Here is a 144179-nt window from a genome sequence, read left to right as displayed (position 1 = left end):
AATCTTAAGTGTGAAAAGATGTTGTGCCCGTGCACTGAATGACATGAAGAGGAGAACTATGATGTCTGTGTAAAGGCAGAGTTGGCATGAACTCAGCATGGATGAGGAAGAAAAGAAAGCAGCCTCCCTGGACACTGGAGACAAACACTGTATGAAGAGGCTGATGTAATGTCTTAAGAGAATCTATCCCAATGTTAGGGGAATTGAGATCTCTTAGAGCCATTTTTTTCAGTAGCTCAGTAGAATTTTGCTCCACTACATCTTGCCAAGAAACCATGGGCTGGCTGAAGAAGTTGTCACTAGGGAACTGATAAACAATAGTGCCTGTTAGTTTGGAAGTGGTTTTGGCACTAAGGATTCTGAATAATTAAAGCATTGCATCAGCCTTGGAGACCAAGAGACTATGCTGGAAGGAGATATTGACCACAGCCTGCTATGTACCTCAGGGAGAGAACTTCGTGGCTTCATGAGCCAGATATAGGCTAGAGTTCAAGATATCTATAAGTGAGGTTAATCTAATGGATACACCATTGTGATTGCCTCAGTAGAGTTTGTAAAACCAGGAAATGACACCCTAGAGAAATAGTTGGCATATGCATATAAAAGTTGTCCTTCAGCTAATAATTTAGAAAGGACTTTTTTTTTTTTAATTTTTAAAGCCACTTTTCTTGAGCAACTTGATGTGGGCACTTAACCAGGTGTGCCACCACCTGCCCCCCTAAATTCTTGAGCAACTTGAATAATGAAAAAAATTGAGAGAATCTAAAGCAATCTTCTCCTACGTACATTGATTGTCTCCACACATGTGTTTTCTTTTTGTCTACAGGAGCACTTCTCAGCTCTGGTTGGTGCTAGGAATTGAACCTAGAATCTTAGAGCCTCAGGCAAGGAAGTTTTTTTTTTTTTTTTTTGGTACTACCTTTATTTATTTATTCAATAGAGACAGCCAGGTATTGAGAGAGAAGGGGGTGATAAAGAGAAAGACACCTGTAACATTTCTTCAACACTCACAAACGTTTCTCCCTGCAGGTGGTGCCCTGGGGTTTGAACCAGGTCCTTGCACTGTATAACATGTGCACTCAAGCAAATCTGCCATCACCTGGCCCCAGAAAAAAAAAAACCTATTTATTTATTTAATAATATTGTATTATTTCCCTGTTCATACATACATTTTCTCTCCTTTCTTTTCTTTTTTTAATTATTGATTTAATATTTATTTACAAATTTATAAGTCCACAGGGGTATGTTTCCACACTGTTCCCACCAAGAGTTACAAATATCCCATCCTTCTACTGTAAACTACAGCAGTTTTCCTAAGGTTTCCGATATGAGTTAATTATTATTTCTACAGCTACAGAGTATAATTGCCCCTCCCCCCCGAGGTTCCATCTTCTCTTCCTTTCCAAATCACACATAGCCCTATTACTGCATCCAAATGCCCCTGGTCTTCTTCTCTTCTCTCTAAGCGTCCTGATGGAGTTAGAGTTCTGAGCCATCAGTTCCTCTTCCCCCATCACGTCTCCCCCACTGGGAGTATGGATCAACCTTATTTTGGGGGTGCAGAAAGTGGGAGTTCTGGCTTCTGTAATTTCTTCTTCACTGGATATAGATGTTGCCAGGTAGATTCGTACCTCTAGCCTGTTTCTATCTTTTCCTAGTGGAGCAGGGCTCTGGAGAGGTGAGGTTTCAGGACACATAATTGAGGTTGCCTGCCCAAAGAAGTCAGGATGGAATTGTTGAGGACATGAATTTTCTATATCTCATATATTTGAGCAGTTCATTTGTTACAACTGATGAAATTACACAGACACATAATCACAGAGTCCACCATTTACCTTAAGATTTTCTCTTGATATTGAATTTTATGGGTTGGAAGTGTGGGAAGCAGTGTGAAAATGCACTCTGTCTACATCTTAAAACAAGAACTGAGATACTGGGAGTCATGAACAAGGAAAATATTTTACATATATATATATATATATATATATATATATATACACAAGGGTGTAAGCCAGCAAGCACACCAAGGGCCATCTTTGGGGCCTTTTTATACATTACTAGGACATGGGAATAACCTGTTCTTTTCCCAAGTGGTGAGAGGGAATTGGCTCACAATCTAACCATGTTCAGGTAAAGGGGATGGAAATGGATTTGAGGGGGCCAGGAGTCTAAGCTTACAATGTGACTATAATGGGAAAGGGAGAGTGAGCAGTGGGCTGGGAAGTCAAAGCTAATTTTGAACAAAGACAAGGCATGGTTGTAGTCACATAGGGTCACGTGGTTGTAGTCACAGCATGTAGTCACGGCATGGCTGGGAAGTCAAAGCTAATTTTGAACAAAGACAAGGCATGGTTATAGTCACTTAGGGTCACATGGTTGTAGTCACGTAAGGGTCAGGGGTCTGTAGTCAGACTGGATTTGAAAGGATACTTCTGATCCGACCTCCACAATTGACACAGGCATGGAGGACTATGAGTAAGAGGCTTTATTGAATAGATATATTTAATATTTTAGGCCAGTAAGACAGACTTACTACACAGAGACAACACCAAAAGACAAAGACAAATTTCAGCTGAGAGATCTCAGGCTGATGTACCAAGTTTGGTCCCCTCGCTCTGAGACCATGAGGCTTGAAAACTCTTTTAAAGGAAAAATGAGTGGGGGGGGGGGGAGGGGTCTACATGGAATACGTGACTTACATGTCCTTGCTATTCTTGGGGTTAAAGTTTCAAGGAAAACCCATTATTACCTTCTGGCGAGGAAGCAAGCAGTGTTTACAGAAGCCAAATGGGCAAGTTAACAGATAACTGAGAGACACGGGGCTTGCAGGGTATGCAGTTTTCAAGGCAGACATTCTTATCCGCCAGGTGCAGAGCTGAAGCAATTAGTGCATTAGTGTATTTTATTTCTATCTTATCTGGTTTCTAAGAAATCTTCTCTGTCTACTTTAATGAATTAGTCCATTTGGGTAATTCCATTCTCTTACAGATTGATAAATATCAGTGAAAAGGCTACAACCAATGAGCTGTTTCTCACAGAACAAATGTATAATGAGACTTAATCATTGCTATAGTAACATAGATAGTATTTGACAACCATAACCCCCCCCTGTGTCTCACCTGTTTGTTCCCTGACCATCTTCACATTGATTTAAGTGATAATATATCCTGAAGGTAAATCTCTCTTTCAGTAGTCTATTCCTTGGATTCTCCATTTTCTTTTTTTTTTTAATTCCTTTATTGGGGTGGTTTACAGTCAACAGTAAAATACAATACTATGTATATACGTAACATTTCCCAGTTTTCCATATAACAATTCAGCCCCCTCTAGGTCCTCTTCTGCCATCATGTTTCAGGACTTGAAACCACTCCCTCCCCCAAGGCCCAACCCAAAGTCTCTTGCTTTTGTGCAATACAACAGAATTCTCCATATTAAAAATATTGCTTGTAGACTGAAGGACCTCCAGGCAGTCTTTCATTAACAAGCAGCTGGTTCCTTTAGGTTCAAAAGACTCTAACAAATAAAAGAATCTTGGGCTGGGAGGAAAGAGCATAATGGCTATGCTAAAAGACTTTTCTTTGCCTGAAACACCAATGGTTCCAGGCTCAATCCCCAGTGCCACTGTAAACTATAGCTGAGCAGTGCTCTCTGGTAATAAATAAATAAATAAATAAATAAATAAATAAATATTGAGCCCAGACTATTTCCCAGGGAACAAAGAATTTTAGGACACTTCATTTCTATGAATTTCTTAGCTTCTGTAAGTAAACTTCAATTATGTGCTAACATGTGAAGGATTATATAAAAATATTTTAATATATGTTAATAATGATATGACAATATGATTTTTATGAAGAAAAGCACAGCCCTATACTACAAATTTAAGTCTGTGGATAATATATTTTGTTAATACTTAATCAGCAAGTGCATGCCCCTCTGACTCCAATAAGCTTTCTTCTGTTCTTTTTAATCTTTATTTATTTATTCCCTTTTGTTGCCCTTATTGTTGATATACTCATTGTTGGATAGGACAGAGAGAAATGGGAAGACAAATAGGGGGAGAGAAAGACACCTCAGATCTGCTTCACCACCTGTGAAGGGACTCCCCTGCAGGTGGGGAGCCGAGGGTCTCAAACTGGGATCCTTAACGCCGGTTCTTGTGCTTTGGGCCACTTGCGCTTTGGGCCACTTGCGCTTAACCTGCTGCGCTACCGCCCAGCTCCCTATCATGTGGATTCTATTTAATATATTCACACATATTTCCAACCTTTCATCATTTTTAACATATAGATTACATTTCCTGAATTCTCTGTATGGAATTATCTTGTTAATGTGAATATGGTTATACTTTATCTGTTACATTTCTCCTGGAAAACATACTTTAAAATTCAGTTACTGGGAGTCGGGCTGTAGCGCAGCGGGTTAAGCGCAGGTGGCGCAAAGCACAAGGACCGGCATAAGGATCCCGGTTCGAACCCCGGCTCCCCACCTGCAGGCGAGTCGCTTCACAGGCGGTGAAACAGGTCTGCAGGTGTCTATCTTTCTCTCCTCCTCTCTGTCTGCCCCTCCTCTCTCCATTTCTCTCTGTCCTATCCAACAACGACAACAACAATAATAACTACAACAATAAAACAACAAGGGCAACAAAAGGGAATAAATAAATAAAATAAATATTAAAAAAATTCAGTTACTATTAATAATAGTAAAAAATTCATTGTCAGAATCATGACTAACCAGATTTAGAAACAGTCATATAAGGAGGCGGGGCAGAAACCCAATGGGCTAAGAGCTCAGCATGGAGGCACAAGGATCAATGTAAGGATCCTGTTTCCAGGCTCCCTGCCTGCAGGGGAGTCACTTCACAAGCAGTGAAGCAGGTCTGCAGGTGTCTGTCTTTCTCTCCCCCTCTCTGTCTTTTCTTCTTCTCGCGATTTCTCTCCTTCCTATCCAAAAATAACAGCCATAACAACAATAACAATAATATCAACAAGAGCAACAAAAATGGGGACAATGGCCTCCAGGAGCAGAACAGTGAACGCGTATTGCAGGCACCGAGCCCCAGTGATAATCCTAGAGGCTAAATAAATAATTTTCGTATAATCAATCATTTATAACTAAAAAATTAATCTACACAACTAAAATACAATTTAATCTTAGAAAAATTAAAGCAGGGAGTCAACCAGTAGCACAGCGGGTTAAGCTCACATGGCGCAAAGCACAAGGACCAATACAAGTATCCAGGTTCGAGCCCCTGGCTCCCCACCAGTTGGGCAGTCGTTTCCCAGGTGGTGAAGCAGGTCTACGTGTGTCTATCTTTCTCTCCCCCTCTCTATCTTTCCTTTCTCTCTCCATTTCTTTCTGTCCTATCCAACAAGGACGACATCAATAACAACAACAATAATAACTACAACAATAAAACAACAAGGAAAACAAAAGGGAATAAATAAATAAATATTAAAAAAAGAAAAAGAATTTAAGAAGAAATTAAAGCAATTCTTAGACATCTGTATATTGTATACTAGGAAAATTTCAGTATCAATAAAAATTAAGAAACAAATATAAGTGATGGTTATTTTTAGGAAGCAAGTCTATTAAAAATTAAGACTTTGGATATGTATCTGTGAGGATCCAAGTTTGATTTCAGGGAATATATATATATATATATATATATACACACACATCAGAGTTCAGCAATACAGCAATGCTTCATAATCTCTCTCTCTCCCCCATGCATATAAATAAATAAGTGTTCAAAAAACCAGGACCTGGGTGCAAGAGGTTATGCATCTGGTTGAGGGCACACATTACAGTAAGCACAGATCCAGGTTCAAATCCCGGTCCCAACCTATAGGTCCCCACAAACAGTGAAGTAGGTTTGCATATGTCTATCTCTCCCTCTCTTTCCTCTCAAGTTCTCTCTGTCTCTATCCAATAAATAAATTATAAAAAGATTTAAAATAAATAATAAACTTAAATATGATTTATTATAATACTTTTTTCCTGTTCATCTCTTCATACTTGTGTTTGCTTCATTTTTGAATATTTTTATTTATGTACTATTGGACAGAGACAGAGATGAGAGGGGAAGATAGAGAAAGAGACAGAAAGATAGATACCTGTATCTTCTTAGAGGAAATGCAAGGTACATACTCAAAGAAGGAAAATGAACTCCCAGACAGTGAAAGCAAAATCAGAGTTCCTGAAGATGATGTGTACCACTTATGTTTATTATCTTTATGAGGCAGATGGTATGCATCTATAAAGTGACTAGACATGTTCATAATAAAGTAGTCAACACTCACCATAGACGAACCCACCCTCATTACTGCTGACTCTATAACATCATGAGAAATACCATGCTTAAGCGCAGGTGGCGCTAAGCTCAAGGACTGGCGACAGGATCCCGGTTCGAGCCCCCGGCTCCCCACCTGCAGGCAGGTCCCTTCACAGGCGGTCTGTCTTTCTCTCCCCCTCTCTGTCTTCCCCTCCTCTCTTCATTTCTCTCTGTCCTATCCCACAACAACAACATCAATAATAACTACAACAATAAAAAAAAAAAAAATACCATGCTTTACTATGGGCATGAGCTGACATACTCAGTATCCCCCACCCCCACCTTGTTTTTCTCCCAATTCTGATGTTATCCAAGACCTAGTCTCATTTATATGCTATTCCAACAATGTGTAGTTCAGAAACTCTCTATTCATCTTTTTTTTTAATGTTTTTTTTTCCTCCAGGGTTATTGCTGGGCTTGGTGCCTGCACCATGAATCCACCGCTCCTGGAGGCCATTTCCACCCTTTTTGTTGCCCTTGTTGTTGTAGCCTGGTTGTGGTTATTATTATTGTCATTATTCATTTTGTTCGTTGTTGGATAGGACAGAGAGAAATGGAGAGAGGAGGGGAAGACAGAGAAGGGGAGAGAAAGACAGACACCTGCAGACCTGCTTCACCGCCTGTGAAGCGACTCCCCTGCAGGTGGGGTGCCGGGGGCTTGAACCGGGATCCTTACCCAGGTCCCTGCGCTTTGTGCCACATGCGCTTAACCCACTGCACCCCTGCCCGACCCCTATTCATCTTATTTTGTTTATTATCATATAGGTTCCTTTTCAGGGCACTTGGTCATTAATTGTTACTCAGATTATTTTTCAATTGCATTTGACTTGTTTTAGTTATAAATGCAAAAGTGCTTTCAGACTTTGAAAGAACTGTTGGTTATTAAATGGAAAGGTAGACTCTGAACTTTGGTGGTGAATATGGTGACTTACATATCCCTGGAAGACTTGTAATTTTGTAAACCACTAATGAACGATTAATGGCAAAAATCAAGTCAAACACTCTTCCTGTTCTCTATCACTTTGTCTTCTGACTCTCTTCATGCATTTCTCTTTTTCCCGTATTAACTTCAGTCAGACTGTGACATCTACAATCTAAAAGCCTGCTTTTGTTTAGTTAGTCAGTATAAGATGAAAAAAATGCTATCTTTCTAAACTAAACATTTAACTCTATAGTTAAATGTATTACAAAGTCTTAGGTGGTTCTGATTAAGAAAGGAACACAAACATTAGGGAATACTACATTCTCAGATGCGATAACTTACATCATTAGGCCTTAAAAATATTCTCTCTGGAATATATAAAAGGGACCTTTTCCCCAGTATTTAATGAGATGAATGCTTTTAAAAGGAGGAATGAAAGGATTTGACCATTTTTTTTAGATTGTTCTGATAGGTAAGTGACAGACTGTTTGCATCTTTGTACTCAGTACAATGTATGTATGGAATATACATGTTTTGTAGCTATGGTATTTTCATTTCCTCTTAGAACTTAACAGGAGAAATGAGTAATTCTGGGGAAAAAAATATGGGTAGTAAAACCAGTGAACAGAGTTAAATATAATCTTTGGAACAAAACATTCTTTGAGCTTAACACATAATGTAAGAACATCAGGTTTCTGAAAAATTATCATTGTTATGTGGGACAGATGATGTATTATTGTTTATCCTAGAATTTATTTCAATTTCTTGAGATGGCAGAACAGGAAAAGTTCATATGGGGGTCATCTTTGGGAGGTGAGAGGTGAGAGGGTAGGTTACTTTAGTGGTGGGTGTGGGTACACTGTTATCTCATAATCTTACAATAATTAATAACAAAAATATCATATAAAATAGGAAAAAAGAAAAAGAAAAATCCACAGATGATTTTTTTTCATATAATGTAGCTGAATAGGGTAAGTCCTTACTGTAAGTATTAAAAGTTGGGAAGATCATTCTTGACTAGAAGTTAGAGAAAAGGATAATGAGAGATAATGACTCTATCATAGCTCCTGGAGAATGCCAGATTTTCCATCTTCAAATAACTGCTTCAAATAGAATGTTGTGTGCCTAGAAATTTTACTCTTAGCATGTTCATGAAAGGACGCCATAGGAAGCAAACTGCAGTAAACACACACTTCAAAGTTGACTGGAAAACTGGACAGCTACTTGTTGCAGACTGTTCAGAGGAGAAATGACAATTTTGAAACTATAATCGACATAATTAGGATGACAACTGACATTATATATATATATGGGAATTTTGATTTTTAATATGGAATTTTGAGAGATAAACTTGGGACAATCTATTAAACTCTTCCACAGAAAGGGACTGGCTAGTGGGTATTCCAGAAGAGCAGTACATATTGCCATGCATAAGAACATGGTTTCACGTCCCTGACTCCCTCATATAGGACAGAAGCTTCACAAGTGGTAGAACAGGACTATAGGTATCTCTCCCCTCTTTTTCTCCATTTCTACCTCTCACATTTTATAGAAAGAGAGAAATACAGAAGAGAGAGAGTACGTGAGAAAGAAAGGAAGGCAGAGAGAGAAAGAGAGAGAGAGATGGAGAGAGAGAGAGACAGAGAGATGGAGAGAGAGACAGAGACAGAGAGAGAGAGAAGAGAATGGATTCTTGGAAAGGCAGACTTGCACAGTTACCAATACCCAAATTAAAGTATAGTGTATTGGGGTGAAATAGCATAAGTGTAGGTATTCTACCAAAGAAAGAAATAGAGTAGCTGGAACAGGGAGGTTTGGATAGTCCAAGAGCAATACCATAGAGAGAACAATGATTCTCACTATTGTCATTGTAAGAAAATCGATTTGTTGAAGAAAGAAGTCACTCAAGGGGCCTGGTGGTGACGCACCTGGTGGAGCGCACATGTTACAACACGCAAGGACCCAGTTTGAGACCAGGTCCCCACCTGCAGGGGGAATCCTTTGTGAGTGGTGAAGCAGGGCTCAGTTGTCTCTCTGCCTCTCTCTCCTTCTCTATCACCCACTTTCCAGTAGATTTCTGGCTGTCTCTATCCAATAAATAAAATAAAGATAATTAAAAAAAAAAATCACTGAACACTCTCCATTCCGCCAGGATACATTCCCTATTATTTTCTGCCTGCTTTTTTTTTTAGATTTTCTTCATAACTTCTGCACTCAATAGATTGTCTTTTTATTTTTGTTTTCACAAATTTATTCCTTCCAGCGTTAACTAAGCTTATTTGAAAAGTCTTTAGCTACTAAAGCTAAATAATAATAATAGCTACTTTAATAAAATAATAATAATAATAATTAAAAAAAATAATAATAATAAATAATAATAATAATAATAGCTACTTTAAATAAAGTAGCTATTAGAAAACACACTGTGTTACTGATGTAGTTTTGTCTCCAGATCATTACAACCCCGTTTGTACCCAATTCCTTTGAGAGCTTGACGAAAGGTGCTAACTTTCATATAAACACATCTTAAGAAAAAAATAGAAGCATTGCCATCCACAAATGCATAAAAATGTACACACTTAGAAGAAGATGAAAAAGGTCAAGGCTTTCTATGTGGCTTATCTGTCAAAAAACCTGAATTGTAAAGAATGTGTTATTGAGTAAAAATACCCACTCTTATTTAAATGAAACCTCAAGAATGCTTGGTCCTTTGAGGGTATTTTACAAAGTAAGGAAAAGGAAAGTAGAAATATGTAGGTTTGAGATATTTCCAACTATCAAAGAAAACTCACTTTTCTATATTAGTGTATTCCAACATTAAATATAATATGGGTGCTTTAATATAGTGATACTTAGAGGCTAAAGGCGTTTCTTTTTTCCATATTTTTTTCTTTTTATTTGATAGGATTGAGAGAAATTGAGAGGGGAAGGGAAGCTAGCGCTGCAGAGAAAAAGAGAGACACCTGCAACATTACTCCATTACTCATGAAGCTTCCTCTCTGAAGGTGGGGACCAAGGGTTGAACTCAGGTTTTTGTGCATGATAATGTGTGTACTCAACCAGATGTACCACTGTCCTGCTTTCTCTCTCTCTCTCTCTTTCTCACTGTCCTGCTTTCTCTCTCTCTCTCTTCTCTCTCTCTCTCTCTCTCTCTCCTTTCTCTCTCTCTCTTTCTCTTGCTCTCTCTCTTTGCCTCCAAGGTTATCATTGGGTCTTAGTGCCAGCACTATGAATGCACTGCTCCTGGAGACTCCCCCCCCCCATTATTTATTGGATAGGACAGAGAGAAATTGAGTAAGGAAAGGAAGATAGAGATAGAAAAAGATAAACACCTGCTGACCTGCTTCATTACTTGTAAAGAAACACCCTGCAGGTGGGGAGCCTGGGGCTTGAACCCAAATTCTTGCTCATGTCCTTGCAGTTCATACTGTGTGTGCTTAACTCTTCCTGTCTTTCCTTTCTTTCTTTCTTTCTTTCTTTCTTTTTTTCTTTCTTTCTTCCTTCCTTCCTTCCTTCCTTCCTTCCTTCCTTCCTTCCTTCCTTCCTTTCTTCCTTTATTTCATATCCTTTCTTTCTCCTCCCTGCCTTCCTGCATCTCTCTCTTTCCCCCTTCCTTCTCTCTCCCTCTCTCTCTCTTTCTTTCTTTCTTTCTTTCTTCCTCTCTCTCTCTCTCTTTCTTTCTTTCTTTCTTCCTTTCTTTCACAAGCTGTGATTCCTGGGAGTGAGTTTTCCATAAAATGGAGCATACTACATAATATTACATACTTACAAGAATATATATTTATATACATGTGTAACAAATAAATAATGGTAAATATACAAAGATGACATTCATTATTTTTAAAATAATATGTATTAGTGGTTTGCAAAATTGTAAGTTTTTAGGGGTATAATTTCACACTCCTGTATTTGTTTATGTTACTGAACCCAGAGCCAAAGTTTTATACCATCCCCAAGAAGACATTAACTTTTAAGATTTATTTTGTTTCATATCAGAGATATATAGAAAGGTTTATAAGACAGAGAGAGAGTCCAGAACATTACACTGATACATGTGACAGTGGGAATTGAACCAGAACCTCAGACCTTCAAGCCTTGCACTCTACCAGATAAGCTGTTTTTCTTATGGTTTGGAAGTGGGTTGGGACTTTTTGAAAATGTCAAGTGATAAGTCATCCCCAAACAGGCCAGCATTTAGTGAATATATATAAATAATAACTATCAAACATAACCCTATGTCTTAATTTGTTATTTGTGGAATTGGAAAAACAAATAAGAATTATGTAAAACTTTAAAGACTGTGTACAAATCATAATATTTACAAACTGGAAACTCATGATGATCATATGAAGTAGTGATTAGAAATCATGTGACAAAATGTTGAAGTGATTAAGGAACTACAGAGAAACCCTCCACAATCAGGAAAATTTATCTTACTTAAAATAGTTAAAACACAAACAAACAAACAATCTATCACACCATAAATTACTTCCTTTGTTTTTGCAGATAAGTCATTTTATGCGTATACCTCCTCCTCATTCATGAAGTCATGCAGCTGAAGAATAATGTGACCACATTTATTCTGCTTGGATTGACCCAGGATCCTCTGAAAAAGAAAATAGTTTTTAGCACATTTTTGCTTTTCTATCTGGGGACACTGCTGGGTAACTTTCTGATTCTTGTTACTATAAAGACCAGTCGGACACTAGGTAGTCCAATGTACTTCTTCCTTTTCCATTTATCTTTATCTGATACCTGTTTCTCTACTTCCATAGCCCCTAGAATGATTGTGGATGCCCTAATAAAGAATGCCACCATCTCATTCAATGAGTGCATAACCCAAATCTTTTCATTCCATTTCTTTGGCTGCCTTGAGATCTTCATACTTATCCTTATGGCTGCTGACCGTTATGTTGCCATCTGTAAACCCTTACACTACATGACCATTATGAATCGACGGGTCTGTAATGTGTTGGTGGCTATAGCTTGGGTAGGGTCCTGTATACATTCTTTAGCTCAGATTTTTCTGACCTTAAGCTTACCTTTCTGTGGCCCCAATATCATTGATCACTATTTCTGTGACTTGCAGCCCTTACTGAATCTTGCTTGTGCAGATACTTACATGGTCAACCTACTGTTGGTATCCAATAGTGGTGCTATTTGTTCTATAAGCTTTGTCATGCTGATGTTTTCCTATGTTATCATCTTGCATTCTCTGAGAAATCACAGTGCAGAAGGGAGGAAAAAAGCCCTTTCTACCTGCATCTCCCACATCATTGTGGTCATCATGTTCTTTGGGCCTTGCATATTTATTTACACACGCCCTGCAACCACCTTTCCCATGGATAAGATGATAGCTGTGTTTTATACACTTGGAACACCTTTGATCAATCCTCTAATTTATACTCTGCGGAATGCAGAAGTGAAAAATGCTATGAAGAAATTATGGACTAGGAATTTGATCACAGATGACAAGAAATGAATAGAACATTGTTTTTTATGTAAAAAAAATGAGGCACAAATAGTCATAAAAGACACAGGGTGTTTGGAGATTTACTGTTGCCTTTGCCTCTTTGTATGTCTAGTTCTCTGAAGAGATGGTCTAATGTTTTCCAGTATTTCTTTATGTTTACTTCTCATGTCATCTGTTTCTCATTACACTTGTATGTGTTTATGTCTACAGCCCCCCCCCAGTTGATTAATTTACTGGATAGAATGATCTCTAAATGTATGATCATTAGCTTTTAACTTGGTTGCTCTTCCTTAGTAAACAGAAAACACCAAATTCAAACAATCGTAGGTGATTCATATTTTAAGGGACTATATGTAATCCAGATAATTTTACTACACAAGGATCCCAGTTCACAACCTTGTACTTCACTTGCAAAGGGAAATCTTCACGAGTGATGAAGCAGGGGTGCAGAAGTCTCTCTGTCTCTTTTCCTGTCTATCTCTCCTTCCCCTCTGGATTTCTCTATGTCTTTATCCAATAATCATAAAAGGTTAAAATTTTTAAAAAGTTATGGGATTAGACAGGGTTCAAACATAATTCTAAGTCAACTAACTTGTGATTTGATTGATTTTTGTGTGTATGTGTGAGTGTGACTTAATGTAAACCAAAAAAAAAACTAAAATAACCATAATCTTATGCTACCTATGAATGAGGAATCATGATCTGGAGAGAGAATTTAGATTTGAGAAGTGCTCCTCCCTCCCACCTCCTCCTCCTCCTCTTCTTTTCTTCTTCTTCTTCTTCTTCTTCTTCTTCTTCTTCTTCTTCTTCTTCTTCTTCTTCTTCTTCTTCTTCTCCTTCTCCTTCTCCTTCTTCTCCTTCTTCTCCTCCTTCTCCTTCTCCTTCTTCTCCTTCTCCTCCTTCTCCTCCTTCTCCTTCTCCTCCTCCGTCTTCCTCTCCTTTTTCTCCTCCTCCTCCTCTTACTCCTTCTTCTTCTTCTCCTTCTTCTGGTTTAGAGTAGAATATTTATTATATGCTGTCAGGAGTTCATCAAGATAAGAATATCCATCAATTAACTGCAATTGACAGCTATCAGATTCATAAGCTATTTTTTCTTCCCCTTTCTTTCCACCATTTTCTTTCTCCTTTTATTTTTTATGTTTGAATCTATGAAACATTTTTGATGTTGTTGTCATTGTTGTTTTTAGACAAGACAGAGAGAAATTGATGGGGTGAGAGAGAGGGGGAGAGGTAGACACCTGCAGACCTGCATCACCACTGGCGAGGCAGCCCCCTACGGGTGGGGGGACGGGGGCTCAAACCAGGATCCATGGGCTTCACACCATGTGTGCTTAACCCAGTGTGCCACCGCCTGCCCTCCTCTATGAAACATTTTTATTACCATGTTATTCTTCATTGCATATTTTCTAGGAAAATGATAACTTTGTGGATATTTAAAGATACAGCTGCTTGTTGTTAACTGTAGTTGATAATCTTTATAGCTCTGTATTTCATGTAACAATCTGGTATTTTAACAGTTTATCAAACAACTTTGAGTTATGGTCAGCAGAAAATAAGCAATAGAAATACTGGTTTCAAATGTGGCACTATTAGACCCTGCACATCACTGTCATGTCCGTGTTCTTCTTGACCCTCATCTTCACCTACGTGCCCATGGCAGATTCTGTCAGCCATGACAAGGTGTTTGCCCTCTTTTACACCATGATTTTCCCCATGTTCAACCCCCTCATCTACACACCGAGGAATGCAGACATGAAAAACACCATGAAGAAAGTGTGGTGCAGGGACAAACTGCTTGAGGGGGAAATGAAGCCTGTGTATTCCAGCGATTTGCTGGATCTTATCTGAACCACAGAATCATTAGTGTTGACAAATACAAGTAAACATCATGAAAACTACCTTGTCCTCAAAAGCTCCAAACATTTGGAGACATCACTTATCTTCTGTAACTTCTCTGAGACTAGAAATTGGAGCATATAACCATTCAGTCCCTTGTAGCACGGACATTTGCAATACATGTCTGACATTCTGGAACATTCTTTTATGATCCTAGACAGAATGACTTCTACATCACTTTTACTAGGAAAAATTTTGAAGACTGCATAATTATATAGTTGTGTCCTGCTGCTTTTTATAAAGAGATAGCCAAGAAACCTCTCTAAAGGGAGCATTTCTTTCTCCCCTCCTTCTCCCCCTCTTTCTCCTTTTGCTCCTTCTCATCCTCCTCCTCTTTATCTTTTTCCTCCTTCTCTTCCTCCTCCTCCTCCTCCTCTTTCTTCTCACTTTCTTCCTCTTCTTCCTTTTATTTTCAGTTTTCATTGCAATAAATTCCAAAATATTTTCTATTATTACGTGTTTGGATGCTTTAAATTAACAAATAACATTTCAAAAGTAATTCAATACAGTGTAGTTATAATATTTATACTGTACTCATAGAGTTATTATAATTTTTAGTTATGTATTGGTAACATTCATTCGTTTTACAGATTATTCATATGTACTACATACAAAAAAAACTATCTCCCCCTCCCCTCTCAATTTCTCTCTGTCCTAATCAATAAAATTGAAAAAAAAATGGTCACAGGAGCAGTGTATACCTAATGCAGGCACCATCCTTAAGTAATAATCCTGGAGGAAAAAAAAAACAGAAAAAAAAATTTATTAGTCATTATTGTCCTCTTCTGAAAAAAAAAACCAAAAAAAATTATCTTCAATTTCAGAAAGATATGAAATATAAGAAATGGATATTCTGGCAATAAGACAATCAAGTTGATTATTCCTGTTCATTACCAGTAAGGAATCAATTTATTTAACATTATCTTAATTTAAAATATGAAGATGAGGATTCAAATATGACCTATACAGAGTAGAACCATTTTTCTTTTTTTAAATTTACTTTTATTATCTCCATTTATTGGTTGATTCTGTTTGGAACTCTCTGGGCCTCTTGAATCTTGATGTCCTTTCTGTTATTCAGGTCGGGGAAGTTTTCTTCTATTATTTCCTCTAGAATGTTTGCTTCCCCTTCCTCTCTTTCTTCCTCTGGCAGGTCAATTATATGAATATTACTTCTTTTGAGATCATCTCATATGTCTCTATTGTTGTTTTCAGTGTCTCTCAATCTCTTTTTAAGCTCTTTCACCTCTTTCTTAGTTTTCTCTAACTCATCCTCTGTCTGACTAATTCTGTTTTCTGCTTCTGTTAGTCTGTTTCCCTTGCCTCAGCTTCTTTCTTCATTACAGCTATTTCAGCTTTCAGTTCTCTAATTGCCTCAAGATAGTCAGTATTTTCCTTGGGGGGTCTCATCTGTTGTTTCCCTAATACTGCCATTCCTTTCCTCCAATGTTGTTTTCATTTCTGTGATTAATACGTTTATTATTGCTTGCATACTTTTCTTATCTATGGTTACTTCTGGCTGATTTGTAGTTTCTTCTGGGCTCTTGTCTTCATTCATTGGAGTAGCAGTTTTATTTGTTTTTGATCTACCCATTTTTTTGATTTATGTGTTTCTTTTCTTTATGCTTTGTTTTTCCTCAGTTGTTGTGTCTTGAGCAACACTGTACTAAATACCTTTATGACAATTGCACTCACCAACCTCAGGAATTACAATAGCAACTGAAGCAAGTATTGAAGCAGTTTAATCACTACCATTTAGCCAAACAATGTCTCCAGTCCGTGAAAAAAATAGTAACCAAATCCCAGTGAAGAAGAAAGAGAAAAGAAAGAAGTTATAGCAAGACTAGACAGTTATGCAAATCTACTATCCACTGTATATTCTAGGGGTAACAAGAGGGGAAAAGGAAGTAGAGCAGAGATACACACATAGAGAGTCCACTCTGAGTCAGATTTCTTCCCCAAAATAATTCACAAATTCAGAAAGGCAAAGAAGAAGGGAGGAAGAAGTGTATGACAAGATAACAAAAAAAGAAAACAAAAAAAAGAAACAAGAGAGAGAAAAGAGAAAAGATAAGAAAAAGAGCTGTAATTAAAGAGCAGTGAAAGGAAAGTTTTTTTAATTACTTTATTTTTAATTTAATTTTAATTTTATTTTTTAATTAGTTAAGAGGAGGAGGAAGGGAAGAGTCTGTCGAGGAGGTAGGAGTAAACGAGACAAGTTTCTCCCACAATAGATAAGATGCCCACTACCCTAGCAATGAAAGATACCCTAAGAGTTAACTCTGATCAACCTAAAGGGGGGGGGGGGAGATATATAGATATATGCCTTTATATAATGTTAATAATAAAATAGAGCAGGGTTAAACAAAAACCTGTCCCAGATTACCTCAAACCTCGTGATCAGAGGCAGCTGATTGTTAAGAAAGAAAAAAAAAAATTTTTTTAAATTAAAAAAAAAAACACCTCAGGACTAGACAAGGATAGCTGAAATAGACAGTTATGCAGATCTACTATCCACTGTATATTCTAGGGGTGGCTAAAGGAGAAAGGGAAGCTAAGCAGAGATACTCGCAGTGAGAGTCCACTCTGAGTCAAAATTCTTTCCCAAAATAATTCCCAAACATGTATCAGTGATTCAGTGAAAGCACACTGTTTGTTGGTGTGGGGGATAGGGCCTGTGGTTTTGGAAGCTGTAGGATTAAGGAAGAAAGAATGACAAGAATGAGAAAAAGAAAAAAAAAGAGAGAGAGAGAGAAAAAAGAAAAAAATAAAAAAAGAACAGTAATAAAAGAGCAGTGAAAGGAAAGAGTTATTTATTTATTTATTTTTAATTATTTAAGTAGCTATGCGGGGTGGGGTGGGGGGGGGTTGGTTACTTAGAAAGAAAAAAGGCCAGAGGTTTCAGAAGAGAATAGACTTAGAATGAATGATACTCCCTGGTGGTACAGGAATCTTGGTAAAGAAAGAGGCTCAGCAGGGGAGCCTGCTAGGAGCTGGTTGGTCCCCAGGGACTGGTTATTGGGGGGGAGGGGAAGGAGGTGCACTTTGGGATTAATAATTTAAAAGAAAAAAAAATTTTCCCTTTTTTTCTACTCTATTTTTTAACCCAAATTAAGTTTTAGTCACCTCCTTGGTGTCACTGCTAGGACCCCTTATTGACTGGCATACTAAAGGCAGAAAATCCTACCGTTTCCAGATGATGTGGTCAGAGCTCAAGCCACTAGCAGCTTCTCAGTCAGCTATCTTCTGGGAACCTCTATCTCCATTTATTGGATATAGAAAGCCAGAAATTTAGAAGAGAGGGGAAGATAAAGAGGGAGAAAAACAGAGAGACACCTGCAGCCCTGCTTCACCACTTGCAAAGCTTTCCTCCTGCAGGTGGGGACCAGGGGCTTGAACACAGATCCTTGCACACTGTAATGTGTGTGCTCAACCAGATGTGTCACCACCCAGCCCTGATCCTCTATTTTTCTTTATGGGAAAATTAAATAACTTTTTATGAACTTCCAGAAATCGAAAATTGTAACCCGGAAGGTCTACTTTTTTTTTTTTTTAGAATCCTATGAATATAATTTCATGACTACATTTATAACTCTATGTGAACAATCTAAATGGATATATAACCAGTGTATTTGGTAAATGTGCAGCTCAACCCCATCTTGTCAAAGACACTGAACTTAAGAAGGTATCCAGCTCGGGCTGGTTGATGGTGCACCTGGTTAAGCACACATGTTACCAAGCTCAATGACCTGAAGTTCAAGTCCCCATTCCCTACCTGCAGTGGTAAAGCAGGTCTGTGGGTGTCTATCTTTGTCTCACTGTCTCTATCTCTCAACCCTCTCTCTTACTTTCTCTGTGTCTTATCTAATAAAAAAAAAATGAGGGAAAAATAAGAAAAAAAATGGCTTCCTGCTGTGGTGGATTCATAGTGCTGACACCGAGCCCCAACAATAGCCCTGGTGGCAATAAAAATAAAAAGTATCCAACTAAAAAGATGGATACTCGATGCTGAGCTAGCCTGAGGGTGTTTCTTCCTGGGCACGTGCTCTCTGGGTTGGAGAGAACTCTGCTGAGCCAACCTAGGATGCTGCTTACTCAGCAATGTGGGAGAGGAACTAGGAACTCTTGTGGCTGAGGGGGAACACAATGGAATGCTTTTTTGATCAGAAAAGAATCTGCCTTTATACATTCTGAGATGGAAGTGGCAGGTGGTGGGGGAGAGGAAATGACTAGGAGAGAAGGTGGAGCAGAAAAAGAGAGAAGGTAGCAGCTACTGCTGAAGGTTCTAACCAGTGGGGATTAAACTAATGCCCTGCAGGCAGGGCAGGTCTCAGACAAAACAATGATTATGTAAATAGACCACAGCTTTAAGCAATGCAGGGGGCCTGGTGTAATAACCAACAATTCCTGAGGTTTTTTTTTTATGTTTTACTTTAAGGGGTGTGAGATACAAACAGAAAGGTATAAAGAGAAAGCAGAGCAAGAGTACTGCTTAGCTTTGGCTTATGGTAGTGCTGGGGACCAGACCCAACTTAGGAAGTCAGAGCCTCAGGCACAGTACAAAGCTGTTTTGCATAATCATGATGCTATCTCCTTAGTTCTTCATCAATCTGTATTGAGCTTGACTGGGTTCCATTCTAGACCATAAGGTGGTTTCAGATATACTGCATTGAGGTTTTATTGCTCTTATTTATAAAACAATTTTATCATTATCTTCACTGAAATTGAAAATGTGTGCTCTGTATATATTTGTATTGTTGAAGTTAGGGGAGTTTAGCATATTTTTTCTCACTTGACACTTAGAGCACTTAACTGCTGATATATATTTTACACTAAATATGTATACTCTATTCTTTTGCAATCTTATGTAGAAAAAAAATTATAAAATTTTACTGTATGGGCCTGGCAGTGGTGCACCTGGTTAAGCATAAGGACCCAGGTTCGAGCTGCCTCCACCTGCAGGGGAAATGCTTCATAAGGGGTGAACAGGTCTGCAGGCATCAGTCTTTCTGTCATCCCCTTCTATCCAATCTTTCTCTGTCCTATCCAAAAAAAAATGGAGAAAAAAAAACCGTCTGCCAGGAGCAGTGGATTCATAGCACCTACACTTAGCCCCCTACAGATAACTCTGGAGATAAAATAAATAAATAAAGTTTTATTGCACTCCTATAAACAAAAACAAAACAAAATTTTTTTTTTCTTTTCGAATGGAACATATGAGAATACTATCAAAAGGAGGCATTCACATTCAGCTGATAAGAAATCAGTAAATGATAAAATGCTGGAGACTGATATGTGCTAAGTGTTTTATTCTCTTTTCTATGTTCATGAAAACATGTTCAAATTATTGTGTTCTTTATCAGGGACATAATTATAACCACAGATTAAAAGATACAGAAATATCTGTTTTTACTCTTTTCCACTGTGAAATAAACAATTTTATTTACCTGGGCAAAAAAAAATCACATCTATTTATTTACTTATTTATTTTACCAATGAAATCTCTTATCACAATCATATCTATCATTTTTTCACAATAGCACTATACATCCATAGTGTTGACTGCCAGTGTGTGGTCACACTTCTGTGAAATTAAATTGTATTGTTCACCAGACTTATAAAAATGGAAACTGGTGGTCATTTGAGTCCTCATGATCTTAATTATCTCTTTTCCAAGAACCAAGAGGAGATTTTCTGGAAACCTTTTACTGATATTGACTCTGAGAAATGTTTGTGAAAAATAATAGTCTGTAAAATCACCCGTGGAAATTTAAATAGTCCTTTGTATGTTCTTCTTGGTCTCTTAGAGTAATGGATTCCACAGTGTTTATTTTCTTAGGGATACAAGAAATTCCATGTTACAAATATCCCTTGATAGTCAAGACTTTAACCAAAAGACATAAAAGAATATTGTAAGAAACAAATTAACCGAAAACCATGTATTTATTTCATACCTTTATAAATGCACTTCAAGTTTAACTCCTTTGTATGGATTAGTACTCAGATAAAGGTAGACTTACAAAGCCAGGAACTTTTTGACGTCATTGACCTAGGTCTCTTATACTCTAAGATCACTGAGTGCTAGCTTAGTCCCACTGTTTCAAAATCAAGTTCCTATATGCACCACTGACTATACAAAGATCTAATAGGTCTTGTTTAATATAGGGCTATTTGTATATTTATTAACCACAACCTATTGGATAGAATCTTTTAAATTTTTTTGACTACTCTTTCCCCAGAGATTTTTTTTTTTTACTTTGGTTCAATACTCAAAACTAAGTCAAATTCTGCTTTATGTTTCCCTTTCTGTTCTTCTTTCTCATCTTCTGTTTGAGTGGGATCATTCTATACTAGTCTTTGTCTTTCTGACTCATCTCACTTAACATAATTCCTTCTAGCTCCATCTAAGATGGGCCAAAGAAGGTGGATTCATTTTGCTTAGTAGCTGAGTAGTATTCCATTGTGTGTGTGTGTGTGTGTGTGTGTGTGTGTGTGTGTGTGTGTGTGTGTGTCTGTGTGTGTGTGTGTGTATCACAAATTTCTCAGCCACTCCTCTATTGTTGGACACCTGGGTTGTTACCTGGTTTTGGCTATTATGAATTGTGTTTCTATGAACATAGATGTACACATATCTTCTGGGATGGGTGTCTTTGACTCCTTAGGATTTATCCCTAGGAGAGGAATTATTGGGTCATAAGGAAGGTCCATTTTTAGCCCTTTGAAGGTTCTTCAGACTGTTCTCCACAGGGGTTGGACCAATTTATATTCCCACCAGGAAATGTAGGAGTGTTCCTTTGTCCCCACAACCTCCCCAGCATTTGTTGTTACTGGAACAGAATATTTTATAATACAGATTGATTTTTGTTCAGTGTTTCTCAAGACAATTCTAGTGACCAGTCAAGTCTGACAGGCATTGACCTTTTTATTATTTTAATTTTAAGTAAATAGATACCCACTGAATACATGTTTAAACTGAGACAATAAGCCTGAGTTAAAGGGGTCCCAAGACAAGGATTTTTTATTGTAATTTATAATACAAAAATGTTTCTGACTTTAGATCTCACTGGTCTTAATTTTTGACTATGTTAACAGCAATAATTTTAAAGCACCAATTATATATATTTCAATAACGCTCATATACAACTGTGTACACACATTCACTCACAAATATATATTTCAATATCAAATATAGAAAGTAATTTGAAAGAATAGACTTGTGGAAAAGAGAGAAAAAATATAGAAGAGAGATAATGAGTGGTATGTTGATATGCTATAAAAAAAACACAAGTTGAACTTGCTATGCTTTCATATACCTGGCCCTCAAATACCTGTGAGATTGGTATCATCATCTTCCATTTATGAATAAGATTTGACACCATTCAGTTTTGATTATTTTTTCCAGTGATTTGCCACTAGTTCCTCAATAAACTTTCGTGTTCCAGAGTTTCTTCATTGCATTCTTTACCTCTGCATTCCTCAATGTATATATCAGGGGGTTTAACATGGGAGTGATAATGGTATAAAATACAGCCACCATCTTATCCTCTGAAAAGGTCGTATCAGGGCGCATATACATGAAGGTACAGGGGCCAAAAAAGATGATGACCACAGCAATATGTGAGCCACATGTGGAGAGAGCCTTGCGCCTGCCCTCTGCTGATTGCTTTCTCAGGGACACTAGGATGACAGTATAGGAGATCAGCAAGATAACAAAGCTTCCCAGAGCTATTGTACCACTATTGGCTGTGACAACAACCCCAACAACATAGGTGTCTGTACAGGCAAGTTTCAACACTGGGTGAACATCACAAAAGTAGTGATCAATCTCATTGGGTCCACAAAAGGGTAATTGGACTACCAGGGCCACTTGGATGATAGAGTGTATAAACCCGCCCACCCAGGTCCCCAGCAGCATTTTGTTGCATCTGTCCCGATCCATGATGGTCATATAGTGTAAAGGTTTACAGATAGCCACGTAACGATCATAGGCCATTACGGTAAGGATGAAGATCTCTGTGCAGCCAAAGAAGTGGACCCCAAAGAGTTGCAACATGCACCCCACATAGGAGATAGTTTTAGTCTTGGCTAACAGGTCAACAATCATTTTAGGAGCTGTAACAGAAGAGTAACAGATGTCCACAAAAGACAAATAATTGAGAAAGAAATACATGGGAGACTTGTACAGGTTGCCCACACAAACTGTCAGGATGATGAGGAGGTTTCCCAGAAGAATGACTGTGTAGAAGAATGAAAACACCACAAAACATATCTCTTCCACTTCTATGTTCTGAGAAAGACCCCAGAATATGAATTCAGTTACATTGTTTATGTTTTCCATGGGATTAGTCTATCAGGCCAAAACTCCCAAAGGGCATTCAAATAATCTGAAAGGAAAACATAAATAGGATCAACAACAATGATTTCTAACTCAAAACAATCAGTGAAGCTGGAATAAGGGGTACTTACTCATACACAAGGAAGATGAGGTGTACACATCAGATTCAAATACATCTTACATTCATGTGACAAACAATTCACATACTACATGTGAGAAAACAAAGTCCAGAAAAACAAAGAATATTCTCAAGCACACACCTAAGAATCTTACCCTGTCACCTGTGATCAAGATTTTTTTTATCTGTTTTTAAAATTTTACTTGGTTCTTATTATTTATAAAGTTCTCAGTCTAACTTTGAAACAACTTCTGAATTTATTGGCATGATATATATATATATATATATATATATATATATATATATATATATATATACCATGAGAGGCATTGACCTGCTTTTATTATTTTAAATTTGAGCAAATAGAGACCCACTGAATGCATGTTTAAACTGAGACAATAAGCCTGAGTTCCAAGACAAGGGTTCTTTTATTGTAATTTCTAATACAAAAATGTTTCTGATTTTTTATCTCACTGTTCTTTAATTTTTGACTACATTAACATCAATAATTTTAGAGCACTAATTACATATATTTCAATAACACTCATATACAACTGTGTAATATATATATATATATATATATATATATAGTAATGTTTGTACTGATTTAGACACAGGCATTAAAGCATACACCTGTATTTTACATCCTGATTACATAACTACTCAAAAGATTGATATTGCTTGACCCCTATGGTTTCTTCTTAACTGATGTCTGTGTACATGAATTCATGAGTCCTTATATCAATGTCATATGGTCAATAGGTGGTGTAGGAAGAGGATCTGATTATAAACCTAATGTTGATGTAATGGTGCTGTAACTCTAGATTAATTGTCTATCTTCATGGGACTTCTGTTACTCTATGCAATGAAAGAGATTCAATTCCACTATTGTTTACCATACTAAGTTACTTCTAACATAAATTAAGTAAATTTTGTCTTCATAGATTAAGTATAAACCACTAATCAGAAGGCAGGAAGAAGACAAAGTAATGAGAGACAAGGGCCATAGTCAAAGTCAGACCTAATGGATTTGAATGAAATGATACCCAGTGAATCTCTATTATCATACTCAGTTTTTGAGGAATTATTCTCCCTTGGAATAATTCTGTCCACAGTTCTCAGCATTCCTCCACTCATCTTTTTAATGTTTCAATTTTCATGCTAGCATACTAACCCCCCATCCTGCATTGAACCAAATATCTCTGGAAAAGTTCACCATGGAAAGATGTTTTATATGAATTTAGAAGAAAGAACAATATTTAATTCACTTGAGTGATTTCTTCATAGTGGGACTTCGGACAATCAGGTCTTCCTTGGGGAAATTCCAATGCTCTAGCAGAGTAATTTAAAAGAGTGTATGATAAGGGGTGTTTTAAGTGGGTTTTGTTAAAAGGATTTACAGTTATTTTTTGAAACAAGCAACCACTGAAAATGATTTCTTTAGTATATGATAGGAGAGGATTGTATAGCAATTTGGAGAATCATTATAAATTTTGTCTACCTTAGTCCAGATACTTGGGTGCAACTCATTCTGAACTCTGATCTCAAGTTTTACTTTGCTGTCATTGCAACCAGCACTTAACAGCTTTTTGAAATTTCAAGCTTAGGGTAGGGGTAGATAACATGATGGTTATGCAAAGAGACCCTCATGCCTGAGATTCCAAGGATCCAGGTTCAATAGCTAGCAGCACTATAAATCAGAGGTGAGCAGTGCTCTGGTAAATAATAATAATAATAAAATAACATTTCAAGGCTGTGCTTCTTCAAATATATTTATCTGAGTAGTTATTAGAAGTGTCACTTCTCTTACATAGTTCACAATGATGGCAATGATAGCAATAGAAATAACAAATACTGATAACTATATTTCAATTTTCACTTACCCACACTTCTTTCTCCATCCTCCCTCTCCCTCCCTTCTTCCCTCCTTCCTCTCCCCCCATTATCTCTCATTTCATATAGTGAAATAACTTGGGAGAGACAGAGAGAAGGAAAGATGCCTGTAGCATTGTACCACAGCTTGCGAAGCTTCCCCTCTGCAGATGGTGGTTAGGGGGTTGAACCCAAGTTGCCTTCTGGTAAAATGTTCACTCTACTGTCTGTACCACCACCTGGCCTGAAGCTTTTTTCCTTTAGTTTTTACTTCTGCATTAAAAACAAAAAGTTACTTTTCTCTACTATGAGCATGCTCAAGAAGCTCAAATTACAGTCGGTTTTGGCAACTACCTGCTATGTTGCTTAGATGGTTCTCATCTAGAAACCTGATGGTTGGGTCTCCATTGTCTATATTGTAAGGCCCTAAAGTAATCCTTTCTCTTGGAATCAAGACTTATCTTAGAGGGAGCCCAGTGGTGGCACAGAGGGTTAAGCGCACATGGCTGAAAGCGCAGGGACCAGCATCAGGATCCCGGTTTGAGCTCCAGCCTCCCCATCTGCAAGGAGGTCACTTCACAGGCAGTGAAGCATGTCTGCAGGTATCTATCTTTCTCTCCCCCTCTCTGTCTTCCCCTCCTCTCTCCATTTCTCTCTGTCCTATCCAACAACAACAGCAATAACATAACAATAACAATAACAACAACAAAATACAAGGGCAACAAAAGGAAAATAAAAAAAAAATTTAAAAAGAATAATTAAATACATAATTGTAATTTTTATGTATTGGCATTTTCAGATATGTAGTTATCCTACTCTATATTATAGTATTGAATACTGTATTGTTTATATTATCTTTGTATAGTTTTATTTTTTCTTATTTCTGAGAATAGAAACCTTCAATATATTATATGTATTGAAAAGACAGCAAAGAGACTGAACTCCCTATTTTCACAATTTTTTTTTATGATTTAATAATGATTGACAAGTTCACTGGGTAGGAGGGGTGCAATTCCACAAAATTCCCACCACCAGTTCTGCATCTTATCTTCTCCATTGGAAGCTTTCCTATTCTTTCCCTCTACAGAAGTATGGGTCCAGGATCACAAATTTTTAATGTTGTAGGAAAAAGAAACCTTACCAGTATTATTCAGGTCTTGAAATTAGCTTTGTCTCCTGTCTTTCTTGAGATAATGCAAACCAAAACCCAACCCAAACAAACAAACAAAAACGCTGTAGGAATTTCTTGGTGAAAAGTAACAAAAGTCCTTGACCATAAAACCTTCAAAGATTGACTGAAGTCAAGTATTTGTTGTTTTTTCTCCTGTCTCTCACTTGCACCACTTCACAGTATCTCTGGCAAGAAATGGTCCTTTCTCTATAACTTATGAGATCTATGCAAAGGGAATGATGTAAAATGTTAATGACCTCAGGGAAAGTCCTTCCCCCGAAAGCCTTCCTCCATAATCCATCAGAGCACTAACAATGAACTTTCATTTCCAAGTGTTTCTTTTTCACTTGTCAGAATTTACTCAATATAAAATCCAATCCATAAATGCATATTATTGCCACTAATCAGGCCATTTCCATAAGTAGAAGGAACTGTATGCTTGCATAAATTGTTCATTGAATTAATGTGTTTCAATAATATTCACTATTAGATAATAAAATTTCTCCCTTAAAATTGTATTTTTATTTTGTTGATTAGCTTATCTCCTCCTTTAAAATTATATTTAATTGCAAAATAGGGGATTCAAGTTCAATGTTTCAGTCACTGTGTCACCTCCTGGCCACTAGTGGATTCAATACACTGTTGGGGTTCAATTCTTTTCATTTTAATTGAATCTCTACTGATTTTTGAGGAAATTTTTGGCAATATGTTCACTTCCAGTCTATACCTTTAATGAATTGTAGTGTGGATTTTTATTCTTCTTGTTTATTTTACCTGCAGAATATAAACAATTAAAATTGACATTCCTCTTTCTTTTTTATTTGTTTAAAAAAGGAGACATTAACAAAACCATAGGATAAGAGGGGTACAACTTCACACAGTTCCCACCACCAGATCATCTTATCCCATCCCCTCCCCTGACACTTTCTTATTCTTTATCCCTCTGGGAGTATGGACCCAAAGTCACTGTGGGTTGCAGAAGGTAGAAGGTCTGGCTTCTGTAATTGCTTCCCCGCTGATCATGGGCGTTGACTGGTAGGTCCATACTCCCAGTCTTCCTCTCTTTTTCCCTAAAAGGGTGGGGCTCTGGGGAAGCAGAGCTCCAGGACATATTGGTGGGGTTGTCTGTCCAGGGAAGTCTGGTTGGCATCATACTAGCATCTGGAACCTGGGGGCTGAAAAGAGAGTTAACATACAGAGCCAAAAAACTGTTGAATAATCATGGACCTAAAGGCTGGAATAGTGCAGACGAAGTGTTGGGGGTGGGGATCCTCCATTTTCTAGATAGCTAGTAGGCATATTGTAGTTATATTTCAAAGGGCTTTAGCTATACTAGTTGTTTTTTTTTTTTTTTCCCTCTGAGCCTGAAATTTGATATGCCCATGGATCCAGGTTATTGTCTGGGGAGGTGATATCATGGCTGGAAAAGGGACAGAAAGCTGGATGAGGGAAGAGAGTAGCTCCCTAATATGTGAAAGAGGTATACATATTGTTGACCATAAATCCCATCGATTTGATTTGGTCTGGGGCCCATATTAAGCTGAGGAGCCTATGTGACCTCTGCATCCCTGTAGATCTGAGCTCACATTCTGTGACCATGAGTAGGAAGCTGCCCTAATATCGACCCATCTTCCTTAGGTGTAGCATAGAGTATGTTGTCCAGCCTTCCTTTGGAGGATGGAACATTGACCATTGTTTATCCAAGTTTAGGGCAAGGTTCTATGTGGGGCCCACAAAGGGGTCTATTGTGTTGTTCCAATAGTGATGACCTGTAACAATGGAAAGAGGGATTTATTTGAAGTCTAGGCCCATCATGTCTGTTTGGGAATCTCAGGACTCCCAGAATAGGGCCCCAGCTGATGGGTGGCCTGATAGAGACTAAAGAGTCATCATTAAAGTATGCCAGTCTCTTGCCCTTATTCAGCTTTTTAACCTTGCTTTGCTAAGGTTAGCTTTGGAATGAGACAACTGTAATAGGAGTAGGTGAGGAGGGTATCTAAGTCTAATTAGATACTATTTCATTAGGAACTTTATACTAACTCACTGCAGACTATTGTGTACTTTTGCTTTCAGGTATATATTTTGCCCTAATTTATGGATACATGTGAACACATGCTCTATCTCATATCTCAGACCTGCTCTATCTCATATCTCAGACCTGGTTTATATCTAGGTTTTGGGACTTTGTTAGGAAGTGAACCACCTGGAATGGAATTAGAGAATACTATGAAAGGAAAAGTCTCACCTGAGTAATGAAGCTGAAAGGTTGTCATTCCACACCTGAAGTCTCTGGACACAGTATGAAGTGAAGCATGCTGAGGTGGTACTCATTGCATTGATTATATTGGGATCAGCAGATGCAATATTATTTGGTATGAATTGAGAGAAGCATGCAGGAAAGTGTGCCCCACCCAGAGGTACCAGGACTGGGGGAAATATAGGCTCTATAGTGGAAATGTGAGGTTCCTGCTGTCTTAGGGTTCAAGAAGACAGTAGTTATTGTTATAATCACATTATCTGGGAATTGGGTTAACTTTGAAAAATCCTTTTGTTAGGTTCACCATAATTTATGTCCTTTGATATGATTTGTATATAGCTATGCCACCGGTTACTTCAGTTTTCCTTGGTCTAGACTTTTGAGAGAGTCAACCTATCAAAGACTCAGCCTGTGTATTAAAAAGACTCAGTCTGTGCTTTAAAAAGTTTGAGACATTCAATCAACTTTCCCCTCTCATATTAATTAAATAGTGATTTATATGATTAAAAATTAATAGGAGTGTACATAATCACCATTACCACCTCCAAAAGTCTGTGTCCCAACCCACCCATCCCTGCCCACCCCCTGCTGCCTCGGGAAGCCGAATATCCACCCTCACCCTCAACCCAGGGTTTTTTACTTTGGTGCCCTACTCCAGATTTAGTTAAATCCTGCTTTTAGTTTCCCTTTCTGTTCTTCTTTCTCAGCTTCTGTTGATGAGTGGGATCATTCCATACTCATCTTTACCTTTCTAACTTAGCTCACTTAGCATAATTCTTTCTAGCTCTGTCCAAGATGGGTCAGAGAAGGTGGGTTCATTGTTCTTAATAGCTGCATAGTATTCCATTGTGTATATATACCACAACATGCTCAGCTACTCATCTGTTGTTGGGCAACTGGGTAGCTTCCAGGTTTTAGATATTACGAATTATGCTGCTGTGAAAATAGCTTTACAAATATCTTTTTGGTTGGGTATTATGGAGTCCTTGGGGTATATCCTGAAGAAAGGAATTACTGGGTTATATGGAAGGTCCATTTCTAGCCTTGTGAGAGTTCTCCAGATTGCTCTCCACAGAGATTGGACCAATTTACATTCCCACCAGCAGTGCAGAAGGGTTCCTCTGTCCCCACAGTCTCTCCAGCATTTGTTGCTGCTGTCCTTTTTGATGTATGCCATTCTCACAGGGGTGAGGTGGTATCTCAATGTTGTCTTTATTTGCATTTCTCTGACAATCAGTGACCTGGAGCAATTTTTCATGTGTTTGTTAGCCTTTTGGATCTCCTCTGTAGTGAATGTTCTGTTCATATTGTCTGCCAATTTTTGGATGGGTTCATTTGCTTTCATGTTGCTAAGTTTGCTGAGCTCTTTGTATATTTTGGTCATTACTCTCTTGTCTGATGTATGACCAAAGATAGATGCCCATAGGTATGGGGGTGTAGATCTGGGCTTTCAATTCTGTTCCACTTGTCTGTGTGCCTATTTTTGTTCCAGTACCAGGCTGTTTTGATGATAATGGTCTTAATAATATAGTTAATATATTTTGATAATATAGTTTGAGATCTGGGAGTGTGATGCCTCCATTTCTGTTTCTTTTCCTCAAGATTGTTTTGGCAATTCTAGGTGTTTTCTGGTTACAGATAAATGATTATAGTTTTTGTTCTATTTTCTTAAAAAAGATGGTGGAACTTTGATGCGTATCACCTTAAATTTGTATATGGCTCTGGGTAGAATATTTGTTTTTTTGATATTTATTCTTTCAATCCATGAGCATGGGATATCTTTCCATTTCTTGGTATCATTTTCTATTTCTCTGAATAGTGACTCATAGTTTTCAGTATACAAATATTTTACTTCTTTGGTCAGGTTTATCCCTAGGTATGTTGTTGATTTTGCTGCAGCAGTCAATGGGAGTGATTTCTGGATATCTTCTTCTTCAGATTTAGTGTTTACATAAAGAAATGCCACTGATTTTTGTACATTGATTTTTTTTTTTTTTTTTTTTTTACCAGAGCACTGCTCAGCTCTGGTTTATGGTGGTGCAGGGGATTGAAACTGGGACTTTGGAGCCTCAGGCAGGGGAGTCTCTTTTGCATAACCATTATGCTATCTACCCCTGCTCTGTACATTGATTTTGTAGTCTGACACCTTGCTATATTGCCTAATAACTTCCAGTAGTTATCTGCTGGATTCTTTAGGTTTTTCTATGTATACTATCATATCAACTGCAAATAGTGAGAGCTTGACTTCTTCCCTTACAACTTGTATTCCTTTGATTTCTTTCTCTTGCCTGACTGTTATGGTAAGAACTTCCAACACTATGTTGAAGAGTAATGGTGATAATGGACAACCCTGTCCAGTCCCCAATCTGAGGGGGAATGCTTTCAGCTTGTGTCCATTGAGTATGATGTTGGCTGTAGGTTTGCTATATATGGACTCCACTATCTTGAGGAATTTCCCATAGATTACCATTTTTTGTAGTGTTTTGAGGGTGAATGGGTGTTGGATTTTGTCAAAGGCTTTCTCTGCATCTATTGAGATAATCACGTGGTGTTTGGTTTTGCTTTTATTGATGTGGTGATTGACATTGATTGACTTATGTATGTTGAACAAGCCTTGCATTCCTGGGACAAACCCCACTTGGTCTCTCCTCTCCTTTGCTCTCCTCTTCTTTCCCGTCCTCTCTTCTTTCTGTTGGTCATCTTATGCAGACAGAGAGAGGATAGGAGTCCACGTGAAGTGGTAGAATTGCATACCTGCAAAGCCCCAGAGAAGCCACAATGGAAAAATAAAAATCTATTGTTCTTTCTCTTCTGTTGTTCTGACTCAACCATCATATAGGTCATGCCATTTACTATGCTATTTTTTTATATCCAGTTTGATTTCAGAATACTTTCAATTTCTATGATTTAAATTACATATTTTATATTGAAATACATGGCAACTGGCTAATTTTCTACTTCACAGGCATACATAGCAGGCCTCTATACAGAATATGAAAAGAGAATCAGTGATCTGGAGGAACTTGATATTGTGGGTGTAATGGAAAGATTTGTGAATGTGGAATGAGGACACTGAAAAACAATATATGAGAAACACTTTTGAAAATTGGTGACATGTAAACATGTAAATGATTTAACTATTTTTAGAAAAAATCAAATGCTTTCAGTAATTAAGTCATAATTGGCGTTGGTAATGAAAGCAGAGGTATTCTTTTATTACTTAAAATGAATGCATTAGTATTTATTCTTCTTATATAGAGAAAATCATAAAGGAGGGGGCCGGGCGGTGGCACACCTGGTTGAGTGCATAGCTTACTGTGAACAAGTGCTGGGGTTCAAATGTTGTGTCCCCTCCTTTGGGGGAAAACTTTGCTAGCGGTGAAAAGGTGTTACAGGTATCTCTGTCTCCCTAGCTTCTCATTCCATCTCAATGTCTTTATATCCAAAACAAAGAATTAAAAAGATATATAAAAAAGAAGCTCATGAAAATATATTTATAATATTTGCTCACTCGTCATAGCAGCTACACTGACATATATTTGAAGCAACAACAATGCATACAGCTGAGCACACACACTGCTAGCATTGCTTTGTAATATTACGTTAAGTTTCCGCTGTGCATCATTATAGATGCTTTTTTAAAAGTAAAGATTTAAAAGTCAAAGCCATTGCAAATTATAATCATCAGAGTCTATTTTCCTATTTTCATACAAGTTTTACCATAGGGAATGTCACTGGGATTGCACCTAGGTCCCTTCAGTGCTATCAAATCATATTGCCGATGCCTCTTTCAGTACAGCCTCTCCAGAAGTCCCCAGACCCTGTGATTTTAGGCAACTCTGTCCTGCTGCTTATTAATGCATCAAAAGGAAGAAATGAAAGCATGAAAAGGTGCGGTGCATTGGCTATCTTTCCTGAGGCTTTGTGACTTATTTATTGTGATTATGATTCTTTCCCCTGCTGAGTACACACCAAAGGTAGTTTTGGAAATGACTTTATGTTGACAAGGTATAAAACATGGATACAAAAAAAATGCTTACCCCCAAGAGATCTGCTTGTTACGATTCTTATTTTGCTTTAGAATATATTTTTTTCTAGTTTTTTTTTTTTTTTTTTGCCACCAGTTCAGAGAGATAGTAATATCCTCTGAAATACTGATTGGAAGTGGGTTATACCAAATGTAAGTTGTTTGTTTATTTATTTATTTATTTTTCTGAATCTTTTTTCTTCTTTTTATTTTTTCTTCCTTTCATTATTTACCTCTGTTTCCTACTTTAGTTTACATAAAGTCATCTTTGAACAGTCACAGAATCATAGATCCTTACCTGCTATCTTATGGGAAAATGCTTTTCTTTGGTTATGTATTCTAAATTGCATCCTTATATCAACTCTTTCTTTTATAGATCTTATATTCTTCTAATTCTTGTAAGGATCTGACATTTCAATACTTTACCAAATGATTTTAAATACTGTTCCAATATAAAATATTTGAGAGAGAGGTGGTGGTGTACCTGGTTAAGCACACACACTAGAATGTGCAAGCACCCAGGTTCAAGGTACCCTACCTGCAGAGGGAAATCTTCATAAGTGCTGAAGCAGAGCTGCAGGTGTCTCTCTGTCTCTCTCTGTCTTCCCCCTCAGTTTCTATCTGACTCTATCCAATAATAAATAAATAATAATATTTAGAAGAAATTGTTCAGTGGAACTACTATTGAGAAATCCTGATTTCAAATATGGAATTATTATTAGTTATTGAAACTGGAGGCTGAGAGAAAGTGGCCTGTAGTTTATACTCTGTTTCAAGTAGAAAAACAGTGAAGAAAAAATAAACATTTGAAAACAGTTGAGTATTGAAACTAGGAAGTGTGGCCTGGATATGATACAGTACATAGAATGTCTTTTTTGCAAACATGAGGTCCTCCTGCGTTTGACCAAGATACTGAACTTGCTAGAGTGATGCTTTAGCATTCTCTCTCTCTCTCTCATTAATAAACACATAAAATAATTAAATACTAAAGATAAAAGATTAATCTGGTAAAGCTGGCACGTGTTGGAAAACTGATAATTTTGACAGACCAGTTTATAATATGATTTAGCTTATTGATCCATTTTGGAAAGTATTCATAGGCAAGTGGAAAAATCAAGAAAACAACACTTCCCCCTATTTTAAAGCAATATAGACACCCATATGCTAAGAAACTATCCCCTAAATCATATAGCCAAAAAGTAATAAGTCAGGACCAGAATTTAGCTCTCCTTGCTTACTGTGTCTGTATTGCTTTGGAATAATTACTGATGTTTGAAATCTGGTAGGATAACAAAAAAATGCTACTGGTCACACATGTGCAATTTGAAATTCAGTAGTGTTGGGTGATTTCTTTTACAAAAGTAGCTCCTGCTCAAGATATTAAAATCGTGAGGTGAAAGAAACCCATACAACTCTAAGGGACCCGAGTAAACTTTAAGGGTAAGGTGGTTATTTTCTGGAAGTGATATTCAATTATTCCTGGAAGATGTGCTATTTTTAGAATTTGTAGATCTTCATAGGTAAAATGTTTAACTTACTTTTAGTTCTCTTGCCTGTTAAAGTGAAATATTTTACCTACTCTATACCGTAGTAGCATGAGATCTTCAGTAGAGGCTGTTTTGTTTTTAATGCTTCATATTTTCATAGCAATCCCCCAATATAGTGTGCATTAAGTTCATAGAAGAAATTGTGTAACAATTCCCTTGCCTTACAAATGAAGCATTTATACAATGTAATCTTCTTAAAATTAGAAATAACTTTTGGCATTTAATTCATACTCATAGTGTTTTAGACATACAAGTATTTCACCAAGAAATCCATATGGATCTTTTCAGTTGATGTATGTAACTGATTATTCAACATTTAAAAGAAGAGTCAAAATAAAATGAGTCATTTTGTGGAAGTCAATTAGAGTTTTGCTAGTGTGACTGTGATACTTTTAGAGACCACTGAGCGTTATCATGGAGGAATAAAAATACAAATTTAATGAATGGTATAAAGTAATGGGGCATGGTTGAGTGCACATATTACCATGCTTAAGGACTGGGGCTCAAAGCCCTTGATTCCCAGCTACAGGGGAGAAGCTTTACCAGCAGTGAAGCAGAGCTGCAAGTCTCTCTCTCTCTTGCCCCCACCCCTTTCTTTATCCCCTTTCATTATCTCTCTCTCCCTTCAAGTAAATGAAAAGGGAAAATGGCCACTGGGGTTACTGGATTTATAGTGCAGTATCAAGCCCTAGAGATAGCCCTTATGGGAATGAAAAAATTAAAACAAAAAATTTTAAGTTCATAATAAAAGTGACTGCATGCACAATATGCATTTTATGAAGCAATCTAATAGTAACTGACATGAAGGACACTGTTTGTGGCTATTATAGAATTTCAGGGACAGGATGGAAAGTTTCATTATACAGAGTCTGTTTGCAATGCAGCTGTGTATTAATTTTGGCAGTTTTGTGATACATCAAGTTGCAGAAAAGGCATGTGTAAAATCTGGTATCAAGTAAGTACTTATTTTAACTAAATTATATAAGAACTTAACCCCACTGTACAATGATTCCAGTAAGTAAAAAAAAAAAAAAAAAAACTGTTTCTGTGCAAAGAATTAACAGGGTGATGAAAGAGACTGACTGCAGAGGAATCTGGGTGTGATTTGTTCTTTTGGTGGGTGCTGTCAATTAAGAAAGGACAGTTTGACAAAGTATTTAAGTGATAAAAATGCCCAGATTATATTGGGCAGTGCCTTAAGAATGAGGTAAATTTCAAGAAGCCATATATTATCAGATGATAGTATAGAGCTCCTATCATTGTCCCCAAATGTCTGGGTCTTGTAATTTCTATTCCTCTATATTGCTAAAGCTCACAAAAGAATACTAAAGAAATTGTTACCTTGAAGTCTAGTTTTTATTTACTTGTTTATGTTTCAAATGGGAACATGATTATTATGTCAAGATAATATATAAAGGATGTTACATATTTTATAAAGTTATGTTTATTGTACTAAATACCTAACACACATATACTCAAAACTGCCCATATATCCACTACTTCGCAGTAAGCCTTACTAACATTTCAAGGTATATTCTTTCAGAAATTTTATGATGATATATTAGTTTATGTATAATTTATAATTTATAATAAGTAACTTCTCATGTAACTAAAATAATTTCCTAATCTTATAATTAGTGGATAAATAGTATTTTTTTCTTTTTCTTCAAAATATTGTTATTTGGATAATAATTTGTAGTACAGTTGTTGACACATAGGGAGCCTTATAAATAATGATAGAGATTTACTAAGTTGGGGGCAGGAGGTATATAACATAATGGTTATGCAAAGAGACTCTCATATCTGAGGCTCCAAAGCCCCAGTTTAAAATCCAAGTACTACCATTAAGCCAGAGCTGAGCAGTGCTCTGGAGAAAGAAAAAATATATATATATAGATATAGATAGATATTTGGGGGTGAGCGTGGTGTGCAGATACTTATCACAGGGAGATGAGACATTGTAACTAGGAGATCCAGTATTTTAAATATGAGATCTATGTTTAATGACATTATATTTTCAGATTTTTTATCTTTGATTTAGAAAGAAGTTTAATTATTTTCAATTTCTTTATTAGGGGATTAGCAGTTTACTGTTGACAGTAAAATACAATATTTTGTACATGTGCAACATTTCCCAGTTTTCCACATAACAATTCAACCTCCACTAGGTCTTCCTCTGCCATCATGTTACAGGACCTAAACCCTCCCCCCACCCCAGACTCTTTTACTTTGGTGAAATACAGTAACTCCAGTCCAAGTTCTGCTTAGTGTTCTCCCTTCTGATCTTGTTTTTCAACTTCTGTCTATGAATGAGGTCACCCCATATTCATCCTTTTGTTTCTGAATTATCTCACATAACCTGATTCCTTCAAGCTCCATCCAAGATGGGGTGAATTCACCACTTTTACTAGCTGAGTAGTATTCATTTTGTATACAGACTACAACTTGCTCAGCCACTCATCTGTTGTTGGACAACTGGATTGCTTCCAGGATTTGGCTATTACAAATTGTGCTGCTATGAACATAGGTATACACAAATATTTCTGGATGAGTATCTCTAGTTCCTGAGCATATATCCCCAGAAGAGGTATTTCTGGATCATAGGGCAGACAATACTGCCAGAATTTAGTATAATCACTGTTAGGAGTATTTTATTGATCATCCTATCATTAAAGAAAATATAACTTTATTATATTTTAGCTGTATTCAATAAAGAACTTCAAAAATCACTCTTAAGGAATACTAAGAAAATTGCTTTTTAAAATTGACATGAAAGAGAATCTATTATCTTTGTAAGCATGTATAGTAATGTTTATGGAATGTGTGAGACCATGGAATTGATCACAATTAAACTGAACTATTTGAACTATCATTTTTACTGCAGTTCTACTTTAATGAGAACTTCACCTGTGACAAGTAACATCTTATATCTTTTATACTTTTGTACTATTAGTGCCAACTGTACAGTCTTCATCCTAATGATGAATATTGACCTTTTCATTTTTCAGCAATTCCAAAATGCTGACTGTTTAAAGTATACTAATTTAGCCATCTAAATGATCAACCCCGCAGAAGGAATGGGCCATATGAACATCACTGAATTTATTCTCCTGGGCCTTTTTAGTGATGAGGATGCGAAGGTTGCCTGCTTTGTACTATTCACACTTTGCTATGTTGCAATTCTGTCAGGAAACCTACTGATTCTTCTCACCATCAGGGGCAGCCACCTCAGCGAACAGCCCATGTACTTTTTCCTCAGCTACCTGTCCTTCATGGATGTCTGCTTCACCTCCACAGTGGGCCCCAAGCTGATCACAGATCTCCTGGCCCAGAGGAAGACAATATCCTACAACAGCTGCATGGCCCAGATGTTTTATGCCCACTTCTTTGGTGCCACAGAGATCTTCATCTTGGTGGCCATGGCCTATGACCGCTATGCAGCCATCTGCAGACCTCTCCACTATATGATCATCATGAGCAGACAGATGTGCTATGGCCTCCTGGTGGCTTCCATTATTGGAGCCTTTGTTCATTCCATCATGCAAGTGTTGATTATTGTTGAACTTCCCTTCTGTGGTCCCAATCAGATAGACCACTATTTCTGTGATGTATTCCCTTTGTTGAAGCTCGCCTGTACTGACACTAGGCTGTGGTCTATTGTCATCATTTCTTCCACTGGGGTGTTGTCCATTTTGACCTTTGTTGCCTTGGTGATTTCTTACATCATCATCTTGTCCACCCTGAGAACCCATTCAATCCAAGGGCGTCGCAAAGCTCTCTCCACCTGTGGATCACACATCACTGTGGTGTTCATGTTCTTCTTGCCCCTCATCTTCACCTATGTGCCCATGGCAGATTCTGTCAGCCATGACAAGGTGTTTGCCCTCTTTTACACCATGATTGCCCCCATGTTCAATCCCCTCATCTACACACTGAGGAATGCAGACATGAAGAATGCCATGAGGAAAGTGTGGTGCTGGGACAGACTGCTTAATAGTAAAATAATCCTCTTTCTTCCAGCCATTTCTTTGATGCACTGTCTAAAGAGATAAGCGGCAGGTGGGAAGTCAGGTGTTGGCACACCTGGTTGCATGCACATGTTACAATGTGCAAAGACTCGAGTTCAAGCCTGCAGTCCCCACCTGCATGGGGGAAAGTTTCACAAGTGTTGTAGCAGTGCTGCAGGTATCTCTCACCCTCTCTATATTGTTCTTCCTTTCAATTTATGAATATCTCTAGCCAATACATAAATAAAGTTAACAATTTTTAATAGCAAGTGGAGGATATGTTACCACCAAAGGAGACATTAGAGCATATGTTACATCAGGTGCTCTCATTCTTTCTTTATACTTATGACTGTATATGTAGAGTAGATCAGACCATATATAAATGATTTCTAGCACTGGGATTCTGAAATTCAGGGCTGACATTTTAAAACATTCTTTTGTATATTACTGATAAACAATGGACATGGGGTTGGGCAGTACTGCAGTGGGTTAAGCACATGTGGTGCAAAGTGCAAGGACTGGCATAAAGATCCTGGTTTGAGCCCCTGGCTCCCCACCTGTGGGGGTAGGTAACTTCACAAGTGGTGAAGCAGGTCTGCATGTGTCTGTCTTTCACTCCCTCTCTCTGTCTTCCCCTCCTCTCAGTCTCTCTCTGTCCTATCCAACAATAATGACAGCAATGACAATAACAACGATAAACAACAGCAACAAAAGGGAAAAATAGTCTCTAGGAGCAGTGGATTCAGGCACTGAGCCTCAGCAATAAACCAAGAGGCAAAAAGAAAGGAAGAAAGAAAAAAAGAAAGAAAGAGAGGAAGAAGGAAATCAAGAAAAACAATGGGCATATAACAGAGAGAATTATAGTCCTCATGATCTGACAGTTGTACCCTGGAAAAGCAAATAGGTATCTTGGTTGAGGTGCTTTTCAGAAGTAGAGTCCTAGTTCTTTTTATTTTAGGTTTCCACTGTAATAAAGAAATCATTGCCAGAGTAACTACAAGTGTCCTTGCATAGTTCACTCTTCATATTAGCAAACCGCACTTCTAAAATAAAGCGTTGCATTAACGTATACTATTTATACTTCGTGAGAGTGATTGTAATTCATTCTTAGTTGAAAGAGGAAGCAACTAGTGGTCTACAGTTTGTGGGTATTGGGGATTTGGTGACGCGTCTTCATGCATACGATTATTCTATATGCCTCCTGCATTTGTGCTTTAGTGACTGACATTGATTGGGAATATGTTCAGATATTACTTCAAGACGAAATTGCACTTGTTTCTTTATTATCCTTCTGATACTCCTATTAGAAGTGAGTAAACTTTATGTTATATCTTTTTTTTTCTTTTCACTAGCGTTATACCTGAGACTGTGCTGGCACTATAAATCCACTGCTCCTGGTGACCACTTTCCCCTTTTTATTTTCTTTCTATTTGTTTTGATAAGACAGAAATAAATTGAGAGGGCAAAGGGAGATAGAGAGGGAGAGAGAAAGATAAAAAGATAGACACTTGCCTACCTGCTTCACAGCTCATGAAGTGTCTCTCTGCAGGTGGGGAGCAGGGGCTTGAACCCTGATCCTTGTGCATGTAACTGGGTGCACCATAACACTGCCCTTTATTTCTCTTTTCCTTTGACTGTTTATCCTAAGAGTGGATCATCTGTAAATAATCTATGCAAAGTATTCAGTATGATTAATTGCTCAAAAAGGTTTATTATTTGTACAACATTCTAGTATGAGGTTTATTTTTTTAAACATACAATAATATTTACAAATGAATACCTCACAAATCAAGAAACAGAAATGTCCACAATGTCATTTTTGTAGTGATGAGCTGCTTTGGCTACTGTAGGTTGTTCAGCTAATGGTATCTTTTATCTCTTCCCAGCAGCAGACAGGTGTTAATCACAGTACCTATGATACCCTTGTGACAACGGAGGAGTTGAAAAGCCTCAGGGCAATTCGTTTATTTGGGAGAGAAAGCAAGTAAATATACCCATTGCCCAGGTAGAGGGTCGAGGTAATCATTAACCCAAGCACCGAGCAGCACAACGCATAGCTGCATGTTGACCTATAAACTATTTGATCACAAATGAAGAATCACCATGCAAGGTTTGATCACAAGTTTCACAATGCACATTTCCCCAGGGTTAATTTACAAGCACCTCAGTGTAAATTACAGACACTTCAGAGGAAGGGGGTGGAGGAGGGGCAGTTGAGCAAAAACATAAGTAGTGACTTTCAAGTTAGGCCAAACACAATGTACAGTAATTCATGGCCTTTGTTTTAAGGGGAAGGGAGAGGCATATGCAGAAAGGTAGCCCCCATTCTGGGGAAGCCACCCATCATTAGTTCAAGAGGTCAGGGGAACCTGCCTTTCTCTTGACCTAAAGGGAGAGTTGGGGGTCAAGCTGCTTGAACCTCATGGAAACAAAGGCCTGGACTTCCTGGGATAGTGGGCTCTATTCTCCAACAACTACCCTGTATTTAATAGGCTATCCCCATAATTTAGCAACCATCATACTCCAGTCATCTTTCTTTATACTTGTTTATGGTAGTTAATTTTAAAACTTAAAAAGTTAATTATCTTTATTTATTTATTGGATAAAGACAGCCAGAAATTGAGAGGGGAGGGAGGTGATAGAGAGGGAGAGAGACAGAGAAACACCTGCAGCCCTGCTTTACCACTTGCAAAGCTTTTCATCTGCAGGTGGGGATCAGGGGCTTGAATCTGAGCCCTTGTGCATTGTAACATGTGTGATCAACCAGGTGTGGCACCGCCTGGCCTCCTTAAAACTTTTTTTTTATTGCCACCATTCCTATCTCTGGGGCTCAGTGACAGCACTACAAATCTACCTCTCCCAGTGGCCATTTATTTTTTCTTTCCTGTTTTTTTTTATATATAAATTAGATAGGACAGAGACAAATTGAAAATAGACAGAGTGGGAGAGATAAAGATAGACAATTGCAGACCTACTATACTGCTTGGGAAGCTTCCCTTCTGGAGCTGGGGAAGGGGACTGACTGGAACTCTGGTCCCCGGACATGCTAATATGCTCTAAACTGAGTGGGCCACTACATAGCCCTCTGTTCATGGCAAATAGTGCCTGTTTTCTTCACATTCATATTTTCGGCTGTTACAAGACGGTATAGGAAATAACAGACAGAGACCGGGCAGTCATGCAATGTGTTAGGTGCACATGGAGCAAAGCATACAGACTGTTGTAAGGATCCATTTCGAGCACCTGGCTCCCCACCGTTCTGGGGGTCACTTCACAAGCGGTGAAGCAAGTCTACAGGTGTCTATATTTCTCTCCCCATCTCTATCTTTCCATCCCCTCTTAATTTATCTCTGTCTTATCCAACAACAATGACAGCAATAACAACAGCAATAACCACAACAATGATAAACAACGAGGGCAACAAAACGGGAAAATAGCCTCCAGGAACAGTGGATATGCAGTGCAGACACTGAGTCCCAACAATAACCTTGGAAGCAAAAATAAATAACTAAATAAATAATAATAATAAAGGAATATATTTTCTGGGTACATTTTAAATTACATTGTAGAAACTAAGGTTTCTCAGCTGTTTTATAAAAAAAAAAATAACTTCCCTATTGAGGCTAAAAACACCTTTCTTCCAAAGGGCCAGTCACCAGTCGGTTACACATATTTTAAGCATACGTATCTCCAAGCTTAGGGACCCGAGTTAGAGCCTCCTCTCCCTACCTTCAAGGAGGATGCTCTATCTCCCCTTCCCCTCTCAATTTCTCTCTGTCAAGTTATATAAAAATAGAACAAAAAAAAAAAAAAAGAAAAATTGCCACCAGGACCAGTGGATTCATACATAGTGGAGGGACTGAGCTGAGCTATAACCCTAGTGGCAAAACAAACACCATTTCTTCAGAACCTAAGTTATATATGTTGGTAGGGGCTAGAAAGATAGCTCAATAGTTATAAAAATCAAAGCTATCAAAGATTTCAGGTTCAAACCCAACATCAACATAAATGAGAATTGAACTATGCTCTGGCTAAAATAATATTAAGGGGGCAGGATAGTGCTATACTTGGCAAAGTGCACACATTATAATGTGTAAAGACCTGAGTTCAACAATCTCATCTCCTTCTGCAGAAAGGAAACTTCACTAGCTTCAAGAATTCTTTTTAAAATATTTTATTTATTTTATTTTATTGCCAAGAGGATTTTCACTGGGGTTCTTTGTCTGCATGACAAATTCATTGTTTCCAAATGGTCATAAAAATAATATTTTTACAGTTTTCTAAGTCAGCCCAAGCTATTAGAAAACCTTGACTGCCCATTCACATTTTCTCATCTGAGATCAAATTCTTGTTCCAGAGCTTTCTCATAGCATTTTTCATTTCAGCATTCCTTAGTGTATAAATCAGGGGATTGAACAGAGGGGTTCCGATTGTATAAAACACAGTTATCATTTTATCCATGGGGAAGGTGGTTGCAGGGCGCGTGTAGATAAATATACAAGGAACAAAGAACATGATGACCACAGTGATGTGGGAGACACAAGTGGAGAGGGCTTTTCTCCTCCCTTCAGCACTGTGGTTCCTCAGAGAATGCAAAATGATGACATAAGAGAACATAAGAATGACAAAACTCACTGCACAAATGGCCCCACTGTTGGACACCAACAGTAAGTTGACCATAAATGTATCTGCACAAGCAAGATTTAACAAGGGCTGCAAGTCACAGAAGTAATGATCTATCACATTGGGCCCACAGAAAGGCAAACTTAAGGCTAGAAAAATCTGAACTAAAGAATGCACACAGGCTCCCACCCAGGCAAGAGCCACCAACGTACCGCAGATTCGACGACTCATGATAGCCATGTAGTGCAAGGGTTTACAGATGGCCACATAACGATCAACAGCCATGAGGATAAGAATGAAGATCTCCAAGCAGCCAAAGAAGTGGGATGTAAAGACTTGGGTTATGCACTCATTGAAAGAGATGATGGCATTCTTCCTAAGGACATCGACAATTGTTCTAGGAGCTATTGTGTTACAGAAGCAGGTATCAGACAAGGATAAATGGAAAAGAAAGAAGTACATTGGACTCTCAAATAACTTACTAGTCTTGATAGTACTAATAATGAGCAAATTACCCAGCAATGTCCCCAAATAGCAAAGTGAGAAAGCAAGAAACACGATTTTCTTCCTAACAGGATCCTGTGTCAATCCAAGTAGAATGAATTCAGTCACATTATTCTTCAGCTGCATGATTTCATGAATGAGGAGATTCTTTTATCTAAAATGGATTATCTGGAAGATATAAATGAATCAATATGTGGTCTGATATGTGAATTTATGAAATATTAAAGGAAGTAACAATTATCATTAGAAACAATCCAACTAGTGTTTTAATAAACTTAATCCATGATCTTCAATTTTAATGATATTTTTATTGGTCATTATAATTTATTAAACATGGTAATTTCTCTCTCTCTTATTATTTTCTATTTCTCCCAGAGAGCTGGTCAGCTCTGATCTAAGGTGGTAAAGGGTATTTTTATATCTTGGACCTTGGAGCCTCAAGAATAAAAGCCTTTTTGGGGGGAGTTGGGTGGTAGCACAGTGGATTAAGAGTAGGTGGCACAAAGCGCAAGGACTGGCTGAAGGATGTCGGTTCGAGCCTTTGGCTCTCCACCTGCAGGAGAGTTGTTTCACAAGTGGTGAAGCAGGTCAGCAGGTGTCTATCTTTCTCTTCTCCTCTCTGTCTTCCCCCTCTCTCTCCATTTCTCTCTGTCCTATCCAACAACAATAACATCAATAACTACAACAATAAATAACAATAAAAATAACAAGGGCCACAAAAGGGAATAAATAAATAAATATTTTTAAAAAACCTGGGTCCTTGGGCATTGTAGCATGTGCACTCAACCAGGAGTGCCACAACTCAGCCCCTGAATGTGTTAATTTCTAAGAGACTTTATATGAAACTTCTTGCTAGCTTTGATCAATTTTGTCTGTTTTATGAATTTATACGTTTTTAATACCTAGTGAAACTGCATTCTATACTTTCTAAGTCATATTGGTCTGCATTTAGGATTTATTTGTCTACATTTGAAGTTTTATTACATACTATCCTACTAAATACTTCAATCCGCAAAGAATGCCTCAATTATTCATATATTAATGCATCAAGTACTTGAAATAAAATGTATATGGAAATATATGTCATTTATAAATATGTACAATTTGCTGTCAAATAATCTTTCATGACCTTTTACGACTGTTATATTAGTTTCTATCAAATGTTAATGAACATAGCTGAAGTTTTAGTATATAACACTTTTATTTTTCCCCATTTTAACTTTTATCTAATATTTGAAAAGCATTTCATGGAGCACTCGGTGTAACAGTTGTCATATTTACAAATGGAGAAGGATGTTTTGTTTCTCAGTCATTCATATTTTGAGCTTTTGATCATAATCTTCTCAAACCTGGAACAATAATTTAGGGACATAATTTTTCAGGGTAACTGGTGTAGGACCTGACCAGGCTTTCCTTCTTAGTAGAATTGGTATTACACATGTCTCACAAAAACTCATATTCCAATGCAGTATATTGAAAAGAAAAAAAAAGTGAAGTTCTGACAAAAGAGTCATAAGAGATAGTAATTGACTTCATTATTATTAATTTTTGGCCCTGAAAAAGCCAACTATTGTTCAACTTTGAAATGACATTTTCTTAAATAAATTTTTTCTCATGTGGAAAGTGATATTATCCTGGGTCAATCTATAATAACATTCACTTTTTATGTATCTTTTGAAAATAGTGCCCCAAAGGACATTTTCTAAGTCTTACTAAATAGGGGATATAGAATTATGAATGCAAACAAGTGAAGAAAGACAATGGGGGTTGTATTGTTATGTGGAAAACTGAGAAATGTTATGCATGTACAAACTATTGTATTTACTGGTGACTGCAAGATATGAATCCCTCAATAAAGGAAAAAATGGGGAGGGGGAGACAATGGGTAGAAAAATGTTCACAGGGAAATTTTTGATGAAATAATAGATTTTGCTCAAAAACATTTTGAGGAACTGTAGCCTTTTCATTGTAACATTTTTTTTTTCTTTCTGAGAAGCAGTTACTGATTTTCTCAGATTCCTTGTAACATTAGTCTGGAGGATTACAAAATATAATCTGTAGATAGAAAAATGCATCACAACTTTTCTGATAACCCACTATGATATTCACTATTCTGTTGAAATCTATCAACTGGAAACAAAATGTTGGCTCTTTTCCAGAAGCTATTTGAAGTTCACCATATCATTACATTTCACTCTAATTTTAACCAATAATAAGCTTTTTTTTAGCATTTTACTCTTATAGGTCTTAATAGAATGTACCTAGTTAAATTACCTTAAATAAAGAGAACTTTGTGAACATTTCTATACTCTGTCATCGCCATAAACTGTGATAGACTTTGACTTGAGCATTGTGCCATTTTAATGAAGGTTTCTATCTACCTGGCCAGTGCTCCTGACATACTTGAGTTCAAATGTTCCTTTTCCCTTAGTAATTATTGTAAAAGTTTAATCTACTGGTTTTTAGTTTTCCTTGTTTATATCTCAGTATATTTAAACTATGTAGCTATAGGAAGTCAGGTATATATTAAAATGTGATACAAATAATATATTAAGATCTTTCTGAGTACAGTATAGGAATAACATATTACTTACTTATTAGAAAAGTCTCTGGATTAGTTATAAGTTGCCCACCCATCTTTTATAGCAGTTCTTTAGCCATAAAATTTTTTTTCTTCATTCCAGAGGGACTATTACAAGACATGATGTAAGATACAAGCATTGTAGACAATATAATCCCCCAAAGATTTCTTTATCATGCTAGCCAGAATAATACAGATGTGATTACTTTCACTTTTAAATGATCTGTTTAGCACTTAGGATACCAGATTGGTCATATTTGTAGTCAACAACCAGTTACAAACAAGAATTTAGAATCCTAATGACTTGCTGCCTGAAGACAGTGGAGATCCATTCCTCCTTGAGTAGTTGATCCATGATTTTCCTCTGAGAAGAATATCTCCTTCATTGTCACTCTGTAAGGTTTAGGTAGTGTTTCCTCTAAAAGGTAGGTGATGAGTTTTAAGTCAATCAGAAAATAAATGTCAGAGGTTTCAATGAATGCCTTACGATGCTATTATCAAACGGGATGCAATTTCATCTTTTAATTTTGAGTATTAAGACAAGTGCGTTTTTATGTATGCTAATAAAAGCTGTGAAAGTACACATGGCCTTCCTGGTCAGAATGGATGATGAAAACCAACCCAAATGAAGACGGTCTTTTTTTTATCTTAAACAAAAATCGGAAATGACATACATCCAATGGACACACGCAATGGACACATGCAAACTCATTCAAAGGATATGCCCACCCTTATTTTCAAAGATGCAATGTTTATAATAATGAAACATGGAAGAAACCTAAATTTTCAAGGACATATAACTGGATAGAGAAGTCATAGGACACATATTCAATAGAACGCCACTCTGCAATAAACTGAGATTGGATTGTCTTGGATTGTTTAGGGTCAACATTGATGGAAATGCAGGTGATTGTACTAAGTGAAATAACAAACTAGAATCCAATAAACTAAAGAAAAAAGAAGAAGAAGAGAGGAAAGATAACTGCTGAATATTGGTGGCTGAAGTAAATGAGAGAGAGAGAGAAAGAACTTAACTGTCAGAATCTATGAAAGCTTTCAGAGTGGGTCACAGGACTGTGGTGTAGGGTGCAATAATTAACACACATTAGGTATACAAGTGAAATAATACCTCTGAAAGCTTATAATTTTCTAAAACACTATTAAATTACTAATAAAAATAGGTGACGACAATATTTTGATTTAACTTGTGATATATATGTATATATATTTCTTCACTGCACAGTTTTAGAGATTTATTTATTTATTTAATTTATTTATTCCCTTTTGTTGCCCTTGTTGTTTTATTGTTGTAGTTATTATTGTTGCCATTGTTGTTGTTGTTGTTGGATAGGACAGAGAGAAATAGAGAGAGGAGGGGAAGACAAAGATGGGGAGAGAAAGACAGACACCTGCAGACCTGCTTCACTGCCTGTGAAGTGACTCCCCAGCAGGTGGGGAGCCAGGAGCTCGAACCAAGATCCTTACGCAGGTCCTTGTGCTCTGCACCACATGCGTTTAACCCGCTGTGCTACAGCCCAACTCCCCGTTTTAGAGATTTTTAACTTGTACTTTGTCATATACACGTCACTCGAGTATCATAAATCTATTTACCTTCCCTAAAAAGTGAGCTGTACTCTTTCTATTCTTTTTGCCCTCTCCCTAAACCCTTTGATAACCATCCATACATATCTGTTCATTCTACAGTATTGTCTGTTTAGAAAGGGGATTTATAATTCATATATTTTATGAAGACATTGCTGCCTAAAGCCAAATACCCTCCTCAAGGTTATCATTTATTAGTGGGATGTTTATTTTTCTTGCTACCAGGGTTTTACTGCTTGAGTCAATTATTTTTCAGTAGAGTCAGAGATGGAGAGACAGAGGGAGAGAGGGAAATATACCACATCATTGAAGCTGGTGGGAATGTAAATTGATCCAACCCCTGTAGAAAACAGTCTGGAAATTCATCCACTCTCTAGAAAGGAATGTACGTTATGACCCAACGATCTCTCTCCTAGGGGTTTACCTAGGGAAAAGATAAGTAGAAAAAGAAGAATTATGTTGGACTCTCAAGTCATCTGCTGGTTTGATGATAGCAACAATCAGCAAGTTACCCAGTAATGTCCTCAAATAAAAAAGAAAGTGACAAACACTATTTTCTTCCCTATCTTATAGTATGAATTCAGTCATACTATAATTAAGTTTTAGGATTTCATGAGTAAAGAGATTTACAAGTATGAAATGAATTTTATGCAAAGAAGATAGTAGATGCTGTGATATGTGATGTCATGCATTATTTTTTAAAAAAATAATGAGAATCTGAGGTGGTTCACTTCCTAACAAAGTCCCCAAACCTAGATATAGACTAGTTCCAGTGAGACAGAACCTATGTCCACATGTATCCACAAACTAGGGAAAATATATAACTGAAAGCAAAAGTAAACAATAGTCTGCTGTGAGTACCCCCCACACACACACTTCATCTGCACTATTCCAGCCTTTAGGTCCATGATTGCTCAACAATTTGTTTGGCTTTGTATGTTAACTCTCTTTTCAGCCACCAGATTCCAGATGCTAGCATGATGTGAACCAGACTTCCCTGGAGAGAAGGCCCCAGCAATGTGTCCTGGAGCTCTGCTTCCCCACAGCCTCACCCTACTAGGGAAAGAGATAGGCAGGCTGGGAGTATGGATTGACCTGTCAACACCAGTGTTCAGCCGGGAAGCAATTACAGAAGTCAGACCTTCCACCTTCTGCATCCCACAAGGACCTTGGGTCCATACTCCCAGAGGGATAAAGAATAGGAAAGCTATCAGGGTAGGGGATGGGATACAGACTTCTTGTGGTGGGAACTGTGTGGAGTTGTACACCTGTCATCCTATGGTTTTGTTAATGTCACCTTTTTAAAATAAATTTAAAAAATAAATAAATAAAAAGAATGAAAATCAGAGATACTCTAGCTATAGTTAGAATTTACTTGAACTTTTGTTACACAATACTAGTGAACGACTAGTGCACTGGGGATTATAATTTATGAATATGATACTTTTCAACAGCCCTCACATAAAAATCTCTTGTAACCTTGAATAAGATTCTGATTTTTGGGAGGTGGGCAGTAGTGCAGAGGGTTAAGTGCACATGGCACAAAGTGCAAGGGCTGGCGTAAGGATATTGGTTCGAGCCTCCAGCTCCCTACCTGCAGGGTGTCTCTTGGTTTGCAGGTGTCTATCTTTCTCTTCTCCTCTCTGTCTTTCCCTCCTCTCTCGATTTCTCTGTGTCCTATCCAACAAAAACAGCTATGACAACAATAACAACTATAGTAACAAGGGCAACAAAATGGGAAAAAAAAAAAATCCCAGTTTGAGCCCCCAGTTCCCCACCTGCAGGGAGGTCATTTCACAAGTGGTGAAGCAGATGTCTATCTTTCGCTCCCCCTCCCTTCCCCTCCCCTCCCTTTTCTCTCTGTCCTATCCAACAACTATAGCAGCAATAACAATAATAACAACAGCGGAATAAAATGGGAAAAATGGCCTCCAGGAGTAGTGTATTCGTAGTGCAGGCACCGAGCCCCAGCAATAACCCTGGAGAGAGAAAAAAAAAAAGATTCTGATTGTTTTAGACAACTTTATTAATTCATACTTAAGATATATAACTTTTTATATTTTGATTTTTAATACTGCCTAATACAGTTTCCCATATTTTGAACAGGAAATCACTCTGCATTTAGAATGTCTTTGACCTGAGATATTAGTGGGATCCTCAGGCAAGAACTTTATCCTCATAATGATTCTTCAATTATATATGCTTATATATCAATTATTTGACATATGTGCTAATTATATTTTTGAAATACTCATCACTGCATGCTTATTTCCAGGTATTATATCTTATTTAGCTTAGCATAATGCCTTTAAAATTATATCATGCTGCTGAAGTGACAGATTTCCATCTATTTACTTATCTATTTTTATTTTACTGGGTAGAGATAAAGGTAAATTAAGAGGAGAGGAGATAGACAGAGAGATATCTACAACACTACTGTATTACTTGTGAAGCTTCTCCCCTGCAGGTAGGGACCAGGGGATTGAATTCAGGTCTCTCCACACAGTAACATGTATGCTTTAACACCTGGCCCTTCCCTTTATTTTTATGGCTGAATTATATTGTATGGTAATTTTCAAGGATGAATATACCTTCTCCAGTTATTGCTGTTTGCATTTATTCATTTACTGCTGTCAGAGTTTGTGGCAGTTAATTGAATCTACATTTTGATCAGTGTGGTGTATTATTTCTAGTCACTTATTTAATAAGTGAATTAATGAACAAATCACCTGGAACCAAACTGAACAAGGGAATTTCAGTGGTAAACATACTCAGTAGAAGACTCTATCTTATTTCATTTTATCCTTTAGAATGCTATTAGTGACTTAATAAGTGTTTATAAGATGATAAGGTTGAAGGAAAATAGTTCTGTATGCACCCCCCAACAAAGAGCTATTCACCCCTCACCCCATAATCACCACAGTTTTCACAAAGTCTTTGTGACAGTTTCAACACTTTTATTTTTCCCCCCTGAGTCTATCTGTTTCAATTCTTTATATTGCATACAGGAGTGAAACTATTCGGCAGTGTCTTTCAGAGAATTGCAGGTCATTTGTTAACAGACATAAATTAGAGCAACATGAATCCTTGAAAACAAAGAACTGCAGGATAAAACTCCTAGAGTTTATTTTTCCCCTTCCACACACACTTTTTGTTTTTTAAATAATAAACAAGGGGTCTTCAATCCAGGGAAGCCTGGCCAGCATCCTGGTGGCATCTGGAACCTGGTGATTGAAAAGAGAGTCAACATACGAAGCCAAACAAATTGTTGAACAATCATGGATCCCAAGCTTGGAATAGTGGAGAGGAAGTGTTAGGGAGGTACTCACTACAAACTCTAGTGTACTTCTGCTTTCAGGTATATATTTTGCACAAATTTATGTCCTGGAGCTCAGCTTCCCCAGAGACACACCTTACTAGGGAAAGAGAGAGGCAGACTGGGAGTATGGACCGACCAGTCAACGCCCATGTTCAGCGGGGAAGCAATTACAGAAGCCAGACCTTCTACCTTCTGCAACCCTCAATGGCCCTGGGTCCATGCTCCCAGAGGACTAGAGAATGGGAAAGCTATCAGGGGAGGGGGTGGGATATGGAGATTGGGTGGTGGGAATTGTGTGGAGTTGTACCCCTCCTACCTTATGGTTTTGTTCGTTAATCCTTTCTTAAATAAAAAATTAAAATAATAATAATAATAATAAACAAGGGAGTGGGAGGTACCATACTTGTTATGCAAAATACTTCCTTGCCTAAGACTGAGACTTCATGGTTTGGTTTAATCCCAGATAACATTATAAACCAGAGCTCAAAGAAAAAAAAATAATAAAGAAAATGAAATGCTCCAGGGAAATAAAATCAAGAAGACAAAGAAAGACTGAAAAGACAGTGAAAGAGAGAGAATGACATCAATGCAGCAAATAAATGTCCTATGATGCAGTGTGACTGACTGACCTGAGTCAGTCACATGGCAACTCAGTTTGAGTGAAATTAGCTTTTATTTCCCATCCTATGTATAATTTTACACAAACAATACCCCGGGAATAAAAGGAAACAGTGCTTGAAAATAGAATGAATAATTGCCAGACAGTCTGTATATTACTCTTTAGTAACAAAATATGTACAGCATTTAATTTTGTTATGCTATATTAGGTCAGGAGAAACCAGGACCACCAAAAAAGTATATACTACAACAGAACAGAAGTTTAAAATCAAATATATTGGAACAGGTAAATTAGACTATTCATATAAGCATAAGAGAGGAGATCATCAAGAAAGCAAAAATACAACTAATCAACATAAGGAAGAGTCAGAAGTGGTGTTAGGTAGGCAATAAAAGGAGAGACACTTCAAAGAACAATTTTTAAGCAATAAATCTTAAAAGTGTGTTTGTACCAGTAGGTGTCACTTTCCCTATATAAATCTAACTCAACACCAAAATGCATATATGTCTAGGTTGTCTGTATTCATGAAATAATTCAAGAATGAAAACATACTAGTATCTAAGATCTCTAGAGAATCCAAATTAATTGGATAGGAATTTCTATTCACTTTTTATCATCTGAGATCAAATTCTTGCTCCATAACTTCTTCATAGCATTTTTAACTTCCACATTCCTTAGTGTATAAATCAAAGGGTTGAACAGAGGGGTTCCGATTGTATAAAACACAGTTATCATTTTATCCATGGAAAGTGTAGTTGCAGGGCGTGTGTAGATAAATATACAAGGAACAAAGAACATGATGACCACAATGATGTGGGAGACACAAGTGGAGAGGGCTTTTCTCCTCCCTTCAGCACTGTGGTTCCTCAGAGAATGCAAAATGATGACATAAGAGAACATAAGAATGACAAAGCTCACTGTACAAATGGCCCCACTGTTGGACACCAAGAGTAGGTTGACCATATGAGTGTCTGCACAGGCAAGTTTCAGTAAGGGCTGCAAGTCACACAAATAGTGATCTATCACATTGGGGCCACAGAAAGGTAAGCTTAAGGCAAGAAAAATCTGAGCTAGAGAATGCACACAGGACCCTACCCAAGCCACAGCCACCAAGATACTACAGACCCTATGGTTCATGATGGTGGTATAGTGCAAGGGTTTACATATGGCTACATAGCGATCAGCAGCCATGATGATTAGAATGAAGATCTCTAAGCACCCAAAGTAATGCAATGAAAAGACCTGGATTATACACTCACTGAAAGAGATCGTGGCAGTCTTCAACAGGGCATCTACAATCATTCTTGGGGCTATTGAAGTAGAGAAGCAGGTATCAGATAAGGATAAATAGAAAAGGAAGAAGTACATTGGACTACTCTCAAGTGTCCTGCTGGTCTTGATAGTTGTAATAATCAGCAAATTACCAACTAGTGTCCCCAAATAGAAGACAAGGAAAATGGCAAACACAAATTTCTTCTTGAGAGGATCCTGGGTCAATCCGAGCAAAATGAACTCTGTCACATTATTATTCAGATGCATGATTTCATGAATGAACAGAATGAACAAATGTTGAATAGATATCTGTAAGAAAATATGAATGTTTAGTATGTTATAAAGTACCATGGACTGTTTTCTGCATAATCTATTGTTTTTATAAGTACATTCTAAGTTTTTATAATGTTAGCTTTATACCCTTCTTCTCAGTTATACAATATTTTAATTATTTTTATCATTTTATAGAAGGGTTTATAGTTTACAGTATGGTTGCTAACACATATGTATAATTGCTCATATCCCCATGATAAGAGTCTGTAGAACAACCTCACCACTGACTTGAGTCCTTTTCTCTTTCTTTCTTTCTTTCTTTCTTTCTTTCTTTCTTTCTTTCTTTCTTTCTTTCTGCCTTCCTTCCTTCCTTCCTTTTTTCCTTCCTTCCTTTCTCCCTCTCTCTCTTTCTTCCTTCCTTCATCCTTTCTTTGTTTCATGTATATTTTTATGAATTTATTTATTTATAATGAGAAAGATGGAAGGAGAGAGAGAAAGAGCAGGACATCACTCTGGTATATGTGATGCTATGAACTGAACTCAGGACCTCATGCTTGAGAGTACAATGCCCTGTCCATGATGCTTACCCTCCTACAGCACTCAGGTCCTTTTCCACCATTGTGTACCAATATCCAACACTCTTTCCTCCCTCTCTTTACTTCTCAATTTTTAGTGACTTGTCATTTTCTATTGTGTGCCAATGTCAAATTGGTGAAAAAGGAAGTTTTTTAAAAATTTTTCCAAACCGTTATTTATAAGATCTCCCTTATCTCATTCAAGACATATTATCTTTCAGCTTTTGGTTCCTTTAGTCTTTCCTTTGAACTCTCCCTTAAAAGTACTTATTCTATTTTAAATTAATATCAGAAGTGTGACAACTGAAAATTATATTCTATGATATGTAACAGCTTTAAACCCACATGTAAAAGTTCCATTCAAAATTAGCTCCTGTTCTTATCAAACCCAGTGTTTCTTACTGATATTCCTTATATCTATTTCCCCAAATAAATCAAATGACTATATATTTATTTATTTATTACAATCTTCCATTCTAAATAAGTGATGAAGAAACTGGCATTTCCAAGGAGTTTCATGATCTCACAACTTCGATGAACTTTTCTTGTAATCCTTTTTGTAAAGATAGCTACAGAGAGACAGAGAAGGAGAAGAAATGGGACTTCAATAGTGAAGTTGCCCTCAGTGAAGTATAGCCTGGTTTTCAAACCTGGGTTATGCACTTGGCAAAGCAGCACACTAGACAGTTGAGCTGTTACACTGACACCTTTCCTATAACTAGTAATCTGGTATTAGGTCTAACACCTATTGCTATTAGCAAGTGTATACCTTGTCAAGATGTATTTCATCAAATTCATTTGTGAACATTATTCTTCCATCTCTAGATACTATAGTAAAGATTAACAAATTAATTGCATATTTCTATCCCCACATCTTATTTATCAAAGTTGTATCTATATAAAATTTAATAGAGTGTGTGTGGGAGGGCTGCTGGTGGTGGCACGCCTAGTTGAGTGCATGTTACAATGTGCAAGGACCAGGGTTCTAGCCCCGAGTTCTCAGCAAAAGGGGAAAAGCTTTTAGAGTGGTGAATCAGAGCTACAGATGTCTTAATCTCTCTCTCCCTCTCTAACTTCCCTTACCCTCTCGGTTGCTGGCTGTCACTATCCAATAAATAAAGGTAATTTTTAAAAAATGAAGTTAAATTTACTAGTTCAACATGCCCAAGGACCTGATATCAGACCTTTGTCCCCACTTCACAACTTTCAGGACTCTCCTTTCAGTAGCTTTCTCCCCTTTATCTCTCTTTCAACCTCTTACCAGAAAAAAATTACCATCATTAATAGTAGAGTTGTGCCAAACTCCAGTGATCCCAGTGATCAGCTGCTGGCAAATATGTTTTCCCTAATATGTTTGTTCATCTCTATTTCCTGTAATAACAATGAATTTGGAAATTTTTTTGGTTTTCTTGCTTTTCTCTTCTTTTATGATATTATGTTGAAAAGAACATAAAGATCTATGAAACATTTGAAAGTTATATTGGGACATTCTGTACTAGTGCCTCTTACCTGTTTTATGGCTCTCTGATTTAGCCTCAAGTCTGCCCATCCTGCTTCTGATATAATCTTTTAACAGGCCACTTAAAACAGGTCCATGATTGCATTCCAGGGGGAATATTTCATGAAGCAGTGATGCAAGTGCCTAGTATCACAGACATCAGTATTCCCAAAAGTTTTCTTATTTTGCTAATCAAAAATACCTCCAATGGAATATGTTTAATTAATTTGAGATAACTAGCCTATAACAATTTCAAGCAATAGTTCTTCAAAGTCATTAACCACATAGACACCACAAGACAGGTTTTGAATTTCCTAAGTGTTTAGGCTAGTAACAGTATAAAGAAATGAGGAATAGAATAGGAATCATGCATATGGTAAGAGATAAAAATTGTAGGGGAACAGGTGGTAGCACAGCAGGTTAAGCTCACATGGTGCAAAGGTCAAGGGTGGGCTTAAGGATCCCAGTTAGAGCCCCCAGCTCCCTACTTGCTGGGGAAGGGGGTCGTTTCACAGGAAGTGAAGCAGGTCTGTAAGTGTCTATCTTTCTCTCCCCCTCTCTTTCTTCCCCTCCTTTCCCCATTTCTCTCTGTCCTATCCTGCAACAACAACAGCAATAACAAGAACAATAATAACAACGATAAACAAGGGCAACAAAAGAGGAAAAAAAATAAACAGCCTCCAGGAGCAGTGGATTTATAGTGCAGGCACAGGGCTCCAGCAATAACCCTTCAGGCCAACATTTTTTTTAAAAAAGTAAAAAAAGTGTATAAAATTTTTATCTTTTACTTGAGTCAGAGCAGGGCAGGGCAGTGACTGAAAGTAGAGTATAAACTTGTTTATATGAGGTCCTAGGTTTTGAATCCTAGTACCAAATGAAATGATAAAGTAAGTAAATTGCACTGGTCTCTCTTTCAATATGAAAAATGTCCTTCTCAATAAATGAAAAACAAGATCAGAAGAGAAAACACAAGTAGAACCTGAACTGGAAATTGTGTATTGCACCAAAGTAAAAGACTCTGGCGTGGGTGGAGAATACAGTTCCAAGAAGGATGACAGAGGACCTAAAAGGGGTTGTACTGTTATATGGAAAACTGAGAAATGCTGTGCATGTACAAACTATTGTATTTACTGTTGAATGTAAAATATTAATTCCCGAATAAGTAAATAAAAAAACAAAAAAAAAGAAACTTCAGTGGAGACAATAGACAACGTAGGCTAATATAAATTGTGGCATCAACAGCATAGAGCAGGTGAGGAATGTGGTCTATATGCAATGTTGCTGATACTGAATTTTCACCAGTGAAATAGACTACTACAGTATATAAAACTTTATGTAAACTGAAGATCTTCACATGCCATACATCAGACAAGAAACTAATCACCAAAATATATGAAGAGCTCAGCAAACTTAGCACCAAAAAAGCAAATGACCCCATCCAAAAATGGGCAGAGGATATGAACAAAACATTCACTACAGAGGAGATCCAAAAGGCTAACAAACATATGAAAAACTGCGCTAGGTCACTGATTGTCAGAGAAATGCAAATTAAGACAACACTAAGATACCACCTCACTCCTGTAAGAATGGCATACATCAAAAAGGACAGCAGCAACAAATGCTGGAGAGGTTGTGGGGACAGAGGAACCCTTTTACATTGCTGGTGGGAATGTAAATTGGTCCAGCCTCTGTGGAGAGCAGTCTGGAAAACTGTCAGAAGGCTAGACATGGACCTTCCATATGATCCAGTAATTCCTCTCCTGGGGTTATACCCCAAGGACTCCATAACACCCAACCAAAAAGAGGTGTGTACTCCTCTGTTCATAGCAGCACAATTCATAATAGCTAAAACCTGGAAGCAACCCAGGTGCCCAACAACAGATGAGTGGCTGAGAAAGCTGAGGTATGTATATATATATATATACAATGGAATACTATGCAGCTCTCAAGAACAATGAACCCACCTTCTCTGACCCATCTTGGACAGAGCTAGAAGGAATTATGTTAAGTGAGCTAAGTCAGAAAGATAAAGATGAGTATGGGATGATCCCACTCATCAACAGAAGTTGAGGAAGAAGATCTGAAAGGGAAACTAAAAGCAGGACCAGACCAAATTATAAGTAGTGCACCAAAGTAATAACCCTGTGGTGAGGGGTAGACATGCAGCTCCCTGGGCCAGTGGGGGGTGGGAGTGGGTGGGAGGGATGGGTCACAGTCTTTTGGTGGTGGGAATGGTGTTTATGTACACTCCTAGTAAAATGTAGTCATATAAATCACTAGTTAATTAATATGAGAGGGGGAAAATTAATTGTATGTCTCAAAGTTTTTCAAAACACAAACTGAATCTTTTTAATATATAGACTGTGTAATTGATATGCAGACACTCTCAAAAGCCTAGACCAAGTAGATCAGAAGCAACCAATAGCACAGCTATATACAAGATACTGGGTACTGTACAGCAAACCCTAACAAAAGGACTTTTCAAAGTTAACCTAATTACCAAATAATTTGATGATAACATTAACTATCCATTGTCTTTTTGAACCCTAAGACAGTAGGAACCTCCCATCTCCACTATAGAGCCTCTACTTCCCCCAGTCCTGGAACCCTTGGATAGGGCCCACCTTCCCGTATGCCTCTACCAATCCATATAAAATAATATTGCATCTGCCGATCACAACCTAACCAACTCAACGATTGCCACCTCAACATGCTTCACCTCAGACTCTGTCCAGAGACTTCACGTGTGGAATGACAACCTTTCAGCTTCATTACTCGGGTGAGACCTTTCCTTTCATAGTATACTCTAATTCCATCTCAGGTGGTTCACTTTCCAACAAAGTCCCAAAACCTAGATATACACCAGTTTCTGTGAGAGAGAGCATATGTTCACACATATCCGTAAACTCTTGCAAAATATATACCTGAAAGCAGAAGTACACTAGAGTTTGCAGTGAGTACTTCCTCTCCACTATTCCAAGCTTTGGGTCCATGGTTGCTCAATAATTTGTTTGGCTTTGTATGTTAACTCTCTTTTCAGTCACCAGGTTCCAGATGTCATCAGGATGCCGGCCAGGATTCCCTGGACTGAAGACCCCACCAATGTGTTCTGGAGCTCAGCTTCCCCAGAGACCCACCCTACTAGGGAAAGAGAGAGGCAGACTGGGATATGGACAAACAAGTCAACACCCGTGTTCAGCGGGGAAGCAATTACAGAAGCCAGACCTTCCACTTTCTACAACCCACAATGACCCTGGGTCCATGCTCCCAGAGGGATAGAGAATAGGAAAGCTATCAGGGGAAGGGGTGGGATATGGAGATTGGGTTGTGGGAATTGTGTGGAGTTGTACCCCTCCTACCCTATGGTTTTGTTAATTAATGCTTTCTTAAATAAAAAAGAAGAAAAAAAGAAATCATATATGTGATATAAAATAGAAAAAAAAGGAATCCAAGAATATCACCTTCAAAAAAAAAATCAAGGAAATTTGTTTACATGAGAAGTCCTGGTTCTATCTAAATAAATCAACAAACGCAGAGGGAAAGAGTAAGAAAAATATAAACATGTATTTCCTTGATATTTCTTATTACAGTTTTATAGGTATTGACTTGTGATTGCCTCATGTGTCATCATTGTAGGATGGTGAATAAATAATAATTCACCTCTCCAAAAACACCCTATACTACATTCTACTTCTGTTCTCATGCCCCTGGACACTTTTTTAAAAAATTACTTATGTATTATTGGATAAAGGCAGAAAGACACCTGCAGCCCTACTTCACTGCTGAGGAAGCTTTTCCCCTGCAGGGGGGGACCAGAGGCTTGAACCTGGGTCCCTGCACACTGTAATGTGTGTGCTTAACCGGGTGCACCACCACCTGCACCGCTCCCCGAACACCTTTTCACTGCTGAATTTTGTATTGTTTTTACAATTATGTCTTTCCCAGAATACATTTACAGTTCAAAGCTATTCTGTAAGAACTGCTTTTTAAAATCTGAATGTTCTTTACTATACAAGCCATCTGTAGTTATTTAAGTTTGAAAAAAAAACTATTCAGTCAGGAAAAATAATTGCAAATCAGGTCCATAATAATTTGATAAGATTTAATAAATCAAATACTTTAGGAAAAGGTAAAACTAGCTGGGTAGTTGATATAAATACATAGGAGCAGATAATTTAGAAACAGAAAACTCCACAAGTCAACAGGATGGTCAACCAGGTCAAAACAAGAAGAAGTTGTTCTAAGCAAGCAATAAAAGAGAAAAACACACCAGTGGACAACATTTATTGGAATAATCCTGAGAAACAAGCTTTTTTCTACTGCGTTCTCTTTCCCTATGTAAATCTAACTCACCACTAATCAGTGAATAGTCCTTTGCTGTCTACTATCTTAAATGAACTCTACAGTGAAAAGATTTCTAGATGAATCCAAATAAGATTACAATTCCCATTCACCTTTTATCACCAGAGATCAAACTCTTGCTCCATAATGTCTTCATAGCATTTTTCACCTCTGCATTTCTTAGTGTATAAATCAGAGGGTTGAACAGAGGGGTTACAATAGTGTAAAACACAGCTACCGTTTTATCCATAGGAAAGGTGGTTGGAGGACGTGTGTAGATAAATATACAAGGAGCAAAGAACATGATGACCACAGTGATGTGGGAGATACAGGTGGAGAGGGCTTTCTTCCTTCCTTCAGCACTGTGTTTCCTCAGAGAATGCAAAATGATGACATAAGAGAACATAAGTATGACAAAGCTCACTGTACAAATGGCCCCACTGTTGGACACCAGGAGTAGGTTGACCATATGAGTGTCCGCACAGGCAAGTTTCAGTAAGGGCTGCAGGTCACAGAAATAATGGTCAATCACATTGGGGCCACAGAAAGGTAAGCTTAAGGCAAGAAAAATCTGAGCTAGAGAATGCACACAGGACCCTACCCAAGCCACAGCCACCAAGATACTACAGACCCTATGATTCATGATGGTGGTATAGTGCAAGGGTTTACAGATGGCTACATAGCGATCAACAGCCATGATGATTAGAATGAAGATCTCTAAGCACCCAAAGTAATGCACTGAAAAGACCTGGAATATACACTCACTGAAAGAGATCGTGGCATTTTTCAAAAGGGCATCCATGATCATTTTAGGGCCTATGCAAGTAGATAAGCAGGCATCAGACAAGGATAAATAGAAAAGGAAGAAGTACATTGGACTACTCTCAAGTGTTCTGCTGGTTTTAATGGTAGCAATAATCAACATGTTACCCATCATTATTCCCAAATAGGAAAGTAAGAAAATGACAAAGATTATTTTCTTCTTGAGAGGATCCTGGGTCAATCCAAGGAGAATGAATTCAGTCACATTATTATTCAGAAGCATTATCTCATAAGCGAATAGATGGTAAAAATAACACACTGTCAGGCTGGAGTAGTGGCTCTGTCTGTGGACTCTGATAGAGACATATGGGAAAAATGTAAAATGGATATCTGCAACTAGAGTAATAATAACAATAATAATAATAATAATAATTACAATTAAAGGAACCTTCTATGTGTCATGGAATATTACAGAATGCCTTAAGCACAAATGCAAATTTCTATGTGCATCCTGTCATTATTTCTTTAAAATCTTACTATTATTTTTTTTTATTTGAAAGAACAAAGGAAATATCAGAGGGCCAGGGGACAGAGTTGGAGGGAGAGACAGAGAGACACCTGCAGCACTGCTTCACCATGTGTGCAGCTCACCCCCCACCCAACAAATAGGATAGGGAACTTGAACCTGGGTCCTTGAGCTTGGCAACAGGTGATGCTACCCAGCCCTCAACATCCTGTTAGTTCTTAATTTCACATTAATACTCCCTCCCCCTTAATGTTAGATGTCTTGTCAATAGTAGTGTTTGTCTCATATGGTTTTGTGTTTGTGCTACTGTTCCATAGGAATCATCAAACATAGATGCTTCTTAGTTTCCAATGGATTCTGATTAAACTGGCCAGTTCATGGGATATGTAAAACATTTTTTCATTTCCTTTCCTTTTTCCCCTTTTCACTTTAACAAGTCTTGGAGCCCAAATTTTGAGTGGTATATTACTTAAAATCTAGAATGAGGATACTTACCTGGCAGGGGAGATACCATGATCACGAAGGGGGTTTTCCCAGGGCGAGGCTTATCCATTGCACTATGGATGTGCTGACTCCAGTGATTTCCCCAAATTCACTTCCTAACAAAATCCTAAAGCCTAGATATAGAACAGGTCCCATGAGATAGAGCATATGTTCACATGTATCCATAAATTAGGGCAAATATATACCTGAAAGCAAAAATATACAATAGTCTGTAGTGAGTCAGTATCAAGTTCATAATGAAATAGTGTCTACTTAGACTTAGATACCCTCCCCTCCTACTTCCTATTACAGTTCTCTCACTCACTCCAAAGCTAACCTTTTCAAGGCAAGAACTGCAAAAGCTGAATAAGGGCAAGAGACTAGCATACTTTAATGATGACTCTTTAGTCACTATCAGGCCACCCCATCAGCAGAGGCCCTATTCTGGGAGTCCTGAGATTCCAAAAAAGACATGATGGGCCTAGACCTCGAATAAATCCCTCTCTCCATTGTTACCAGTCTTCTCTATCAGAACAACACAATAGACCCCTTTGTGGGTCCCCAATAAGACCTTGCCCTCAACTTGGATCAACAACGATAGAGAATGTTCCATCCTCCAAAGAAAGGCTGGACAGTATACTCTATGCTACACATGAGGAAGATGGGTCCTGATATTGGGACAGCTTGGAATATTCCAACTTGTGACCATAGAATGTGAGCTCAGATCTAGAGGGATGCAGAGGTCACATAGGCTCCTAAACTGAATATGGGCCTCAGATGACATCAAATCAATGGGGTTTATAGTAAAAAATATTTATACACCTTTCCTATATTTATACACCTTTCCTCTGTTCCTTTTGCCAGCCATGGCATCACCTCCCAAGACAATAACTTGGATCCACCTCCATATCAGATTTCAGGCTCAGAGGAAAGGAAAAAAAACACAAAACTAGTATCACCACAGGCCCTTTGGAATATAACTAAAATATGCCTACTAGCGATCTACAAAATGGAGGACCCACCCAACTCTTCATCTGCACTATTTCAGCCTTTAGATCCATAATTGGTCAACAATTTGTTGGGCTTTGTATGTTAACCCTATTTTCAACCACTAGGTTCCAGATGCCAGCATGATGTCGACCAGACTCCCCTGGGCAGACAACCCCACCAATGTGTCCTGGAGCTCCGCTTCCCCAGAGCCCTTCCTCAGTAGTGAAAGAGAAAGACAGACTGGGAGTATGAATTGACCTGTCAACGCCCATGTTCAGCGAGGAAGCAATTACAGAAGCCAGACCTTCTAACTTCTGTATCCCACAATGACCTTGGGTCCATACTCCCAAAGGGTTAAAGAATAGGAAAGCTATCTGGGGAGGGGATGGATTCAGAGTTCTGGTGGTGGGAAATGTGTGGAGTTGTACCCCTCTTATCCTATGGTTTAGTCAGTTTCCTTTTTATAAATAAAAAATTAAATAAAAAAGGAAAAAATCTAGAATGAGTATAAGTGCCTTTAGAAATATTTAAATCATGAGAGTAAAATACCCACATAGTACTCCAAAGAGATGAAGAGTATATTCTATTTTTTAATTTTTTTATTTATTACTTGATAGAGACAGAAAGAAGGGTTAAGGAGATAATGAGGGAGAAAGAGGGAAAAAGATGCAGAGAGACACCTGCAGCCCTGCTTCATCACTCATGGAGCTGTCCCCTGCAGGTGGAGGCCAGGGTATTGCTATGCACTGTAGTGTGTGCACTTAACCAGGTGCACCACCACCTGACCCCTGAAGAGTATATTTTCTATTAGTTTATATACATACCATATATCATTATTAAAGTTACATCTATATGTAACTTTTAAAATGATTCTTAAATGGGGGAACATGATTTTTTTCTACTTAATTACACATAGTTTCTTAAATATTCCTGTTTGAAAGGATAAGTAGAACACATGTGCATAAGCATTCAAATGATTTACTGTAATCATAAAATATAATAGTAATTATTATTATTAGCCTCCAGGGTTATTGCTAGGGCTCAATGCCAGCACTATGAATTCATTGCCACTAGAGGATGTCTTTTTTGTTGTTGTTGCCGCTGCCTTTGTTGGAGAGAACAAAGAAAAACTGAAAGAGAAGGGGAAGACAGAGAGGCAGAGAAAGATGGACACCTGTAGACCTGCTCTACTCCTTGTTAAGTGACCCCCCTGCCGATGGGAAGCCTGGAGCTTGAACCTGAATCCTTGCACCAGTCCTTGTGCTTAGCACTATGTGAGCTTAACCCTGTGCGCTACTGCCTGCCACCCCCAAATATTATTGTTTAAACATATCGATGAACAGAAATGAACGTTCAGGCATAGCCGTTACATCCTCAAAAGCGCTCTCCTTTCCATTTGCTTTCCTTCCATTTTTAGAAATAATGATCCAAAGTTGAAGTTTTGTTTGTAAGTTGAAGGGTAAATATTGTTTCATTTCAAAATTAGATTTTTTTTTATTGAAGGGGTTAATGTTTTACAGTGTGCAGTCATTGACATAAACACAATTTTATTATGCATCTGGACCCGGCAGCTCTCTATCCACCCCTCACTCCCCTTTCTTCCCACTGTCTTTTCCTTTGATACATCGTACCCAGTCTGTGTTTCATTTTGTGCTCTCCTTCCCTGTCACTATTTATTACATCCTTCTCATAAGTGAGATCATCAGGTATCCGTTTTTCTCTTAACATTTTAGGTCTGGAGTGATTATATGAACTGACATGTCACTAGGCAGATACTGTTGAGCAGGCCATAGTTTGAATTTTTCCGGCTGCACATTCATTGACTAGGACAGAGAGGCAGGTGTGAGTGAGATGGAGTTTCAGAAAGGTGCATATTATGTAGTCAGTAATTCCCTTCATTTCTTTTTTTCCTGTCTTAAAATCCCAAGGATTATTAAAATTGGAAATATTCTTTCACTAGGATTATTGTTCCTCAGTATACAAGCCCTCCTTTCTAATAAGCAAAATTTTTCATTAGATATTTATCAGCACATTGGCAGAGAAAGAGACACTAAATACATGTAAAAATATAAACTGAAGTGTGGTTTATTTACCTCCTGGAAAGTGTTTTTCTCTGATTCCTCTGAAAACTCACCCATAGATCTAACATATTGCTGTGAATTTTGCGGTAAGCAAATGTCCCAATTGTGATAAACTAAATTGATATAAAATGAACCTTACATATTTTATTCTTCCCTATTAATCATCTTTCACCTCAGCAAATGTGAAATGTCTAGAACAATCATCTTTCAGACTAGAACAAGCTTTGGGGAAAACATCTGATGGGTTCTCTTCCCTAGAGTGCAAAGGTTTGAACAAATCAACCTATTTGTACTTAGAGATGTTGACCAAAGACCTGATACTTGAAAAGAATGGAGTCTTGGTCTGGTGAGATAGCTCACTTGTATAGTGAGTGTGTTGCTTTGTTATGTGTTCCACTTAGAAGTTAACAACCCAATGTATTGAAGGGAGCTTTGGTCCTGTGGTCTCTCTCTCTCTCTCACTCTCTTCCTCTCCCCCCTCTATCTCAAAGGAGATAAAGAGAGATACAGACAGAAAGGGAGAGAGAAGTCTTTAAACCCAATCTCTGTTATTCATGCTTCCTATATCTCACTCCCCCCAATGTAAAGAAAGTAATATTTATCTATGCCATGTTCCAATTCTTAAGTAAAAAAATAATAGAAGCCTTATGCAGGAGTAAGTGTAAAAGAATGTTAGGTAGGAATGTCATACTGATTAAAAAAAAGAAGAACAGCTTTGTTTATTTCCAAAAATACTTTTAGGATTTGCCTTACCTCATACATGGTATGTTATCTTTCAGGTTTTAGTCCCCTCCTTGATATTTTCTCTTCGAACATTCCCTGAAAAAATATATTCCATTTTTATATAATAGAATTGTTATAAGTGAAAATTATATTTTTATAACATCATTTTAGAAGCATTCCTGGAATAATAACTTTATACCCTCATATAAAGATCACATTTAAAATTTTCTCCTGGAAATGGAAGAAGTGGAATTCTCTGGGAACTGTGTGCTATAACTTTGTTTCTGTATTATCTAAGCTAGTCCTAGACCTAGCGCATGTTGTTGTTCTGTGTCAGAATTTATATTGTCAGGATGCTTTCCATCAAACTCATCTTTGGTACTTTTCTATATTCTCCCATATCTAAATAAATCGGTAAACTTAATATCCTTCTGTCCCCAAACTAACATGATCAATCTTTATTTTATTTATTTGAATATTATTGGATAGAAGCAGAGAACAATTGAGAGGGAAAGGGAAATCAAGAGGGAGAGAGAACGAGAGACATCTGCAGCACTGTTTCACTGCTTGTGATGCTTCCCCCTACAGGTGGGTTCCAGGGGCTTGAAACTGCAATGTGTGTCCTCTACCTGGTGCACCACTCATCAGACCCCATGCAATTTTACATAACCAGTGTTTATCAAAAAAGTTTTCAAATCGGGAGTCGGGCGGTAGCACAGTGGGTTAAGTGCAGGTGGCGCAAAGCACAAGGACAGGCCTAAGGATCCCAGTTCGAGCTCCTGGCTCCCCGCCTGCAAGGGAATCACTTCACAGGTGGTGAAGCAGGTCTGCAGGTGTCTGTCTTTCTCTCCCCCTCTCTGTCTTCCCCTCTTCTCTCCATTTCTCTCTGTCCTATCCAACAACGACAACAATAACTACAACCACAATAAAAAACAACAAGGGCAACAAAAGGAAATAAATAAATAGATTTCTATTTTGTTTCTTTATCAGAATATGCAGGTAAAGTTTAAAGACCTGGAAATCATGTTAGAATTTTATGCTAGACTATTAAGCATTAATGCCTTTATGACTAAAAAGATAGATATAATCTGTTAGTTACCTGAGAGATGACCCCCTGAATTAGACTCAGGTCTGCCAATCCTGTTTTTTTATGAAGGCTTTTCACAGAACAAATAACAAAAAAAATTAATGTTTACACTCCAGGGAGAATGCTTCATGAAATAATGATGCAAGAGGTGAGCATTCTAGAAATTATTATTCCCTAAAGTTTCCCTACTTTGCTAATCATAAACAGTTTAAGTGTAGGACATTTAACTTATTTTATCTGGATAGCCTTCAGTAATTTTTTTTTCAAAATCCTTGCATGGAGGGTTAGCAGTTTATAGTACAGTTACTGACACCTGGTACAATTCCTCGTTTCTGTAACATGTTTCTGCAAAATATTCTCACCCCCAGCTTAAGTCCTTTTCTACCACCATTTGCCAGGACCCTCAATGTCCCCTCACCTTCTCCCCCCCCCCTTCTTTCCCAGAGTTTTTTGATTTGGTGTAATACATATTTTCAAACATTTTTTTAAAATTAAAGTCACAAACAAAAACAGGATCTACATTTTCTGAGTGTTTCAGGATGGCCAACTATATCAAGGACAAAAGCGAATGAAGTAGATTAATGCTGAAGAGGGGGAAGGTTTGTTATAAGTAACAAAATAGTTTCATTCGGAAAATGTAAGGTAACTCATCAATTTACAATGCTGGAGGTCCTGGTTTTGATCTCTGGTACCAAATAAAATGATAAAGTAAATGCAATTCTTGGGTCCCTAACTCTCCTACACTGTCTCTTTCTTTTTCAGTATAAAAAATTACTTATTTGATAGGGTCAGTGTAGGTAGATGGCTTGGGGTATAAAGAACATGAGTGACCGAAGTTAGGAGCAAATTTATCAAGGTGATTGACATTAAGTTGTCCTCAATAAAGCAGACTACTACAATAAGACATACTGTATGAACTGTTCACAGTAACCTCGCTATGAACATTTCTATTTTACACAAACAGAAAGAAAAGAATCAAAGAGTGTTACTGCAAATAATTAATAAAATCAAAATTATGCATAGATGATACACTGGTTCCACCAAATAAACACACACACACACACACACACACACACACGAAGACAGCAAGAGAGGAGTAGAATAACAAAAGAAATACAAGAAACACTTAAAAGGAAAATGACTAATGTCAATTCTTTATTGCCAATTAATGTAGGGATAAGTCATAAATGCAAATGGATATGGATTAAGCTGCAATATTTGCTCATCTGGAAGAATAAAGAACTTGTAAGCCTGAGGTATTCAGATTCCTGATATCACATCCACCAGAGTGGTGTTCTGAATGCTCTCATATAAGATAATAAAATAAATCTCTACAAAAGCAAAGCTCTAATATATGCTACCTATCAAGAGCACCTTCATATTTAAGAACTTGTATAGTCTCAAAATGAAGATGTGGAAAAATCATGAAATGAAAAGTGTTTAAGAAAGAAAGAGGGGAGTCCGGTGGTAGCAGTGGGTTAGGCATAAGTGGCGCAAAGCTCAAGCACCAGCATAAGGATCCCGGTTCGAGCCCCCGGCTCCCCACCTGTAGGGGAGTCGCTTCACAGGCGGTGAAGCAGGTCTGCAGGTGTCTATCTTTCTCTCCTCCTCTGTCTTCCCCTCTTCTCTTGATTTCTCTCTGTCCTATCCAACAATGACATTAATAACAATAATAACATCTACAACAATAAAGCAACAAGGGCAACAAAAGGGAATAAATATTTAAAAAGAATTTATAAAAAAATAAAGAGAGAAAAGAAGAAAGGAAGGAAGGAAGGAAGGGAGGGAGGAAGGAAGGAAGGAAGGAAGGGAGGAAGGGAGGGAGGGAGGGAGGGCCGGGTGGTAGCACAGCAGGTTAAGCACTTATGGCAAGAAGCTCAAGGACCAGCACAAGGAACCATGTTCCAGGCCCGGGTTCCCCACCTGTGTGGGGGTGGGGGTGGAGGTGGGGGACGGAGTGGGGCTGCGTTTCACAGATGGTGAAGCAGGTTTGCAAGTGTCTATCTTTCTCTCCCCTTCTCTGTCTTCTCCTCCTCTCTCGATTTCTCTCTGTCTTATCCAACAACAATAGCAATAACAATAATAATAACAACAAAATGGGTAAAATGGCTTCCAGGAGCAGTAGATTTGTAAGGCAGGCATAGATCCCTAGTGATAACCCTGGAGGCAGAAAAGAAAGATAGAAAGAAAGAAGAAAGAAAACAGTCCTGAGTACTATCAGACAATTGTATTCAAAGGAAATAAAAGATGTAATGCTAAAAGGATCTGTTTCTAAAGTGAAGATAATAATTTATACAATTATGCAAAATCAGGGCATCTAAGCCAGTGAAGTTACTATTACAACTGAAGGAGAAAAGGGGCTCCTGCCCCCCCCTCACCCCTGGACTTGAGGTGTTTCTCTTTCTTCCTTTTTTCCCTAACCCTTCCCTTTCAGTTTTCTCTCTCCTCTATCCAATAATATATATATATTTGAAAACAACCTTTCAACAGAGACATCCCCAAGACTATCTGACTTCCCAGCAGGGGTGTTGATTCACTAGTAGTTCACAGGGTTTGACTGTTTGGGGTCCCAGGATTGATACCTAGCATTACTTATACTGTGCTCTGGCTTCTCTCGCATTCTTCATAAATAAACAACTCTAAAAAATATTAAGGGGATGGGTGGTGGTGCAACTAATGGAACACACATGTTACTAAGCTCCAGGATCCAGGTTCAAACGTCAGGCCCCCCCACCTGCAAAGTGTAAGCTTCATGAGTGTTGAAGCAGAGCTGCAGTTGTCTCTCCTCTCTCCCTCCTCCCTTTTTCAATTTTTCTCTGTTCTTTCAAATAAAATAAAAATAATAAGTAATATAATAGAAAAAAAGCAATGGTTTCATTGGTTAACATGCCAGGCATTCAAAGAACTACTATTGACAACATTTTAGAAGTCTTCTGCATCAGGAAGATGGCTTGCTTTGGGAACCTGAATGCTTTGCCCATGTGATGCAAGTTTAAATCCTAGTTTCCATGGAACTGGGAAAAACACTGCTGTGGTGAATCCCCTTTCCTCTTCTGTTTCTAGAAATAAATAAGTTAATTAATTAATTATTTAATGCACCTCTTTAAATAAAATAAAGAATACTTCCATTTTTTAGAGGTCAGTGTCCTCACGATTTTCAAAACCAGAAAAAGAAAATTCATGCCAATTTCCCTGATGAATTATGTTGAAAAAATTCTCAGTGATGTCTGAATTTTATAGTGAAAATCTGGCAAAATGGTGGTGAGTAAAATGTACATTTGAAGAAGTATGAAGTTGTACCCCTAAAACATATGAACCTGTGTGTGAAGGCAAGGAAGAGGAAGCTTCACAAACGGTATAGTAATGCTGTTGACATCTCTCCTTCTCTAAATCCCCCTTCCATCTCAACTGCTCTGTTGCTAACCAAAATAAATATTTTAATTTAGTTAGGGCAGGGGTAAATAGCATAATGGTTATACAAAGAGACTCTCATGTTTGAGGCTCCATAGTTCCACGTTCAATCACCCATAATACCATAAACCAGAGTTGAGCAGTGTTCTGGTAAAATAATAATAATAATAATTTAATTAAAAAAACTTTTCCCCACTTATGTTTCTTAAAACACACACACACACACACACACACACACACACACACACACACACACACACATACACGTTTTGGATACCACTGACTGAAGTGTGGGGGTGAGAGAATCAGGTAATCTGATCAAAAGATACAACATCCAGTTCTGAAATATAACCTCTGGGGATCAAATCTATAGTGTGGTTCCTATAGTTCTTTAGTGTATTTAAAATAAGGTTAATACTCTACCATGTAATGAAAGTAGCTAAAAGAGTAGGACTTAAATGTTCTCATCACAGTCACACACACACACACACACACACACACACACACACACACACACACACACACACACACACACGATGGAGAGTTGTTTTGGTTTCTCAACTAAATAAGCAAGAGTGTAAACTAAATAGAGTTCAGCTTTTCTCCTCTAGGTTGATTCTTAAAAGCATAGGTGGCTACTTCAAAATCATTGATTGAATAGATGCATTATGCCAGAATGCTTAAAATGTTACTATGTTGGGGCCAGGTGGTGGTGCACTTGGTCGACTTGGTTGACTCCCTCTCCCCATTCCTGTCCTGCAGGCTCCATAGTTCCAGGTTCAATCCCCCATATTACCCCATAATTGTGAGTGGTGAAGGAGGGCTGCAGGAATCTCTCTCTCCCCTTCTCTATCAGCTCCTTCCTTTTGAATTTCTGGCTATCTCAATAAATATTATAATGTCCCCCAAAGGAAAACAAGAACACTTGAAAGCTCTTGTCACTTTATTGGATTTATTTTTACAAAAATTCTTGAAAGAGGAACAGTAATTGTATTGGGGAGATGTTTTAATGATAATGAAAAGCAGTGAGAAATAAAATTAAAATAAAATAGAAATTTAACAATTACCAGCTACATGGTATACAACAAGACACCATTATAAGTTAATAGAAAATGTTTGTGATGTGATTTTTGGCATGCATGTCCAAAGTGCAGCTATTACTGAGCTGCTCCAACTCTGGGTTATTAAAATGTACTGACAATTTCTATGTTACCAATTCATACTATCATTTTATTAGAAAAGTACAAATACAGAGTGGTTTCTAATACCAGTGATGTTTTTTTTTGTAATTTCACTAACTAGAGAGTATTTCTGATTTTATTAGTGGAAATTTCCTGAATATCTGTATTACTTTCACTAACATGGTAGAAATATGATAAACATAATTTTCATAGATGATTTTCTCAAAGCAGGTCTGACCCTTCCATGATTCAATCTCAGAACAAATATTGCCTTTATTTTGTATTTTTAATCTTTATTTGATCATAATGGCACATGGTTTTATATTCGACTTTCAGAGTTATAGAGTTCTAGGTTCTGTATGCCGGCCATAAAAGCAGCTAAATCAAAGCTTTTGTAATAAATACTACATGTGAAAGATTTTATCTATAATGTAGTCAACTTAAAACTTCAAGCAAACAGGGGAGTTGGGCGGTAGCACAGTGGGTTAAGCGCACGTGGCGCAAAGCTCAAGGATCCTGGAGTAAGGATCAGAGTAAGGATCCTGGTTTGAACCCACGGCTCCCCAACTACAGGGGAGTCACTTCACAGGCAGTGAAACAGGTCTGCAGGTGTCTATCTTTCTCTCCCCATCTCTGTCTTCCCCCTCCTCTTTCCAATTCTCTCTGTCCTAACAACGATGACATCAATAACAATAACAATAAAAAAACAACAAGGGCAACAAAAGCAAAAATAAATATAAATTTTTTTAAATTAAAATACTTCAAGGAAACAATATGATTATATCTAGGATAACATTATGTAATAACCTTTGATTCAATAGCATGGGATTTCGTAAAATATATTATTATTAAACTGAACTTCTTGTACATGAAGATATATTTCCTGATGTAGAAGGAATCATGTTGAATGAGACAAGCCAGAAAGAGAGAGACCAAGACCTATAACAAATTATCTCACTTATATGTGGAATTTAAGACTAAAAGATGGTAAATGTGAAACGTGGGCCGGGTGTGGTGTATTGCACCAAAGCAAAGGACTCTGGGGAGGAGAGAAAGGAGAGGATGAAGGGACATTGGAGTCTTGGGCTGTCTCTTAGACACCTATCAAGGGAAGAGGAGAGGCTGTGCCTATGTGGTAAAGACTTTAATGTAAACCATTAATGCTACAATAAAATAAAATATCAATAAAAAGAGAGAAAACAGGACACCTGTTTGAAATGTACCTTATATAAAGAATCAAGAAGGAATCAAGACTCCTAAGGAGCTACCCCGTCAGAACACTTACATGTAACAACTATTGTGCTATTTGGTCAGTGTGAAAGAACTGATTTTTTTTTTGTAAAAGAAAATGTAGACAGATATTGTCAGAGATATTTTTAATCTAAAGGAAAATGACTAGAGAAAAAAAAGTAAGGGAATTAGGCACATTGAACTATATTGAACATGTGAACCAAGACATTCGCTAGCACACTTGATATATTTAGAATCACCAAAGCCTCAGTAAGTAATCGCCCTGCCCTTTAATTCACCTCTTGATTTCTGACATAATTTTGACATGCCACAACTTTCTCATGGCGCTCTTCACTTCTGCATTCCTCAGTGTATAGATGAGAGGGTTGAGAAAGGGAGTTCCGATAGTGTAAAATACCGCCACCATCTTGTCCATGGGGAAAGTGGTTGGAGGGCGTGTGTATATGAAGATGCAAGGACCAAAGAATAAGATGACTACAATGATGTGAGAAGTGCAGGTGGACAGAGCTTTTTTCCTGGCTTCTGCACTGTGGTTACGCAGTGAGTGCAGGATCACAAAATATGAGATCATGAGAAGCACAAAACTGCTGGAGCAAATGGCCCCACTGTTAGATACCAAGAGCAAGTTGATCATGTAAGTGTCCATACATGCAAGTTTCAGCAAAGGCTGTAAGTCGCAGCAATAATGGTCAATCAAATTCGGGCCACAGAAAGGCAACCTCAAAGCCAGTACAATCTGAGCTGCAGAATGTATAAAAGACCCTATCCAGGCAAAAACAATCAGGATGACGCAGATGTGCCTGCTCATGATGGTTGGGTAGCGCAATGGCTTGCAGATGGCCACATAGCGATCAGCTGCCATGAGGATCAGGACAAAGATCTCCATGCAACCAAATAAATGGAGTGCAAACACTTGAGTCATGCATTCATTGTAAGATATGGCTTTTTTCACTCGGAGAGAATCTACTATTAGCCTCGGGGCAATGGATGTTGAAAAGCAGAAATCGGCAAGGGACAAATAAAATAGGAAGAAGTACATGGGGCTCCCAAGTGTCCGGCTGCACTTTATGGTCACAATAATAAGCAGATTACCTACCACAGTTCCCATGTAGAAAATGAAGAAAATTATAAAAATCATATTCTGTTTGTCAGGATCCTGTGTCAATCCTAAGAGGATAAACTCATATACACTGTTATTTTGCTGCATGGTTTCATTTGAAAGAAAATTCAGGTTCAAAACAGCCAATCTGCAAAGAAAAAAAAACAATGAAGTAAATGGTAAATTTAGAGGTCAAATGAAAAAATCAGCATAGGTACTTCATTCTAGTGTAATATGTGTGCTCAACCAAGTGCGAAACCAGCTGCCCCACATTCTAATGTATATTGCTCTTATCATTACAGTATAGCTCTATATATTAAATATAGATACATAGTCCTATATATATAGACATAAAATGATATTTATCAAAATGAAGTAACATGCAGAAAGTGATTTTATCTATTCACTATTGAATTTAGGCATCAAGAAAAAAAGTAGGTATACTTATTTTTGAATGAATGAAAGAATAAAGAGATTTTCTATAGATGCAATTCAATACATGTGATACTGGTCTTAGCTAATATTGAGAAGAAAGCCTGTGTATTATCCTTTGTCACCTTCATGGGATAGTTTCTGAAACAAATATATTATTTCTAAAAGCTCATCCCTCAGCCCATGTATCAGGTGTCCAAATAAATTTTTTCCAAGTAGAAAATGCAGCTTAGCTAATCTCCAAAATAAATCTTACCACATCTTTCTAAGTATTTATGCAGAGGATAAATTGACCTCTTTTCTTTCAGAGGCTATGAGCAGCTTCCATTCAAGTGAGAAATTTGAAAATTTGCTTCTAATAGTCTGCTTGAAACTAAGAACCATGATCCCTTTGCTGACACAGTGGCTTTGATTCTCATCTGCACTCCGGAAGTCAGACCAAGATGATCCCAGATTCATCAGACATGTTCTTAAACCTACCCGTGACACAGGGTTTTGACTGGTAAATGCCTCCTTTTGTCTTCCCTGTGGAGTATTTAAAAATGAATGATGCAAAATATAGGAGTCTAGGGAAGTTCATTCCCTAAAGGGTCCTTTTCCCTACCAATTAAGAATTGTAAGACAGATGCTATAAAGAACCTAATCTTCAATATATCTTATTACATCATGAAAAGTGGTATCATGTTCGTGCAATTAATGGTGTCTAAATGAATCAAAGGGGTTCTAGTTATTGAGTAAAATAAAAGTGGAGGTCATTTTGTACCTAGAACTTGACTTATAATTACCACCAGTAAAATAAATCTGGATTGGTAGTAATGTCTGACTTTTGGTCTGAGGTCTGAGGGTAGGGAATATAATACATGCACTGGAGAAGATTATAGTGGTAAAAAGTAAAGAAGTGTTAAAAAAACACACACATAACTATAATGTAACCAAAAATAAATATCTATAAATCATAATGACTTAAATAATTGGGAAATTACTAAATGATCATGAAAGAATAGACAAAATAATTCTGAAATATTTTTATTGATACTCCACCTCAAATGTTCTTTTGTCTAGTGTAGACTATGCATTAATCCTTTCTATCTGAGACTATAGTATGGTGGGAGGGGAGTAAAAGGAAATTTACATACATGAAATGTGCTAAATACAATTCAGAGAGGTTAGTTTCAAATGCTATGTACGTTATAGTTGGATGCCATGTTCTGGTATGATAATATACATTGGAGATCCTTTCTCTCAATAAAATATCAGTCCAGTCTAATCTTGAGTATAGTATCAGAGAAAGACACATTTGAAGACTTTATACAAAATATCTTAATAGTTCCTCCTTCTCCACAGTATTAAGATTGTTTAAAACGAAACAAAAAGTCGAAGAAACTTGCATTGACTGAGCAATTTTGAAAATTTGAAAATTGAATGCTAAAGGTTACTTTAGATTCAGTACTTGGGGGGAGTTGGGCTGTAGCGCAGCGGGTTAAGCGCAGGTGGCGCAAAGCACAAGGACCGGCATAAGGATCCCGGTTCGAACCCCGGCTCCCCACCTGTAGGGAAGTTGCTTCACAGGCGGTGAAGCAGGTCTGCAGGTGTCTATCTTTCTCTCCTCCTCTCTGTCTTCCCCTCCTCTCTCCATTTCTCTCTGTCCTATCCGACAACGACAACAACAATAATAACTACAACAATAAAACAACAAGGGCAACAAAAGGGAATAAATAAATAAAATAAATATTAAAAAAAAAGATTCAGTACTTGGGAAAATAATGCATTACAGTAGATTAAATAATGTACATATATTTTAAAAATGATGTCAAAGAGGTTCAGGAAATGGGACAGTGGGAGAGAGAATGACTTGCATCAGTAAGGCTCCAAGTTCAATCCCTGCCACTACATATGCTCGGGTAATGTCTCTCACACTGACTTTTTGTCTCTCTCACTCTGTGTCTTTTCATTAAAAAATATTAAAAGTAAGAGTGTTAAGGGGACAGCAATAAAGCTCACCAGAAAGGACACTGTCTTTTTAATTGTATTATCTTTATTATTTGGATAGACACAGCTAGAATTTGAGAGGAATGAAGAAATACAGAGGGAGAGAGACAGCAAGATACCTGTAGACCTTATTCACCACCCATGAAGCTTTTCTCCTACTGGTGAGGACTGGGGACTTGAAACCAGGTCCCTGTATGTTGTAACATGTGAGCACAACCAGGCAAGCCACCAATGGCCCTGAGAATACTGTCTTTGCATGCACAAGAGCTACATACAAGGCCCAAGATAATTTGGACATGCTCCTGGCACAGTCACATGGAGGAATACTGGCACTGGGGGAAAACTTTGGCACTATGAAACCTGTCTATATGTGAAAAATGTCAATCTTGACTAGTGAAATCTCATGTACACCAGGTCCTGAAGAAAAAAATTAGTAACGATATCTACAATTGTGTCAAAAATTGATACACAATTCAAATGCACACCCCTAATTGAAGAAATTTTAGAGGATACTAGGAGAACTCTGAATTATCTTAGATTTTCAACCAAGGCCTTATATCCCTGAAACACAAACCTGTTCTAAAATTTAAATTTCATTAAAACGGAATGGTTTCCTTCACTTAGCATCTCGTCAAACATTTCTTTTCTTTTTTTTTTTTTAATTTCTTTATGGGGGATTAATGGTTTACAGTTGACAGTAAAATATAATAGTTTGTACATGAATAACATCTCCCTGTTTTCCACATAATAATTCAACCCCCTCTAGGTCCTCCTCTGCCATCTTACTCCAGGTCCTGATCTCCCCACCCCTCATCCCAGAGCCTTTTACTTCGGTGCAATACACCAGCTCCAGTCTAAGTTCTACTTAGTGTTTCCTCTTCTGATCTTGCTTTTTCAACTTGTCATGAGTGAGATCATTATCATCAAACATTTCTACACTGCATTTGAAGTTAAGCACAGCTTCCTTTATAATGCTGAGTAGTGTTTATTGTATTTGTATCACTTTTGATCTACTTGTGTTAATGTACATATTTCAGTGATTTTAACATTTTACCCCTTTTATCAATACTACTATGAACAGGAGTTACAATTTCTAGTGGAGTGCCTTCTCTCAATCCATTGAGATAAACACGCTCAGGAGTCGCAATGATGGATCATACAAAGTTGTTTTTAAATTTGGAAGAAGTGTGCTACTGCCATTTACTGTGCCTACTCGATTCTGCGTTTGTGTGGGATTTTGCATACAAGTATATGTACACAATTGCTTTCATGTTGATTCTGCTTACTGCATATTATTTTTCAAATCCTGAATTTTGTTATGTAGCTCCTCTTCTAAGAATCGTCACATCACAACTCAGGCCCACTCATTCTGCTGATGTATTTCCATACCTTGGCCCTTTTTTATTATTATTCTAGAAAGCTTTTAATTCAGCCTTCATTGTCTCTCTCAAACAGTCTATTAGAGAAACCACCCAGTGCTTCCATGCTTTATGACATATAGGCTTAACCAGATGTGCCACCACCTGACCCCACTTCCATGCTTTATAATCTTTAACACTGCAGTGTCCCTGTGCTCTCTCTAAAAATTGTCAATGGATTTTAAACTGTGAAGTAAGTACCCTGTTCTCTATAGCCACTAAAGTGTAACAGTCAGTGTGCTTGATATATTTCTTGGGCTTTAACACTGACGTATAGTGAAGTTCTGTGGGACAAATCGGGTATACATAAAATGAAAACAATTTGTGTGCTTTTGGACCTACTTGTTTTTCAAAAGAGCTTTACATCAGCAAAAATAAAGTGGTTAAGGTAGAAAAGATCACAGTTACATGACTAATTTGTGCTCTCATCAAGGGAAGAAAACAAAGTTATATTTTCATTCACTGGTAATAATCACGTTGCCTATCTCTCTCGTTTTTCAGTTAAAACATCTTTCCCAGAGCACTACCTAGAAATCTCCTTAGTCTGAATATTAATGAAGAAAAAAGTCTCTGTTTTCTCCAACAGAGTTTGTTAACTTTAAATTTTATTTCTTTTATTAATTGATCTTTACATCTTTATTTACTTTTTCATTTGCTATTTAGCATAAACCAGGCATGATGTTACCTTTCAGAAATGATTGCTATAGCACAAAGGCAAGTGATTTTTTTGTGGTATGCTCGCTTAATAAAGTGAAAATCCTATTTGTCATATTTTGAGTCGTTACAATTTCTAGTGTAATATAAATTTAAAATCTTGAGATGTGTAAAAGCCTACAAGAGAGTTTGAAAGTGTAATGAAATATTTATTCATCATTTTGTGCTTCATTGACCCATTAAGGTTTTAGCCATAGTGTAATTATAATCCCTAATACTACAAGCAAATTATAATTACCAATTGTGATTTTTAACTGAACAGTTATTAATTTTAGGTTATTACAATTAGTTAAATAAAATGAAATAAACTTTATTTAAATATCAATCAGTCGTCTATCTATTTTATATCTATGCCCCACTCAGGTTATGACTAATAGCATAAATCTCTTACCTTTGTAATAATTTTCTGACAGTGTAGCATAGACTTTAAGAGCATAATCTGAGATATTAGTTAGATTCTGATTATAGTATATCAGTAAATCTAACTGAATAACCTTACTATGCCAGTTTTCCTACTTGTTAGTAGGAATAACCACAGTTCTTTCTTTGAATTGTGAGAGATACTATTGCGCAATGCCAATGTATTTTGTTTTTTATTTCTATTAGAAGTCATGTCTATGAATTCATACTGATGAATCAAGTTGCTATAATTAAGCCCAACTTGGATAAATTATCACATGTTTGTAGCATGATTTGGGGTTATGTATAGATCTTCTGCTTATTTTTACTATACTCAGCACAGAATATATAAATAATAAGAGATGACTTTTCTGTTTATCTTTTTTTTTGATGAATTCGTCCACATTGTTCTCTTACCCTTTACTTCAATACCTTGATAACCTTGTCCTACTATTCTGCACAGATAAATTACTATGTACACTACCATATTTGTCATCTCTAGAAGAAAGTTAGTCAAATCACAAATAAATTAATAAAATGGGACCTTTAGTTCATCTTGATTTCTGAGATTCTTTTGATGTTCCATAATTTTCTCATGGCATTTTTCACTTCTGCATTTCTCAATGTGTAGATGAGTGGATTGAGAAATGGTGTTCCTATAGTGTAAAATACCGCCACCATCTTATCTATGGGGAGAGTAGTTGGTGGGCGTGTGTATATGAATATACAAGGACCGAAAAATAAGACAACTACGATGATGTGGGAAGTGCAGGTAGAGAGAGCTTTTCTTCTTGCTTCTGCACTGTGGTTTCTCAGTGAATGCAAGATAATTATGTATGAGATCATTAACATCACAAAGCCAGTTGTACAAAGGGCCCCGCTGTTAGAGACAAACAGTAGGTTGATCATATATGTATCCATGCATGCAAGTTTAAGCAAAGGCTGTAAATCACAACAATAATGATCAATCAAATTGGGTCCACAGAAAGTCAACCTCAAGACCAGGACAATCTGCGTGATAGAATGAATAAAAGACCCTATCCAGGAAAGAATAATCAAGATGGCGCACACTTGTTGTCTCATGATGGTTGGGTAACGCAAGGGCTTGCAGATGGCCACATAGCGATCAACAGCCATGAGGATAAGGACAAAGATCTCCATGGCACCAAATAAATGGAGTGCAAAGATTTGAGTCAGGCACTCATTGTAAGAGATGCTTTTCTTTAAAGACAGAGCGTCAATTATTAGCCTTGGGGCTGTGGTAGTGGAAAAGCAGGAATCAGCAAGAGACAAATAGAATAGGAAGAAGTACATGGGGCTTCCAAGTGTCCGACTGCACTTGATGGTGAAGATAATAAGCAAATTCCCCACTGCAGTTCCCACATAGAAAATGAAGATGATTGCAATCACCACTTTCTGCCTCCTTGGATCCTGTGTCAATCCTAAGAGTATGAACTCATTGGCACTGTTATTTTGCTTCATTGTTCCAGGTGATGAAGAAAACACAAACTGCAAATTAAAAAATCTTCGATGAATACTACAAATAGAAATGAAATCTATGTGCCTGAACATGGAATGTCACAAAGATCACATTTCGTGTTTTATTTTGAATAACATGTGTGAGAAACCTAATTTGCATGGCACCTATATTTCATTAGTTGTGGAAACACTAAAATATAAATATTGAATATTTGGTATGTAATAGAGATGATAAATGTTGATTTAGGAGTGTGAGTGGAGAATGTCTTGAGTTGAGACTGTTTTACACAGAATGTGGTCTTAGGGTGTGTTTTGCAAAAAGCAAATGAAGTTTAACAGTAATTTGCTTTAATAAATTTCACATTTCTTGAACATGGTATTGCAATTGTATTATATATTCCAGAATATCAAGAAGTATTCTTCAAAACATCTGTAGTACCATCCTTAATGAAATCTCAACACACATGCATGTGCACACACATTCAGACAGGGAGAGAGAGAAAAATAATTAGTATTAAATACATTAAATACAGGTCAGTCTAGTTTATCAAACTTCTTATTTAAATTTAACTATTGTTTTGCTTTCACCCTTCATTTTCATTACTTCTTTTTTATAGTTCTAAATTTAGTCTCTATCATCAAATTTATTTACTGTTATATATTTGCTATATTGATCATAGTTAAATCTTCCCTTTATTTATGCTTTAGTTTGCTAAGTCAACATATTTGTAACACACAGAGATACTGTCACGAAAATGATGAAAAAATAGTGTAAGGATATGTTCTCAAGATAGCTCACCACTCATCTGGATTGTCAAACATACTATCCACATTCAAAGGAAGACTTTGTGCCATGGTACTTTTTCTTCTACACTTTTTCTCCATCTTAATAGTTCTATCTGAAAAAAAAAGTCAGCTCAGATTAGCAAAACCTTTGTGATACCAAAAATTAGAATGAAAATTATTACCAGAGAGTGGTAGGGACACAAGAAATGTGGTTGCTGCAGTTGGGGTGACACACCTTTGTATGAGTGTGTGAAAATACATCCCTTAAATCATATACTTTTTTTTTGCCTCCTCCACCTTAAAAATCATATACTTTAAAAAACTATTTATTCATTTATTTATTGCTTCTGGCGTTATCACTGGGACTCAGTGCCTGCACTATGAATCCACTGATCCTGGAGGCTATTTTTTCCCATTTTGTATCCCTTGTTGTTCTTGGTTGTTGTTGTTATTGTTGTTGTTGCTGCTGCTGCTGTTGTTGTTGGATAGGACAGAGAGAGGAGGGGAAGATAGAGAGGGGGAGAGAAAGACACCTGCAGACTTGCTTCACTGCCATGCACATGGGAAGCCGCTCAAACTAGGATCCTTATACCGGTCCTCGCACTTTGAGCCACGTGCGCTTAAACCTGTGTGTTATCACTAGCTCCCAAAACAATTTTTAAGCACTAATAATAAAAGTATTTTTATATGAAAAGTAGTTAGATAAGAAATATTGGTTAATGAATTTTTTTAAAAAATTATAATTCAATAGTGATGGGCATTATACACAATGAATATTAGGAAGCCTACATACTATTTATTCACAGCAAGATCATCATATCCGTCGAGCAATTCCTGGAACAGATAAACACAAAGTAAAACTTGGACTACATATGGTGCATTGCACCAAAACAAGGGCTCTGTAGAGGGAAGGGGAGGGGAGTGATGGAGGTGGGCTTGGAAAGCCAGGTGCATGATAGTAAAGAGTGTTTTGCAGACACCAGTCATAGGAGGATGAGAAATTGAGCCCATCTGTCAACTGCTGTTTTTCCAAACCATTACTGCCCCCCAACAACAAAGAAACAGAAAATATATCGTATTTGTACTTGTTCCTTCTGACTTGTTCTACTAACAATTCTCACCCAGGTGTGCCTTTCATCAGGAATTTCTGTGGACATCTTTGATTCCATAACTTTATCTTATTATTACTTATCTTTATTCACTTATTAGAGACAGAAAGAAATCAAGAAGGAGTGGGATGGTAGAGAAGAAGAGACAGAGAGACACCTGCAGAACTGCTTCTCTGCTCACAGAGCTTTCCCCCTGCAGGTAGGAATCGGACACTCAAATCCTTTCGCGTTGTGACACTCAGTCACACTCAGTCAGGTCCACCATCACCCAGGCCCCATAAATTTATCTTAGATTGTTACACAGCTCTAGAAAATCCCCCAATATTCTGTGTATTATATATGAACTACATATCTAATACATACATTGATCAGATTCATTTTCCATAGCTAAATGCATCTATTATCATGACCAATATAGTTCTTACCATTCTTATATGAAAATGCATCTATTATCATGACCAATATAGTTCTTACCATTCTTATATGAAAATGATGCTGAAATATTCAGGTGCTTTTCTGTCTTCTGAGGCAAGTTGGATAGACTTTATAAAAGTGAGAATTTAAAAGATACTTGTACTATCCAGTCTGACTCTGTACAGCCAGGAATATAAGTTTTCATACTGGAAGTCATTCTAAGGTGGTCCCATGTACCAAACCCTTTCTTAAATCCACTCTCATGTAGTATTTTGACTGAGAATCCCTCCCCTCTAACTCTCATTTTGCCTTCCCTGGAGGAGTATTTCAAAAGAAGTGATTAAAAATATAGGAGTCTAGGGAAAGTCACTCTCTAATGTATACCTTCCTTCCAATTAAAAACATGGGTCAATGAGATTAAATAAAGCATATTGGAGCCAGGAAGACAGCATAATGGTTATGCAGAAGATTTTCATGTCTAACAAGGACAGAGAAGGAAATCACAGTGTGAAACTTGAACTAGTTGGGGTGTACTTCACCAAAGCAAAAGACTCTGGGGAAGGTGGGTATAGGAGGGGATGAAGAGGATATTGGGGTCTTTGTGCATGATGATGGAAAAGGTCTTAGGCTGGGGGCAGGAGTGTTCTTGACACCTGCCACTGGAGGATGAGAAACCATTTGTCAGCCACCTTACTGTAAACTAATTACCCCTCAGTAAAAGTGGAAAAAATAAAGACTTTCATATCTGAGGCTCTGAGATTTGAGGTCCAATCCCTGGCACCATCATGAACTAGGTTGAGAAATGAGAATGGCTGTTCCTGCGGTTTTGTTTTTGTTTTTGTGGTCCATTAGCCTGCATGATAATTTTCCATCCTTTCACATTAAGTCTGTTTGTTTTGTTGGGTCAGATGGGATTCTTGCAAGCAGCATATGGTTGGGTTGAGTTTTCTGATCCATCTTCCCACTCTGTGCCTTTTAATGGGTGAGTTTAAGCCATTGATATTTATTGATATTAATGTGTTGTAGTGCCATTATTCAACATTTTTTATTTGCTCTGATATATTGTAAATATGATAGTGATGTTCTTGTTTATAAGAAGTATTTTAGAACTTCTTTCACTGTAGGCTTGTTGATGGTTGCCTCCTTTAACTGTTTAGTCACTATCAGGCCACCCCATCAGCTGGGGACCTAGTCAGGGTGTCCTGAGATTCCCAAAAAGACATGATGGGCCTAGACCTCGAATAAATCCCTCTCTCCATTGTTACCGGTCATCTCTATCGGGAACAACACAATAGACTCCTTTGTGGGCCCCCATAGGACCTTGCCCTTAACTTGGATCAGCAATGTTAGAGAATGTACCATCCTCCGAAGGGAGGCTGGACAATGTACTCTAAGCTACACCTGAGGAAGATGGGTCCTGATATTGGGGCAGCTTGGAATGTTCCAGCTTATGACCACAGAATGTGAGCTCAGATCTACAGGGATACAGAGTTCACAAAGGGTCCTAAGCTGAATATGGGCCCCAGATCACATCACATTGATGAGGTTTGCGGTCAACAATATTTATACCCCTTTCCCATACTAGGGAGATACTCTTTTCCCTGATCCAGCTTTCTGGTCCTTTTTCCAGCCATGGCATCACCTCCTAAGACAATAACGTGGATATACTTGCATATCAGATTTCAGGCTCAGGGGGAAAAAGAAAAAGAAAAAAAAACTAGTATAGCCACAGGCCCTTTGGAATATAACTAAAATATGCCTACTAGCTATCTACAAAATGGAGACCTCACCCCCAACTCTTCATCTGCACTATTCCAGCCTTTAGATCCATGATTGGTCAGCAATTTGTTTGGCTTTGTATGTTAACTCTCTTTTCAACCACCAGGTTCCAGATGTTAGCAATGTGCGGACCAGACTTCCCTGGAAAGACGACCCCACCAATGTGTCCTGGAGCTCCGCTTCCCCAGAGCCCTTCCCCATTAGGAAAAGAGAGACACAGACTGGGAGTATGGATCGACCTGTCAACACCCATGTTCAGTGGGGAAGCAATTACAGAAGCCAGATCTTCCACCTTCTGCATCCCACAATGACTTTAGGCCCATACACCTAGAGGGTTAAAGAATAAGAAAGCTATCAGAGGAGGGGATGGGATACAGAGTTCTGATGGTGGTAATTGTGTGTAGTTCTACCCCTCTTATCCTATGGTTTAGTCAATGTTTCCTGTTTATAAATAAAAATTTTAAAAAATGAAAAAAATAAACTAGGCTGAGCATTATTTTGCTATCATCTATCTGTCTGTCTACCATCTATCTATCTCTCTATCTATCTATCATCTATCTATCTATCATCTATCTTTCTCTCTGGTTTATTTCTTACATTAAAATAATAAAGGTAGTTTTATAAGAAAAACAGTCTTCAGTATGTCTTATTATACTGCAATTATTATACTTATTATACTGTGAAGTTGTTAAAAATGAAGAAGTCATCTCTCTTCCAATATCTTGGCTATACTTGCAGGGATGGGGCTCGTTGCCTGCACTATGAAGCCTCTGCTCCTGGAGGCCATTTTTTTCTCTTTTATTGCCCTTGTTATTTATTGTTGTCATTATTACTGTTGTTACTGCTGTCGTTGTTGGATAGAACAGAGAGTGAGAAAGGAGGGGATGACAGAGGGGGAATGAAAGACAGACACCTGTAGACTTGCTTCACCTCATTGCTTGCGAAGTGACCCCCTTGCAGGTGGGGAACCAGTGGCTCGAACCGGGATCCTTATGTCAGTCCTTGTGCTTCTGGCCATGTGCGCTTAACCCACTGCGCTACCGCCCAACCCGATATAGAATATTTTATATGCAGACATAGCCAGCTCAAATAATTTCCTTCATTAAACCACTTTCCCTAAGTGCCAATTGTTATGCACCAGGGGCGGCTAACAGTTTATAGCATCAACTTTCCCCCCACAACTTCACCTGAGAAAGTGAAGGTTTTATTACTTATAATTTTTAAATATTTTTAAATTCTTATTTTATATGATATGCTCATGAGAAATTTAGAGGGGGAGGGGAGTTAAGGGGAGAGAAAGAGACACACCTGAATATTGCTTTGACATGTGTGAAGCTTCCCCAAGGGGAAGCTTCCTTCCCTGGTGCTTGAACCTGAGTTCTTGTGTACAGTAATGCGTAATCAAATAGATATGCCATGCCCAGCCCCTACCTGAGATACTATACCCACTACTATGCCCACCATACAAGCCCCACCTGCATTCTATAACAGACTTGCATACGTGAAATTGTCAAAAAATAAGGATTTCACTCACCAAAGCATTTCTGATTATAACCACCAGTTGGTGCTCAATATGAAAGTAACAAAAAATGGCAGTGAGTCCCAAAGACAGAGTTATTCCTGGGGAATTCCTGCCTGGTTTGAGTGTGGTTATATTGATCTTTTTTTCGTGTTAGGGAAGGGGGGAGAATAAGAATATTGCTTTCAGTGCTATAGAGATTTACTCTGTGTGTGTGTGTGTGTGTGTTCTTCCCTACAAATACTGTTACTGCAAGAAATTTGAAATGTCTATGCACCATCATATCACAGACAATATTGCTGCTAGTCAAGAAATTCACTCTACATCACATGAAAAAGGAGAATGTGTCTAAACACATGGAGTTAATTAATCTTCCTTGAGTTTTAGCCATTTTGTAATGGCCCGACACAATGATTGGATTTTATTTTATGTTCAGATACATTTAGATATATTTTGCTATAGACAGCATGTTAATATGGATCAAATATATAAAAAATTAATCTGAAAGCTATCAGAATGAATCTGTATATAATGATATTTATAGGTCTCTATTTATGCACTTATATGTGTATATATAATATATATTTATATGTGGTGTGCAAGCAAAGTTTCCATCTCACTAAATAAATAACAGCTGTTCTACTTTCTTTACAAAGCTATAAAGATTGATGTAGACTGTCACATAACTGTTATGAACATAATTTGAGAAATCACTTTATATCTGGTAACTGTCTTCTTAATATGACTATTAAATAATTTCCCCTTCCTTTTAGTTCTTTAACGTTCCTTTTTGATATTGCTTTGTTTTATAATTAAAAATTATTAAGGGGCTAGTGGTTTACAATATAGTCTTAAACACATATGCACAGTCTCTCATCTCCTCTAGATGGGTGTCTAGGAGACACAGCAGGATCCCAATCTCTCTTCATCGTGCCCCTTTTCTGATTTCCCCGGAGTCCTTTGCTTTGGTGCAATATGCCTAAAATAAGAATATTTCAGTGCTTACCTCACTGTATGATTATAGGTATCACTGCCTAACATTACATACTTTATTATTTTACATATGTCATTAAAATGATAGATTATTGTGACTGAAGGTGGTAAAACTGAACCCCAATTTGTTAGAACTTTAAAATATACAACTTGTAATCGTGAGTGAAATTTTTCATGCCTATTTGTTTTATTCATTGCAGAACCTATATTCACTGAAATTACCATGAGTAATACTTGATGAAATCATCCAAACTATCCTTAGTACTTTCCTCAGTTGAATCAAAATCACAGAAAAATGTAAAGAAAGTTACATTATACTGCATTATGGAGGGTCCATCAAGTCACAATGAGACATTTGAAATTTGTAGACTCAGTGAAGTCATGACTAAAGAAGTTGTGAACCAAGACTCTCATTTCAATCTCTACTCCCAGTGGCAGTTTTGATATGCCATAATTTTCTCATGGCATTTTTCATTTCTGCATTCCTCAGTGTATAAATGAGTGGGTTGAGGCAGGGTATTCCAATTGTGTAAAATATTTCTACCATCTTGTCAACAGCAAAAGTGATAGGAGGGCGTGTGTATATAAATATACAAGGCCCAAATGATAAGACTACTACAGTGACATGTGAAGTGCAAGTAGAGAGAGCTTTTCTCCTCCCTTCTGCACTGTGATTTCTCAGAGAATACAAAATGACTATGTACGAGATGATTAGCATCACAAAACCAGTTGTACAAAGGACCCCACTGTTACAAACCAGTTGCAAATTGATTGCGTAAGTGTCCGTGCAAGCAAGTTTTAGCAAAGGCTGCAAATCACAACAATAATGATCAATCAAATTCGGACCGCAGAAAGGCAATTCTAAGGCCAGCATAATCTGAGCTATAGAATGTATGAAGGATCCTGTCCAGGAAAGGATAATCAGGATGATGCAGACTTGTCGCCTCATGATGGTTGGGTAACGCAAGGGCTTACAGATGGCCACATAGCGATCAGCAGACATGAGGATCAGGACAAAGATTTCCATGGCTCCAAATAAGTGCAGTGCAAAGACTTGAGTCAGACATTCATTGTAAGATATGATTTTCTTTGAAGAGAGAGAATCCACAAGCAGCCTGGGAGTTATGGATGTTGAAAAACAGAAATCAGTAAGGGACAAATAAAACAGGAAGAAGTACATGGGGCTTCCAAGCATCCGGCTGCACTTCACAGTCACAATAATAAGCAAGTTGCCCATGACAGTTGCCACATAGAAAATGAAAAAAATTATAAATACTATTTTCTGTCTGTCTGGATCCTGTGTCAAACCTAAGAGCTTGAATTGATTTACACTGTTATTGTACTTCATTGCTTCAGCTGATGCAGAGAAAGCTTAGGATAGAAAGAGCTAATCTGCAAAGAAAAAAAAAATGAAAGGATAAATGTGAAGGCTACGTACATGTGGTTTATCATGGAAGCACAAGCTTCCAATGGATAGTAACTTCCGTATTGTTATAGTCGTTCAGGTAAAACCAATTAAAATATTCTATGTAGTTACTTGATTGGATAAAAGTTTTCTTCAGGCATAATAAGCATTTGTTTTGATATGAATGGATAACAGTTGCTGAATGCCTTTTTCATATTTCAGCAAGAAACCCTTAAGGTAGCATCTTATAACAGCAGAGACAAAGTATGCATCAGTCACTTTAATATATTTGCACATTACTTCAACCAGCTCTAATTCTGTTATAAAAGGACTCTGAATAACTCTTCTGAACATTTATGTGCAGTTGTTGCAATTGTTGAGGCATGGTTGTCTCATTTAACAAAGATTAAGTTGGCATCCACAATCTGTCTCTGTCTTTCTCTACATCCTATGTACAGAAAAAACAAAAAAATATGCACACAAATAAAATTTCACAAGAAATACCCAGCCAGATCATTCTATTACAATATTTACTTTAATCTATTGATTTGAGAAAATATATTTTCTTTATCTCTCTGTATTTCCTAGTTGTTTGCAGTTCTAATTCAGTTTCTGCAATTAAACTTTTTCATTAAATTAACTACTTTAATTAAAAATTGAATTATTCCTCTAATTACTTTTATAGCCATATATATACATATATATATCTTTAAGTCAAAATATATAAAGAGCTTAGAATGCATTGGAAATATAGAAAAGCTACATTAAATAGAATAGGAAATTTTAAAAAATGGCCTCAAATTGCTCTGTCACTGAAACTCTTCAAATGTTTTTGGGAACTTCTAATCTTGAATACTTTATTCTTTGAATTCAGTAATGAAAGATAAGAAAAAGGAAGGGAATTAATACTATTTTTATAAGTCAAAGAGTAAAAAAAATTAATTTTTGTGCAGGTGTCCCTCAAAGGATATTGCAGCTTGAAATTATAAAAGTCAAACTGAATATATATATATATATATATATATATATATATATATATATTTCCATAAGTTGGAAGAAAGAGTACATCAATTAAGCATGAATTCATTTTAAATATTAATCTTTATAAATACAAAGCCAGTAGCTATGGGATTTTTTTTCTCTAAAATCTGATCCTAAGTGAATAAACCCTGATCAGTATGCTTAGGATGGTAATATTTTCATAAGAGCTAAATAAATAGAACACATCACAGGTTATATACTCAGATACCACAATTGCACTTAGGAGAGTACCAAGATAATAAAAATCTGTATTCCCTAGGTGGAGCCTCTCATTTTAGTGTTAATGTTAGAATATCCTACCTTATAAAATATTCCATCTCTTTGCATATTTTCATAGATCATGAATATGCCATATTAAAATGAATATTTAAACATTAATTTAATAAATTTTCTATTTATACTGACAACTGTTGCATAACAAATGATTTCTGATATAAGATGTAGTGAATGCAAAGTTCTTAGTGCAAGATTAAGGTCAAAGAGGTTTTTTTTTTTAATTTTTTAAAAATATTTATGTATTCCCTTTTGTTGTCCTTGTTGTAGTTATTATTGTTGTTGTTATTAATGTCATTGTTGTTGGATAGGACAGAGAGAAATGGAGAGAGGAGGGGAAGACAAAGAAAGGGAGAGAGACACCTGTAGACCTGCTTCACCACTTGTGAAAGGACTCCCCTGCAGGTGGGGAGCCGGGGGCTCGAACCAGGATCCTTAAGCCGGTCCTTGTGCTTGGCGACACAAGCACTTAACCCACTGCGCTACTGCCCGACTCCCTTAGGTCAAAGAGTTTTAATGAGGTGATTTCAGATACAGATTTAGTTTTGGAGGTTAAGTGTCCTTTATTGCATTTCTGCCACTATGCCATTGACATCCTGTTTAACTGCAGTCTTAAACTTTACCAATTGTGCACATTGCTATAAATCTTCAGCAAAAATACATGAAATACGGTGAGAAATGGCTCAAGAGGCTGGGTGGTGACACACCTGGTTAAGTGCCTGTATTACCATGCACATGGACCCAGATTCAAAGCCCCGGTCCCCACCTGCAGGGTATAAGCTTCATGTGTGTTGAAGCAGTGCTGCTTTTACTCCCTCTCTCCTCTCTCAACTTCTCTCTGCTCTATCAGATAAAATAAAGTTTACTTTTTATTTTTATCTATTATTATTATCATTATTATTTTTAAGAGGCAACTTTTTTCAGTGTTTTTTATATTTATTTATTCCCTTTTATTGCCCTTTTTATTGTTGCAGTTATTATTGTTATTATTGATGTCGATGTCATTGTTGGATAAGACAGAGAAATGGAGAGAGGAGGGGAAGACAGAGAGGGGGAGAGAAAGATAGACACCTGCAAACCTGCTTCACCTCTTGTGAAGCAACTCCCCTGCAGGTGGGGAGCCGGGGCTCAAACCGGGATCCTTATGCTGGCCCTTGTGCTTTGCGCCACATTCGCTTAACCCACTGAACTACCACCCAATTCCCTCATTATTATTTTTTACCAGAGCATGGCTCAGCTCTGGCTTATGGTGGTGCAGGGGATTGAACCTGGGACTTTGGAGCCTCAGGCATGAGAGTTTGTTTGCATAACCACTATGCTATCTACCCCTGCCCTGTAAAGTTTATTTTTTGAAGAGACAAATGTCTCAACTGGAAAGTATTAAACTCGTATGTCAGAGGTTTCTGCTTCACTCTCTGGTACCGCATGTACAAGTTTCTCTGGTTTCTTACTATCCTCTTGTCTCAGGTAAAACTCTCTCATGTGTAATTGATGAAATAAATATTTTTAGTGAAATATATGTGTAGTTGTTTCAATTAAGGATTATTAAAGTGGTTATCATCTATCTATCATAGATCTTCAGCTATATGCTCCCCTGTGTAGTACATATACAATTCGTATGTGTACACAACGCCATGTACACACACACATATACAAGCTAATGTGATTGATTTATTATTAATACAGAGATACAAGGCACTGTTCTATACTCAGAATAGTTTTTGAGGCAAACATCCTGCATCTCACTATATGCACCATAAAAATCTTTATAGCCATAGAGTAATCCTTGGAACACACAGTTAGTGTAAGTTTGTCACTTACACCCCATCAACCAACAGTGCTTACCTAAAAGCGGCCATTTCTATCAGGAACTGCCTTTTGCTTCTTTTGATCCCATCTTCTCAGTGTAGATTATAAGCATCTCTAGAAAACTGAAACTTTTTACCTTTCTAAAAGTGCCTTTCTGTATTACTGTGTTGTTGGTTTGATCCATTTTGTACAGATAAGAAAAACAACTAGGATGATTTCTAGAATAAACCTTACCAGTTAGTAAGATCTTATGCAGGATGTTTAGTTAGAATTCTTTTATGCCTAAAATAATTTGTACACCTTTTCACTTCAGTAATTTCACTCTAAGTTCTAATAGCCTGTCTGAATATCTGCAGTGAGGATTTATTCTATTGCATGAGATTTTTTTTTTTTTCAGATAGCCAACTAAGAAAACCCTAACTTTGCCACAGTCATTTTGAAAGTCATTCTCACACAAGATTTCAACTGGGAAATGCTTCTTTATACCTTCCCTGGGGAGTGTTTAAGCACCAATGATGCAGAATAGGGAGCTCTGGGGAAGGTCATTTCCTACTGAGTCCCTTTTTATACAGTTAATAAGATGACCCAGATGTCATAAATGACTTACTCTATAATGTTATATGCAAAAAGTTTTTCTAGTATTGCAAGATATTCACAGGGCTCATAGATAATGTCTTTTTACTAATACAGAAAGGGATACCCATTTATTTTCTAACACCATTTATTTTAAAATTTATTGGGAGATTAATGGTTTCCAGTACAGTAGCTGACACATGAATAAAATTTCTCATCTCACCATGATAAGTGCCTGCAAAAATACCCACCCCAGTCTAAGTCCCTAACCAGCATCATACATAAGGATCCTCAAACCTGCCCCCCTCCACATCCCTCCCAGTTCTCCTCCATTTTCAATTGAAACAAATTGGAGGTTTTGAAGAAAAGTTGTCTAGTTCTTAATGAGCAAATGGATACAGTGAGATGGAGACTTGTGCAGTAAGTACAAAAAAAATAATAACTTTTTTTTTAGAAAGTAAAAAAAACACTCCTAGTAAATGTATACTCCTAGTAAAATGTAGTCATATAAATCACTAATTAATATGAGAGGAGGAAAATTAATTGTATGTCTCGAATTTTTTCAAAACACAAACTTAATCTTTTCAATATATAGGCTGTGTAATTGATATGCAGACTCTCTCAAAAGCCTAGACCAAGTAGATCAGAAGCAACCAATAACACAGCTATATACAAGATACTGGGTACTATACAGCAAACCCTAACAAAAGGACTTTTTAGTTAACCCAATTACCAAATAATGTGATGATAACATTAACTATCGATTGTCTTTTTGAACCCTAAGACAGCAGGAACCCCACATCTCCACTATAGAGCCCCTACTTCCCCCAGTCCTGGAACCCTTGGATAGGGCCCACTTTCCCGTATGCCTCTCCCAATCCATATCAAATAATATTGCATCCGCCAATCACAACCTAACCAATGCAACGATTGCCACCTCAACATGCTTAACTTCAGACTGTGTCCAGAGACTTCACGTGTGGAATGACAACCCTTCAGCTTCATAATATACTCTAATTTCATCTCAGGTGGTTCACTTTCTAATAAAGTCCCAAAACCTAGATATACACCAGTTTCTGTGAGAGAGAGCATATGTTCACACGTATCCATAAACTACTGCAAAATATATACCTGAAAGCAGAAGTACACTAGAGTTTGCAGTGAGTACCTCCCTAACATTTCCTCTCCTCTATTCCAAGCTTTGGGTCCATGATTGCTCAACAATTTGTTTGGCTTTGTATGTTAACTCTCTTTTCAGTCACCAGGTTCCAGATGCCACCAGGATGCTGGCCAGGCTTCCCTGGATTGAAGACCCCGCCAATGTGTCCTGGAGCTCAGCTTCCCCAGAGACCCACCCTACTAGGGAAAGAGAGAGGCAGACTGGGAGTATGGACCAACCAGTCAACGCCCATGTTCAGCGGGGAAGCAATTACAGAAGCCAGACCTTCTACCTTCTGCAACCCTCAAGGACCCTGGGTCCATGCTCCCAGAGGGCTAGAGAATGGGAAAGCTATCAGGGGAGGGGGTGGGATATGAAGATTGGGTGGTGGGAACTGTGTGGAGTTGTACCCCTCCTACCCTATGGTTTGTTAATTAATCCTTTCTTAAATAAAATTAAAAAAATTTTAAAAAGAAAGTAAAAAAAAACGAACAAAAATGCTAAAGCACAAGCATGCATCTAAATAAACACTGGCATGCAGACAGAAATACAGAGCTAGTCCCAGGTTGTTTCTAAAGAGCAAAAGGTGCTGTAAACTAATATGAGTTTATGTTACAAAGCCAGTTCTTTGGAACTAGGAAAATAGAACAATGGTTATGTAAAATGAGTTTCATGCCTGAGGCACCAAAGGCCACAGGTTCAATCCCAAGCACCACCATAAACCAGATAGGTGCAGTGCTCTGGTAAACAAACACACATAAATATTTATTTTTTTCTTTTTTGCTTCCAGGGTTATCACTGGGGCTCAGTGCCAGCACTACGAATCCACAAATACACTGCTCCTGGAGGCTATTTTTCCCATTTTGTTGCCCTTGTTATTGTTGTTATAGCTGTTGTTGTTGGATAGGACAGAGAGAAATTGAAAGAGGAGGGGGAGACAGAGAGGAGAGAAAGACAGACACCTGCAGACCTGCTTCACCACTTACAAAGTGACCTCCTGCAAGTAGGAAGCCAGGGGGCTTGAACCGGGATCCTTAACGCTGGTCCTTGTGCTTTGCGTCATGTGCGCTTAACTCACTGTGCTACCATCCAGCCCTCCATAAATGTTTCTTTAATGGGAGTTTCTATAGAATCAGAAATGTTTAAATGCAAGTGACCAGTATTCTAGGGAATAAATTTTATGTTACAGATAAAATTTTCAGGAAGAAGTCTTTCTTATTCAGGGGAAGAAACTCATTATTTTAAGACTTTCAACTGATTTGATAAGGACCACTTTTACTAACGAGGACTATGTTCTTTTCTCAATGTTCAGATTATCCTGAAATATCAGCCAGAAATACACACAGGCATTCATAAAAATAAGATTAGTGAAAAAACTCCAGTCCACATTTTAGCCATTGTCCAAATTATTTTATGACTACTTTCTTATCGCACGCATTTTGTATTATTGTGTGTGTGTGTGTGTGTGCTTCTTTTTATTTATCCCAGTTGAGGTGTGTTAAACTTCTATTTTTTAAGTATTAATTTAAGTTTTTAACATAAACAGAAATTGATAGGGAAGAGGGAGAGAAAGAAGGCAGAGAGTGAAAGAGACACCTGTAGCTCTTCCTTACTGATCGTGAAGCTTCACCTTTTAAGGTGGGAACTGGAGGCTTGAACTGGGATCCTTGTGTGTTATAATATCTGTGTTATACCAGCTGTATCATCATTGTTCCCTGTTTTGTATTCTTTCTCTATCTCATTTACTTACTTATTTACTTATTTTGCCTCTAATGTTGGCTAGGCTTGGTGCCTGGGACTGTGAACCCACTGCTTCCGGCAGCCATACTTTTTCTTCCCTCCACCCACTTTTTATTCAATAGGACAGAGCGAAATTGAGGGGTGGGGGAGAAAGAGAGGGAGAGAGAGAGATGGACACCTGCAGACCTCTTCACTAATTGTGACGCGCCCCCCCAAGGGTCCGTATGCTTGTCCTTGACTATTTTGTATTCTCTTTTAATTCAGATGCCATCCAAATTTATTTATTTTGTTTATTTCATTTAACTAATTTATTTATTTTTGCCTCCAGGGTTATTGCTGGAGCTCGGTGCCTGCACTCAGAATCCACTGCTCCTGGTGGCTGTTTTTCCCATTTTGTTGCCCTTGTTATTACCCTTGTTGTTGTTATTATTATTGTTGTCGTTGCTGTTGTTGTTGTTGGATAAGACAGAGAGAAATCAAGAGAGAAGGAGAGGCAGAGAGGAGGAGAGAAAGATTGACACCTGTAGACCTGCTTCACTGTCTGTGAAGCAACCTCCCCTGCAGGTTGGGAGCCAGCATCTCGAATCAAGATCCTTATGCCTGTCCTGGCACTTTGTGCCATGTGTGCTTAACCCACTGTACTACAAAGCCTGACCTTCTCCATCTAAATTTATGACACTTTATCGTGGCACAGATTTTCATTGCTGAAGGGTCTGAGCAGTTCCCAACTGTTCTTTGATTGGGTCATTATGACCTTTAATTCATCAGAGTTTAAGGGCACGGTATATTATGTCAGGTCCTTTGGAAAACCCTCATTACAGAATTGTGCTAATCTCCATCACAGAGTCAATGCCCAAGCCCCCCACCCCCGCCTTTGGAATTCATAATCAGTCTTGCCTAAAACAAGAGATCTATTTGTCTTTGCTTGTAAACTCAAAATTATGAGAATCTTAAAGTTGTTTGGCAGTGCACTTAACTATCAGTTCAATAGACTCTTGATGGGACTCCTGGCAGAAACATTTCTTCTGTTGAAACTAAGACCTCTAAGAAAGTATACCATGTGTTAATGGAAGCAAACATGGAGGAGTCTGATGAAGGGTCACTTAGCTAGTGGAGTAAAACATATGTGTGTGTATGAGGTTCTAGGTTCAATTCATGGCACTACATATGCCAAAGACGGTGATCTGGTTTCTCTTTATCTCTCTGTCTCTCATGAAATTACAATATATATATATATATATATATATATATATGTATATATATATATATATATATATGTGTGTGTGTGTGTGTGTATATTGATTCATTACTTATTGGAGATAAACAGAAATTGGGGGGAGAGAGAGAGATTGTGTTAACACTACTTCACCACTCATAAATCTTTCCCACTGCCGGTAGGGACCAAGGTCTTGAACCTAGGCCTCTGCACATTGTAATATATGTGCTTAACCAGGTGTGTCATCACCCATCCCCAAATAATTTGCTTTTTTCATCAGAGCTCTGTTCAGTTCTGACATATGGTGGTGCCAGGGAACCAAATCTTGGAACTTTGGTATCTCAGGCTGTTGTATTACCAATGGAATTCTCTTCTCAATGCAAATAAATAAATTTTCCAATCAATCTAATCAATAAATGGCAATTCCATTCCCTTGGTAATATGATCAATCAACCAATTTAGATATAATAAATTATAACAGTGAACAAGTTTTTTATAAGTGAACCACTCAGTGATAAAAATCAGCAAATCTAGGCTGGGCGGTAACACAGTGGGTTAAGCACACATGGTGCAAAGTGCAAGGACCAGAGTAAGGATCCCAGTTTAAGCCCTAGGCTTTCTGCCTGCAGGGGGATTGCTTCATTGGCAGTGAAGCAGGCCTGTAGATATCTATCTTTCTCTCCCCCTTTCTGTCTTCTTCTCTTCTCTCAATTTCTCTCTGTCCTACCCAACAACAACAGCAGCAGCAGCAGTGACAACAATAGGAAACAACAATAAGAGCAACAAAATGGAAAATGGCCTCCAGGAGCAGCAGATTTGTAGTTCAGGCACCAAGCTCCAGCCATAACCCTGTAGGAAAAAAAAAAAAAAAAAAAAAAAAAAATCAAGGGCTAGATAGACAGCCGAATGATCAGGTGCAAAACTTTCATGACTGAGGCTCCTGTGTCTTATATTTAGTCCCAGCACCCCTGTAAATCAGAGCTGAGCAGTGTCCAGGATTAAAAAAAAAAAAGTAATGACTTAAGGTCAGAAAATCAAGAGAGATATAACTGTGAGTGGTATTACTTCAATTTCTACCTTCAGATTACCAGATCAATGAATCGTACCTATGGAAGAAAGCAATATCAAATGAATGGTGCCTTAGAATCTGTAGACTTTTCGGGAGTAGGGCGGTAGTGCAGCGGGTTAAGTGCATGTGGCACAAAGCACAAGGACTAGCATAAGGATCCGGGATCAAGCCCCCGGCTCCTCACCTGCAGGGGAGTTGCTTCACAGGTGGTGAAGCAGGTCTGTAGGTATCTATCCTTCTCTCCCCCTCTCTGTCTTCCCCTCCTCTCTCCACGTATCTCTGTCCTATCCAACAACGACGACATCAATAATAACTACAACAATAAAAAGGGCAACAAAAGGGAATAAATGATAAATAAATATAAAAAAGTGTTTTTAAAAAAAAGAACCTGTAGACTTTTCTAAGGAACTGAAGACTCCTGTGCCAGTGCTTCATGTCACTGCCACATAGGCAATACTCTCACTCTTATTATCATTATGCTAAAGAACATGAGATCAGTGAATTCTATGGTTATAAGGACATATCTGTAGTGCATGTGATATGAAGTGAGTATCATAATTAGAAGAAAAGAGGTATGCATTATCAGGGTGGTGGACAAGACATTCTTGTTTGATGTATGTATAGTAGTTTAGCAGAATCATCATCTGCAGGCAAGGCAATTTCATATTCTGTGTAATTACTGATTGAGAATCAAATGCTGATCCTTCCATGGAAGAAGATATGCAGTGCCATCAACCTGACTGAAAATGCCAAGGGACGATGGCATTTTGGTAACTCAATTTCATTTTTTGTTGTTGAATAGTTGTGGGAACTCAGTGGTAGTCATAATCAAGAAAGTCTTGGTGAATGTAAATTCATATCTTTCGACATTTGTATGCTTAATGTTTCAAATGCATTGTGTTCACTCTCTGAGAACCATGTTTTACTTTCTCATTCTGTAATTTAATCAGGAGTTACAGCATATGCTGTCACTGAGAAGTATACTTAGAAATTTTCTTGGGGTGAGTGGTGGTGCACCTGGTTAAGCACACACATTACAGTGCACAAGATCCCAGGTTCAAGCCCCCAGTCCCCACCTGAAGGGAAAAAGCTTCACAAGTGGTGAAGCAGTGCTGCAGGTGTCTCTCTCTCCTTCTCTGCCTGCCCTCCCTCTCAATTTCTCTCTGTCCTATCAAATTAAATACAGTTAAAAAATTAAATAAAAACAGAAATTTCTTGGATTCAGTACAGAAAATAAAACTCCTTACTCCAATATAAATGATCTATTCTACATCTTGATAGATAAGTACTGTCAGGAGGCAAATACTGTATAAAGTTCACTATTTGATTATCATTTGGAATTTATGCCTGGAATCACATTTTCCATATAATAACAACCAGAAGGTGTGACATAGATAGTGTCAAACATTTGAGATGTGTACTAGAAACTTTAGACATGTGGTGTAATTTTTATACAATCTTTCGAGATTTCCATACTCATTAATTCTATAGCCTTAACATACACACAAAAACATTGTTTTTAGTAAATTACCATAAATTATTATAGATAAAAATATCATAATTGTTTACAATTTATTAAATATTAGTAATATGTTATGATCTGACACTCAGCAAAGTCCCTTGCACAATAAATCACAACTAGCGTACTTTTCTTATCTTTCTCTTACTTTAATCCTACAGAGTAGCATAGTTTTTCAATCACAATCTGAGGAATGAGACACTGATAATGCACTATTTCCCCATATATGGCTGGTGAATTTTCTTTTATTATTCTATTATAAAATAAAGATAGCTATAGTGCTAGGTTCTTTATTTATTTTTGGGAGAAAGAGAGAGACAGAGAGACAGAGAGAGAGCGGGAGAACAGAAGCGTCCTGGAATGTGATAGAAACCAGGCTCAAATCTGGGTTGTGTACATGGCAGAAGAGCACACGATCCCAAATTAAGGATTCAAATTAATCTTTTGCTTTCTGAAATATTTTTAATATGCCACATTTTTCTCATGGCCTGTTTCACCTCTGCATTCCTCAGAGTGTAGATAAGTGGGTTGAGAAAGGGTGTGCCAATAGTGTAAAATACTTCCACTGTCTTGTCAATCGGGAAGGTAACTGGGGGTCGTGCATACATGAATATACAGGGAACAAGTGATAAGAGTACCACAATGATGTGTGTTGTGCAGGTAGAGAGAGCTTTTCTCCTTCCCTCCACACTGTGGTTTCGCAGTGAATACAAGATCACAATGTATGAGGTCATCAGAATCATGAGACTGCAGGAACAAATGGCCCCACTGTTAGTCACAAAAAGCAGGTTGATGACATAAGTGTCCATGCACGCTAGCTTCAGTAGGGGCTGCAAATCACAGCAATAGTGATCAATTAAATTGGGACCACAGAAAGGCAGCCTCAAGGCCAATATAATCTGAGTAATAGAATGTAAGAAAGACCCTATTGAGGCAATGACAATCAGAACGATGCAGACCCGCCTGCTCATGATGGTCGGGTAATGCAAGGGCTTGCAGATGGCTACATAGCGATCAATTGCCATGAGGACAAGGTCAAAGACCTCCATGGCTCCAAATAAGTGCAGTGCGAAGATCTGTGTCAGGCATTCATTGTAAGATATGACTTTTTCTGAAGAGAGAGAATCCACAAACAACCTTGGGGCTATGGAAGTAGAAAAGCAAAGATCAGCAAAGGACAAATAAAACAAGAAGAAGTACATGGGACTCCCAAGTGTTCTGCTGTACTTGATGGTCACAATAATGAGCAAATTTCCTATTACCGTTCCCGCATAGAAAAAGAAGAAGATTACAAACACCAGTTTTTGTTTCGTTGGATCCTGTGTCAATCCCAAAAGGATGAACTCCTTTACAGTGTTATTCTGCTGCATTCTTTCAGTTCACAAAGAGAAAAAAATTGGTTTAGAAATCATTAAATCTGCAAAGCAAAAGAAAAAAATATTTATTTTGGAGGATAAACATATATGGTTGCTTGGGGCTGGGGAGACCACATAATTGGTTATATAAAAAGACTTTCATTCCTGAGGACCTTAGGTCCCAGGTTCAATCCCCAGCACCACTATAATCCATAGCTGAGTAGTACTCTAGCCTCTCTCCCTCCCTCTCTCTGTCTCTCTCTTTCTTTCTTTCTGTATCTCTGTCATTAAAATAAATACAAAAATAAAACTATATATATGGGTTGGGTAGTAGCACACCAAGTTATAATATGAAGAGCAAGTACCTGCCCAAAGATTCCTGTTTGAGCCCCTGGCTCTCCATCTGCAGTGGGCAAGGGATGTCTCACTTCACAAACGTTGTCTTTCTCTCCCCCTCTTTATCTCCCTGCCATCATTTTCTCTATGTTCTGTCCAAATATATATGGTTGATCATGTAAGGAAGCACCTTAAGGCATAGGGTAGTCAGTTTTTGTGTTTCTGTTACTGTATTGCCATAATGAAACCAGAGTTTACATTCAATCTATTACTTATGAAACATTGAAACACATAAACAACAAGTATTTCTGCAGGAGTATAATCAATATCTCAGTACGTATCTTTTACCTTAGTAGAACTCAAATGCCCACCAATAGTAATTCATACAGACATACTCAAGAGAACAGAAGGAGGGTGAGGAGAAAAAGAAAATGAGGACATGAGGAAAACTTTATCAATAAGCTGTCACTCAGTAGTCCAATTCATCATATGACTTAATCTGTTGCTGGAGTATATTAATTTCCTTTTATTTTTTCTCTCAAACATTGCTAGCTGTCTGCCTTTCTAAACTCATTAAACTTTGTGCCTTTTCTGTAGGTATGGATTGACCTGTCAATGCCCATGCCCAAGAGAAGAAATTACAGAAGCCAGACCTTCCACCTTCACCTTCTGCAACACATACTTGGTTCACACTGGTGGAGGGAATTGTATAGATTCGTACCCCTTTTATCCTACAATCTTGTCGGTCATTATTAAATCACTAATAAAAAAATAAGAAAACACAAAGCAGTCCAAACTTGGACTGGGCTTGGTATATTGCATCAAATTAAAAGTCTCTGGGGTGTCGGGGAGGGTTTAGGTCCTGGAACATGATGGCAGAGGAGGACCTAGAAGGGATTGAACTGTTATGTGGAAAACTGAGAAATGTTACACATGTACAATCTACTGTATTTTACTGTTGACTATAAACCATTAATCCCCAATAAAGAAAAAAATATGAAACTTGGTGTCTTTTAGAATATAATGGATCATTAATTCAAGTTTCCCCTTCTGCACTCCTTTCCCAGAATTTTCAACCCATTTTTCCTTTTTTTTTTTTTTTCCAGTATTGACTATTTCTGTGTGTGTGTGAGTTTCAGATAGAGGGTAAAAAGAAGAGAGGGAGAGGGAGAACAGATAACAGCACTACTACAGCACTTGTGAAGTTTTTCCTTTGTGTGGTGTTCTCTTGTAGTGATCAGAGACTCACATGTTAATCCTAACATGGTAAACTGTGCTTTACTAAGGAGAGCAATCTTTCAACCCCCTCAATCCATTATCTTAAGACAGGTTTTGGTGCATTGCACCAAAATGAAGTACTGGGAAGGAGGGAAAGAAGAAAGATAGGAGGAGGTGACTTTGGGGTCCTGGTCCACAATCGTAGAAAATAAACTGGGAGTTTTCACCCAGTAGATATCTATCAAAAAGATGAGAAACTGTATCCAGGTCATCACAACTCTACTGTAAACCATTAAGCTGAATGAAATGGTTTTTAAAAAAGAAACAAAAAGGTGAAAAATTACAAAGTGAAATAGAAGCAATTTAAAAATATATACCATAAAGTAGTACCAAGGATTTAGATAAATGAGTTTTATAATAATCAAGTTCTTCCTATTTTTTTTCTTTTTATTTATTTACTTATTTTTTGTCTCTTGGATTATCACTGGGGCTTCAAGCTGGCATTATGAATCCACTACTCCTGGAGGCCATTTTTCCCCTTCCCCCCCCCCATTTTATTGTGTAGGACAGAGAGAAATTGAGAGGTGAAAGACATCTGCAGGCCTGCCTCACTGCTTGTTAACTGTCTCTTCTGCAGGTGGGAGGTGGGGGTGAGGCTTGAACTCGATTCCTTGTGTGGAGCCTTGCTCGTTGTACTATGAGCGATTAACTGAGTATGCCACCACCTGTCCCTCTCCTTACTGAAATTTTGAATAGAGCGTTGGGTCCTATAGTCTTGAATATCCCCCACCTGAATTCAGTAGAGAAGATGGAAAGTTGAAAGGGAAGAAATATTTTTCATACGTTTAGCCAGCCCCCAAATATAGACCAATTCACCTCTGTAACTTATCACAAGTATTATTCAAAAAACGGCATAGATTAAACTATGAGTTGAATTGGGTTAATATACAGAGAACACATGTTTGATAAAAAGTGCCATTCACTGAAACATAAATGGATTTCAGAGATTAAGTTTCTCAAATGGATCAGGGGGAAAAAATGTTTCCAGTGTAACTTGGATTGGGTTTGGTGTATTTCAACAAGGGGAAGTACTCTGACTGGGCGGGGGTTTTCAGGTCCTTGTGCATAATGGTGCAGGACGATCTGGGATGGGAGGTGAGAGTGTTTTGCAGAAAACTGAGAAAATTTATACTACTACCAAAAGCTGTATTTATTGGAAACCATTAATCCCCCAATAAACATGTTTTTTAAAAGTTTAAAAGGAAATATGTCCTATTAAAAGCAAGTATCATATGAAAAAGATGATCAGTTTTATTCATAATTTAATGCATTTTAATTACAGTGTTTTTTTCCCTATCAGATAAGCAAAGGGATTCTGATGAATTTGTTTTAGTGAGTGCTGTTATAAAAGATGTAGAGATAGTTGACACGTTTTAGGGCAGGTGCTTACATTGGCAATGTCTTAAAAAGGGGATATTCAACATCTGTAGCATTGCAAATGCACCAAGACATAAGTTTAGTGGTTCCTCTGCTACAGAAAGTTTCACGCATAAGCACAAAGATAATCAGTGTCACTGTTTCCTTCACAGATAATTATAGCAACTTTCATGCCATTTCCAGAGAACTTGAGTGAATCAGTGATGGTACATTATGTGATTATTAATAATATCAAAGCAGATATATAATACTTACAATGGTTTCTAACATTTGTTAACCCAAATAATTCTTTTTAAAAATATTTATTGTATTTATTTATTTCCTTTTTGTTGCCTTGTTTGCTATTGTTGTTGATGTCATCATTGTTGGATAGGACAAAGATACATGGAGAGAGGAGGGGAAGACAGAGAGGGGGAGAGAAAGATAGACACCTGCAGACCTGCTTCACCAAATGTGAAGCCACTCCCCTGCAGGTGGGGAGCCGGGGGCTTGAACCGGGATTCTTTGCTGATCCTTGCTCTTTGTGCCACATGTGCTTAACCTGCTGCGCTATAGCCTGACTCCCTAACCAAAAGAATTCTTAACTGTATGCTTCTGATGGTAGTGTTCTCATTAAAAACAAAATAATATACATTGCAGCTTACATATGCTGTCATAAAATAGACTGTAAAACTTAATTGTATTTAGGAAAGTAACACAATAGAATATTGTTTGTATTTCCTGGTGGTGAATTGCACTGTTAGACATTTAGGAAAATAACCTACCTAACTTTTCCTTCCTCCCTCCCTCCCTCCCTCCCTTCCATCCTTCCTTCTTTCTTCCCTTCCTACCTCCCTTCCCTTCTTTTTTTTGTCATTCTTTCTAGTTCAGCTGGTAAAGTTCAGGGCTTACATGTGTGAGGCTCAATCTGATCTGCAATATAACAGCATATACTGGAATGGTGCACTGGCATCTCTTTCCCTCTGTGTCATGTAAGCATATCTCTATTTCAGATGACATAAAATAAAATAAACCTTAAAAGTATTCATCTTAAGAACTTTTCTGATTTTCACACTATATATATATATATATATATATATAGTGAAAAAAAATATATAGATTTGTTTATTCATAATATTTAAGTTTTGATAAAGGATGGAGGGATGGTAAAACACTAGTGCCACAGGAAGAACTAAGAGTTTCAAGAAGTTGATGAGAATAGAAGCGTTTCTGGAATTCATTGTTTCACCACATCATATACCATTACATTGTCACTAACTTCAGGTTCAACGGCAATTTGAACCTTTCAGGTTTTCAAATAACTTCCTTGTCAAAACACTTCAGCAAGAGAAATGAAAGAACCATCATGCTCCTCACAATGTGTTATTACAAAAGATGTCTATTTATCTAACCTGTAAAGACAGAGAGACTCTTATGTAGCTCACCTAGTGTGTGTACATGCATATGTTATTGCATCTGTGTTCTTGTATTAGTTCATAGGTACTGTTGATACACCTGCATGGGTATAGCAATATGTTATATTCATTTAACACTGGGAAGGAAAAACTGCATCCTAATATACACACAGCAAAAACACTAAATCAACTGATCATTTCTATGAGTTCCGAGACAAGTCTTGTTTCCATAAGCTTCTCTCTCACACATCTACCAAGAGCTCTTACCTGGTGCTTGTCATTCATTGGGAGCTGCTGTGAATGTTTTTGTTTGTTTGTTTTATTTTCAACGTTTCCATCTAGATTGTAAATCACTTTTGCTAGATGCTCTGTCCCTCCACGCGTGTTCTATGTATAATATGTGCAAGGTGGCCTTGATCAAATATATTTTCTTCATGTGTAAAGTGAGACTCAACTAACAATACAAATATTTTCAGTCTTAACCAGAAATTTTACAAAGGATGTGATGTTCAGTTGATATCTTTTCTTACTGAGTCAATTTGGACAGCTTTTATCCAAGGGAAAGTTTATAAGTTGCTTCTAATATCCCACTTGAATATCAGAGGCTAGGCTTCTTTCTCACACGGAAGGAAATCACAAGTTTTAGTTTTCTTCTGAACACTGGAAGGCAGACTAATATGGTCACAGATTATCACGTTCTTTCTGAAATTCACTCTTAAATAAAAAATTGACTGGAAGGGACTTCTTTCTGCCATTCCTGGAGGAGTTTTTAAATATATAGAAGTCTGAGGAAGGTCACTCCCTAAAGATTTCCTCCCCTTACAATTAACAAACATGTCCCATTTGTGATAAACAATTTAATCTTCAAGCTTTCCTGTTACACTATGAAATGAGTGAGCTATTCATCATAAACGATATTTTTCAAGCAAAATAAGCACCTGTGAACAATTAGCGTTAAGCTTTTGGTTTCTAATGCCACTGTCCATTAAAATGGATACAGTTTTGAATAAAGTACCGATTCTAGTTCTGAGGCGGGGAGTCCATGAGATCAGCTAGAGAAACTTTTTAATATAGAGAAGTAAAGCAATATTTCAATCACAGAGGTGGTTCTGTTGGTAAAGGTTCTTACTTTTTTCTTTTCTTTCTTTTTTTCTTTCTTTTCTTTTTTTTTTTTTTTTAATCATCAGAGCACTGCTCAGCTCTGGTTTATGGTGGTGTGGGGATTATTGAACCTGGGACTTTGGAGCCTCAAGCATGAGAGATGAGAGTCTCTATGCATAACCATTATGCTATCTACTCCCACCTCCTTTCTTTCTTTCTTTCTTTCTTTCTTTCTTTCTTTCTTTCTTTCTTTCTTTCTTTCCAGGCCTCAGTGCCTGCTCTATGAATCCACTGCTCCTGGAGGCTATTTTCCCCATTTTTTTGCCCTTGTTGTTGTTATTATTGTTGTTCTTACTGTGAAGTGACCTCCCTGCAGGTGGGAAGCCAGTGGCTCGAACCATGTCTATCCTTGTGCTGGGCGCCATGCATGCTTAACTGTTGTGCTACTGCCCAGCCCTTTTTAAAAATTTCTTTTAAAAGTATTTGATTTAATAGAGATAGACAGAAATCAAAAAGGCAGTGGGGAGATAGAGAGGGAGAGAGACAAAGAGACAACTGCAACACTTGCTTCAACACTTGTGAAGCTTCCCCCTGCAGGTGGAGGACAGGGGCTTGAATCCAGGTCCTTGTGCATCAGAGCACGTACACTGAATCAAATGCACCATCGTCTGGGCCCTTTATTTCCTTACAGAAAATTAAATGGTTGTGGTCCAGGAGGTGGCCGCAGTGATAAGGCTTTGGACTCTCAAGCATGAGTACCTGAGTTCAATCCCTGGCAGTGCATGTGCCAGAGTATGTCGGGATATTGTACAGATGTGATTGAGTTAGGCAGGACCCACAAACCACCATATTTCCATGTGAGTATTATTATTTACATAACAATCTCTGCCTTGTTTTAAAGTGACTCCTCTGCCACCATATTAACCCCTCACGAGCAAAAACTCTAGCAACCATTGCTACTGACGCTGTCTATCTTCCCAGAGTGCTTTGTTTTCTCCACCCCCTTTTCTAGCCAATCCCGTCCTGACTTGTCACTTCCAGAATTCTCCCATAAAAGCCTCTGCTGTTTGCGCTTTTGCTCTTTTTCTCTTCCGCGACCTGACCCTGAAAAGGGCTGCTGGGCATAGTGGGAGGAGGCCATTTTGCTAGCTCCACGTGGCCTAAACCACTCTACCACTCTACTCTCGCCCATTTCTGGGGTGCCCGCATGAATCAAGATCTGTGTTCCCACTCCGCTCCAGTCTCTTCTCTCTCCCCCATGATGCAACCCGACAAGAGTGATGTCTGGTTCTTTCTCGTTTCTCCTATCTTTCTCATAAATAAATAAAATTTAAAAAAAAGAAAGAAAAAAGAAAATCAAATGGTTTACAGTACAGTTGTTTGCACATGGGTACAATATTTCACCAAGATAGGTGTCTGCAAAAACCTTCTAATCTCTAAATAAGATCCAAAAGTTACTGATTATCAGAGAAATACAAATAAAGACAACAATAAAATAGCACTTCATTCTTGTGAGAATATCATATATCAGAAATGTCACACAATATCAGTAACATCAAATGTTGGAGAGATTGTGGAAGTAAAGGAACCCTTTTACATTGCTGATGGGAATGGAAGTTGGTTTAACCCCTGTGCAGAATAATCTGGAGACATATATTTGGAACTTTGGAATGGATGGCCTGTTTCTCATATTTTCCCTGAAGTTGTAGCCTGATCATTTTGTAATTTCAACACTTAATGATACTTACCTGTATGCATCTAGTACTTTATTAATATAATGATGAAATGTCATATCTCATTAAGCTGAATGTTGCTACACACTGCCCACCACCAAGGTGTCTTTATCCCTCTATTAAAATCTATCGATCCACCTCCCTCTTTTTTTTTTCCTTGAAAGGTCTGTTCTTTAATTTTTAATTGCCTGAGCACATTCCTTCTTCCATATCTATTAGCAGCACCAGTGGTTTCTTTCTTTCTTTCTTTCTCTCTTTTTTTCCTTCTTTCCTTCCTTCCTCCCTTTATTCTTTTTTCAAGCAAATAGAAGGGCTTTTCATGAACAACACTTGTCTGGTATTGTCTCAGAGAAAGGGGGAATCAAAAGATGGCCTTTTAATTTTTTTAATTTTTTTTTTTATTTAAGAAAGGATTAATTAACAAAACCATAGGATAAGAGGGGTACAACTCCACACAATTCCCACCACTCAATCTCCATATCCCACCCCCTCCCATGATAGCTTTCCCATTCTCTAGCCCTCTGGGAGCATGGACCCAGGGTCACTGAGGGTTGCAGAAGGTAGAAGGTCTGGCTTCTGTAATTGCTTCCCCGCTGAACATGGGCGTTGACTGGTTGGTCCATACTCCCAGTCTGCCTCTCTCTTTCCCTAGTAGGGTGTGTCTCTGGGGAAGCTGTGCTCCAGGACACATTGGTGGGGTCTTCAATCCAGGGAAGCCTGGCCAGCTTCCTGGTGGCATCTGGAACAATTTGATCAGGTCCTGCTTTTAGTTTCCCTTTCAGATCTTCTTAGTCAACTTCTGTTGATGAGTGGGATCATCCCATACTCATCTTTATCTTTCTGACTTAGCTCACTTAACATAATTCCTTCTAGCTCTGTCCAAGATGGGTCAGAGAAGGTGGGTTCATTGTTCTTGATAGCTGCATAAAATTTTTCTTAATTAGCGATTGACAAGATTGTGGTATAAGAGGGATACAGTTCCCACCACCAGAGTTTCATATCCCATCTCCTACATTGGAAGTTCCCTATTCTTTATCTCTCTGGGAGAAGGGACCAAAGATCTTTATAGGGTGCAGAAGGTGGAAGGTTTGGTTTCTGTAATTGTTTCTTTATTGGACATGGGCATTGGCAGGTTGATCCATACCCCCAGCCTGTTTCTGTCTTTCTCTAGTGAGGCATGGCTCTGAAAAGATGAAGTTTCAGGATACATTGGTGAGGTCGTTTGCCCAGGGAAGTCAGGTTGGCTTCATGGTAGCATCTGGAACTTGCTGACTGAAAAGCACCAAGATACTAAATAGATTTGGTTCAATAATCAGGAACCCAAAGGTGAAAGTATCATAGATGAAATTTGGGGTCCTCATGTTGCCCTCCCTCTTGTTCTAACCTCAGTTCAACTTCAGAATCTTAGGAGGCATTTATGTTGACTTTGTTCCTTTGCCTTTTCATTAATCCTAAATATGAATGGGGTTTAATTTTTAACCTTTGCAATCTAGTTTATTTTGCTTAACTTGACCCCCTTCAAGTCTCTCCACATTAACATAGTATCTCTCAATATCGCTTTTTAAGTCACTTCCCTTATAAATTAGTCATAAGTATAGTGCAAGCATCTTTGGATAGTTGAATACTTCACTGCTTAACATCAACATATGTTATCATTTCTTATATTACAAGGAAAACTTATGGATACATATATTTGGGGTGATAGAGAACACATTCAGTTTGCTATAATTTCTTAGATATACAAGCATATCCTGAATCATGTTCTTTGTTATTGCACCAACTTCTACTCTAACTGGTAAAACTGACATATAGAAGATAATAGTTTTCACTGTACAGTAAAAAAAAAAAAATCTTGATGTGATCAATCAAATTTTCTCATGGATTTTTCTTCAACTATCTCAAAGTTATCTGACTAAAGTAATGCAGTTTATAATAAGTTATATTCCAGCAAGTTGTCTTAAGGAAAGAAGATATACAGTATCACATTTGCTCTCTATAGAGAGGTAGTCCAACTGTGATTCAGTAAGTAATAAATTGAGGATTCAAATTAATATTTTGCTTTATGAGGTAATTTTGACATGCCATAACTTTCTCATGGCACTTTTCACTTCTGCATTCCTCAGTGTGTAGATGAGTGGGTTGAGAAAGGGTACTCCAATAGTATAAAATATTTCCACCATCTTGTCAAATGGGAAAGTGACTGGGGGGCGTGCATATATGAATATACAAGGAACAAGTGATAAAAGGACTACAGTGATGTGTGTAGTACAGGTGGAGAGAGCCTTCCTCCTGGCTTCTGCACTGTGGTTTCGCAGTGAACGCAAGATCACAGTGTATGAGATCAGCAGCAGCACTAAACTGCAGGAGCAGACCGCACCACTGTTGAACACAAACAGTAGGTTGATCACATAGGTGTCCATGCACGCCAGTTTCAGCAAGGGCTGTAAATCACAGCAGTAGTGATCAATCAAATTGGGACCGCAGAAAGGCAACCTCAGAACCAGAACAATCTGAGTAATTGAATGTATGAAAGACAGCAACCAGGCAACCATGATGAGGATGAGGCAGCTCTGCCTGCTCATGATGGTTGAATAGTATAAAGGCTTACAGATGGCCACATAATGATCAAAAGACATGAAAACAAGGACAAAAACCTCCATAGCTCCAAATAAGTGCAGAGCAAAAATCTGAGTCAGGCATTCACTGTAAGATATGAATGTTTTTGAAGAGAGAGAATCCACAAAAAGCCTTGGAACAATGGAAGTTGAAAAGCAGAAATCAGCCAGGGACAAATAAAATAAGAAGAAGTACATGGGGCTCCCAAGTGTCCGGCTGCACTTTATGGTCACAATAATAAGCAGATTGCCCACAGCAGTCCCCACAAAGAAAACAAAGAAGATTACAAACACCAGTTTCTGCTTCATTGGATCCTGTGTCAATCCTAAAAGGATGAATTCATTTATACTGCCATTTTGATGCATTGTTTCAGTTGTTGAAGAGAAAATGCAACTTAGATATAGGTAAGTCTGCAAATGAAATTTGAAGATTAAATACATATCATGGAAGCACTGCTTCTCATTAGATAATCTCTTACCTTTTTATTGTTTTTAGTATTTTATGAAAATGAAATCACAGCTTGTATTCAATCTATGACTTATAAAAACAATTAGTGGGGGAGAAGGAGCAGTGGATAAAGCACTGAATTCTCAGACACATGAGGTCGTGAGTTCTATCCCTGACATAGCACTCACCAGAATGATGTTTTGGCTGTTTCTCAGCCTATCATCTTGAGACAAAAAAACTATACAGGCTAAATGATACATAAATAATGCAAACATATTTGCTATCAGGTAGGACCAATAACTTAGAAAATGAGTTTAGTAATCTTCAAGTCATTGTTGAAAGTCTTGGATAGATTATTGATATCTTTATTCTTTAATATCCCATCCCTGAATTGAATAGAGAACATAGGAAATTTAAAGGGAACTATTACTTTTTCATACATCCCAAAATGTAGACCAATTACCTGTATATCATCACATGTAACATCCAAAGAATATCATAAACAAAATCTTAAGGGTGAAATTGATATAATATAGGATATATCTATATCTCTCTATATAGATATATAGATAGATAGATAGATAGATATCTTCTTTACTTGCCAGATAAGCAAAGTGATAATGATGGATGTTCTTTAACAGGTACTGTTGAATGAGTCTAAGATAGTCTAAAAACATTTTTGCAAGCTTTGACATAGGATATCTCTAAAGAAGAGGATTTCAACATCTACTGTCACAACTGCACTTAGACAAAGTTTCAGCTATTCTATTTGCTACAGATAACCTACTAACAGGAATAAAAACAGCCATACTATCTCTTATCACAGAGAATTGTTAAGGAATGACTCCAATGCCATTTACAGTGAAGATGCGAGAATCCTGATTTATTAATAAAAACAAAGCAGGTATATTTGCCATGGTTTTTATTATTATTATTTTTGCTAAACAAAATAATCCTAAACTGTATGATTAGGATGGTAGTATTTATTATTCATAGTTCATATATACCCTTATAAATATTAATGGTAGTTGGGGGCATAGCAAAAGATTATTGTATTTTCTGGGTAGCAAAATTGTATGTTGGTGCAGCGTTAGGACAACAATGTATCTTATAATATAGTCCCTTTTTTTTTTCCTCCAGGGTTATCCCTGGGGCTCAATGTCTGCACTACAAATCCACTGCTCCAGTGGCCATTTATTCAATTATTATTATAATTAGTTTTTGGATGTGACAGAAAGAAATTGAGAGGGTAGGGGAAGAAAGAGAGAGACAGAGAAAGATTGATGTCCGCAGACATGATTCGCCGTTTGTGAAACTACTCCCCTGCTTGTGGGGAGCTCGGGGCTAGAACTGCGATCCTTATGTGGGTTCTTGACCTTACTATGTGGCTTAACCTGGTGCGCCACTGCCTAGCCCCCTATTCTCTCCATTTGTATATGAAATCATGTCAAAATATACTTCATCAGACATCAAGCTTTCAAAAAATCATCTTCTATGACTGGGGAAATAGCTCAGTTGGAAGAGCTCAGGTCTTGCCTGGCTGAGACTCCCAGGTTGATCCTTGACTCTATGTACTTGAGTGGTGCTCTAGCTTTGCTCTCTTATGTGAAAAAAAAAAAATACACACACATCATATGAAATAAATAAATTCTATATTAAAATAACTCATCTGTTTGAAAAGTTTGTTTATTAGGAGAATACTGATCTACAGTACAATTTGTGTCACACAGGTGCAACCTCTTGTCTTTCCATGAGAGGTGTTTGTGTAGTGATGTCGCCACTAACTTAGGCTCTATAATGTCTGTGCAATGGTGTCCTGAAAACTCTCACCCCATTAACCCCACACCTAGGCTAAATTTTCTTCTGTGCATTTCATTTCTTTCCTGATTTCTTAATTTCCACATATGAATGCAGTCAACTGGTATTCAACTTTCTCCTGATTGATCTCGTTTAATATGATTCTATTAATTCCCACCAAAGTTGAGGCAAAGGATATGATTTCATTATTCACACTGGCTTATTACTGATTATCTTCTGACAAAGCATGAGGGAATGATAAAATTATAGTGCAACATGAAGATCTAGCAGTTTCAATAAGTAGATGAGACAGATACAGAACTAGCTCTGGAACACAGTGTTTTACAATACCATAACCAGTCCACTGGGATTTACTACAAATTCAACAGAATCGTGAATGTTTTGGGTTTTGGGTTTCCAAATCATTTCCTTGCTCAAATAGTGCAGCAAATAGAAATAAAAACATAGCTGTGTGTTCTCAGAATTAACTACTATTAGAAGCATCCATTTGCAGGGAGTTGGGTGGTAGCACAGTGGGTTAAGTGCATGTGGCGCAAAGCGCAAGGACCTGCATAAAGGATTCCGGTTCAAGCCCCTGGTTCCCCACCTGCAGGGGAGTCGCTTCACAAGTGGTGAAGCAGGTCTGCAGGTGTCTGTCTTTCTCTCCCCTTCTCAGTCTTCCCCTCCTCTCTCCATTTCTCTCTGTCCTATCTAACAACAACGGCATCAATAACAACAATAACAACAAGGGCAACAAAAGGGAATAAATAAATAAATAAATAAATAGAAGTATCCATTTACATATGTAGCTTAGATATATAGGCTAACACATTTGTATAGTTCACATTATGTATGTGTGTCTGTGTATATATTAGTTCATATTTGGAACTATTTTATATTCATTTTAAAACTCAGAAGGAAAAACTGTATCCAACCATAAAAACAGTAAATTATTAGTGTCAATGATCACTTACAGGAATGCCATTTTTATAAACTTTGCTCTTATAGCTCTTTTACCAAAAGCACTTACCTGGCATTGGTCTTTCCTATCAATTGCTATTGTGTATGCTTTTTATTTCCATCTTGTTAGTTTGGAGTGCAAAGCGCTTTAAATAGTTTCATTAGATATTCTATCCCTCCATTGGTGCCTTTGTGCATAACTTGTGCAGTTCTCAATGCATACAGTGAAAGTTCTTTCCAAGTGTAAATATTATCAGTTCAAGTAAAAACATTATGTCAAAGATATGTTGAACTCTTTCTTTCTGAGGTCAATTGGACAGTCATTATTCAAGGTTAAATTAAAAAATTATTTCTAATCTTCTGAATATCAGAGATTAGGGTCCTCTCACACAATGGTTCTGAATTATGGCACATTGTATGAGATTCATTTTATATAAAATCTTGACAGGGGCATGATTCATTTTGCCATCCCTGGGGGAGATGTAAATATGAATGACGTAAAATATAGGAGCCTGAGGAAGGTCACTCCCTAAAGGTTATTTCCTCTTCCAGTTAAAAAGCATGAACTATTGAAGACAAAGAATTTAATCTTCAATTTGTCTCACTCCACTATTATAAAGGCGACCTGTTCATGCAGTTAAAGGTGTTTGTTCACAGTGGCTGTGAATCATATTTTTTTCAACAAAAATAAATGCTGATGATAATTTGTGCTTAGTTTTGGTTTCTAATGACACTGTCCATTAAATGAGTCTGGGTTTGAAGAAAGTACTTACTCTAGACCTTGGACAAGGAATTCACAAAAAAAGAAAAAAAAAAGAGTCTCCAAGAGCTAGACAGTAATTTTGCAGTTAAGCAGGTGGTTTAGTAGGTAGAGCATAGATCTTACATGCAAGAGGTCATGACATTTAATATACCAGAGTAATTGCATATTCTAATCTTTCTCTTGCCCTCTTCCAAATAAAAAGAAATACATGAAACTTTTTCTAAATACAAAAGTTATAAAACACATAACTGAATAGTAATGAGGTTATATTGAAGAAATATACAAGGCAGTTGAACTTGTCACTAATGCTGAAAATTGTAGGGAAAATTTTGAAGACCATAATAGATTTAACACAGAATTTAAATATAGTCAAAAGAAAATATTAATGTCTCATGAGTTATAGTGACATATATAATGAATAAATAACTAAATCTAACTAAGAAGAGAGTCAAAAATTTCCATACGAGTTATGGAGACACTTAGCCCTCACATTCTTTTTATTTATCTGGTTTTTTTTTAATTACCCTCCTTAAGTATTCTTAAATATGGGTTCTACAAAAGAACTTCCATTCACAGACCCCAGTTTGGAATGTGTGTAGAGTAAATATATAAAAGAGAAATGTTACATACTTATCCAGTTCCCCATCAACACTTTTAAGTCACCTCCTATTATGTGATTCTTGATGAGACATGAACACAAAATACTTCATATGTTTCATCTTCTCCCAGATAAATACAACCCTAATCTAGTCTTGATTAAAATAGGACTTTTCACCTTTTATCTGATAGAAGCAAATAGAGCCAGACTGAAAGAGAGAGAGAGAGACAGAGAGAGACAGAGAGAGACAGGGAGAGATTGAGAGTATAGTAACCACACCACTGAGGATTCCATTAAAGGTATGGGGGCCTAGGTAATATGCATAACAAAGCAGTACATTATCTAAGTGTGCTCTCTTTTTCTATCGAAAAGTTGGCTTACAGTGGTGAAGCTCAGAAACAACACACTCACACACACACACACACTGAAAAGATAATTAATTAAAGGGAGTTAAATTTGAGCCGTGTTGGGTAAACAGAGGCAAGACTGTATCATCTGCCAGGATGGCTGACATCAGAGGAAGAAGCAGTACCACCGCGGGACTTCCAAGACTACATATTTTAATAAACAGTATTCACTCCTTAATTTGTATGGGTATCTTGTTTGATAGCATAAGTACTAAGAAAAATAAAGGTATAACACAATCTGGCTTAGTTTCACTGTAAGTACACAGAAGGAAGTACAGAATACTGAATACTAGAGGATTGAAATAAAGTAAATGTACAGAAGATTAGAAAAAAAACAGGGAAGAATCATAATACTTCATTTTGTTTACTGGATATTGTTATTTGTATTTCTGGAAATAAACCAAAATAATCACAAGGTCTACTATATGAAAGCCTGAGTCAAAAACCACTAGAGTAGGTATTATAATCAGGAAAAAAAATGATAGAGGTGTAGAGGTGAGAGGGTTTATAGTGTGTTTGGAGAGTGTAGTTGGTCTAGTATACCTGAATGAAAAAAGCAAAAGATGATGGTGGGGGAAGGGAGAGGTAGAAAGAAAGGACAAATGCCTAACCTGAGTTTCCTCAGGTCAGTGGATGATACAATTTAACATCACCACTTTATAGATGTCAGAGAAATGAAAATGCCCACACCACATAAAAGCAAATTGCTAAGATATAGATACAAATATTCAAACTAGTAGTTAATTACCCAGGTCTTCGCACTCCAAAGTGTTTCATTGTAACATGATAATTTCTATCTGAAGTGACTTCTGAGATTAGCAACTTCCACATTCACTGATTTAGGGTATTAAAGGGTAAGTAAATAGAAAAAAATTCTATTTTATTGTAAGTCTAATAGATTCCACATATATTTTGGGGAAAGGCAGTGAAATGATTAGCTATGCGATTTTAAAATGTCTTATCTGCATTCCTGAAATTCAGTGATGGCACCTGGAATGAGTTGGTGAAGTGCACATTACAATTTGAATCACTGTAGATATCTTGACCCTGGCGATGGTACAGTTGCTTGAACTGCTTAGCGTACACACACTACCATGCAGAAAGACACAGGTTCAGGGCCCACCTGCAGGGACTGTGTGGGCGAAGCCAAAGAGGACTTCCCCGTGGTTGTAATTTCATCATACTTAAACCTACCAAAAAGTTGGGAGGTGAGAGCAAAATATTCCGGAAATTTAAATTTTATTCAGAAAAAAAAAATCGAGAGCATACATACTAGAGGACACATAGATAGTAAGTGAGAAAGAATGCTCAAGGACACCTTTTATAAGACCTTGCCTTCATTTCCTTTTTTTTTTTTTTCCTAAGTCTTCCATTTTCTTGCTTTCTTTTTTCTCTCTTTCTTTCTTTCTTTCTTTCTTTCTTTCTTTCTTTCTAATATGGATAGGAGGCTTACAGCTCCACACAATTCCCACCACTCGATCTCCATATCCCATCCCTCCCCTGAAGCTTTCCCATTCTCTATCCCTCTGGGAGCATGGACCCAGGGTCTTTGTGGGTTGCATAAAGTGGAAGGCCTGACTTCTGTAATTGCTTCCCCACTGAACATGGACGTTGCCTGGTCGGTCCATACTCCCAGTCTGCTTCTCTCTTTCCCTAGTAGGGTGGGTCTCTGGGGAAGTGGGGCTCCAGGACACATTGGTGGGGTCGTCAGTCCAGGGAAGTCTGGTCAGCGTCATGCTGGCATCTGGAACCTGGTGGCTGAAAAGAAAGTTAACATACAAAGCCAAACAAATTCGTCTGCACTAAACCAGCCTTTAGGTCCAAGATTGTTCAACAATTTGTTTGGCTTCATTTCCTTTCTAAGCCACACCTACACCTATTACAACTTCTTGGTGTCATTCCTTCTTCCCTTTCCCAGGTGCTACTTTTAAGTTGGTGCCACCTTTAAGTCCTGCCCTCACTTTTATAAGGAAGCATGTGATAACACAGAACAAAGTGACCAGGTCCTGGTTATTTGGGCTCCAGGTTCCCTCATGCCTCAGAAGTGTCCTTAACAGGAAGAAATATCACAAATAGTGAAGCAATGATTCAAGTGGCTGTCTTTCTTCATCTACCACTATCTCAGTGTGCCTCCCCTCTCCATTTCTCTCTGTGGTATCAAAAAAAAGAAGGGGTGGGGTACTGAGAATGGGATTCATTGTGCAATCATCAAGTCTCAGAAGAGAAACCTAGAATAAAATTCCTTCACTCATACAATTCTGGAGGTTATTTAGTTAAATCCCCTCCAATAGAAGAAAGATAATCTGCTTTCTACATCATCACAAATGAAGATGCCCTGAGGAAATAGGATTGAGATCAGAGCGAATCTTTCCTGATTTGCTTGAATTCTGAATGTGCCATTTGAGACCATACCTTATGAATGGCAGTTTTCATTTCCACATTTCTCATTGTATAGATGAAAGGATTTAGCATGGGAGCGATCACAGTGTAAAACACTGAGATCTCCTTATCCTTGTTCTCACCCCCTGCAGGAAGAACATAAATATAGATACAGGGCACAAAGAAGAGAACTACAACCATTACATGAGAACTGCAGGTGGAGAGAGCTTTGCGTCGACCTGCGGCAGAGTGTTTCCTAAGGTTATACAGTATGAGGATGTAAGAAGCTACTAAGATAAGAAAAACCAGAACCACCACTACTCCTGTATTTGCAATCATTAAGATATTACTAACATGAATATCTTTACACACCAGTTTCAACAAAGGCTTCACATCACATACGTAGTGATCTATGTGATTAGGACCACAGAAAGGCAAGCTGAGTATCACCAACAGTAAGGCAATGGAGTGCCAAAACCCCACCGCCCAGGCCAGCACAATCAGCAAGTTACACCTCTGCCTGTTCATGATGATCATGTAGTGCAGGGGTTTGACAATGGCGACATAGCGGTCAAAAGCCATGGACACTAAGATGAATATCTCCACTCCAGCCAGCCAGTGGGCAGCAAAGAGCTGGGTCATGCAGTTGTTATAAGAGATGGTTTTTCTTGCTGAGGCCAAGTCCCTGATTAGTCTGGGGACCACGGTGGAGGTGTAGCAGAGGTCCATGAAGGAGAGGTGGCAGAGAAAATAGTACATTGGCTGCTGGATGAGGTGGCTGCAGGTGATTGTGAGTAAGATGATGCAGTTCCCCATTAGGACAGCCAGGTAACAGAGCAGGAACAAGACAAAGAACAACAGCTCTATTTGCTTATTTCCCTACAATCCCACAAAAACAAATTCTGTGACATTTTTCTGATATTCCATGAGGTGGAGGTGAGCCTGGAAGCATTAGACACTCAGTAAATCTGAAATGATACAGAAGAAAATAGAGCATCTATAATTAGTTTTAAATTGTGGAGTAAGAAGACATGGATTACAGAGGATACATAGCAAGCAATCGTTTAATTCCTTTCTTACATTCACAGCATCATTATAAAATATGGGTTATTTAATGAGACTATTATCCATGTCTGGAACTTTCGTATATATACGACTCATAAGACTCTAGTTGTTACTATTCTTAGTCCCCAGTGCAACACAAACTTATAAACATGCTTTTCACAGTTTGCCACATTAACTACTCTCTAGATGAACTTCTAGATGTCTCCCCACTATAATAAATCTGTGTCATTAACTATCTGTATATACTGATGCATATACAGTATATTCTGATTATATTGCATTCAAATTTGTATTTATTTATCATAGAGATGGGTGGGAATCAGAAACAAAAAGAGAAGGGGGAGAGAGAGAAAGCAAAGCACCGTTCTCCCATTTCATATAGAGGATTCAAGTTCAAACCTCACAGATGTAGTAAATGTGCTCTCTGTTCAGCCGTTTCCCAATCCACAAAGTAATTTCTATCTTTTTTACTTTTATGTTTTTTTAAATGAACATAACAATATCTAATATTACCATGAACTTTTACAGTGAATTACCATGAAGATAATTATATAATTAGTACATATTATATGCCAAATTTCTTAGTAAGTACTGTAATAGATAGTTATTTATTATCATAATTCTATACTTCAGCTATAGAGGTCAATGTTTGGAAAGTTTATTTATACACAGTTTAATTGTGTGAGATTATTCTAGCAATGACTTGGTTTTTGGAGGTACATATTTAGAGGCCAAATTCCAAGCCCATAGCCATGCCATCTTTCAGGATTTTTTGAAATTAATTTCTTAGATAAATCTTAATAATTTGACCATAGCTTTCAGTATGCTATATTTATGTGATTTTTATAGAAAAGACAGTGCTATTGACCTCAGAAGAATATCATTATAGGGGCCGTGGTGGCACACCTGGTTAAACCCACGCAGTACTATATGCAAGGACCTGAGTTTGAACCCCTGCTGCCCAACTGCAGCTGGGACGCTTCACAAGTGGTGAAGCAATTCTGCAGGTGTCTTTTTCTCCATCTATATATCTCCCCTCCCCTCTCAAATTCTCTCTGTCCTATCTAATGAAAAGAAAAATGAGGGGCCAGATGGTGGCACACCTGGTTGAGCACACACATTGCAGTGCACAAGGACTCAGGTTCAAGCCCCTTGTCCCCACCTGCAGGGGGAAAGCTTCACGAGTGGTGAAGCAGGGCTGCAGGTATCTGTCTCTCTCCCTCTCTATCTTCCCCTCCCCTCTCAACTTCTCTGTTTCAATATTATAGTAAATAAATAAAATATTTTAAAATATATATTTATTTTATTTACTTATTCCCTTTTGTTGCTCCTGTTTTATTGTTGTTGTTATTGATGTTGTTGTTGGATAGGACACAGAGAAATGGAGAGAGGAGGGTAAGACAGAGAGGGGGAAAGGAAGAAAGACACCGGCAGACCTGCTTCACCGCTTGTGAAGCGACTCTCTTGCTGGTGGGGAGCCAGGGCTGGAACTGGTATCCTTACGCCAGTCCTTGCACTTTGCACCACCTGCGCTTAACCTGCTGTGCTACAGCCCGACTCCCAAAATGTTTTTTAAAAGAAAAAGAAACACGAAAAAAGAATGTCACTGTATCTCTTAAGTCTACTCACTCACTTCTCTAGGCTACTTAATTATTTAGTCAATAGTCACCTTTATTCAAATGCTCTGCCCATGAAGAATTTAACACTTGCTTTTCATGGTACATGTAATTTAAGTGTAAAGTCCCAATTTCACACAAGTGTTGCCTCTATATGGAACTTAGATGGAACTAAACATTCACTATTAAAACTTAGATAGAACTAAACATTCACTATTAAAACAAAAGCAAAATCAAAGCTTTTCATTGAAGTATAAAAATGGCTTCAATTGATTGACCATCTATGACTATCCTTCTTGGTAGATGGGCTTTAAAAAAATGCAACACAGAAACTTTGGAGTTAAGTAACTAGAATTATAATGCTGGTGTTCTTCATTGTACCTGTAGATTTTATGTTTTGAACAAGAGATGGCTGAATTATTCCTAGTATAGGTACAGTGTGTAAAAGGGGAACATACTGAGTATTTATATGAGCTTGTTGTGGACTCAAAATAAGGCTTAGCAAAATATATATATATCATGTCTGATCTCAGATAATCCTAACCTAGTCTGACTCATTTGGATGAAGACTAATTCAGCTAAAGACACAAAGGAATCTGATGATAATTTTACATTAGTTGTATTTAATAAAACTTGAAAGCAGTAAGAATCAAAGCATAAAACGTGAACAATCTTAAATTAGACTGTTTCCTGAGCATTGTGAGTCTTCAACATAATTTCACATTTAGTTCAGTGTTTCTCTGCTTGCAATGGCTGACTATCAGTTGGGAATATACAGGTTCATATTTTCTATCTGAATTATGTTTAGTCCATTAAAGTCCCTGTTATCCTTCTTCCTCTTTCTTAGTTAAGTTCCCTTTTTTAACACACACACACACACACACACACACACACACACACACCTCTTATTTAACAATATACATATATTAAGTGCACAGGTCAGTTTTGTAGAAAATAAATTTGAGTTCACCCTCTTACATACAGTTCAGTTCAAAAAAGTCATTCTAAAAATCTCCTTACTAAGAAATTACTTACAGCTATAGTTTTCAGTAAAAAGAAGAAAAAAAGATGATAAATATAGATGACATAAATACTTGCACAGTTTGATGTGATGCTTCCTTAATTATAAAATATATAACGAATGAAATATGAAATTAAAGGATAAGCACTTCATTCTCTGATGTACTCAACATACTACTAAATTTTCTAGTCATTTTACCAAGTATTTTTCAGGTGCAAACAATTTTATCATAAGTATTATCTGATATATTTTAAATGATTGTGTTATTTTTTTCTTGGTTTGCAAGTAAGGAAATTAAAATCAAGACCTCATGCTACAAAGGGTAAGTCAGTATCTAAGTGTGTTTCAGTGTTTCCAAATCTAGTGATTTGGAAGTTCATAGCTTTTCATTACGCATCATTTTTTCACAATTACGTAGTATTAAGTCATTTGGGTCACAAATTGCCCCTCCTTAAAAATAAGCATGAAGGAGGTTGGGCGATGTTCCACAGGGTTAAGTGTACATAGTACAGAGTGCAAGAACCTGCACAAAGATCCCAGTTGGAGCCCTTATTTCCCCACCTGCAGGGGGGTCGCTTCACAGGAGATGAAGCAGATCTGCAGTGGTCTATCTTTCTTTCTCCCCCTTTACCTTCCCCTCCTCTCCCAAGTTCTCTCTTTCTTATCCAGTAAAAATGACCACCAAGAACAGTGGATTCCTAGTGGCAGCACAGTTAATTCTGAGAGCAAAATAAATAAATACTCATGAAGAAAAAGACTCCAGAATAATATACATAGATAGATAGATAGATAGATAGATGATAGATAGATAGATAGTGTGTGATATTTCATGATGCTTACTTTTGTAAGATTTCATTTCTAAGATGTTAAATAATCCTGCAGGCTGATCTACTTTCTTTTTCTTCTTTTTGTGACTGCAATGAAACAGCAAATACATGTATGGAATACCTTTGACTCCAATGAGTTTTCCACTAAAAAAATCTTTTTGCACAGAATGTCTGGGTATATATTGAATTAAAAAGCATGGGAAAGAACAAAGGGACAAATTCCCACAGGTATTTTATTGTAGCCAATGTGCATGTGGTTTGATTATAGAAATAAATCCAGCACTATCATAGGGGTCACACAGATCCATCTTATATTTACATTTTCATTTATCTCCTGAGACTGGGTTATCCCATGACTGATTCAGTTAATTTTTGGCCCATGCTCCCAGAGGGATAAAGCATAGGGAACCTTCCAATGGAGGGAAGAGTATATGGAACTCAGGTGGTGGGAACTGTACTCCTCATTAATAAATCACTAATGAAAAGAAGTTAGCACCTCAAGCCATTTTCTGTCATCTACACTGACATATTACTGATTGATTTCTGCTGTAGGATGAAGGGATGATTCCATTCTAGTGCAACATTAAGATCTCGAAGTGTAAATAAGTTGAAGAGTCAGAATAAAGGCAGTTCTGGAATGCAATGGACCACGTCATACACAACTACAACACCACTTACTATAGGTTTAAAGGTAGTTTGCACTTTATAAGTTTTCCAGATAAGTTCAGAACATTTCATCAAATAGAAATGAAAACCTGGTGTGGTTTATCAAATTAATTACTACAAAGGTGACTATATACCTATCTTACATATATAAGCTGACACATTGTGGGGCTGAGTGGTGACACACCCGGTTGAGAGCACACTTTACCATATGGAAAGACCTGGGTTCAAGCCCCTGCTCTCCATTTGCAGGAGAGAAGCTTTACAAGCAGTGAAGCAGATGTCCCTCCTTCTTTCTCCCTCTATGTCCTCTCCCAATTATTCTCTGACCTAATATAAAAAAGAAAGGGAAGGGCCAGGTGGCGGCTTACCAGGTTAAGCACACACATGACAATGCACAAGGACATGGGTTCAAGCCCCTGGTCCTCACCTACAGGGGAAAGCTTCACAAGTGGTGAAGATGGGCTGCAGGTGTCTGTCTCTTTCCCTTTTTCCCCTCCCTTGTTGATTTATCTGTCTTTATCCAAAAATAAATGCATAAATAAATAGCCAGGTATTTAAAATAAAATAAAAGTAAATGGGAAAAAACTAAAATATAAGCTGACACATTTGTATAGCTCAATGTGTGTGTGTATTGATTCATATACAATACATATGCATACACAGGTCTATGCTTTATATTTATTTATTTATTTATTTTAATTTTATTTATTTACTTTCCCTTTTGTTGCCCTTGTTTTTTATTGTTGTAGTTATTATTGTTGTCATTGTTAGAAAGAACAGAGAGAAATGGAGAGAGGAGGAGAAGGCAGAGAGCGGGGAGAGAAAGATAGACACCTGCAGACCTGCTTCGCCACCTGTGAAGCGACTCCCCTGCAGGTGGGGCGCTGGGGGCTCGAACCAGGATTCTTATGCTGGTCCTTGTGCTTCGCGTCACGTGCGCTTAACCCGCTGCTACCACCCAACTACTGCTTTATATATTTTTTAAACTGGAAAGAAAAATCTTTATCCAGCTAGGACCATAGCGCAAAAAACAAACAAAACAGACAAAGCAAACAATAAAACATTATTCCAAATAGATCTTAACAATTTATCTTTCACACCTCTTCTACCAAGAGCCCTTACCCAGTAGTGGCCATTTTCATCAGGAGCAGTTGTGCATTTTTTGTTTCCCAACTTCTCAGTTTAGATCTTGCACTTGTGATAGATTGCCTACATTTTTTTGTATTTCCACAAGGATCTTTGTGCATAACGTGCACTGTGGCATCAATCAGATTTATTTTCCTAATCTTTAAAGTGACACTAAGTTACTTCCCATTGTAAGTATAAATTTAGTAAGGGATTATACAAAAGGCTAATCAGCTTATACCTTTCCTGAGGTGATTTGTATAACTTGCATTTAAAAGAAAATTTAAAAGTTCCTTCTAATAGATTTGTCTGAATATCAGAGACTAGGAACTTTTCACACAAGACATTTAAGTATTCCTCTGTATGCTAGCAAGCAGGCTAAGATGAAACTCAGATTCTTACAGTCTTAAATGAAATTTTGACTTGGAAATGCTGCTCTTTTTGTTACGCTTGGAAGATTTTTAAAACATGGATGATACAAAATATAATAGACTGAGGAAGTGTACTCCCTAAAGTTTCCCTCCCCTTCCAATTAACAAATGGACTATGCATGAGAAAGAATGTAATATCGTGGGGCTAGGAGGTTTTGCACCTGGTTAAGCACATACATTATAGGGTGCAAGGACCCAGATTCAAGCCCCTGGGCTCCACCTGAAGAGGGAAAGCTCCACAAGTGGTGAATCCAAGCCGCTGGTGTCTCTCCCTCTCTCTATGTCCTCATCCTTTCTCAATTTCTCTCTGTCTTTATCCAATAATAAATGAAATAAGATTTTTATTTATTTTTTTTACATTTTATTTATCTATTTTCCCTTGTTTTTCATTGTTGTAGTAGTTATTATTGTAGTTGTTATTGATTCAGAGGCTAGGACGGGATAAATGGAGAGAGGAGAAGACAGAGAGAGGGAGAGAAAGAGAGACACCTGCAGACCTGCTTCACCGCCTGTGAAGCGACTCCCCTGCAGGTGGGGAGCCGGAGGCTCAAACTGGGATTCTTATTCAGATCCTTGGGATTCTTATTCAGATCCTTGTGTTTTGTGCCATGTGCGCTTAACCCACTGAGCTCCCACCCAACTCCCGAAATAAGATATCTTTTAGAAAAGAATGTAATATTCAATTTGTCACATTACACTATAAAAAGGTAACCTACTCATGCAATTAGATGTGTCCATATGGTGCTCATGTTTTTCAACAAAATAATGTTTATGATAAATTCATGACTAGCTCTTGATTTCTAATACCAATGTTCCTTACGATAAATTATATTTTTGAAGAAAGTACTTATTTTAGTTTTCGGGCAAGGAATGCACAGGACAAATTGTAGAATTATTATGGACTAGAGAGTAAGGATGGACCCAGGGAGATTGTTTTAGTGGGTAGAGCATAGATCTTATGTGCATGAAGTCTAAAAGTCATTCAGTGGCATTTCATATACCTGCATGTATCTGGGTCTAATCTGTCTCATGCCCTTTCTCCTAAGTAAAAATAAATCATTAAAAACTTATTCTCCCCATCTGCACGTAGAAAGCTTCATGAGAGGTGTAGGTCTCTCTCTTTCTCTCTCCTCTACTTACCCCTCCCCCTTTCAATTTCTGTCCTTCTCTACCCAATAAAATAACTTAAAAAATAAAAACAAGAAACGTTTGCTAAAAAAAAAAAAAGCTTATTTTAACTCTGGAGTTGGGGGGGGGGAGTATTCAGGTCCTGGAACATGATGGCAGAGGAGGAACTAGGTGGGGGGGTTAGGGTGTCATCAAATGACCTCCATTTCTAAAAAGACAACTGCTGTATGGTTTCACTCAGATATGCAATATAAAGAATTGAAACACATGAGCTCATTTTAAAAAGAATGTCAAACTGTAGCTAAGACTTTGTGGAAACTATGGCCATTGCTCTAAAGAGGACAGAGGACGTGGAGCACAGCGAGGGGAGAGGGAGGAAAGGGCTCGCTGTAGTGATGGGTGTGGTGTGGAACCATATCCTTGTGATCTGATAAACTATTATTCAACCATGAATACAATAAAACCAAACCATAAAATAAAATTTAAATATAACCCAAGTGACAATATTAGATTCCTATGAGTTGTAATGACATGTGTAAAATGAATAAAATACTAAACATAATGGAGATTTACGCAGATACTCTGTCCTCAGATTATTATGAGTGACAGGAGAGAAACAGCCAATGCACTGAAGCTTCCTTTAATGCTGTGGGTGCCCGACTCAAATGTGTGTCATGTACCTGACAAGGAAATGCACTAAGTGAGCTAGCTTGCCAGCCTCAAACAGTGGTTTTGTTGTTGTTGTTGTTGCCTCTAGGGTTATCACTGGGGCTCGGTGCTGACACAAGAACCCTGGAGGCCTTTTTTTTTCCTCATTTTATTGGATAGGACAGAGAGAAATTGAAAGGGGAGGAGGAAATAGAGAGAGGGAGAGAAAGAGAGCTACCTGCAGGCCTGCTTTACCACTTGTGAAGTGACAACCCCCCCCAAAAAAGTGAGAAGGCAGGGGCTCAAACCAGGATCCTTGCTCTCGCTCAGGTCCTTGCGCTTTTTACTAGTGCACTTAAACTGGTGAGCTATCGCCCACACCCTGCACCCCACACCCCTAAAAGTGTTTTGTATGTAAAATGTCTGACTTCCTCCCTAAAATTTTAAAGTTATCAAACAGAAATGTTGGTGAAGCCATCACTGTACTTTTTAAAGATTTGCTTGTTTATTAATGAGAGAAAGAGAGTGAGCCAGTGCATGACTGTGATAAATGCAATACACAGGTTCAAACTCAGGGCTTTGCTCATGCAAGTCCTGAGTTCTACTGCTACTCCACTTCCCTTGCTATAAAACAATGACTGTCTTGGAGAAACCTGAAAACTAAATGCAATGTGATACCTTGTGCCAGTTTCTGGGAGAGAAGAAAGGGCATTAGTAGAGACTTCAGTCAATTAATGAACTGATTAAAGAATTGATGTTTAAATAATTCAACAACATTTATTATTAGTTATTGGAAAAATCTAATAACCTAATATGCAATTATAAAGGAAACTGGAGTCTTGGTTAAACGATAATGAATAATGGAAACTTGTACCATTATTTACAATTCACTTGTTTGTGTGCTTGATATTGCCACTAGGATTATCATGGGGGCTCAGTGCCTTCTTACTTTTTCCACCACTTCTGGTGACTTTTTTTTCTTTTTGATAGGACAGAAGCAAACTGAAAGGGAAGGAGGGAGAGAGACCGAGAGGCACCTGCAGCAATTGCTTCACTGCTAATAAAGCTTCTTCTCTTCAGGTGAGGACCATGGGCTTGAACCAAAGTCCTTGAGGATGATAACGTATGTGTTCAATTGTTTCTGTTACTGCCTGACCCTGGTTTACAATTTATTTAAAATGAATGGCCTATTTCTATTTGCATCTAATATGTTGTAGCCTATGATAAGAAGTCTTATTGCCTCAATGCTGAATGATACTAAACTGTGTTTACATGGCATTTTTATTCATATGGTAATGAAACTTTCTTCTGAGCTTAAACAAATTGGTTATTAATAATGCTGCCATGAACATCAGCGTGAAAATTTCTTTCTTTTTTTATTATCTGTATTTATTTATTGAATAGAGACAGACAGAAATCAAGAGGTAAAGGAGAGATAGAGAGGGAGGGAGAATAAGACACACCTGCAACTCTGCGTCACCACATGCAAACTTCTCCCCCTGCATGTGGGGACCGGGGACTTGAACCTGGCTTACTGTGCACTGTGACATGTGCACTCAACCAGGTGTGCCATCACCCAGCCTTTCAGAAATATTTACTCAAAGTCTTTCATTCACATATTTTTAGGATATTTGTTATTGATTTGTCTGTGTTCTGAGTATATTGTGAAACTCAATACTGTTCTATTCATGTATTTGCAAGGATGTTCTTCTTAAACTTGGGTTACTTTTGTACTCTGTTTTATAGTCTTTCCTTCTTTCCTCCTCCATCTCCTTTTTCTGCTTTTACCAAATTCGTTTCCCATTTACAGAAGAAATGTTGAATTACAGAGTTGTTCTCAGAGAGCTACATTATGACCATGTCCTTTGGTGAAGAGACTATTTTTTTATCAATATATCTCAACTTAACACTTTCCTTTAGTTGTTAGTGGTGATATTAAAAAAAAAATTTTTTTTTGCCTCCAGGGTTATCGCTAGGGCTAAGTGCCAGCACTACAAATCCACTGCTAATTTTCCCATTTTGTCGCCCTTGTTGTGGTTGTTATAGCTGTTGCCATTGCTGGACAGGATAGAAAAATCGAGAGAAGAGGGGAAGACAGAGAGGGAGAGAAAGATAGACACCTGCAGACCTGCTTCACTGCTTGTGAAGTAACCTCCCTGCAGGTGAGGAGCTGGGGGCTCGAATATAGTCCTTGCCCTTTTCCACATAACAGGCTCCTATGAAAGAAGAAGCAGTCGTAGAATCAGGAATAGTCCACAGGTCATTGTACAGACTGCCATAGAGGCAGAACTGATGTTTTAATCTGAACACTGCGTGATGCCATCAATATGACTCACCTGGAAAACTGCCTGCATGCCAGGCTATCTTTGTGGGCTGGAGACGACCAGGGACTCATGACTGAGCTGGGAACACAGTTCAGTCTTTATTGACGAGCGGGGATGCAGTTCAATCTAGCTATCTCTAATCACAATCCTGTCCTTATATATCTCCTGGGCCAGAAGTGTCAGGAAGAGGAAGTATGTAGGATAGGGGGTGGGGAGAAGGAAAAAGCACCCGAACCAGTGGGGATTAAACCAATGAAAACAGTGATTATGTAAATAGACCACAGAGTTAAGCAATGCAACAGACCAACACCTGCATTACCATTCCTGTGGCTCAGGTTCATGTTAAAGCCTTCCACCTCTAGTCTGAAGGAATGTTCAGTAATGGCCCTCTTTTTTTCTCTCTCTCTCTCCCTCTCTCTTCCCCATGCCCTGTATCTCACTCTTTCGTTTCTTTTTGGAAACGATTGACCAGAAGTACTATAAAATTTGGACTTGGGTCCCAGGTGTGTTGGGAAAACATCACTTGGTTCATCCTTTCTCTCTCTTCCAAGGGGGGATTTTGGTCCACAGGTGGTGGGAGAAGAGGGGGCGGAATGGAAACAACACTAACCTGGAGCTCTAGGCAAGGGAGCCTGGGGCTGAGAAGATGATGTTCATGCAGCCTGAGAGCAGAGGAAGGGGGCCCAGACTCATTAACCCCACATCCCAAAGACCCAGCACTCTACTCGCTGGCCCAGTGAGGTGAGCCCTGCCTCCCTGTCCCCCCTGCAACAAGCCTGGAGTGGTGAAATCCCAGAGACAACAACAAAATAAGAATTATGAAGTCAAGTGGCTGAGCAGTGGCTCACCGGTAGAGCTCACACATTACCAAGTACAAGGGGCTGTGTACAAGCCCCTGTCCCCTACTTGCAGGAAGGACACTTCGCAACCTCTGAAGCAGGGCTGTAGGTGTCTCAATCTCTTTTTTCCGATATCTCTACCTTCCTTCTCAATTACTGTCTCTATGAAAAAAAAGAATAAAAAGAAAAGGCCACTGGGAGAGGTGGATTCATGGTTCAGTCAGTGAATTTCAGTGAGAACCCTGGTGGAAATAAAAATTTTTTATTAAAAAAGTTATGAAGTTAAACACATTTTTGAGAAATATAGATTAAATACAGTTTTATTGATAATAAAATAAACAAAAAATTTTAATGGTAATATTATTGGTTAATGACTCATCAACACATAGATTATGTGTCACTTTTTAAAACTTTGTGACTGTGGAATCTTAAAAAAATAAAACAAACAAAAAAAGAGTATCTTTTTTCCTCCCCTGAAACACAACCCCACACCTTTTCAAGAAGGGTTGATAATTCCTAAATAATGCCTCCTTAGTCCTTTTTCTAATAAAATTTTCCTCACATGAAAAAAAAAAATAGGCGTGGTATAGTGTATTGCACTAGCACAAAGGAATCTGGAGAAGTAAGGGCAGGGAACAAGTGGAGAAGGTCTTGGGGCCCTGGTGCATGATAGTGAAAAGGGGCCTAAATCAAGGTGAGAATGTTTTGCAGATAATCAATCAAGGGGGAGATGAGCATTTTTTTTTTTACCAGATCACTGACTAACTCTGACTTAATGTGATATGGGGGATTGAACCTGGGGTTTTGGAACTGAAGGCATGAGAGTCTCTTTGCATAAATGACCCTTATGGTATCTACCCAATTCCCAACCTCTTTTTCTATTTTTCTATCATTTTATTGGGAGGGAGGGTTTAATGGTTGGTTTACGGTATGATTGTTGACATATGGGTACAAGTTCTCATTTTCCCATGAGAGTTGTCTGCAGAATACGCTCACCAAAATCCTTTATTTTATTATTATTGTTTTTCTTGCCACTAGGGTTGTCACTAGGAACCAGTGCCTACACAATGAAAGGCTTCAGGCTGCTTTTTAGTTTTCTCACTCTCTCTCTTTTTTTAATAGGACAAAGAGAAATTGAGAGGGGAGAGAGAAATAGAGAAAGAGAAACACCTACAGAAGTTGCTTCACCTATGGTGAGACTTTCCCCATACAGATGGGAAGTGGAAGCTGGAACATGTGTAAATACAAATATCACATTTTCTGTTGTCATCAATCAGTGTTCACTCACCTTCTGTATTTTTTATTATCATGTGCATTTCAATATTTGTTTTTCCCTCCATCACCAATAAAAGTAGCAAAATACCTAGGTAATACATGTAATTATTTTACAGATGAAATCAATGTTGCTTTAGAGGATTTGTTATTAGTAGATAACCCCTGGTATATTAGTATTAGTATTATTTTTTAGTTTTCAGTAAGGACCTTTTAGGTCAGAATGTTGCACCTATAGAGATCATCTTTGTGTGATTTACTGATATATCCATATTTCTTGAACTTTCTGTTCCAGGTATAAAACATATTTTAATAAATACAATGAACACACATATAATTATTGCCAATAGTTAGAGAATATCCCTTAATAAAACTTTAGTACACATATCCACTGAAAAGTAAAACATATAATAATGAATACTTATTCAAATAAACCAATTATCTTTAAATTAACTTTATTTAAGTTTATGTTTCTGAACAGTGATGATAAGTCCCAGGTTTTCTTTTTTTTAAGATTTTATATACTTATTTATTTTTTATTTTTTACTTTTTTTTTTTTGCCTCCAGGTTTATTTCTGGGGCTTGAGGCCTGCACCACAAATCCACTGCTTCTGGAGTCTATTTTTTTCCCCTTTTGTTGCCCTTGTTTTATCTTTGTTGTGGTTATTATTATTGTTGTTATTGATGTAGTTGTTGGATAGGACGGAGAGAAATGAACAGAGGAGGGATGGAGAGGGGGAGAGAAAGATAGACACCTACAGACCTGCTTCACTGCTTGTGAAGAGACCCCCCTGCAGGTGGGGAGCCAGGGCCTCAAACCTGGATACATACTCTGGTCCTTGCGCTTCACGCCATGTGTGCTTAACCTGCTGCACTACCCTGACTTTATATATTTATTCATGAGAAAGATAGGACAGAGAGAGAAAGAACCAGACATCATTCTGGTACATGTGCTTCTGGGGATTGAACTCAGGACCTCATGCTTGAGAAGTCCAATGCTTTATCCACTGTGCCACCTTCCAGACCACTCATTAAATTAATTTTCAACTGTTATGGTATGAAATATTGTTGAAAAATCCTAGAAGAAGCAGTTAAACCTACATATATACGATAAGAGTTCAGGGGAATTAGACTTTCAGAGGAGATATTTAACATGGGTAATATTTCACCTGCATACCCACACATCCAGTAATTCTATGTAAATAGACACTCACAGGAACAAAGACAATCATTGCTGTCCTTTTCATGGTAGGAAGATAACTTCAATATGTGAGAGGCAGTAACTCTAGAATAGTTATAAGTATAGTTGCTTTTTGAGTTTGAGTTTTAAGAATAGTTTAAATATAGTTGCTTTTTGCCCTCCTGCCCAGTGAGGTGGAAAATTTCTTGCCCTTTTCCCCACAACAGAACCTAAGAGGCCATCAATTATTTTGACAGACCCTGCAGCGAGCAGGACTCATCATGACCTCTGCAACAGAATACTGTTACCAGACAGTTAAAAATGGCCTGACAAATGATGACCTGATTGCAAACAGATGGTCGGTGGTCCCAATAAAGAACAAAAAAATGTGGTGACCCCCACTTTGGCTGGGACCTATTGGTCTGGTGTAATGTCTAAAACTAGCCCATGCTTTGCTCTGAATAGATCAGGCTTTTGCTAAGTTTGAAATGATTAGATATAGGCTGGTAAGGTGATGTGTTCCCCCTCCCTGAGTGTAGTCTGAATTCCTATAAATTGTATGGTTTGAGCTTTGTTCAGGGTCGAGCTTGGTAGACTAACACCAGTCACCATCTAGGCCCGGATTGCAATTCGTGAATAAACATCTTTTGCTTCCTTGCAGTGGATGGTGGTTTGATTTCGCTCTTTAACACAATACTTAACAGGAGAAGATGAATCACGGATATAATTTATGTATTATCGACAAAAATGTGAAGCAGAGGTACAAGCCATGTCTTCTCACTTTTTCTAAACATGCTGTAAATCTAAATCAAAATTCAGAACTATGTACTTGGAAAGGTAACATTATTCCTGTAAGCAAAATGATAGACACCAAACACAAACACATAAATTCTTTTTAAAGTTTTTTTATTATCTTTATTTATTAAATAGATACAGCAAGAGAAAGAGAGAGAGAGAGACCCTCAACACTGTTTTACTACTCTCAAAGCTTTCCCCCTGCAGGTGGGGACTGAGTCCTCAACCCAGGTCCTTGTGCACTGCACCAGAGCCTGTGCACTCAACCAGGTACACCCCAGTCCAGCCCCTAAAATTCTTATTTATTTATTTTTACCAGAGTACTGCTCAGCTCTGGCTTCTGGTAGTGGAGGAAATCGAACCTGGGAGCTCAGAGCCTCAGGCATCAGAGTCCATTGAGGTAACCATTATTCTATCTCCCATACCACACATAACTTCTATCATGTAAATTAATTGTAATGAGGCAAGTACAAAAACAGCATAATCTATGTAGCCCCAAGGTAGGTCAATAGCGTCCTTGTAATTAGGGTTGAGAGACTGTCTTGTCCTACTTTAAAGATTATTCCTCCGGAGCTGGGTGGTGGCACACCTGGATGAGAGCACCTGTTACTTTATAGATTATTCCTCTTGACATATTTTATTTTTAATGTCTCACAGTTATTTTGCTTTGAACATAAAACTTAAATAAAAATCACCCTAGAAATCAGTCTGTTCGTCACACTGATTCACACATATCACTGATCTATTGATATTGACTCAAGGGACAATGACAGATACCTCACCTCCCCCCCCCCTTTTTTTTTCTTCTGTGTGTCCTCTCTTGTCTCTCTCTCAAGCACTATGTTGGGAAATAGAAGAGGGTGATGGTGTCTGCTAGGAGTGAAGGGATGATGTAGAGACATTGCCATAGTGATCTGAGTAAGAGTCATAAAGTACTTAGTAATAAATATTTATTGAGTGGATGAAAGAATTAAGGGAATTCCTTGTTGAGACTATTTGATAGAGGTTGCCACTACTATTGCTTTTGACAATTTTATTTGTGAGTGGTAGTGGGCTACTAGGTTGTAAGATTACAGTGTATAGGTCCACATCATGCTCACCAGTCACTGCTATTTTTTTTAAGATTGTTTTTCATGAAAGAAAATGAGAGAGGCAGAAACAGAGAGACTGACTGGAGCACAACAGAGTTCTGGCAGACAGTAGTCCCAGGGACTGAACCTTAATTCTCACGCATGTGTGTCCTGAGTTTGACACTAGCCTGTTTCAGTGATCACTGTGAAGGGAAACCTGCATCCTGTGTGTACGCCTCAAAGTCATTATATCCCTGGAAAATTTCCTGGACTACCCACTAGTTCTTATTTCTTTAGGTTTATCTCTCAAACCTCACCTACCAGTTGTCCTTACCTAGCAGTGGCTACATGTTTTCCATCTTCTCCATCCTCCTACAAGATTCTGTATGTGTGGTGTGTTCACTGTAGCACTGACTAGTTCCAGTCTCATAAATACAAAATACACCTGTTCTTATAAGCAATTTAAATTGGATAGTCTAGTATGAAATTTTGCAGCTGCTAGGTTGTTTGGTTGACCTCTTTTCCTCCTCAGATAATTTGGGCATTTTTATTTATAATATTTATTTTTATTTATAATCTTTATTCAACTGAGAATTTAGTAAGAGTTTCTAATGTTCTCTCTGAATATCTGTAACCAGATATATTTGATTTCACAAAAAAGACTTAGGTTACCATCTGACTACTAAAATGTAGACTAAGATGGTCCCAGAATCATCACACATTTTGTAAAACCCCTTCTTAGATGGTATTTTAACAAGAAAACGCTTCTCTGTCATTTTCCCTGGATGAATTTTTAAACATGATAATGGAAATCATGGGAGTCTGGGGAAGATCATTCCCTAAAGCATCTCTTCCCTTCCAATTAACAAACATGAGGCAAATACAATTTAAAAACTCAGTCTTCATTCTATTTCATTATGAAGAGATGATGACCAGTTCTTGCAATCAGAGTTGTTTGTAAGGGTTACACATGACATCTCTTGACTAGGATAAATAAAATAAATGATGCTTATCTATTACCCAGGTTGTTATTTTGAATTTTCTTCTCCAATAAATTGAATTAGGCCTTCTTGGATATATGGTGGATTCTCTACCTGTCACATGGGATCATGGGATGTGTGATATGAGTGGGCGAATCCTGTAAGTCAGAAAGTAAAGTAATGCTAACACACACACACACACACACACACACACACACACACACACACACACACACACTCCATAATGATAAAGATACACCAAGGAACAGAGGAGTCAAGTGAAAAACATTAATCAGAGCAGAAATAAATATTGAGTAATAAACTATAAGACAACTGGAAAATAGGGGGCTGGGTGATAGCTCAGTGGGTTAAGCACACATGGCACCAAGCACAAGGACTGGCAAAGGATCCCGGTTTGAGCCCCTGGCTCCCCATCTGTATGGGGGTTGCTTCACAAGTGGTGAAGCAGGTCTGCGGGTATCTGTTTTTCTCCCCCCCCTTTCCATCTTCCCCTACTCTCTCGATTTCTCTCTATCTTATCCAACAACAACAATGATGATAAATAAAAATAACCTCCAGGAGCAGTGGATTCATAGTGCAGGAACTGACCCTGGAAGCAAAAAAAAAAAAGAAAAAAAAAACAACTGCAAAATAAAGCAATGAAAAATATTCCACATTACATTACAAATAACCGTACAAGTTATTAAGAAGATGCAAAAATTTACAATGAATTTCAATTTTTTTATTTGTTAATAATAGTCTATTACAAGATTGTAAGATTGCAATGTATATCCACACCACACCCACCACCAAAGTGAATTTCTTTTTCCTTTTTAACAGTTTTTTTTGTTGCTAAAACTGACACGTGGAAGTGGTGAGTCTCAGTTGCCAATCTAATTTGGTGCCTGCCATCTCTGAGAGCTGTTTTTTTAATTCACTTTTTAAAAAATATTTATTTATTACCTTTTGTTGCCCTTATTTTACTGTTGTAGTTATTGTAGTTGTTGTTATTATTGTTGTTGGATAGGACAGAGAAATAGAGAGAGGAAGGGAAGACAGAGAGGGGGAGAGAAAGATAAACACCTGCAGAACTGCTTCATCGCTTGTGAAGCGACTCCACTTGTAGGTGGGTAGCTGGAGGCTCGAACCAGGATCCTTACTCCGGTTCTTGTGCTTTGTGCCACATGTGCTTAACCTGCTGTGCTACTGCTCGAATCCCAAGCACTGGTTTTTAGTCCTGGGAATGACTTACCCCCTTTCTATCCACAAGCCACATGTGTCTGTACTCACCTGTGGCTTAAATAATTTTCTTTCTTTCTTTTTTTTTCTAATAAACCACCCTTTCTTTAACTCGGACCCAGAAGTGGTGAGCCTCAGCTGACAAACTCTCAGTCTGGTGCCAGCGGGTCCTGAGTGCAGCCTTTTAGTCCCAGGGATCACTCCCTCACCCCATGTCTGTCCATGAGCTACATGTGTCTACTCAGCTGTGGCTTGGTAAGTTTTTGAAGAGATCCTGACTGCAGTTTGTTGAGTTTTCAGGTGATTTTCATGGTCTTTCTTAGTTGTTCGGGAAAGCAAAATGAGACTGCAGATACCCCATAGCCACACCTCCAGAAGTCCTTTCCGATGATTTTCACATAACTTTTCCTTAAAACTCTCTAAAAATGTACATTTTTCCTAAGAGTATAGTAAGATAGTGGTGGTATAGTGAATTAGCAAAGGAGAAATGTTAGGTAATGCAGTAATGAAAAGATAGTCAAAGTGCCATAGTTCAAGACAGAATTGTAAGAGATTATTTTCAAGATGTGTACAACAACAAAGTAGATAATTTTCAATAGCCTGAGATGTTGACAATGGACCTTGTAGAGTGTAGCAAATATCCACAAGGATTGAGCAAAAGTTTAAAAAGGAATAATGCAAAATAAGAAAACAAATGAACAATCACAAATTATAAAAGAAAGTTACTGAGAAAGCTTTCGGGAGTCAGGTGGTAGCGTAGCGGGCTAAGTGCACATGGCATGAAGCGCGAGGATTGGCATAAGGATTCTGGTTCGAGCCCCTGGCTCCCCATCCTCAGGGGGGCTCACTTCACAGGCAGTGAGGCAGGTCTGCAGGAGGTGTCTGTCTCTCTCTCCCAATCTCTGTCTTCCCCTCCTCTCTCCATTTCTCTCTGTCCTATCCAACAATGACGACAGCAATAACTATAACAAGAAAACAACAAGGGCAACAAAAGGGAATAAATAAATAAATTAATTTTTTTAAAAAAAGAAAACTTTCATGGACCCATAAAGACCGTATATGAACTAACCATCTAAGAACTAAAATCTATTCAAACAATTCATTTAAATTTCCACTAACATCTCTCCACCTCCCTTACTTAAGGGGGGAAATAATAAAGGAAAATAAAAGAAAGGTAAATCATGAAAAATACATTTATGCATTGTGTCTTTTCCCAACTATACCAAACACCATCATCCTTGATTGTGTTCAGCAATGTAGAATAGGGACTAATCAGATAACAAAAATTGAACATACGTTAAGCATATATTTCTTAGTACGATGTATATCAGCAACTTACATCTTTAAGAAAATTATTCTTAAATGGAACAATTCCTAGAAACCTATGCACTTCCAAAACTGAACCAAGAAGAACTACAAAATCTAAATGCACCAATCACAGACAAAGAAATTGAAACCGTTATTAAGAATCTCCCCAACAACAAAAGTCCTGGACCAGATGGCTTCACAAACGAAATCTACAAAACTTTCAGGAAACAGTTAATACCCATACTTCTTAAGCTATTCCATAAGATTGAAGAAACAGGAATACTTCCTTCCACCTTTTATAAGACAACATCACCCTAATACCAAAAGCTGATAGGGACAGAACAAAAAAGGAAAACTACAGACCAATATCTCTGATGAACATAGATGCCAAAATATTAAACAAGATCTTGGCCAACTGGATACAGCAACACATCAAAAAGATTGTTCATCATGACCAAGTGGGATTCATCCCAGGAATGCAAGGCTGGTTCAACCTCCATAAGTCAATCAATGTCATTCACCACATCAATAAAAGCAAAGCCAAAAACCACATGATTATCTCAATAGATGCAGGGAAAGCCTTTGACAAAATCCAACACCCATTCATGCTCAAAACTCTACAAAAAATGGGAATAGATGGGAAATTCCTCAAGATAGTGGAGTCTATATATAGCAAACCTACAGCCAACATCATACTCAATGGACAAAAGCTGGAAGCATTCCCCCTCAGATCGGGGAATAGACAGGGCTGTCCACTGTCACCGTTAGTCTTCAACATAGTATTGGAAGTTCTTGCCATAGCAATCAGGCAAGAGAAAGAAATCAAAGGGATACAGATTGGAAGGGAAGAAGTCAAGCTCTCACTATTTGCAGATGATATGATAGTGTACATAGAAAGACCTAAAGAATCCAGTAGAAAATTACTGGAAGTTATTAGGCAATATAGCAAGGTATCAGGCTACAAAATCAATGTACAAAAATCAGTGGCATTTCTTTATGCAAACACTAAATCTGAAGAAGAAGACATCCAGAAATCACTCCCATTTACTGTTTCAGCAAAATCAATCAAATACCTAGGAATAAAGTTGACCAAAGAAGTGAAAGACTTGTATACTGAAAACTATGAGTCGCTACTCAAGGAGATAGAAACTGATACCAAGAAATGGAAAGATATCCCATGCTCATGGATTGGAAGAATAAATATCATCAAAATGAATATTCTCCCCAGAGCCATATACAAATTTAATGCAATACCCATCAAAGTTCCACCAAGCTTCTTTAAGAGAATAGAACAAACACTACAATCATTTATCTGGAACCTGAAAACACCTAGAATTGCCAAAACCATCTTAAGGAAAAGAAACAGAAATGGAGGCATCACACTCCCAGACCTTAAACTATATTATAAAGCCATCATCATCAAAACAGCATGGTACTGGAACAAAAATAGGCACACAGACCAGTGGAACAGAATTGAAAGCCCAGAAGTAAATCCCAACACCTATGGGCATCTAATCTTTGATAAGGGGGCCCAAAGGATTAAATGGAAAAAGGAGGCTCTCTTCAATAAATGGTGCTGGGAAAACTGGGTTGAAACATGCAGAAGAATGAAATTGAACCACTTTATCTCACCAGAAACAAAAATCAACTCCAAGTGGATCAAAGACCTAGATGTCAGACCAGAAACAATCAAATACTTAGAGGAAAACATTGGTAAAACACTTTGCCACATACACCTCAAGGACGTCTTTGATGAATCAAACCCAATTGCAAGGAAGACTAAAGCAGAAACAAACCAATGGGACTACATCAAATTGAAAAGCTTCTGCACATCCAAAGAAACTATTAAACAAACAGAGAGACCCCTCACAGAATGGGAGAAAATCTTCACATGCCAGACATCAGACAAGAAACTAATCACCAAAATATATAAAGAGCTCAGCAAACTTAGCCGCAAAAAAGCAAATGACCCCATCCAAAAATGGGCAGAGGAAATGAATAAAACATTCACCTCAGAGGAGATCCAAAAGGCTAACAAACATATGAAAAACTGCTCTAGGTCACTGATTGTCAGAGAAATGCAAATTAAGACAACACTAAGATACCACCTCACTCCTGTAAGAATGGCATACATCAAAAAGGATAGCAGCAACAAATGCTGGAGAGGTTGTGGGGACAGAGGAACCCTTTTACATTGCTGGTGGGAATGTAAACCGGTACAGCCTCTGTGGAGAGCAGTCTGGAAAACTCTCAGAAGGCTAGACATGGACCTTCCATATGATCCAGTAATTCCTCTCCTGGGGTTATACCCCAAGGACTCCATAACACCCAATCAAAAAGAGGTGTGTACTCCTATGTTCATAGCAGCACAATTCATAATAGCTAAAACCTGGAAGCAACCCAGGTGCCCAATAACAGATGAGTGGCTGAGAAAGCTGGGGTATATATACACAATGGATACTATGCAGCTATCAAAAACAATGAACCCACCTTCTCTGACCCATCTTGGACAGAGCTAGAAGGAATTATGTTAAGTGAACTAAGTCAGAAAGATAAAGATGAGTATGAGATGATGCCACTCATCAACAGAAGCTGACTAAGAAGATCTGAAAGGGAAACTAAAAAGCAGGACCTGATCAAATTGTAAGTAGGGCACCAAAGTAAAAACCCAGTGGTGAGGGGTGGACATGCAGCTTCCTGGGCCAGTGGGGGGTGGGAGTGGGCGGGAGGGATGGGTCACAGTCCTTTGGTGGTGGGAATGGTGTTTATGTACACTCCTAGCAAAATGTAGACATATAAACCACTAGTTAATTAATATGAGAGGGGGGAAATCAATTGTATGTCTCAAAGTTTCTCAAAAGACAAACTGAATCTTTTTAATATATAGGCTGTGTATTTGATATGCGGACTCTCTCAAAAGCCTAGACCAAGTAGATTAGAAGCATCCAATAGCACAGCTATATACACGATACTGGATACTGTACAGCAAACCATAACAAAGGGACTTTTCAAAGTTAACCCAATTAACAAATAATGTGATGATAATATTAACTATCGATTGTCTTTTTGAACCCTAAGGCAGCAGGATCCTCACATCTCCACTATAGAGCCCCTACTTCCCCCAGTCCTGGAACCCTTGGATAGGGCCCACTTTCCCGTATGCATCTCCCAATCCAAACCAAATAATATTGCATCCGCCGACCACAGCCTAACCAACGCAACGATTGCCACCTCAACATGCTTCACCTCAGACTGTATCCAGAGACTTCACGTGTGGAATGACAACCCTTCAACTTCATTACTCGGGTGAGACCTTTCCTTTTATAGTACACTCTAATTTCATCTCAGGTTGTTCACTTTCTAACAAAGTCCCATAACCTAGATATACACCAGTTTCTGTGAGAGAGAGCTTATGTGCACACGTATCCATAAACTACTGCAAAATATATACCTGAAAGCAGAAGTACACTAGAGTTTGCAGTGAGTACCTCCCTAACACTTCCTCTCCACTATTCCAAGCTTGGCATCCATGATTGCTCAACAAATTGTTTGGCTTCATATGTTAACTCTCTTTTCAATCACCAGGTTCCAGATGCCACCAGGATGCTGGCCAGGCTTCCCTGGATTGAAGACCCCACCAATGTGTCCTGGAGCTCAGCTTCCCCAGAGACCCACCCTACTAGGGAAAGAGAGAGGCAGACTGGGAGTATGGACCGACCAGTCAACGCCCATGTTCAGTGGGGAAGCAATTACAGAAGCCAGACCTTCTACCTTCTGCAACCCTCAACTACCCTGGGTCCATGCTCCCAGAGGGCTAGAGAATGGGAAAGCTATCATGGGAGAGTGTGGGTTATGGGGATTGGGTGGTGGGAATTGTGTGGAGTTGTACCCCTCCTACCTTATGTTTTTGTTCATTAATCCTTTCTTAAATAAAAAATTTAAAAAAAATTATTCTTGAAGAGGACAGATTGAAAAATATGTAGAAATTCATCAGTACTATTAACATTACAAAATAGTGAATCAGTCATGATATAACCAATACATAATCATAAAATTTATCTATGTGGCCTCTATAATAGTGCTAGCTTTATTTCTGTAATTAAGCCCATGCATACAGGCTACTATTTAATGCCTATGAGAGCTTTTCCCTTTGGTCTTTCTTGTACTTTTTAATTTAAGATATTCCCCACAGTGTTATTCTAAAATGTACTTCTGAATAAAAAAAAGCATGCAAGTCAGAGGAATTTTGTGTCTCTTTGCTGTTTCAATCCAGCCACAAAATATAAAAGAAAAATAAATCACCCTGAAGGATCAAAGTAACATCTTAAAGAAATGAAATTCTTACAAAAGTGAGCCTGAAGATATATTTATATATATTTACCTAAATCTACAAGACTATTTCATACAAAAAATTGATCTTGGTAAACTTAAATATTAGTTAAAATTCTTCTAGGATGATTTTATTTGTAGCTATTTTTAAGAAAGGGAAAATTGTGGACAAAACGGGAGTAAACATTTATGTATAATGAAAAGGCTATGAACTTCCAAATCACTAGATTTGGAGACAATTAAATACACTTCAATACAGAGTTACCCTTAGTACTGTGTGATCTTGATTCTAGTTATCTAGTTAGCAAAACAGAAGAAATAATATATCAGATAGAACTCACAATGAAATTGTTGGCACATGAAAAGTATTTAGTAAAATGACTAGAAAATATTAGTAATATACTGATACATCAGATACTAAAGCTCATATCTTTAAATTTTACAGATTTTATTTTATATTTGATAATTAAAGAAATAGTACATCAAATTTATCTTTTATGAATCTTTATACTACCTAGATGCTTACATCTTCAGTCCCATATCCTAATACCTCTCCGTCTCTCTCTCATATATGTATATATGTACTATAACTGGCATTTACAAGTAGTTCATTGTACTTTCATTTGTTTTTCCTCAAGAAATGTCAAGTTTAAAGAAGAGATTCTTGGAATAAGTTTTTGGAACTTAAAGGTATGCAACAAGTTGGACTCAAATTTATTTTCCACAAAAACTATGCTCTGTGTGTGTGTGTGTGTGTGTGTGTGTGTGTGTGTGTGTGTGTGTGTGACAAAGAGAGACAGAGAGAAAGAGAGAGAGAGAAAACTGAATGAGATGAAGAAAGTATCAGGGATTTTTAATGGATTAAACATGTACCAAAAGGAAACTATGAGCCTGTGTTTTCCCACTTGATATTTAATCACTGTAGTAGAGAAGCACTGAACTAAATGTTATATTATGCTAAGGTTGCACAAATGTTCAGGAGACAGTATAATGCAAGAGTTTACATTCTATATTTGGGTTCTTTCTCCCTCTCTTCTTTTTTTATTTTGCTTAGTAATAAACAATTTTAATGAAAAGCTATAAATATGTTCCTTTGTGTCCTTAATAGAACGAGTTCTTCATATGATCAAAATTAGTTTAGGATGTCTGAGTGCATAAATAAAGATGTACAAACTCATAACAATATCCTTCTTTTTGCTTTATTCTAAATGTATCAGTGTTAAAAATACCTTGATCTTCATGGGGTGAGAACATAAAATCTACAGGTAAAGCCAAGAACCCCAATATTAGGATTATCGTATCTGAATTGCTAAATTTCCATATTAGAGTTTTTGGTTTGGTTTGATAGTTTGTTTTTTCCAAATTGACCAAGGACAGCTATTAGTTGTCAACAAATTGAACATATTTTACTACTATGATTAAAACCTTACTTTGTTTAAGGAATAGATATTTATTTATTATAAATAATAATATATACAATATTTTTATGATTGTGATAGTGTAATTAAACTGCATGTAGAATAAAAAAAGGAAGTGTCATATGGCTGAAAAAAATGACTCAACACAAAAGCACGTTTTTTTACATCTATGAGTTTCTGATTTCAACCCCCAAATGACAAATTGAGTCTACTATAAATTTGTTGTAATCTGTATCAGTTCCACTGTGCAAATACTCCAGATTTATAAGCTGGTCACTATTGATGACTTGTTTTCTTCTGTATCATTTCAGATTTACTGAGTGTCTAATGCTTCCGGGCTCACCTCCACCTCATGGAATATCAGAAAAATGTCACAGAATTTGTTTTCGTGGGATTGTGGGGAAATAAGCAAATAGAGCTGCTGTTCTTTGTTTTGTTCCTGCTCTGTTACCTGGCTGTCCTAATGGGGAACTGCATCATCTTACTCACAATCACCAGCAGCCATCTCATCCAGCAGCCAATGTACTATTTTCTCTGCCACCTCTCCTTCATGGACCTCTGCTACACCTCCACCGTGGTCCCCAGACTAATCAGGGACTTGGCCTCAGCAAGAAAAACCATCTCTCATAACAACTGCATGACCCAGCTCTTTGCTGCCCACTGGCTGGCTGGAGTGGAGATATTCATCTTAGTGTCCATGGCTTTTGACCGCTATGTCGCCATTGTCAAACCCCTGCACTACATGGTCATCATGAACAGGCAGAGGTGCACCCTGCTGATTGTGCTGGCCTGGGCGGTGGGGTTTTGGCATTCCATTGCCTTACTGTTGGTGATACTCAGCTTGCCTTTCTGTGGTCCTAATCACATAGATCACTATTTTTGTGATGTGAAGCCTCTTTTGAAACTAGTGTGTAAAGATATTCATGTTAGTAATATCTTAATGATTGCAAATTCAGGAGTAGTGGTGGTTCTGGTTTTTCTTATCTTAGTAGCTTCATACATCCGCATACTGTATAACCTGAGGAAACACTCTGCCGCAGGTCGACGCAAAGCTCTCTCCACCTGCAGTTCTCATGTAATGGTTGTAGTTCTCTTCTTTGTGCCCTGTATCTATATTTATGTTCTTCCTGCAGGGGGTGAGAACAAGGATAAGGAGATCTCAGTGTTTTACACTGTGATCGCTCCCATGCTAAATCCTCTCATCTACACCCTGAGAAATGTGGAGATGAAAATTGCCATGCAGAAGGTGTGGTCTCAAATGGTATATTCAGAATTAAAGTAAATCAGGAAATACTCATTGTGATGTCAATCCTGTTTCCCTAGGGCATTTGCCTTTGAGATGTTATAGAAAACAAATTATCTTTCTCTTTTTGAGGGGGGTGGGGGTGGCAGAGATTTGACTAAATGTCTTAATGCGTTTAGTCAAGATAATTTTTACAGTGATTCAGACTGTAATCGAGTCCACTTAATTCAAGGCATCAACACTTGAATTTCAGAAATGCAGACCTGACTTTCTAAAATCACATAGCTGAACATTTCAACACCCTTCCCCTAAATATATTTGGGATCTCTTTTCCTTGCCTTCTAACCCTACCATTTTACTTGTTTACCCCATTCCACCCTAAATTGGCCCTAGTTGAAGTTACTAATGTCAGAATTCACTTCACTGATAGAAAGCAGTGCATGGCAGTAAAACCCTTTGCAGCGGGAGCACTTGGGATACAACTGGTTCTTTCTGTTTTCTAATTGTGTCTTAGCAATTCACGTCGATAGAGGTAGAAAGACAGAGAAGGAGAGAGAAAGAGTGAAGGGGAGAGAGAGAGATCACAACACTGCAACTTCCTTGCTGTGTGAGAAAATGGAATTCCCCATATTTAGACTAGTTTATTGAAGATATCTCAGAAACTAGATAAAATGAAATCACGCTAATGCACTGTTTGTTTCAGCTCTGCACCTGGCGGATATGAATGTTTATCTTGAAACTGCATACCCTGTAACCCCTTCCTCCTCAGCTATATGTTAACTTGTCCATTTGGCTTCTATAAACACTGCTTGCTTTCTCCCTAGAAGATAAGAATCAAATTTTCTCCTTGAGACTTTTACCCCAAAGATAAATTAGCAAGGACATATAGACCCCTCCAGTCATGCAGACACCCCCTACACCTTTCCCTTTTAAAGGAGGGTGAATTTCAAACCTGGTTATCTCAGAGCAATGGGGGGGGGGGCAGACTTGGTACTGGCCTAGGATCTCTCAGCTGAGGTTTGTCTTTGTCTTTTGTCTTTTGTCTTTTGGTGTTGTCTCTTTGTAAATATGTGGACTGGCCTTATTTTCACTCTTTCAAACTTAAGAATAAATTCCTTATACTTCACGTATATACGCGAGTCGTGTCAGTTTGTGTTGGTTCGGATCAGAAGTGCTCTTACAGTGGGGACCAGGCTTGCACCTGGGTTGTGTACATAGCAAAGCTGTGCATGACTGACATGAGCAATTTCATTGGTACAGCACTTCATTTAATGGAGCTGCATCCCTCAACTAGTTTGAAGGGATGATGTTAACTTGTGTCATACATGGACCAGAAAGTTAAGTTAGGCATGTGTCTTTCCTCTCTACCTTTTAACTTGTATCATTTTTTTTGCTATTATGCTTTCATCCAGTTATCCAAGCACATCACAAGCCCTCTCATCTCTTTACCTTTCTTTCTTTTTTATTTACCTATTTATTAATGGTTAGAGATAGAGAGAAGTTGAGAGAGGAGGGTCAA

General features: G+C 37.8%; 12 protein-coding genes and 2 pseudogenes across 12 annotated transcripts; 4 read left to right on the top strand and 10 right to left on the bottom strand.

The window, feature by feature from the left end:
* The first annotated feature begins 11805 nt into the window (after positions 1-11805).
* Positions 11806-12738, top strand: LOC103109964 (olfactory receptor 4C16-like). The gene has a single exon (XM_007519107.3). The coding sequence runs from the start codon at positions 11806-11808 to the stop codon at positions 12736-12738; it is 933 nt and encodes a 310-aa protein (XP_007519169.3).
* Positions 12739-22006: 9268 nt separating this feature from the next.
* On the bottom strand, positions 22007-22973 carry LOC103109892 (olfactory receptor 4S2). The gene has a single exon (XM_007519011.2). It carries the CDS (start codon positions 22961-22963, stop codon positions 22046-22048), a length of 918 nt encoding a protein of 305 aa, XP_007519073.1. The 5' UTR covers positions 22964-22973; the 3' UTR covers positions 22007-22045.
* Positions 22974-37029: 14056 nt separating this feature from the next.
* On the top strand, positions 37030-38004 carry LOC103128299 (olfactory receptor 4P4-like). Its single transcript, XM_007539156.2, has one exon. It carries the CDS (start codon positions 37030-37032, stop codon positions 38002-38004), a length of 975 nt encoding a protein of 324 aa, XP_007539218.2.
* Positions 38005-42279: 4275 nt separating this feature from the next.
* LOC103128298 (olfactory receptor 4C16-like) lies at positions 42280-43212 on the bottom strand. Its single transcript, XM_007539155.2, has one exon. The coding sequence runs from the start codon at positions 43210-43212 to the stop codon at positions 42280-42282; it is 933 nt and encodes a 310-aa protein (XP_007539217.2).
* An 8598-nt stretch (positions 43213-51810) lies between these two features.
* On the bottom strand, positions 51811-52746 carry LOC132534035 (olfactory receptor 4C16-like). The gene has a single exon (XM_060177462.1). The coding sequence runs from the start codon at positions 52744-52746 to the stop codon at positions 51811-51813; it is 936 nt and encodes a 311-aa protein (XP_060033445.1).
* A 6529-nt stretch (positions 52747-59275) lies between these two features.
* On the bottom strand, positions 59276-60211 carry LOC132534034 (olfactory receptor 4C16-like). The gene has a single exon (XM_060177461.1). It carries the CDS (start codon positions 60209-60211, stop codon positions 59276-59278), a length of 936 nt encoding a protein of 311 aa, XP_060033444.1.
* A 730-nt stretch (positions 60212-60941) lies between these two features.
* Positions 60942-61058, top strand: LOC132534101 (U1 spliceosomal RNA; annotated as a pseudogene).
* Positions 61059-71935: 10877 nt separating this feature from the next.
* LOC103116544 (olfactory receptor 4C11) lies at positions 71936-72877 on the bottom strand. The gene has a single exon (XM_007526443.2). It carries the CDS (start codon positions 72866-72868, stop codon positions 71936-71938), a length of 933 nt encoding a protein of 310 aa, XP_007526505.1. The 5' UTR covers positions 72869-72877.
* Positions 72878-78258: 5381 nt separating this feature from the next.
* On the bottom strand, positions 78259-79194 carry LOC103116543 (olfactory receptor 4C11-like). The gene has a single exon (XM_007526442.2). The coding sequence runs from the start codon at positions 79192-79194 to the stop codon at positions 78259-78261; it is 936 nt and encodes a 311-aa protein (XP_007526504.2).
* A 7012-nt stretch (positions 79195-86206) lies between these two features.
* On the bottom strand, positions 86207-87139 carry LOC103116542 (olfactory receptor 4C11-like). The gene has a single exon (XM_007526441.1). The coding sequence runs from the start codon at positions 87137-87139 to the stop codon at positions 86207-86209; it is 933 nt and encodes a 310-aa protein (XP_007526503.1).
* A 10887-nt stretch (positions 87140-98026) lies between these two features.
* LOC103116541 (olfactory receptor 4C11-like) lies at positions 98027-98965 on the bottom strand. The gene has a single exon (XM_007526440.1). The coding sequence runs from the start codon at positions 98963-98965 to the stop codon at positions 98027-98029; it is 939 nt and encodes a 312-aa protein (XP_007526502.1).
* A 9264-nt stretch (positions 98966-108229) lies between these two features.
* LOC103116483 (olfactory receptor 4C11-like) lies at positions 108230-109150 on the bottom strand. The gene has a single exon (XM_060177460.1). The coding sequence runs from the start codon at positions 109148-109150 to the stop codon at positions 108230-108232; it is 921 nt and encodes a 306-aa protein (XP_060033443.1).
* Positions 109151-113968: 4818 nt separating this feature from the next.
* Positions 113969-117063, bottom strand: LOC103116540 (olfactory receptor 4P4-like; annotated as a pseudogene).
* A 24706-nt stretch (positions 117064-141769) lies between these two features.
* LOC103116482 (olfactory receptor 4P4-like) lies at positions 141770-142699 on the top strand. The gene has a single exon (XM_007526379.2). It carries the CDS (start codon positions 141770-141772, stop codon positions 142697-142699), a length of 930 nt encoding a protein of 309 aa, XP_007526441.2.
* The last annotated feature ends 1480 nt before the right edge of the window (positions 142700-144179 follow it).

The sequence above is a fragment of the Erinaceus europaeus genome, chromosome 17, assembly GCF_950295315.1.
Source record: "Erinaceus europaeus chromosome 17, mEriEur2.1, whole genome shotgun sequence".
NCBI classification, from domain to species: Eukaryota; Metazoa; Chordata; class Mammalia; order Eulipotyphla; family Erinaceidae; genus Erinaceus; species Erinaceus europaeus.
The sequence above is the reverse complement of the archived record's forward strand: the minus strand, read 5'-3'. Positions and strand labels throughout refer to the sequence as shown.

What these genes read in the sequence shown, in the direction of transcription:
- LOC103109964 (XM_007519107.3), top strand. Translation starts at nt 11,806, where the DNA reads ATGCAGCTGAAGAATAATGTGACCACATTTATTCTGCTTGGATTGACC.
- LOC103116544 (XM_007526443.2), bottom strand. Translation starts at nt 72,868, where the DNA reads ATGCAGCAAAATAACAGTGTATATGAGTTTATCCTCTTAGGATTGACA.
- LOC103109892 (XM_007519011.2), bottom strand. Translation starts at nt 22,963, where the DNA reads ATGGAAAACATAAACAATGTAACTGAATTCATATTCTGGGGTCTTTCT.
- LOC103116482 (XM_007526379.2), top strand. Translation starts at nt 141,770, where the DNA reads ATGGAATATCAGAAAAATGTCACAGAATTTGTTTTCGTGGGATTGTGG.
- LOC103116483 (XM_060177460.1), bottom strand. Translation starts at nt 109,150, where the DNA reads ATGCATCAAAATGGCAGTATAAATGAATTCATCCTTTTAGGATTGACA.
- LOC103116543 (XM_007526442.2), bottom strand. Translation starts at nt 79,194, where the DNA reads ATGAAGCAAAATAACAGTGCCAATGAGTTCATACTCTTAGGATTGACA.
- LOC103128299 (XM_007539156.2), top strand. Translation starts at nt 37,030, where the DNA reads ATGGGCCATATGAACATCACTGAATTTATTCTCCTGGGCCTTTTTAGT.
- LOC132534035 (XM_060177462.1), bottom strand. Translation starts at nt 52,746, where the DNA reads ATGCATCTGAATAATAATGTGACAGAGTTCATTTTGCTCGGATTGACC.
- LOC103116542 (XM_007526441.1), bottom strand. Translation starts at nt 87,139, where the DNA reads ATGAAGTACAATAACAGTGTAAATCAATTCAAGCTCTTAGGTTTGACA.
- LOC132534034 (XM_060177461.1), bottom strand. Translation starts at nt 60,211, where the DNA reads ATGCTTCTGAATAATAATGTGACTGAATTCATTCTCCTTGGATTGACC.
- LOC103116541 (XM_007526440.1), bottom strand. Translation starts at nt 98,965, where the DNA reads ATGCAGCAGAATAACACTGTAAAGGAGTTCATCCTTTTGGGATTGACA.
- LOC103128298 (XM_007539155.2), bottom strand. Translation starts at nt 43,212, where the DNA reads ATGCAGCTGAAGAATAATGTGACTGAATTCATTCTACTTGGATTGACA.